Source organism: Trachurus trachurus (genome assembly GCF_905171665.1).
Source record: "Trachurus trachurus genome assembly, chromosome: 13".
Lineage (NCBI taxonomy): Eukaryota > Metazoa > Chordata > Actinopteri > Carangiformes > Carangidae > Trachurus > Trachurus trachurus.
In genome coordinates this window covers 6,377,366-6,497,598 of record NC_139892.1, presented here as the reverse complement: position 1 = coordinate 6,497,598, position 120,233 = coordinate 6,377,366, and the positions used below count along the sequence as shown (strand labels likewise).

Sequence of the window (120,233 nt, the reverse complement as noted above, 5' to 3'; positions counted from 1 at the left end):
CAAATATTCTTGGAAGGGTTTTGAGTTTTTGCAGTGTGGGAGCTGCTGCTGCTCCGGGAGGATTACTGCTTAGAGTTTAGCTGCAGGCATCATCATCATCATCATCATCATCATCATCATCATCATCATCTCTTTCTGATGATGTCTGAGAGGCAGCGAGCAGCCAACAGCACGACAACAGTGCCATCTAGTGCTGAGGAGGTGAACTGCCTCAACACGCACACAGAGGAGAGTGTTCATGTTTTATTATTAATGATGACAGTTTATTAATCAGTTTCAGCTCAACTAAGCTGCTCATTATAAATAGTTTTATGACCATGTCTATTCTCTTGCTGCCGCCACAACTGCTGAACTATAATTAAAGAGGAACTATGCAGGATTTTCATCTGAACTCTGCTACATTTTTACCTTAATGAAACAGCTTCAGACTTGTTACAGGGAGAATGGAGGCTCAAAAAGGGCACCATCCAGTTTCATTCCCATTTCAATCCAACTCCTCAACAGTTAAAGGGATAGTTCAACATTTTGGCAAACTGGCCCATTGCCATAATCCCTATAGTCATAGCAGTAGGTTCGTTACCTTTAATTGTCGGCTGTTTTTAAGCTATTTTTAGAACGGTGGAGCAGAACCGTGAGCTGCTCAGAGCTACACTACGGAGGCTCATGGGATTTCTTGGTTTCCCTCATCAAATTAATCAAATACGCAATCCAACAACTCCAAAACGCTCTGGTGGACAAGTTGTGACCTGCACATTCACCACGCTATGAGATAATAACACAACGTTACCAGACAGAGTTGTTTTAGTGGAAAATTCATGCAAAACCGCTGATGCGTGTTCCCGTCTGGGACAGTTTTTCATCAACTCTGTATTTCCCTCTAAAACACCTCTGTCTGGTAACGTTCTGTTATTATCTCATAGCGTGGTGAATGTGCAGGTCACAACTTGTCCACCAGAGCGTTTTGGAGTTGTTGGATTGTGTATTTGATGAGTTTGATGAGGGAAACCAAGAAATCCCATTAGCAAAATGCTAATTCTGACTTTGACTTTGACTTGACTCTGCCTCCCACCAAGCGTCTCTTTACTGAAAACTTGGCGGCATCGCGACACCAACGTAACGTGCCCCGTAACCCATAATCTCTTGTTTATGACAGATAAGACTACACAGATATATAGATGATAAATAACGTTATCCACCGCTCCATGGATTGATTTCTCACCGGCTTCGTTGAAAACAAATGCACATGGAGGAGAGGAGGGTTAGAGACACAGAGGAGAAGAGCTTTATCTTTAAAACACAAAACTATTAACCCAAACAGAGGCGGTGCTTCAGTGATGGACAGAATGTAGCAGAGCCGTGTGAGGAGCAGAGACCTGGACAAAGAGCTGACGGTCCGACACACAACATCACACACAGGAAATTCCACACACACACACAGAATTCATCCAATATCCTCCGAGTCTGAAGAACCTGAGCTGCTCTAAATACAAACAATGTTCTTAAGGAGAACAACAACAACAACAACAACAACAACAGGAGACACAGAAAACTACTACAACATGTACTTCAACTTACTACTCACAACTTCATCGGTAACTGTTCATGAGTTCACGTTATTCAGGATGTGGACACACATGGTTTCCTGTATTTTATTTTTGAAAAGCTGATTCATTATGAGAAATATTTGTGGTTTTATGTTACTTTTTTTTTCACAAAATTTACAAAATCAGTTATTATTATTAGTGACGATCTGTCTGCACGTCTGTCTGTCGGTTTATCCGTTACAAACGAACCAATCAGAAGAAAGACTATGCTCTGTTGTGACATCACAAAGTTACAAAAGTCCTCACGGTTCATTTTGATATTTTACATCAAGTATAAATATAGAATCAGGATTTAATTTGATTTATAATGAAAACTTCTGTGAACGTTTGATATTGAATCTGCCCCATATCAGTATTTTATCTATGTATTCAACAGTTCAGGTGCTGACCTCAGAACTAATACAGTCTTTCTTTCTTTCTTTCTTTCTTTCTTTCTTTGTGTTTGTTTACTTCTCTCACTTTCTCTCTCGGGGTCCTGCCCTCTGCCTCACACGCTCTTTGACACTCTGCCTGGGAAAAGTGTCACCTCTGAGTGGGGCAGTAACAACAGCTGGTGGCAACAACAGGTGAGAGTGAAGGACTCGTTTTCGGTTTTCAGTCAGTTGAGACGGCGATGAGCGTGATGACCGCGACATTAACAACAATAAATGACCTACATTAGCCCATACTCCCACACTTCCATCATGTGATACTCCTCCCAACCCCCACCCTCCTATAGGCTGTTTACCCCCCTATGGTGGCAATAACTAACTGCAAAAACTCAAAATCTTTCCAAGAATATTTGTCTCATTTCTTGTCAAAATGTCTCATTTCTAGTCAAAACTAATCTCTTTCCACTTAAAATGAGACTCATCACCTACAAATTTACTTGTTTTTATATCATTTTCACTCGTTTAAAACAAAATTTCACTTGAAATAAGTAGAAAAATCTGCCAGTGAAAGCATGTCATTTGTGCTTGTAATAAGAAAGAAAAACTTGCTCCACTGTCAAGATTTTTCTACTTATTTCAAGTGAAAATATGTTTGAAAGAAGTAAAAAGTGTCTAAAAACAAGCAGATTTTTATGCGATGAGTCTTATTTTGAGTATAATTTGATTTATTTTGACTACAAATGACATTTTGACTAGAAATAAGACGAATATTCTTGGTAAGATTTTAAGTTCAATGTATATGGCTCCTAAAAACCCAAGTTTGGGTGACAGCTTTGTTGTGACATCACAAAGTGACAGGAAGTCCTGACGGCTGGTTTTAAGGCTCAGTTTCTGAATACAGGCTGTGTGCATTTCTCTGTGGACTTTGATACTTTCACAGTATTAATATAGAACCTAGAGCTGCTTTATAATCACACTACACATGGACATCTACCTTTATACTGTATGGAGCTTTAATACAAACATCTACCTTTATACCGTATGGAGCTTTAACACAAACATCTACCTTTATACTGTATGGAGCTTTAATAGAAACCTCTTACACACGAATGTGTCATATTAGCAATAAAGAAATGATAACAATCTGATGCATTTCTTCAGGTGATAAGCCGACAGCAGCTGTCGTCTCTTCCCTTGTTTAAACCCCCACAGTGGTGACAGCAGTAAATCCTTTATAGTGGTATTTACAGTCGGTGAGAACCAGTAGCTGCAGCTCCTCTGGCTGCTGTAACAATAATTATCGCCTCAGTGTCGCGGCCACAGCCTGAGCAGCAGGCAGCAGCTTTTCCCTTTGAACTGCAGGCAGGGCCGTGGATGATGAAGATCCAGCAGAGGCCCAGAGCCGGAGCAGCTTTTTTAATTTGTTCAGTCACACACTGAAGGTTTTTGTACAAAAAAAAGGGGGATGAGACACAAAGCTTTTGGATTACAGGTGGATTAAGAGTTATTCAACATGGTTAAAGTGGATAGAGACGGATTGGATCAGTAGCCTAGTCTGCCTGTCACTTATGTGCCGTTATCATAGTTTTAACAGATCTCAGGTCAGTCGGAGAGACAGACTTTTTTTCCTTTCTATGTTCAGTTATGGTGTAATTTTCACATCACTTCCTGTGAGAAGGACGAGTTTCCTCAGGAAGGAGGCGTTTAAGTCAGAGATAACCACAGGAAAAGATGATACTGGTTGGATAAGTGTGTTATCTCAAGAGTGGCAGAAACAAGACAGATGAATGAAAAGAAAAACACAAACCCTACAGTTTATGGTAAAATAAGTGTAAAGTTAAAGAGGATTTCCATACTACAGACTACTTCTCCTTCATTTATCCGATCTTCCTACCTTGAATCTGACTTTCTTCAGCATCATCCTTGAGTCCGAGGCTGGAGAGGAGACGAGATGTTACCAAACTTGTCCAACTTTTCCTTGGCGCTCCATCCAGGAAAACACAAATAGCGTCCGACCTGGTCCGATGGCTTTTTTTGCTCCCTAACCCAGCCACAACATCCACACAGTGAGTCACGGTGAGTGTGTCTGCAGACTGAGCCTGTGTGTGTTCAACATGCCAAAGACAACACTGTCTGCCCCCCTCCCCTCTCCCCTCCCTCCTCTCAGACCCTTCACAAAGCTTATCAGCCTGCTCATTCATTCGGAAACAGACACACCCTCTTTTTATGACTGGAGGGCTGCTATTAACACCCCCCACCCCCCCATTCCTCCCTCTCCTCCAACAACACCCCACAGTCCAAATATGGGTGCTTCTAAGCTCTCTTGAACTCGCCCCCTCTGACCCTTTTAAAGCCCCCACCCCTCCCTCTCTCACCCGCCTAAACTCCCAGCGTTCACCCATCTGCTGGCCCACAGCGTCTCCACTCCACATCTGACTCACCTCCTCCTCTTCAGCTTCTCCTGCCACATGATGAGCCACCTGTGTGAACAGAGAACAAACACACCAAGTCAGAACCTCCTCTGGTATCTGTACATCTGGGGAGCATACATCAGTCCGACTGCCCAAAAGTCGGACGGCTCATTTCTCCGACTACCTATTCTACAGTGTTAAAAGAATAGTTCACTCAAAATTGAAATTTCACTCATTATCTACTCACCCTCGTGTCGACTAAGGGCTGGGAGAAGTTTCAGAGTCCTCCGTGGCTTCTCTGAGTTGCGGGGGGTCTCGGCGTAGCAGTGCATGTCCATATAACATTGCACATGCACTGCTACGCCGAGCCCCCCTGTAACTCAGAGAAGCCACGGAGGACTCTGAAACTTCTCCCAGCCCCTAGTCCACATGAGGGTGAGTAGATAATGAGTGAAATTTCAATTTTGAGTGAACTATTCCTTTAAGTTTAGGTTTAGGGTAAGGTTAGGGGTTAGGGCTACTTAAGTCGGAGAAATGGGAGGTCGGACTAATGGACGCAAAAATAAAGAAATGTATGGTCGGAGAAATGGGTAGTCGGACAGACGTCATGCGCCCTGTACATCTATACTCTATATCTGTACCCTAGACTGTAAAAAGCATGGACGTAGTACCTGTGACGTCACCCAATGGTTTGGGGGAGTCTGTTTTGTGATCCCACTACAGGCATTTGAACTGCGCCATCTTGGATTTTAGTGGAAGTGTACTTTCCATATTTGGACGAGAGGCGGTAATGGTGTGTTCCAGGTACGTCTAGCGATGTTGTTGTTGTTAGCAATACCAGTTAAAAACAACGCATAAAACGGCAAACCATACCGTACCATGTCCACAGATAGACGTTGGACAGTACTACATACCACTTATTTTAGCTATAGTGCGTAACTTCTACGCTTCTGTAAATATCCGTTTCACCCAAGCCACTACAGGAGGAGATGATACAACGCTGATTAAGCCGTTCAGCTCCTCTAACACCTCGCGGTATTTTTCAGTATTTGTTCTTTTTGTATTTGATGACGTTGGCAACATTCCCACGCTGGTGCACAAGAAATAATGATGCGTTCTAGGCAACCCATAACTCGTGTTTTTCCGACCTGCGAAGTCGTACCAGTTCGATCTGGTACAAGTTCATGGGTCTGAAGTAGAGGTCTTCACGGGTCCAATTTGACGGACCCGAACCCAAATGGACCCGAGGAAATTGGACCCGGAGCCGACTGGCCCCGAGCTATTATTGTAAATATGAGTTCCGAACCCGAACCGAACCCTTAAAAACCCGTGGACCCGAAATGCCTGAGTTGCTTTATGATTTAATACAAGTTGTCTAGCGTTAAATAAGACTTGTTTTTACTTTCTGTTTCTTATCTAAACGTAGTCTTCTTCTACCTGGTTCCGGCTGCGGCCGCTGCCAGCCCCCCCTGGCCATAACGTGATGTAAACAGAAATAAATCCATGTCGTCATTTTCTTGTTTAGATGGTCATGTACTGTAATCCTTCTTCTTAGCCGTTGCTAACGCCAATCCACCGGTCATTTCCTCTTGTTTAATTAACGTTATCATTTTGGAGTTTCCATTGTGCTTTGCGGAGCATAACGTTACCGCGGTAACACGCTACGGCAACTCGATTGTTTAACCATTTTGAACCATTAACCATAACGTTACGTTAATAAACAAACTTTTTAACTGCCCCGAGTCCTGACCTCGGCTCTAACTTTTGCTTGAACTGTCACCTTTGACGTCATCATAAGAGTCGTGTAGTTGTTTTGATCACGTGACATAAGTCACACAGGCAGCTCGCAGCCTCGCATTGGACGGAAGGGGGGGGGGGGCGGGGGTGATTGACAGCTGTGACAGCCAATCGCCGGGTCCTCTCGGGTACTGTAGGACCCGGCCTTTCACAATAAGAGCCCCGAGACCCGAGGCTAACTCCACCGGTTCCGACCCGGCCCCGGCGTCACTTCTTGTGAGTGGACCAAAACCCGAGCCGGGTCGGGTCGGAACCTCGGGTTTTCGTTTTTTGACCTCTAGTCTGAAGTTACGAGTGGCTGTTATAGTGACTTTCACGGGTAACAGGTTGGAAAAACACGAGTTATGGGTTGCCTGGAACGCTACAAAGTCATATGTCGTGACTTGAAGCCGTAACTTACGGATTCAAAAGCCTGCCTGAAACGCAACATCGGTTTTACCTGACTGGCGGAGAACTCAAAGAAGCGACCAAGAGGTTCAGAAGAAAAAGCCTTCCCGTTCGGCAGAAGGTCTGTTGGCAAAGAAAGAGAGAGACAAACGGTAGCGGTGGGGAGGGGAGGGGAGGTTACACCGAGCCATACGCCATATTGAGGTGCCGGCCGAATTGTTGTAATACCGCAGAAATCCTCTAGGTGGTGATAAAGGTTACGCACTATAGCTTTAATTTCACAAAAACAAAACAGATTGCTAATAAATAATACATCACGAGAGCTTTCGATACTGTTGATGTACGGCGCAGCCATTTTGGATGACGTTTTATGACGTTGTGGTTAAGTCGGGGTTGGTGAGGTTCGTCCCACTTTCCCAGTCGGATATCCAACTTCAGGTGGCATACCAGATTCCAGAACATGGGGGTCAATGGAGAATTGCTCACTTCTGGTCCCAGCCCCCAGCGGCAGCCGAGGAACCCACAATTCCCCCCTTGATCTGTAGCTACTGATGTTTAAATGAATTTCACATTGAAGGGATATTCCGGTGCAAGTTTAACCCATGATGATGAACGCACCGTGAGACCCAGTAGAATCAACTTTGCTGACCACAAACTTCTTTAATTGTAGCAACTTCAGCACAGACACTACTCGTTCTCATGGTGCGTTAGACCATGGGTTAAACTTAAGCTGGAATATCCCTTTAAACTGTTCCTCTGGTGTGTGGATGAAAAACTGTACAAGGTATAAATACACAACTACTGAAACAAAGATGAAACAGTGGAAAACGGAAAAACACCAGACCAGTTCTTAGTGGGACATTCATGTCATATAACTTTATTATTCATTGTGCATTAGTTTGGGACACATTTAGAGAAGTTACACAGTGAATGTGTTCAGCAAGTGTATGCTTTTGGTTTGTAACAGACATGGAGTTTCACAGGGTACACAAAATGTATCTTTATATGATATATATACAGATACAGATATATACAGGTGCATCTCAATACATTAGAATATCATGGAAAGGTTCATTTAGGTCAATTCAAAAAGTGAAACTAATACATTAAATAGATTCATTACACACAGAATGAAACATTTCAAGTCTTTATTTCCTTTCTTTTAACAGTAATGATTATCCATTACTGTTAAAAGAAAGGAATTTTAGGCCTACAGTAAATGTGAGCCATTCATTATCTCAAAAAATCAGAATATTACTTTTATTTTACCTTTATTTTACCAGGCAAATTGCTTAAGATAAAAAAAAATCTATTTTACAAGCATAGCCTGGCCAAGAAAGCAGCAACAAGATATACACACAAAGAAGTGGGGACAAATATGAGAGAGAGAAAAGAGAGAGAGAGAAAGAAAAGATGAATGACGTCCAGAGTTCTACAGTCCGGCGGGGATATGGGGGGAAGAGAAGGAGGAAGAGAGGGTGTGGTACAAGGGAAGGCTGTACCAGGGGATCCTGAGGGAAGAGAGATTATGTTAAATCAACCAAGATAGAACAGAACAATGCACAACAATACACACTAAAAGAACGCTAATCCAGTGATGCTAAAATACTAAACAGTAAAACATTTACACACTCCATGATTTGCCATTAAAAAGCAGTTAAGTCTGGTTTTAAAATCGGAAAGGGTGATGAATGCCTGTAGTTTTAGTGTTTTTTGGAGATTGTTCCAGCCAGAGGGAGCAGAGTACATGAATGCCCTCTTCCCAAACTCAGAACGAGTTCTGGGGACAGAGGCAGATAGAAAGTCCAGAGAGCGCAATCTGTATGATGAGTTTAATGTGAGAGTGAGGTAGGTGCAGAGGTATGAGGGAAGTAGTCCAATAATTGCTTTGTAGATGAAGATGTACCAGTGTAGAAGCCTACGTGCAGACAAAGACAGCCAGCCTACTTTAGCATACAGAGTACGATGATGAGTGAGTGACTTACAGCCGGTAATGTATCTTAAAGCACAATGATAAATGGCATCCAGCATATGCAAAGAGGTAGAGCAGGCATTCATGTACAGTACGTCACCATAATCCAACAAAGGAATAAAAGTAGCTGCAACAAGCCTTTTTTTAGAGACAAAAGAAAAACAAGATTTATTTCTGAAATAAAAGCCCAATCTCACTTTTAGCTTCTTTACCAGGTTTTCAATATGAGGTTTAAAAGACAGATTGTCATCAAGGATGATGCCTAGGTATTTAAAAGTAGAAACAGTCTCAATAAGAGTACCTTGAGATGTGTATAAAGTAGGACGATAATTAGTTTTGTCTCTAGATTTAGTAAAAATCATCATTTTAGTTTTATCTGCATTAAGCACCAATTTCAAGAACCGGAGTTGGGCTTCTATTTCCTTAAAAGCAGCTTGCAAGTGATCTACAGCCATCAACACAGTGCTTCCAAAACAATAAATCACAGTATCATCGGCATAAAAATGGAAATTTGCATCTTCAACATTTTTCCCCAAATCATTTATATAAATTGTAAACAGCAGGGGACCGAGCACAGAGCCTTGTGGCACCCCCTTATGGACAGCCAGGGTATCAGAGGAGTAACCATCATTGAGCCCTGTCTGATAGATAGTTAGAAAACCAACTAACAGCAGAATCAGAGAGTCCTATATTAGCCAATCTATGCAGCAAAACATTATTGTCCACAGTATCAAAGGCCTTAGAGAAATCAATAAAAAGGGAAGCACAATGTTGTTTGCTATCCAGGGCCATATCATTAACTACTTTCGTAGCAGCAGTGACTGTACTATGTGATTTACTAAAACCAGATTGATAGCATGATAAAATTTCATTACGACACAAAAAATCCTTCAACTGATCACTTACCAGGTTTTCTAAAATCTTGGCTAAGGGTGACAAATTTGAGATAGGCCTGTAATTATTAAGGCTCAAGGGTTCACCGCCTTTTAAGAGGGGGAGAACGTGAGCCATTTTCCAGGTGTTTTTTTATTTTTTATTACTAGTTAGAGTTAAGTTATAAATGTAGGTTAAAGGTTCAGCTATAAAATCCGCAGCAACTTTTAAAAAATAGACAGCTATGTTATCTGGCCCCGCTGGTTTTTTAAAATCTAATTTTGTAAGGGCTTTATGCACCTCGGCAACAGTGAAAGGCCTAAAGTTGGATTTAGTATCCAAGGGAGTCTCAGCATTACTAAGTGGAGCCTGGGCTGCAGTGGGGGACATAACTTCTTTGTCAAAAAGAAAACCAGATGACACAAAATGCTTATTAAAACAGTTGAGCATCTCAACTTTGTCATAGATAGTGGCCGACTCAGACACAATACAAGTTGGGAGACTAGAGGAGTTCTTTGGAGATAAAGATTTAATAGTCCGCCAGAATTTCTGAGGGTTATTTAAGTTTTTGGCTGTTAGAGCAAGATAATAGTTCGATTTGGCCTTCTTAACTAAGGCAGTACATTTATTCCTTAAGCATCTAAAAGTGGTCCAGTGAGCTTCCACATCTGATTTTCTTGCTTTTGCCCAATAATAATTTCTCGCACGAATTAAACTAGCCAACTCTTCAGAGAACCACGGATTTTCCCTGCCCTTTACCCTATACCTTTTGTAGGGGGCATGTATATCAATGATTGACATGAGTAAATCAACAAAATAAGACCAGGCTAATTCAACGTCAGGTATTAAGGAGACCCTGCTCCAATCAGCAACATTTAGATCATATCTGTAACCCTGTTCATTAAAGTGTTTGGTATCACGCTTCGTGATGTAACGAGGTTTAACCTTTGGTATTTTGGTATCCCTGATGGCTGCAATAACACAGTGGTCACTCACGTCATATGGAAATACACTTACAGAGGTATACTTATGAGGATTATTAGTAATGAATAAATCAATCAATGAAGATTTCTCAGGACACTTTGGGTTAGGACGAGTGGGGGAATCAATTAATTGTGTGAAATTCATTGCGTTACAGTAAGATTTAAATTCATCCGAGGCTGGTGATAGCCAGTCCCAGTTCAGATCGCCACAAAGGGCTAACTGATTGTCAGGTAGTTTAGAAAGAATATTAGACAAGGAGGACAAGGTTTCTTTGGCTGAAGAAGGAGGTCTGTAGCACCCAACAACAGTAATATAATAGCCCTTAGACAATTCAACCTGTAAACCGAGAATTTCCAACTGATTAGGAATTGACTTTTTTACCAGTACTTTAGTGTGGAATCTACATTTAGAATACACAATTATACCACCACCCCTTTTAATGCGGTCAGCACGACTTATATTGTAACCATTAATAGAAATGTCATTATCATTAATAGATTTGTTCAACCAACTCTCAGAAATTACAATGATATCGGCATTGGTTGTCTGCGCCCACACTCTAACAAAGTCTATTTTTGGTAGGAGACTTCGGACATTTAAGTGAATAATACCCAAACCTGATCTTGCATTAAAATCAGCAGCAGTTTGAATACAATCTGAATCAGGACCAGGGTTAGACTGAACATCACCTGATATCATTAACAGTAGCATAATCATGCAACGGATTTTAAACATTTTGATTGAATTGCACTTTAAATATGCATCTGAGCAATGAATAGAAAAGACAAGAGCATCCGTGGGAACAATGAAACATGATTTAAGCGCATAGCAACACATCAAACCAATAGACAGGTGAGCAGGCAACGAAGCAGCAGTTCGACTCGGCGCTTGTGTAAGAGAGTTGGTGCGTAAAGTACACGTTTGGGCGCAGGGTAGAACCGGAGAAACAGAGAGCAGTCTCCCCAGTTCGCTCCCCCGAGTGCGGCCAGCGTAGTCCCAGTATGCCGACGCAAGTAGTAAGGCAACGAGAAGCCGTGTCTGCCCCATAGTCCGCGAGACGTGCGAGCGTGGGTATCGGTGCGCTCAAAGTCACTGTGGTGTGTAAAGTGTGTGTGTGTGTGCGTGTGTGTGGTGGGGGAGGCAGGAGAGCAGAGTGGGGAGAGAGAATACCTGACCGGGGAGAGGAGCAGGTGAGCAGGACTGCAGGTGAGGACGCCAGCAGGAAGACAATCAAAGCAGTGGGGTATGATAATCCATGCAGATTTCCAAAGTTAGTCCATCAGTAAAGCAGGTTAGTCCATCAGAAAAGCAGTAAGAGCAATGTGGAAGAGGTTCAATAAGAAATAGCCACAAAACGACAATAAATTTCACAGAGACAGAGCATGCAGGACAGGGAGCTGCCATCTTGGTTACAGGATTACAAAAGACAAATAGAAAAAAAAATGTTAATATGAAAAAGTGTTGGCCTTCTGAAAGCTCTGTCCCTCTATATGCACTCAAATCATTTGGTTGGGGCTGTTTGACGTGAACTACTGGAAATTGACTTTTTATATTCTAATTTATTGAGATGCACCTGCATTACAGGTGATCTGAAATACTGGTAGCCATGACAACTCGAAGATTGATCACACTTCTGTCTTCAAGCTGCAAAAGAACAAAAACTTATCATCCAACATGAGGACTCAAGTCTACAGTTCATTGCATATGAACATGAGTGATTCATAATTGAAGACATTATTGTCTTTTGTTTTAGTAAATCAGTTTTGTAAGAAATATTGGTGAAATATTGCAGTGTTCTTGCATCAATAAGAATCATTACCTGCAGCACGAGGGTAGATGTACTCTGTCTCAGCCTGGTCACCTGAGAGACAAACGAAAACTTAAAACTTAAACTTGCAGTGCTTAGTATTACAAGGTGTTGAGTATGAGTTTTACTTGGCTGGTAGTAGTCGTAGATCTTGACCACAGCTGGCTTCAGGTTCTGCACTGGGAGCTCCTGTACGAGCTCTAAGCTGTGGTTGATGGCGATGTCCTTTGGTAACTGTTGGAGGAAAAACAGACCACAGGATCAGTAACACATCTGGAGAGCGTCCTCCATTGATCCTCACTGTGAATCCCTCTCACCTCCCGGAGGTAGACCATAACGTGGTCCTGCTTTTGTTCAACACGGTCCACCGGCAGGGCACCTCGGAGCTGTGAGGAGACGACACTCAGCTTCATCAACACATGAAAACTCATCAGTTCCTACTGAGCTTGAAGTTTTGTCTAATATCTCACCCGTTTCAGAGACTCTGGGTCTGGGGCAAAACCAGAAAGCATCTTGATGTCCAGGATCACCATGTTGGTGGTGGTCTCCTCTCCACTGTATCTGCAAGAGAACCATAAAAAGGTGATGTGATGACACCCCTTCACCCCGTTCTAAATAGGTCTAAAACATGCTCTATTTAATGCTTTGAGGCCTATGGTTGCAGTTTGGATGTTTGAGCTAGACAGTAACTTAAAACAAAAATGTCAAAAATATTCTGCTGTTGTTGTTTTAACTGAATCTGCCGGTCGATTACTTACAGTGACTTAAACTTCAAAGTGAGTTTGGGTCTTTGTGATCTGCTGGTGCACACGGCCTCAGGTTTGACCTCAACACTTAAGGTTGTGACGTCAGTTGGAGTTGGGATGTTGTAGTGAAGAGAAATCTGGAAAACAGACACAAAAGAATTCCCTTTAAACCTTGATCATTTGACTTTTCTGTATCAGTCCAGTGCTTCCAACCTTTGGACAGTGTCATATGGAGGACGTACATCAACGTATACATTGTGTTGACTGACCTGCATTGAAGCACATGCAGTGCCCTTCACCTCCAGGCTGTATTTTCCTGTCACGTCAGGCAGAGTCTTCTCCTGGTAGAGCAGCTTGTTGTTGTGGTTTACATCAAATGTCAGCTGACCACTGGGGGACTGGACCGTCACTGCGATCAAACCCTCTGGACTGAAGACCAGAGTGGAGTACAGAGCCAGAGCCTGAAGAGCCACCACTGTGTCCTACAACAAGGTGACAGGTAAGAAACGGTACCAGATGATGCAGCACAGACCATATTTTCATCAGTGTCAGGTGTTGATTTTCACACAGATGTGAGGTCAGGAAGCTGCTCCAGGGATGCGATTCATAGTTAATGGGCTGTAACACTGCTACAAACACAGACATCAAGTTGTGGAGGTACAGACTGATGTTGTTTCATCATACTTGCCCAGGAAGTATAGAACAGAAAAGTCCAGCTTAATGCTTTGGGCCATACCTGTGTGGAGGAGAAGCCTCCATAATGGTTCTGCTGGCCCGTCAACCATCTGACGATGCCAGAAGCGTAGACCAGGTCTTCAGTAGAGGGGGAGGCACTGAGTTTAGCCATCATAACGTAGGAGCTGATCTCCACAGACAGAGAGGCTGAAGTACCTGCTGCTGTCTGAGACCAGTGGAGGAGACCCCCTAAGAACAGTCGTCCACAAACAAACTGGTATGAGATGAGCTGCATTCACAGGGAGTGAGGCCAGAATGATCTCCTGTGGGAGGATGCTCACCCTGTTTGACTGCCACTGTGTCCAAGTGCTGCAGAAGCTGACCACGGGTCTCCATGTCTCCTGCCAGGGTGAAGACGTACGCCAGCAGAGCTGTAGTGTAGGTGTTGCTGAGGTCACCGATGGACTCTTTGAGGCAGGACAGGCTCTTCCTCATCACATCTTCCTAAAACAAATTAAAAAGAATAATTTGATTTGATTTGATTAGAACCGGAGGCAGAGTCTTAGGACTCAGGGGAAGTCTTATTATAACCCTGGCACAGGTTGGCAGTGGTCAAGAAGCTCCTTGCTAAGATTGTCACGGGTTTGAGTCTTAGTACCATGTACCATGTCTTGTCTTTGGTTCGGGAATCACTGGATTTCATCTCTGCTTTTTGCAGATGATGTTGTCCTGTTGGCTCCTTCGAGCCAGGACCTTCAGCATGTACTGGGACGGTCTGCAGCAGCTTGGATGAGAATCAGCACCTCCAAGTCAGATGCCATGGTTCTTGACTTGAAAAAGGTGGCTTGCCCCCTCTAAGTTGGAGGACAGCCACTGCCTCAAGTGAAAGAGATTAGTATCTTGGGGTCTTGTTCACAAGTGAGGGAAGGATGGACTGACAGGCGGATCAGTGCAGTAATGAGGTCCTTGTACCGGTCTGTCATGGTGAAGAAGATTTACCGCGTTCCTGCCCTCACCTGTGAACTTTGGGTCATGACCGAAGAACTAGATCTCGGATACAATTGGCCGAAATGGGTTTCCTCCACAGAGTGGCTGGGTGCTCCTTTAGAGATAGGGTGAGGAGTTCTGTCACCTGGGAGGAGCTCGGAGTAGAGCCACTACTCCTCCACATCAAAAGGAGCTAGCTGAGGTGGCTCGGGCATCTGTATCGGTTGCCTCCTGGACACCTCCCTGGGGAGGTGTTCCGGGCATGTCCCACCAGGAAGAGGCCCTGGACACCCAGGACACGCTGGAGTGATAATGTCACTTGGCTGGCCTGGGATCCTCCTGGAAGATCTGGAGGAAGTGTCCGGGGAGAGGGAAGTCTGGGCGTCCCTGCTCAGACTGCTGCCCCTGTGACCTGGCCCTGGATAAGCGGAAGAGGATGGATGGATGGATGTCTTGTGCTCTTCCTTCTGTGCTTACCTCATGTGTCTAACCTGTGTTCGAATGCCTCATCTGTCTCATTTCCTCCTAGTGTATTTGACTTTGGTGTTTTTCCATTGCCCTTTGTTGGTTTGTCTGCGTTGGTTCCTGCATTCATGCTCAGTGTTGCCTTTGTGTTCCTGCCCATGTGTAATTTTAAGTTCCCCTGTTCAAAACCTACATCCCGACTTTATTAACCAACCAGAAGATGGACCCAGCAGAAAGTCACCTCCCCGAATGATGAACCCTGGAATTTTTTTGCATATCAGGAGACCATAGATATACAAGAAGACTAGATCTCTCACCTGACGCTGCTGCCCAGTGATGCGGCATTGCTTACACGGCCGCCATCTTGGCTCAGGCAACTCGCTCCCTCAGAGCATTAAGCCTATGGTGCATGTTCCACTATTATAACCAGAACTTAATCAGTTTTTGACCGATTTTCAAACGGTTTGGGTTGTGCTGAACATCAGAAAAGTAGTTTTGATACTACATACCAGTTTAAGTATGTAGTATCAAAACTACTACTGGAAGTGATTCTTCTCACTACCCCTCATCCTTGGACTGGGTCCTTTCGCAGCCGATCTACCCCGCCAAGCCCCAGCCTCAATCTTCTCCTGCTGGACCACAGCCTTGATCCTCTTCAGCTGGGCTCCAGGCACATCCTGAGCTGAAACCTAAAGGTGATCAAGCCTTTCAAGCCATGGCCCCAAGGCTTTGGAACGCCACCCCCCAGACCACATTACCCATTTTCAAGGCAAAACTAAAAACCCACCTTTTCCGTCAAGCCTTTCAATAACCAATCTTCCCTCCAACCTTTTATTCTGACTGTCTCATGTTTTTGGTGTCTTCTGTTTCAGGTTCTGTTTTTATTGTTTCTGTGTTCTGTTTTATTGTTTTTTGTGAAACACCCCCAAAAAGTGCTACATATAAATAAAGAATTCTTGTAATTATTATTATTGTTAGTATTATTATTATTATACAGTACACAGGGGTGATTATATCAGGTACAACACTCCACATAAAATAGTCACCGGTAACTGGAAAGAGTACTCACATTAACTGACATGTTCATCTCCAAGAAGGAGGCAGTGATATAAGCACTGAGAGTGACTTCATCAGACACTCCTCCCTGTGGAGAGGAAGCATCATCATCATCATCATCATCATCATCATCATCATCATCATCATCATCATCATCATCATCATCATCATCATCATCATCATCATCATCATCACTCTGCCAGTTATGACTGAGTTGTGAAGGAATTATCATTTAATTGAACAAAATGTCACTCAGTGAAAGTTAATATTTTGAACCCCTCAGTATGACCCTGGCACAGGTGACATCAGCTCACCTTCATTCTGTTGTTAAAGAGTTTTCCTGACTTTTGGAAACAGCCATTTGTTTGTTGTTTACTCAGCAGCCAAGTCTTTGACTGTTGGATCTTTTCTGGGTCGATGTAGGTGAAAGACTGAGCTTTGGCAAAACATCTCATCACAAAAGCCGTCAGCCTTAAGAAATCACAACAAGGTTAGACGACAATGACACAGTGACTTTTTGATTATGTTGATGTTGAAATGTCACCAGATTAGTGGTTCAGTGGCATCACCATACGAGCCTTTGGTGTCAGAACTGTTTTAACATTGAACCTTGTGCTTCCCTAAAACATGTTTTCATTTTGTCATTATGGATTATTAAGTGTAGATTGAAGGGCATGAAAGCAGTTTAACTGGTTTTTCACATGAAATAGGACTGTCCTCACCAAGTGTTTCCTTCTCCTTTGCCAAATGCGCTGTAGGCACCATTACTGTGTTTGTAGTTCAGCTGTCTCTGGTAGCCTGTGGAACAGTCAACACGTTTATTCCAGCTGTGATCTTTGATTTTAAGGTAACAATTTGACTGATTTGACCACCATTCATTTCTATATTATATAGCGAACTGAGCTTTGTGAAAAAAGCACCAGGCTGCAGCAGAACCACCACACACTACAGCTCAAAGATCATCGAGGCTCATTGATCACAACCTGACCCGGGCAAGTTAAGTTCAAGTGGTTAATGTGATGGAAACTATAATTCAATGTAATGATAGAATAATGATCATGGCAGGTTTGAGTATCTCAGTTTGCATGAAGCTGACAGAGACACTCACCACTGCTCAGGAAGTTGGTGGCCTTCTCCAGGATGGCTGGGGTCAGCTGCTGTGTGTTTTTCAGGTACTGGAGGATGTAGATGTTGGGAGCCAGGAGCACCATGTTCTGCTCCCCACATCCATACGGCATCTGCAGCAGCCCATCCAGGTTCTGCAGGGCTCGGCCCAAGATGTCGCCTGCACAAAAACACTGACTCACTCAAGACTGAACATGAAAACAATCCTGATTTTAAAAAGACAATCAGTGACGGTCAGAGTGGTTTACCCAGGACTGATAGTGAAGCACGGGCAGATCCAACAATCACATTCTCAGGGAGCTCTAAGTCTATTTCCTCTGTCAAAGCCTCTCCTGTGTACAGACGGAGAAGAGGAGCTCAAACAGCACTCAAGACCAAAACAAACAAGTCAATTAGATTTAATGGATGGTTGATAATTTGTTAGAATATGCAAATATGATGGCATCAATCGAACCCACCTTTAGGACACAGCATCCAGTTGTGGGTCTTTATCATCTCAGTTCCTTCAGCCTGAAAGAGAAGGACGGAGGAAATGAAGAAAATGTTTTTGGTTAACTTTTGTCATTGTTTTTAAAAGGCACCAACCTTTACAATGAGGGATCGTGTGACCACATCGATACGACCTCTGTCCGGCACATTCACAATCTCATTGTTACATAAAGCTTGGGAAGCCACAGCCTCAGCAGACACAGTCACATTCACAGCCCCTAAAAAGATCAACAAACACTGTGAGAAGCAGTCTGTAAACTTTTCATCTGTCAACATCAGAGTGGAATAAAGTTTGACCCTCACCTAAGGACGAGGGGACCATCGTCCATCTGAGGGTCTTGCGCTCACTGCCACACAAACAGGATGTGTACTGGTCACTAGAGAGCGGGGTGAGGGTGTAATCTAAGGAGGGCGCTGGAGTCACAGTCACCTGTTCAACAGAGACAACATTACAGTTTAGAACTGAAGATACATCCCAGGTAACTCAAATGTTAACAAATGCTGTTCATTTCAATGTTATTTGTTTTCATCAACAGCTAAAGGTAAATATCTTCAAGAACAAAAATGTTTGTCTCTTTTGTGTTACCATGATGCACTTGGACAGGTAGTTGAAGACGGTGGCCTTCAGTTCAAAGTGCTCCCCCCTGATGATGGAGTAGGGCAGGGTGAGCTCCAGGAAGAAAGGCTGGAAGACGGTGATCTCTTTACGAGGAGCCAAGCCAAAACCCTGAGGGGACAAACAGAAAGCCTCCGTCTCCCAGGTGGTGATGGTGTCTGGGACGGTGAAGGACACGTCCTTTGTTCCAGATTCTCTGGATCAACAGATATACACACAGGTACATGACGTCAGAAACTCACTGTTTATCTTTAAGGGAAATCAGGCATTATTTATCATAAGCCACTTTCCCACTGAAATTAGCGGGTTGACGCAAGTTCTTTTAACGCGGGTCGACCCGGGCGCATGGTGTCTGTCCGACTTCCTATTTCTCCAACCATACATTTTTAAACAGTATTTTTGCACCCATTAGTCCGACTTCTTATTTCTCTGACTACCCAAAAGTTCGAGTTCCCATTTCTCCGACCATACCACTATATTTTTGCTATTTTTGGTCCCTAAACCTATAGGGAAAATTTTGGTCGGAACAATGGGCAGTCGGGCCAATGGGTCTAGAATAAGTCGGATTAATGGGTAGTCGGAGAAATGGGTGGTCAGACTTTTGGGCGGTAGGACTGACGTATTCTCCCCAGTCAACCCACTAACAATTAGCATATGGCTCCTTTCCCATGGCAACCCAACAGCACACATATCACTAAGCACATAAAACGATTACCTGTCATCACCTGTTCCCCATGGATCATGAGTTGCTCTCTTTTCTCACTGTCTTGCCAGTGTAGTTACATGTTGATTGAGTGCGAGCAAAGCCTCTTGTACGAGTCGCAACTGGTGCAACATCACGTACATTAATTAGCAGGTTGACCCAGGTCTGACGTTCCCACTGCAAGCCAATCGGAGCTGAGTCGATTAAAACCCACATTGATTTCAGAGCCATTTGGGTTGGTGAGCCTTTCCCACTGCCGTCAGATGCCGATTGTTAGCAGGTTTAAACAGGATTTTTGGCCAGTGGGAAAGGGTTAATGGAAACAACTTACACAATTCACACATTACAAAAATTTGACTGCACTTTAAAGGGACATTGTGTAACTTCTCCTGTTATCTATTCACGAAAATTGATTATTTCGTTCAAAAGTATGTTTTTCATTCATCAATAATTGCCCCCATCAACAAAGTGAAGTGTTCCTTTCAGCTCTGAATTAGCCGTTCATATCATTCACATCTACATGGGGCGGGTAAGCTCAGTGCTGGCTGCCATGTGGTGACGCCATGTTTTTACGTTCAGTGGCAGCGTGACGGTAGGAAACCACGGAAACTCAGCGGAGACACCGGAGCTGTCGGCTCAGGTGGAGGTGGCGTATATGAAAAGTCACCGCGGTAACGCAGTGAGGAGGAATGGAGCGTTACACTGATGCTGCATTCACCTGCAGTCGGGCAGACGGCCGTCGCTAACAAACCAGATGTCATTTTAGTCACAGAAGTCCAGAGAAAGCCGGTAAAACGGGGGTCAGGTAAACAATACGACATCGCCATGACAACATATTGTCACATGTATTGTTTTGCCTCGTGCTGGCGGACCACTTGTTTACATAGAGGCTTGTTTATGCCGTTACGTGCAGCGGCTGTCGTCCGTCTGCCCAATTTCACGTGAATGCAGCATGAAAAACACGATTGAGTTGCTTGAGATATACAACCGCAACGCTAGATGGGAGTAATTCCTAAACAATATACCTTTAATAATTATAAACAGATATTCTCTGTTTATGATCATTAAAGTGCAGTCAGTTTTTTTTATCATCTAATTTATAAGCATCAAAATATATAACTGTGGCAGGACGAAGGGAGGGCCCGGGCGGGGTTTGAACCCACGTCTCCCAGGTAATAGTCATGCGCGCTAGCCAGTCACCCAAAGGAATGTCCCTTTGGCCAAGTGGTTAGCGCGCATGATCAATTGGAGGCATAGTGACAGGACCACTACTGTCACATCTCTCCCCCTCTTTTCACAAGCACATCCTCGTGCTCCACGCAGGGCCCGGGCGGGGTTTGAACCCATGTCTCCCGGGTAATAGTCATGCGCGCTAAGCAGTCACCCGAAGGAATGTCCCTTTGGCCAAGTGGTTAGCGCGCATGACTGTTACCCGGGAGTCTGGGGTTTGAAGCCCGCCCGGGCCCTCTTCACCTTGCCACATAACCAACACATTTTATTTAAATTCATGAGCTTTTTGCTGGTTTGTGGCAAACACACACTGACCCACCTGTCACTTACAGCAGAACTTAACATCAAAATTCACCTATAAAGTCTTCAGTTTGTCAATTTGTCAATCTGTCAATTTGTTTCTGCTGTAAAGTTGGACATTTAAAGTACATCTTTCAGGCTTTTTTGCCTTTAATTGACAGACAGGAAATAGGGACAATGCCCCCCTGAAATCAAAAGTGACGAAAGCCGACTTCATCCACCTCTTTGATCTACTCAACAGAAGAGGAAGATCTGCTCTCATCTCAGGCCCAATCCACTCATTGGATCACAGAGTTGGACATTTCAGCAGGATCCTCAGTCTTCATGCCTGGCTCCAGAGTCCAGGTTGTCTCTCCCTCAAATATTTTTTTCATAATGTGTTTCAGGATTTTAGCTGAGCTGCAGGTTTTCTGCCATTTACCTGTTTAGTTTGTCTCTTTACCTACGACGCTGCCAGTGTTATTGTCATTCTAATATTTTGGGTTTATCCCATGTTTTATCACTCCTTCTCGGATTTTAATTTCTTGTTTTTAACCATTATCTTAATTTTCTCTGTTAAGCACTTTGTGTTTGTAACAGATGCTCACCCAACGTCCACCAGGTCCCATATCCAGGTCTCAGGGAAAAAATTGCGGACTGTTTTGAGAGGATTTTCTTCCTCACCACCACTGCCGAAATCTGCAGTGAAAACACCACAGGATATTTGATTAGGCAAAGGCCAAAATGTGAAAAATTAAATAATTATCATGAAAGAACAAAAAATCTTACCCCAATGCCAGGTTCGGCATTTAGGCAATTTGATCAACAAATCAGTTGCCATCTTCAGTCCTAGTCTCTAGATAATCCAACAACACAGACATCAGTGACAACTTGCTGAAATGGTCATCAAAAAACACTTTAACGGGTCTGAATTTTGTAGGTAATTGAAAATGTTGCGTATGAATTACCTTGAAAACCATATATGCGTCATCTTCGTCTCCCGTATAGTAGTAGCATTCTTCTTCAACATCCAGGAGCTCATCTGAAACAGTGGGTGCTGTTCTGAATGGCAACAGGTCAAATATCTGAAAAAGAAGAGTGCAGTTACTAAACTAGACTCATACACACATTTAAATGCCTGCCTAGATGTAACAGTGCCTGAGCATTGACCATGTGTGTTGTTTCTCTCTTGGGCTGCTAATGTGAGACGTAACAGTTTGTCTTTCCTGTTGTTCCCTGGTTGTTGACAACAAGTACAGGGCGGCTGGTTGACAGCAGCATTTACCCTCTCAGCATTCAGAGTCTTCCCCGGCTCCAGGATGAGGACGCTCTGGTCGACAGCACTCACTCCACAAAGAGAGTTTGGTTGGGTCGTCAGCTGCATGGTGGTCTCCTCTCCTGGGACGGCTGAGGACGGAGAAAACTCCAGAGACACCTGACGCAGACAAATCCATCTTGTTAACGTGGCAACAACAAGTATCATGTTTCAACTTGATTTTCTTTGAAGACTTCAGGAGTTAGTACCAGTGGAGAGAAAACCAGACCCTTTGATTGATTTCTGAGCGAATATGTACTTCTGAGAGAGTTTCAATAGTAGGCCTACTGTGTTCACATTAACACAACAATGCTTGTGCTCCTCTTATGATTATTCTTTTTTCATGTACTGATATAGGACGAATCGCCTTGTTGTTTACAACTACTTCCGGGTAGAAAACCAGCATTCGAATAATAGTGACGGACGAGAGTTTTGCTATCTAATTTTTCATGTCACTATATCGCCGTTTATACTAATCTGATGTTTGTAACTTAGTCTATAAAACCAATGATTGGACAAACATTACTATTTACGTGTGCACATTTTTGTAATTAGTCATGGTTATCATATCATATCCATCTGTCCGCGACTCACCCTCAATCCCCACATTCAAGTCCCGGTTAAAAACATACCTCTTCTCCCAAGCCTATGACCTCCCCTACCCATAGCCGGTCTCTCCATCACCTCGCTCATCAATATGTCACTGTGTACTGTCTCTCCCTCGTCTCCCCCTGTATGTCTCTACCCTGTTTCTTTTGTGTCTTTGTAAGCGTCTTTGGGTTATTGAAAAGCGCTATATAAATTAAATGAATTATTATTATTATTATTATTATCATAGATTAGCCGGGCTAACGGTTAGCTACCTGTTTAACTTTAATAACTCAGTGACTCAATAAACCGTCCATAAAAAAAGAAATCTCCAGCGGATATCTGAGTTACAACATGATTGAGCTAACTGGAGTAGTTTCATGTCGTGTCCGACAACGGGAGGGTTTTAACAGCTGACGTCCTGGTGTTAGCTTAGCTACCGCCGTTAGCTTAGCTACCACCGTTAGCTGTCCCCGTCAGCTGCAGCCACTGATGCTTTCTAGACACCGTGATTCCCCCAAACTGAATAAATACAACACATAGCAACACGAAACACACACACAGAAATAGTAATGTTTCTTCAACCATTTCAGATTTGTCTAAACGGTGATAGGGCGTGAAAAATATGATATATATAGCTAAACTCTTGTTCGTTACTATTGATCTCATTCAAATTACGTGCTGGTTTTCTACCCGGAAGTAGAATGTAAACAAGGCGATTCGGTCTATACATGGTACATCTTCTTAAGCCAGACCCAGATGACTTCATATCTGTTCATTAATTTGCTTCAGAAAACAAAACTGAGCTCTGACCACAGAGAGAGCTTAGTTTATACCATGAAGACAACAAATGCAGCATCTGGGTTGGGATGATTAATACACCCTGACAAAAATCCTGTCAAATCTATTTTACCTGTTGGTCTTCCTCTTATACTGACCTTGTTGCTGAAGCACTTCTCAGTATCGAAGTTGGCACTGGTGGCAATGACTTCTTCATTGGGAAAGACGGCATAAGTAATGACCTGGATGACTGGAGCCGTCTCTGGAGACACTTCCAGCTGAAAGGTCAATGTGCCCTGAGTCACTGCAATAACAAGCCAACTGTTATGAACACTGATCAACTACATGACTCCATATGTCAATCAATGTCAATTGAGTGTTGTCCATAGAGATTGACTTCATGCAGTGTCCTTCACACCGTCTGAGCCACTAAATCTCCAGTTTACAAAAGCAAGAATAGGCAAGGCCAGAGCGGCCTTCCTACAACTCAAAAACATCTGGCGCTCCAGAGAGATAAAGAAGTAACTAAAACTAGAAAATTTCCTCTCGGGAAATTTTGAAAGGCCCACGGGGCTACTGCCGGTTGTGCCATCTCTGTCAACATGGGAATCAGACCCACGATCTTAAGGTCAAGACAGAGCTGATCAGACAGACACATGATCATCTTTCTATAAGCACTGATATGGAGGAGCTGTAACCACATTAGGTTAACTGTGTGTGTGTGTGTGTGTGTGTGTGTGTGTGTGTGTGTGTGTGTGTGTGTGTGTGTGTGTGTGTGTGTGTGTGTGTGTGTGTGTGTGTGTGTGTGTGTGTATAATCACATGAAGTTACCTGTGTGTGTTAGAGTGTGGGAGAGGAGTGCTGTTACCTGTGTGTTTTGATGTGTGTGTGTGTGTGTGTGTGTGTGTGTGTGTGTGTGTGTGTGTGTGTGTGTGTGTGTGTGTGTGTGTGTGTGTGTGTGTGTGTGTGTGTGTGTGACTGACTTGACACATGTTATGAGCTGCATCCTGTGTCAGTCTGATTTAGCTGTGTCTGTGTTTATAAACATTTAAACGAGCGCCAGGTGGATTGTTTATGAAGTTAACGATCTCTGGCCTAAGAATCAAACGTTACCACGGCAACTCCAGGTGGTTACCACGGCAACTCCAGGTGGTTACCACAGCGATAGGGCCCCCCCAGGCTGAGGCAGACAGAAACGTGGAGAAAAAGAGTGATTTTATGCCTCTGCACCGGTCTCACATTTAGGCTTACTGTGACAAAACGGTAACTCCTATCAGAACAAAACACAGATCACATTGCTCTAAGGACTTACTGAAAATTTTGGTACGATTTGGTGTTTCTACAGTAAATATTTTGGAGAGGATGGCAGTTTTAAAACATCAGGCCGTTCTGCTTCTCTCAGAAAATATTTGTATTGGAGTCAATGAGGAGCAGAGACAGACGTGGCCGCACTAAGACGCTCCGAGTTTAAATTCTGTAAGTCTCTCTGATATTTTGAGCAGATGATGAGTGACAGAACAAGTTTGTCTACAAATTCTGAAAAAAATGATGTGTGTGGAGTGTAAATTGTGGCCATTTGGAGTTTGGAAAGAGAAAAAATCTGGCGTTTTTCTGGCATCTCTCCCACTCTAACCGATGATGTCACGCACTCTGACACGAACATTCCGTGCAATACACAACCATTATAATCTCAGAATTTCTCCAAAAATGATCATGGTCATTGAACAGGGATTGATCAAAAACTATATGACCTATCAAAACGTGGAGTAATACGACAATACACAAGACTTGTGTCTACTGTTTAAAGTTTAAATGGAGCCTCTAGGTGAAAGTATGCCTGAGCAGTAGACGTTTGTTAAACTCCAATGATTAGTCTTTTTCGCTCTTTTTTTTTCGCGCCGTCCCATTGACTTCAATGCAAAAATTCTGCGCAGTTTTTCGCGACTTACATCGCAAACAATTCGTAAACTGTTGAGAAAAGTAATAGCACACCGATCCCGATCAAACCGCACGTTTTGATATATAATTTGTCCAGTAGCGAACCGGAAGTTGGCCGGAAGTGGAAAAATAACTAGATAAAGTAGCATTTCCTGATGGAAATGCGTGTGAATGCTGAAAGCAGCTGAACACTGTTGCAGAATTAGCAAATAGTGCAAGCAGTGATCACCATACAAATGTTTGAGTGAGGTAGGAATCGAACCCACAACCTCATGGTCAGTAGACTTTGACTTTGCCTCTAGGCCACAGTGTACACACAGTTGCAAAGACTGTTGTCTGTTGATGAGCTGCACTCTGTCTCACACTGAAGACTGTTCCAATGCATTCTCTATGGGGGAAAAAAAAAATCAGAAAAAATTAAATATTTGAAAAAGTATAAAAAGTATGAAAAATTTGAATACTTCCGATAAAGTCTAGAAAAAGTTGCACGTTTTGATATATGAATTGTTGAAATAGCACAAAGTATGAAGGACTAGAAGAAGACCGTAAAAAGGCGGAAGAAAATGGCCGAACAGAAGAACAAGCATTCACACTAACTAGAAACAGCATTTCCTAACGGAACATGCGTGTGAATGCTGAAACCCAATGCTGAACCATGCTGAATTAGCAGAATAAATTGACAAAGACATGCGGAATGGCATACAAGAAACATGTCCATGGAAGGAATTGAACCCACAACTTCATGAGTGGTAACCTAACACACTAACCATATGGCCACAGAGAACCTGAGTTACAATGAGCTTTATACTATGAGGAATCAAAGACTGTCCAATGACAGCTGAATAATTGGAATCAAAAGTCAAGCAATGATGTGAAATGACTGAGGCAGGAATTGAACCCATGACCTTATGATCATTAAGCCTTTACTCTGCCACTCGGCTACAGAGAGCACACTGCTTTCAAGACTGTTGTCATTCATTGTAATGTGATAATGTGCTGCAAACTGGTATGAGTAATCAAGGAGATAACAAACACCTGTAACCAATTGAAGGCGGGGGAGGAGAGCAGAATTCAACATAACATAACAAGAGTTCTTCCCTTGGATCCGAACCAGTGACCTTAGGGTTGGCAAGCGGCCACCCTACCCCTTACACTACAGTGGAGTTGTGGGGAAGAGGTTGAGACTTTGATGAATGTGAGATTTTTCAATGATGCTTAAAAAAAAAAGTAAGGAAAGTGCAGAAATTAGCCACACCAAGCAAGAAGAGGACTTTTTTGTGACCTGTGACTATTTTTTGGTGAAATAAAATGAATTAAAAAGCACTTAACAGCAAGTTACAAAGTTGAGCTCCTTCTCCTGCTGCTGTGAAAAAAATGCATTGGGCTGAATGAGAGCAGAGAGCTCCCTGGCTGCATTTAAAAAATATTTTAAATTATTATCTAAGTCTCTTTGCATTTTTGACCAGAATTTTAGCCAGAAGACAAGTGTGGCTACAAAACGGGGGAAAATAATTTGTCTAGAGTTTAATTTGCAGAAAAAGTTAAATATTTTAAAAAGTATAAATAGTTAAAAAGAGAAAAGTAATGCCGATAAAGTTCAAAAAAAGCTGCACGTTTTGATATATGAATTGTTGAAATAGCACAAAGTATGAAGGACTAGAAGAAGACCGTAAAAAGGCGGAAGAAAATGGCCGAACAGAAGAACAATAGTGCGAATGATTCACACTAATAAGAAAAAATCCACACAATAACAGTAGTGCCCGGGCACTGGTCCCTGCAGCTATTTCATAGCTGTAGGGATCAGTGCCCGGTGCGATTGCCCGTGGCCCTAATAAGATTCTTCAACTCAATGGAATAGCTATGGAATAGCTTGGATGTAGAGATTAAACTCAGCAAAAGTGTTAATCAATTTAAAAGTAAGTTTAGAAAAGGAGTGTTTGAAATGTATAGCAGAGAGGAGGAGAGATAAATGATGTAAACTAATGTGATGAATGTGGGGGGGGGGGGGGGGACTTTGGAGAGTGACTCTGTGTTTTGGTTGTGTTGTATGTGTGTTGTCTGGGGTTGGAAACTGATAAGCTCTGCTTCTTCCATCCCCTTTTCAAACAGTGTTAGTTGTTGTTAGTGTCTGTTGTTGTTGTTTGTCCTGTAGGATATTTGGTTATATGGTGTCCCGTGGCCGTGGATGTTTTTGTGTTGTATGTGAGATATGATTTTTGTTTGGTTTGAAATAAATACAATCAATCAATCAATCAATCAATCAATCAATCAATCAATCAATCAATCAATCAATCAATCAATCAATCAATCAATCAAACGTAAAATCTGGCCTGTTCTATGGAGCCGAGACCTGGAGAATGCTGAAAACCACAATCAGTAAAGTGCAAACCTTCATAAACAGCTGCCGAAGAAGAATTCTGAAGATCTACTGGCCAGACAAGATTACAAACCAGGATATATACAAACACCAGCTATGGTAGGACGAAGAAGATGGAATTGGATAGGACACACACTTCGGAAACCAGCATCTAACACCACCAGACAGGCTCTAACTTGGAACCCACAAGGGAGAAAAAATAGAGGCAGGCCCAAAAATACCTGGCGGAGAGATCTCCAGGCAGAAACCAGGAAGATGGGATACAACTGGTCGCAGATTGAAAAGAAAGCCAGTGACCGAGTGCTCTGGAGGTCCCTTGTTGATGGCCTATACCCCAGTAAAAGGGGTGTCAGGCGTAACTAAGTAAAGTATGTGTTACTCACCAGAATTATCTTGAACTTCAACCTTTTTAAATCCTTGCATGATAATGGCTCCTCTGGATAAGACCTGCAGGATTTGAGAGAAAAGAACTTCATTGTTCCCTGCACACATTACAAACTGTGTGTGTGTTCATCATATTTGTCATGAAAACATTACAATGGTACACTGAGACAGTGTTCACCCATCACTCACCAGATAGATCACGTCCACAGAGCCCTGTTTCTCTCCCACTACCGTGTAGCTGATGGAGATCTCTTCTTCTCTGTCACAGCGAAGTGGTTTATCCTTTCTATTCACCGTCAAGGAACTGACTTCTGGGACATGTACATATTTACAGTCCGGACAGACCGAACGTTCTCCATACCAATAGTAGGGTTTTTTATAGTTAGGAGAATCTGTTTTCTGTATATTCTTTACCTAGCACATAAAAGAGAAACACTGTAAATGAGCTACAATAAAGATTTATATTAGTTTGTGTTCTAGGTTTTCTGAACTGAGCCGAGGCCAAACGTACCGTCATTCACACAAAATCATTATCCTCAATCCTTTACATCTATACTCTTTGATTTAGCTGGTCTAAAATTGTATTTTCTTTTGAGTCTGACACAGCTACAGATCAGAAACACTAAACAACAACTGTTTTCGGTTTGCATAATAATTCTCCTGGATTACAGGCTGTAGTTTCCGTACAACTTCTTACTTACCTCCAGAAAGATGTAGTCATCACGGTTGGCTGTGCTCAAGGAAAAAGCAGCGATACCATCATGATCAGTTGTGACGCTCTGCACTAGACGTGCTGAAGGTCGGTGTCTCCCCTCATATATGTAGAGCACCATGTCAGGAAGGGGTTCATCATTGTAGTTAACTGCTTTAACCTTTTGGAGGAGCAAAGTTGATGTTACTGCAAATGTGCAAGACTTGAGATTCACTGTTTATGACTCAACACTAAAAAAGAAAAGACAGTTTGAACTTACTTTTCCCTCAATATTTGATCTATTGTGATAACTCGAAGGTGTGTCAATGAAGGACAGGGTCCCAATTTGATAAGAAAGGCTTGTAGTCTTGAAATGTGAAAATGAAATACCTGCAATAAAGCCTCATTGTTACTGTACAATAATTTGTTTAAATATATACAATTTAAAAAGACAGCGTCCAAACACTTACCAGTCCCCTCTTCCTCTGCTGTGGCCATTACATCCCATTGGTACGACACCATCTCTGGTTGTAAGTTTGTGAACATGGACATCTTTAGGGTAAAAGTGGCACAGCCGGTCTGGTCAGTCTGTAAGATAATAAATATGTTCCATTACATGGAGTTAGACAATACCCAGGGGGCAAAGCAAAAAAACGGTCACGGAGTGTTGTAAAAGGTTTGACACCAGAAATTATATCTAGGAACTTCAAGGATTAAAACCTGGGTGGACAACCCGGTCAACTAGCTGCTGGAAAGCTACAGGGGCCAAAACCCCTATCTTGGGTCATTTTGCTGGCGAAATTGTGTAAATGCAAATATTTAGGTACTACAATGGCATAAATAGTCATACAACTATAAAATTTGGCAGAGAGTATCTTGACACATAGGGGAAGGCATGAAAAAAAGATTCTGGGGTTTGTTGCAACTCGCAACCCTCAACATCCCAAAAAGACTAAAAAAAAAAGTACTGTTCGCCTGACAAATTCTTATTAAAAAAAAAATTATGGAAAATATCTATGCCTAACGTGTATATAGAAAACTTCCTTAATTCATAATCTTCCATTTGAGTCCAAGATAGCCTTTCTACTAGCTACTGGAAAGCTACAGGCTGTCTCCAAACAAAGCAACACCCATTGTGAAAAACTACATTCTATTTCTGGTCTCCCCAAAGTGAACAGATAGATAGAGAAGACCGTTGGCCACAGCAAGTGGGGCTTTGGAGATAGAAAGGCTATCTTGGACTCAAAAGGAAGCTTATGAATTAAGGAAGTTTTCTATATACATGTTAGGCATAGATATTCTCCATAAAGTGCTGAAAAATAATAATTTTCATGAGAATTTGTCAGGCGAACAGTACTTTTTTGGGGTCTTTTTTGGGATGTTGAGGGTGATATCTTAAAATTGAGTTGCAACAAACCCCAGAATCTTTTTTTCCTGCCTTCCTCTATGTGTCAAGATACTCTCTGCCAAATTTGATAGTTGTATGACTATTTATGCCATTGTAGTACCTAAATATTTGCATTTACATAATTTCGCCAGCAAAATGACCCAAGAAAGGGGTTTTGGCCCCTGTAGCTTTCCAGCAGCTAGTTGACCGGGTTGTCCACCCAGGTTTTAATCCTTGAAGTTCCTAGATATCATTTCTGGTGTCAAACCTTTTACAACGCTCCGTGACCGTTTTCAAAAAAACTGTGATTTTGCCCCATGGGTACAATGCTCATTACTGATCAATGACCAGTGTGGTTTAGTGAAAACATAAGAGTGTGTGTGTTGGTGATTGATGATGATGGGGCGTGAGGGTTGGCCTGCTCTGTGTGTGTAGTTAAAGTTGGGTTTTACCTGGGGAACAAAAGCTGCGGAGACTTTCTCTGCCAGGTTTTGTCTGGTTAAGTCTGCAGTGCTTTCTTATCAATTATCATCACAGGCGTCATCATGTGTATATGCATATCCCACTTCAATACCGCCCCATTAATTCATGCCTTGGATAAATTAGCCACAAACACAACATCAATTTCCATTGTTGCGCAGATGACACACAGCGATATGTCCCGACTGTTAAGTCCCGGATCTTCCAATGTCCTGTCCATCCTGTCCTGAGATCAAATCCTGAATGTCCTGTAATTTTCTCAAACTAAATGACTCCTTTCCCCCTCAGACATAGAGAAAGTCATTCATGTAATCTCACTGGCTACCTGTGAGTTTTAGGATAGATTTTAAGATTTTATTGCTTGTTTTTAAAGCCCTACATGAATTTTTATCTCCCTATGAGCCTGATCGCTGCCTGAGATCCTCCAGCAAGGGCCTACTTGTTGTCCCAAAATCCCATGTTATCTCAAAGGGTGACCAGGCTTTTGCAGTCCGTGCTCCCCAACTTTGGAACTCTCTCCCCTTGGATCTCAGACAGGCAACCTTTGTATCTTCTTTTAAATCCCTTCTTAAAACTCACTTTTATCGATTGGCCTTTCCCTTTTCCTCCTGTAACCTGATTGTACTGTATTTGCTGCTGGTTTTATTGTACCCTTTTTAAATTTGTTATTTCTTTATTATTGTTTTAAATGTGAAGCACTTTGTAATTTTAGTTTCAATAAGTGCTATATAAATTAAGTTATTATTATATTGTAGAAAAAGAGAAATAAAGCTGCTGCTATAGTGACTGTACCTGCTGTGTCACAGGGGGGAAGCAGTGGGGCTCTCGCCCCCTGTTATGGTGCTGTGAAGGTCGGCAGACCTTAATTTCAACAGTGCCTGGCACAGGTTGTCCATATGTATACCTGGTTAGACACAAATAAACATTTTTATACTGAAAACAATTCATGCATTCACCAACCTAGGTGTAATCTGTCATCTGTTCAGACAGGTACTTACCTTAGACACACTTCAGCTTTGAATTCCTCCTGTCCAATGTTTATTTTTTCAGGTACTTTCATTTTCACATCAAATTTGGGCAAAACTGGGGGGAAAAAAGTTTTACTGTCAGCATCCTTGCTTAAATCCAAATCATGAGCAGTAAAAACTGAACAGTAACTAACTTACCATATTTCTCCACCTTGAAGCTGTGAGATGTTTTCTGTCCATCAACTGATGCCACAATGTGATAAGCTCCTTCACTGGCCTCAGAGTTTAAGGAGTAAGAAAGCTGCAATATTTTACCATTTGAGTTTTCATTGAGCCACTGTCCAATCCTGTTGCTGTTAGAGTCCTGTTAAAGAACAGAAATGCATCATAATCCTCTTTTAATTTACTACATATAATGATACTGATGATGATTTATTTCAGTTTGCTTTACTTTATTTCTTGACAAATTGTTTATTCTTCAAGTGTAAAATGTCCGGCCGTTGTCATTTTCACATAGTTTCAGTGGCCTCAGAGTTTTCAGGCCCTTTCACTGTTTTTTGTTTGCTTGTTTGTTTGTTTTGTGTAGATTTTATTGTTTTACATTGGTAAAATTATTACAGTTTTCTCCATCATCAATCTACACTAGATATTCCACAATGAATGAGTGAAGAAATATTTGTAGACTGAATTATTCTGGCCCAATGTTGTGTCAGGAAAATCCTGCTGACAGTTTTCCTGAGATGTGGCTAGAACTTGTTTGGAGTACACTTGTGGCAAATTGTATTGCATTATATGAAACATGTTGCATTTTTAATGCTAATCCATAACATGAAAGGTATACCTAAATGTAATCTCCATCAAGTGTTTTTTTTTTTTTAAGTCTTACCTTGAGTTCAATGACATTGTACTGTAAAAAGGGAGAGAAAAGTCATTAACATGCATTAGCCATCATCCAACTAATTAGTCTACTTGCCAACAATGAGTACCCGGAAATTTTGAGTACCCCAAAGTTTTATGTTAGAAATATATAGTATGGGTCCCCAGTATTCAGAAACTGCCGGATGCTAACTTATATATATTGGGCAATTAGCATAATTGACATAATTAGCATACATTAGCATAATTGTCTATATGGGCAATATTTCAACAAAATTGACTTGGCTGATCTGGGCAATATTGGAGTGGTTTTAGGGGTTATTGATGATGCTGAATCCATTTCAGACATTTTCAAAACTCAAAATGGCTGTCTAAACCGATGACCAGATTTTGAAATCCATCAAAATCGGCCCACTGGCGGTTAAAATCTGGTCACTTCCGGTTTAGACAGCCATTTTGAATTTTGAAAATGTCAGAAATGGATTCAGCATCATCAATAACCCCTAAAACCACTCTAATATTGCCCAGATCAGCCAAGTCAATTTTGTTGAAATATTGCCCATATAGGCAATTATGCTAATTTTTGCTAATTATGTCAATTATGCTAATTGCCCAATATATATATAAGTTAGCATCCGGCAGTTTCTGAATACTGGGGACCCATACTATATATTTCTAACATAAAACTTTGGGGTACTCAACATTTCCGGGTTCACAATGGGGCCCTATGGGCTGGCAAGTAGACTAAATGGTTTCCTTTCAGAGAATAAAAAGTGACTTTCAGACACTACTCAGGTTGTTGTCTCTACACATACACACCACCTTCCAAATACACTGTGGAATATGATGACACAGACTGAAGTTCATAATCCTTATTATATTTATACATATTCATCCTTCAAACATGTTAATATAGACCAGCTTAAAACCTTTTTCCCAGCGGTCAAGTCAAAGGTTCTCTTAAAGGGATAGTAGCATTTTTTTTTAAAAGTGGGGTTGTATGATCTACAAATAGCCCCTAAGTACTTTAATTGCAGTAGAAGACTCTCTGCACTCCTCCCATTAGCAACGCCAGCCCATAGCCCTGCCCAGAGATTTACAACATACATTGTTGTGAACAGACCCAAAGAAACGGCCTATTTTCACGGCCTAAAAGAGGTTTTACCTGAAAAAAAAACACAGTTCCATTGTTCGCTATAATATAATTTTTTCCAGCCCTTCAAAGTGCAGGAAAAACGCACTTTTTATTTGGACCTAACCAACTCACGTTGCGTTTTTCCTGCACTTTGAGGGGCTGGAAAAAATTATATTATAGCGAACAATGGAACTGTGTATTTTTTTTCAGGTAAAACCTCTTTTAGGCTGTGAAAATAGGCCATTTCTTTGGGTCTGTTCACAACAATGTATGTTGTAAATCTCTGGGCAGGGCTATGGGCTGCCGTTGCTAACGGGAGGAGTGCAGAGAGTCTTCTACTGCAATTAAAGTACTTAGGGGCTATTTGTAGATCATACAACCCCACTTTTAAAAAATGCTACTATCCCTTTAAGTTAAAATGATCGATTGTGGGGTTTTCCACTTGAATCTGTGCTACAGAATGAGTATGAATTCATCTCAGTGTCCTGGGTCCTGGTTGGCCTACTGAGCCAAAGACACATCAGCAGCTGATACTCTCGTTCAACGAGGCATGAATTAAAACCTGCACTGTTAGCATACTGCCTTACAGACACTGTGGTTTGTGAGTGAAGTATAGATAGATATCACGTGACGTCACACAGCGTTCGCAGCCGGTCACAGCGCCATCTTGGGTACCGACTTCCAAAGGCAGTCTATGGGCTGTGACATCAAATCTCACAAAAATAGTGGATAAAGCTTTTTTTATTACATGGCTCTATTGAATATCGTATTCCAATAATGTATTGATATTTCTGATATTTATTTACATCTTGATTTTGCATTTAACAGTCTGTTATTCCTGTTTAACAGATCGTTGCTAAGTAAAATACACCGTTGCTAGGGACGCCGCTCTGATCAGCGCAGCACAGAAAAGAGAAATCAGAGCGATAGATAAAACAGAGTGGCGACAGCTTTTGATTAGCGGCTAATTCAACAGCAGTGATGGATAACTGTACCGGAGAGGCTCAACACAAGCTTCATCTGAGGAATAAACGGCAGCTTTTACCTGACGGGAGACCAGAGAGAGAGAGAGAGAGAGAGAGAGAGAGAGAGGTCCACTGGGTGAGCTTTTAACGGGAGAGAGAGCGGCGCACCGGCTGTCAAAGCTCGTCTCAGCAGAAAGGTGCTGGAGGTGTGTGCTTTCAAGGCAAGGCCATCAAAATGAGAAATATCCATATCCAAACTACATCAGGCAGCAGTCATTTCTGGTCAGAGAGGATGTGGCTGCACTGAGCTGAATAGAGGTGAATCATGCTGTGTCTCAAATCGCACACTTCTCTTAGTGCACTGCTTTACAGTACACTGTAAAGCAGTGCACTGCACTCAAATTTCGACAGGTTAGTACCGTCTCAAATCAAACACTGCTGCTGCGCACTTACCGGAAATGACTCGACAGCTGCTTCTTCTATTTTTTAAATTCTGATTGCAACCATAGCAACCGGCCGTTGTAACCCTATCGCCGGCACTTGACAGCGCTTTTTGCCGATCAAAACGAGCTATTAAGTTGTGTTTTATTGTGTTAGTGTTGTTGTTGTGCTGTTATGAGTGTTTTTTAAAGACATTTACGCCGGTGTCAGCTCCGTCGCTGCTCAAAGCAACCGCTGCCTTTTGAAAAGTAGTGACGTGTTTCCGCTACGTCACCAAGATGGCGGCCGTTAAGTGTGGAAAGTATGCATCGATCCACACTCAATTTTCTGGCCGTTTGAGTGCGCCAATTGATAGCTTTCATGTGACGTCACGGCCCGTATGGAACGCCCCCCTGGCGGTCAAAACAATCCACTTCCCCGCTGTCCGCGGATTAGGACAAGGCAGAAAAACACACACTGCTCCCTGCTGCTTCAAAAATACCGGTGTTATGGCCCAACTGGTGTCTGATTTAACTGGTTACCGAACCGAACAACAGCTGTGCTGCACTTCCGTCCGCAGATTTGTCACAAATTCACAAATAAAGCCGCAGTTCACATGTTACTGCAGCCAATATGCGTCTGTGAGTGAACCTGTTCCGCCAATCTACAGACAGTCAGCGCCACACTTCTCTCACTCTGCACAACACTGCACACTATGACAAAGCCTGTCATGTTAAAGTTACGAACTAATGGAAAACACTCTGAACGTACGCACATACGCTAAACAACACCGGTCATCGTCCTCGCCGCGCCGCGGTCGGTCCCGACCCCCGTTACCGTGTCGCTGCCGCCGCGGGCGGTGCTGTTGCCGTGTCCGGTGGCGGCGGTCCCGCCGGGTTACCATCGCCGCCGCCGGTCCTGCTGCTATCGGACCGCCGTCATCGTTGCCGTCGGTAGCGGTGCGTAGCAAAGCTCCGGGGGGTAAAGGGGGGGCAGCTGGTCACCGTGCAGCCCAGCTAAGGGCTCTGGTTTGTGGGTGAGAGGAGCAGGGAGCCTGGGCTCAGTGGGCTGGAGCTCAGCTGTGGAGCTCAGCGGAGCTGCGGTACCAGGACGGTGTTCCCGTACAGGAAAGTTACAGGTACATTTCTACCACTTCAATGAGTTCAGAAACATTATTTTAAGATAAAAAAAAACTACAAAATGGGGCTTTTAATCAGAAACCAGTTGAACCATAACACCGGAGGTATTGGTTGCAAGCGGTGGAGGATGATGGATTCTCCACCAGGTAATAAACATCGCCCAACTGGAGCTTCGGCAGGGAACTGGTCATTTTAAACAGCTCTTATACAGCAGCTGGTGTTGAATATGGGTCACAAGTGCCCAAAACTTCAAAGTTGTTTTTATATCTTTCTTTCTCGGCCGCTGACAGATGATTTAAGTCATTACTCGGTTGTTTGTCCATAGAAAGTCCATTGCGGGGCCACTTTGGAATGTTGCTTTTTGACCGCCAGGGCCCTGGGACGTGACGTCAGTGAAAGCTATCAATTGAGTGCGCATAGCGCACTACATTTTCGCACACTGCTCAGTGTGAACGCACTTATGCACTCAAAATATTAAGTGTAAGTGCAGAAGTCACAGAGTTGGGTCCAGAGACGCACTGGGAGTTCTGCCAGGAACGGCAAAGGGACAGAAATGAAAGATATGAGAAACAACTGTTCCTGGATCACAGAGTTTCTCCGTTGTATCTAGGACAACCTGAGCCGTGTTTGGGATATCACGGCCCAATTACCGAATTGGGTGTTCGGTACCCAGCATGGCGGCGGCCAGGTGGAACGCACCGTGACGTCACCTACTGATATCTATCTATAAAAGAAAGGAGAGACTGTTCCAACACTCACCTGTTGACTCACAGCTCTAAACCTGCTGTCCAGTGCAATGACTCTGAAATGTACTGAGAAAAATCCAGGGAGATTAAATTGGGTTTTTACAACTTCTCCTCTATCTTTTTTACATTAGAAACACAGATCACATTACATTGAGGTTACCTGTTTGTCCAGGGAGGTAGATTGGCTTATCTGTTTGAACAAATATAATTGGTTTATTGACTTCGATCTGGACTTTCCTGACTTCTTTAGAGTAAAATGTGTCGCCTCGTACCTCCACCTCGAACTTCTGTATGTTGTGATTCTGCACTACAGGAGCCTGTGAGAGAAAGTTAAGCATTAAAGGGATAGTAGCATTTTTTTAAAGTGGGGTTGTATGATCTACAAATAGCCCCTAAGTACTTTAATTGCAGTAGAAGACTCTCTGCACTCCTCCCGTTAGCAACGCCAGCCCATAGCCCTGCCCAGAGATTTACAACATACAGTGTTGTGAATGGACCCAAAGAAACGGCCTATTTTCAGGGCCTAAAAGAGGTTTTACCTGAAAAAAAAAAATACACAGTTCCATGGTTCGCTATAATATAATTTTTTCCAGCCCCTCAAAGTGCAGGAAAAACACAATTTTTATTTGGACCTAACCAACTCACGTATCCCTCCGCCCAGGGTTAGCGCCCTATGATCAGCAGTTGGTTAGGTCCAAATAAAAACTGCATTTTCCCTGCACTTTGAGGAGCTGGAAAAAATTATATTATAGCGAACAATGGAACTGTGTATTTTTTTTTCCAGGTAAAACCTCTTTTAGGCCGTGAAAATAGGCCGTTTCTTTGGGTCCATTCACAACAATGTATGTGGTAAATCTCTGGGCAGGGCTATGGTCTGGCGTTGCTAACGGGAGGAGTGCAGAGAGTCTTCTACTGCAATTAAAGTACTTAGGGGCTATTTGTAGATCATACAACCCCACTTTAAAAAAAATGCTACTATCCCTTTAACTCCAGAAAAACCATTAAAGTGATAATCAAAGCCTTTGTCAAGAACGGACCGTAAACTGAGTGCAGGCATGAAACTCTTCACTGGATGTTTGTGAGAGAAGGGTTATGTTCTTGTCTTTGGAGAGGAGTGTGACGGTCATGACCACAGTCTCGTTGGGCTGCAGTAGACTCGCACAGAATTGAGTTTCAGCTCCAGCTTTAATAACTGCAGGAACAGCCACCATGTAGTGCCTGTAGACACAGAGACATTCAGCAAACAGGATGATCTTGTAGGCTACTTACTGAAATGTGGCATCTCTTCTGTGAGCAGCACAGGTAAACTTACAGCTTTGCCGTCGTCCAACCCACATACATCCAACTCAGGCAGACAAACAGTCTCCATGTCTTCATCTGTGTCCCAGAGAGATCCATGACTGACTGAGGTCTCTCTCCTGGTACGTAAGAGGTGTTTTTAGTAAGTCTTTTTTTGTCTTTTTACCCACTTTTAATTTCACACACAAAGGATATATACAGTTATGTTCATAATAATAGCAGTGTGTTTAAAAAGGTGAGTAAACCTCGAAATTCTTCAAATAAATTGCATTTTAATGAACACAAATGCATTGGGGACACTGCACATTCTATTTCAAAGCATGAAAATTGGAAAAAGTAATTGAATTTGATCATATTTTACAGAAAGTCAAGAAATATGATGTTCAAAAAAATAGCAGTGTTGACATCTGTCTTTACAAACTCAAAAATTTACTGTAAAAACTAAGAAATGCTTGAGAATCATAAACTAATATTTAGTTGCATAACCGCGGTTTTTGAGAACTGCTTCACATCTGTGGGGCATGGAGTCAACCAACTTCTGGCACCGGTCAACAGGTATTGCAGCCCAGAACAATTGTACTACGTTCCAAAATTCCTCTGCATTTCTTGGTTTTGCCCAAGGGGGCAGTTGTCGGTCTGAGAAGTGAAGCTCACTTCCACGTTCAAAAAGCTGCAATCCCCTCGGCTGTCGCTGGGGGCTGGCTCCAGAAGGGAACAACTCCAATCGAGCCCCATGTTAAAATAGCCGATTTTACAGCTTAAAAAAACATATTTACAGCCTGGTACATTTTATTTTTTTGGTCTCAACCGATAGTTTCTACCCCCGCACACACTCTGAGGGGGGTGAATTTTTTTTTAACTCTACCGTTTTACTGTTATTAGGTTTAAAGTTCTGGCCAATTAGGGCGCAGAACCGTTGAGTGACAGGTCCGGCGACTGCTGCTACGAGGCCAGTGGGCGGGCTCTCGGCCGGCCAACGGCCGCACCGCTCCAAATATGGCAAATAGAATCCAACATGGCGCGGCTCAAACCCCCGTAGTAGCGGCACAAAACAGACTCCTCCAAACCAATGGGTGACGTCACGGACGCTACGTCCATTCTTTTTACAGTCTATGGTTTTGCCTCATGAACAGCATTTTTTATGTCAGCCCACAAGTTTTCAATAGGATTAAGGTCCGGGGATTGTGCTGGCCACTCCATTACAGGAATTCTGTTGGTCTGGAACCATGATTTTGCTCGCTTGCTGGTGTGTTTGGGGTCACTGTCTTGTTGAAACACCCATTTCAAGGGCATTTCCTCTTCCAGTATTCTGATGTACTCAAACTGATCCATGATCCCTGGTATGCGATAAATAGGACCAACACCATAGTACGAGAAACATCCCCATATCATGATGCTTGCACCACCATGCTTGTGGGGGGGTGGGGGTCTTCACTGTGTACTGTGGCTTGAATTCAGTGTTTGCAGGACGTCTGACAAACTGTCTGAACAATCTTACTCTCATCAGTCCACAAAATATTACGCCATTTCTTTTTAGGCCAGTCAATGTGTTATTTGGCAAATTGTAACCGCTTCATTACATGTCTTTTTTTTAACAATGGGACTTTGCGGGGGCTTCTTGCTGGTAGCTTGGCTTCACATAGACGTTGTCTGATTGTTACAGTACTCACAGGCAATCTTAGATCTTCTTTGATCCTCCTGGAGCTGATCATTGGCTGAGCCTTTGCCATTTTGGTTATTCTCCGATCCATTCGAACAGTCGTTTTTCTTTTTCTTCCTCGCCTTTCTGGCTTTGGTTGCCATTTTAGAACGTTTGATATCATTTTAGCTGAACAGCCTATCATTTTCTGCACTTCTTTATAGGTTTTCCCCTCTTTTATTAATTTCTTAATCAAAGAATGCTCTTCTTCTTAACAGTGTCTTGAACAACCCATTGTACTCTGTTTTTCAAGGACAAATGCACAGCCAGCATATGCAGCATCAGTTGCCTTGATCCTTGAATAAGGGCCACCTGTTTAACACCTATTTTTTTTCACATAATCAATGACCTCAATAATTGAACCTGGCACTGCTATTTTTTTTAACACGCCCCTTTCAGTAAATGATTCAGTTTCACAGAATCAGCAGCATGCACGTCATGCCTGTTGGGTCTGTTGGTTTTCCATACCTTTACTAAACCTTCTAGAAAAAGTTGAAAAAAAAAAAGTTGAAATTCTAACAAAATCAGTGATTTATCTTGCAAGTGATGTCGGACTGCTATTATTTTGAACACAACTATAAATATATAAATGTATATAAATATATATCCCTAAACCCAGAAAAACCAGTAATAACCAAGCAATCACGCAACACAAAATGTAACCAAAACCTATTCACAACATAAGCAACAGTCCAACAGACATCAATAATCAAAAGTTCAGTTCAGTTCAGTTCATTTGCGCAGTTCAACTCTGCAGTTTATTTTTTAACTCTTCGTGAGAGAGAGAGAAAAAAAAAAACACCAGGCCGAGAAGGAACGAAAAAAAACCTGTTACGGAGGAGGGAGAAAAAAAAAACACAACTCGGTACCTGGGAGCGACAGACAGTCAGTCTGTCAGTCAGTCGTCTGTCTCCCCGAGGCACGGAATGGACACGGAAGGAGAGGAGAGGAGAGGAGAGGAGACGAGAGGAGAGGAGTGCGTCCAGGGTCCGGTTCACAGAGGAGCGAGAGGGTATGAGAGCTCCGACGCTGCTGCGACACACCGGGGGACCCGAATGCCAGGTCAATATATATCTATGATGCCAGGTGAAGCGGATACATTTGTATCGGGCGCCATGACACCGAGGCGCAGCGGCTAATCAACGCCGGACAGCGCGCAGCGAGGGGCGGCTACGAGGGCGTGGACAGGCTGGCTGTCACACTGTGGTTTACCCAAAATAACGCAAGGAGGAATGTTGCAATACACTTACAACATTGCAGAGCACGTTGCCAACATCTTCTCTCCATTGGTGGGAAAACCCCCCATCACACTCATAACCCCGCTCTTCTCTCTCTGCCTGGTCTCTCTAAGAAAACCATCGCTCCACTCCAGCTAGGACCAGACAGAGAGCACACATTACACCGATTTTAAGGTCTCTGCACTGGCTACCTGTCTGCTTCAGGATTGATTTTAAGATCCTTTTAATGGTTTTTAAAGCTCTTAATGGTCTCGGTCCCAGTTACCTATCTGATTTGCTTTTAACATATGAACCCTCTAGAACTCCCAGGTCTTCAGGCAGCGGCCTTTTAATTATTCCAAAAGTTGCGAACAAAACATATGGTGAGGCCTCATTTTATCATTACGGCCCACGCCTATGGAACCGACTGCCTGAGGACTTGAGGAGAGCAGAGAATCTGGACATTTTTAAAAGCAAACTGAAGACCTACCTTTTTAGCCTTGCTTTTAACTGATTCGTACTATTTCTATTATTCTGAAACATGCATTTAATTTAATTTATCTTATATTATATTTGTTTACTATTATTATCTTTTTTAATTCATCCATTCTTTTTTCTACTTTATCCCACTACACCTGTCTATTTTACTTCATTTTACCTAGTGTCCTTCTCGTCTTCTCTTTTTTTTATCTATTTTACCTCATTTTATCTAGTATCTCTCTTATCTTCTCATTCTATCTATTTTACTTCATTTTACCTAGTGTCTTTCTCGTCTTCTCTTTTTATCTATTTTACCTAATTTTATCTAGTATCTCTCTTATCTTCTCATTCTATCTATTTTACTTCATTTTACCTAGTGTCTTTCTCATCTTCTCTTTTTATCTATTTTACCTCATTTTATCTAGTATCTCTCTTATCTTCTCATTCTATCTATTTTACTTCATTTTATCTAGTGTCTTTCTCCTCTTCTCAATTTTATTTATTTTACTTCATTTTATCTAGTGTTTTCCCCACTGCAAATGAGTGAGTATTAGATAGCGTTTCCCCGATAAAATCCAATGTTCTAAAATTATTGTGTGAATGTGTATGTGTTTGCGAATGTATGTATGTCTCCCTAACATGTGTTCCCTATGTTCCTTGTTTTTAACATGTGAAGCACTTTGAGCTGCCATGGGCATGAAAAGTGCTATACAAATAAAGCCTGATTGATTGATTGATTCATAACTCTCTGGATTTTGTGAATAAGGTCAGAGGTTTAATGATGGAGACTGATGAGACCATGGCATCCTTCGATGTGACCTCCCTGTTCACTTGCATCACATTCACAACCAAGGCGGCAGTCGATGATGTAAGGCAACACTTGGGCAAAGACAACATCCTTTCCTCCAACCTGAACACATACAGTAACCCAGCCCTGGATAAGCGCAAGAAGATGGATGGATGTCTTGTCTTCCTGTGCTCATATGGACTCTTGTGCTTTGATTTTGTAGTTTTCACGGTGTCTAAAGATTTTATCGAATCGTCGGTGGAGAAGGAGAAGAAATAAAACATTAATCTTGACATCAGTTTGGATCGTGGCCTTTTTTTGTCGAACAAGTGTAGTTACAGAGATGTTCACATTCTGGACAGGGAAGATGGTTTGAGAGAGGGGGAAAGAAGCCATCTACAGTATGTGTAAGTGGAAAAATCTCTCCCTTATTAACAGAGGACGGGGTTTACGCCACAATCTCTCCCCTATCTACAACACTGTCCTTTCCTGTTTACCAAAAAAATCACTACACTTCAGTGTCAACATCAGACACAACCAACCCCATGTGACACAAGTCTCAATGACTTTTGTTGGTGAAACACAGCATGAGTCTCATGGGCTAATAACAACAAACCCCAGAGCTTAAATACCTGAGTCATCCACCATTTTTCAGACCAGCCAGTCTACACGAACTGATGAAATCCAGTTGACTTGACTCAATTGCCTAGAGATTACCTAAGTGGCATGATATAATAACTTCAACAGGAGTAGATCAACTACTTTCTAAAGATATAACACGTTGACCAACAACACATATCAAATACAGAGAATTAGAGATAAAGATTGTTACCCTCAGAAGTGGAGGTAAATAAGATGCTGCTCCACTGTTCGGCTCCAGACGACGGTCTTCAAAGTTACAAATATGCGGCAGCTGGTTTTGAAAGCGCAAACTCAAAGTCAGTTGCATGGTGTTTGGCTGACCAATGACAGAACTATAATCATCCACTCAGTCAGCCAATCATCTGTTAGCCAAAAGCTACAGGATTTTATTTTATGCTTTTCAGTGAATAACTCATCAGTAAAAGTCAATAGTTGCCAGACTGACAGTTAATACAGCTGCTTTGAAGATGTTCAACAGTAACTCCAGTTATGCAATAGTGGACTTTAAAGCACGTGGGCTGTTTGGAGATCACTTTATTATTCATTGTGCATTAGACGGAGGCGTATTTAGACACATACAGTAGTTAGACGGTGAATGTGTTGAGCAAGTGTTTGCTGTTGGCTTGTACACATTTGTCGACACAAGCACACATGGACTTTCACAGGGTACACAAAATGTCTCTCAAGTAAAATGGACTTGAAAATGTGGACTTTGTACTGTGTGTTATGTACATGAGTGGTGAATAATTCAAGACATTATTGTATTTTTTGTTTAATATTTCTATGGCTGAATTTTTTTTTTTTTTAAGTATATTTTGGGACATTTTTTGCCTTTATTTGATGAGAAAGACAGGAAATGGGGGGGTGGAGAGAGGGGGAATGACATGCAGCAAAGGGCCACTTGATGCAGGATTCAAACCGGGGCCAACTGCAGCGAGGACACTTCCCACTGCGCCACACAACGTCCCAGTAATCTTCCTTCAAAAAGAATCATTACCTGCAGCACAAGGGTAGATGTACTGTGTCTCAGCCTGGTCACCTGGGAGACAAAAGAAAATGAACAGACATGGAATACAAATATGAAATTTAAATACTTTCTTTATGTGTCCAACAGTTCAAAATGTAGTATTCAGCATTACAATTCAGACAACTGTTCTGTAACAGGGTTTATGGAGTGTGTAGGAGGTGTGAGTATGAGTTTTACTTGGCTGGTAGTAGTCATAGATCTTGACCACAGCTGGCTTCAGGTTCTGCACTGGGAGCTCCTGTACGAGCTGTAAGCTGTGGTTGATGGCTGTGTCCTTTGGTAACTGTTGGAGGAAAAACAGACAATAGGATCAGTAACACATCTGGAGAGCGTCCTCCATTGATCCCCACTGTGAATCCCTCTCACCTCCCGGAGGTAGACCATAACGTGGTCCTGCTTTTGTTCAACACGGTCCACCAGCTGGGCACCTTGGAGCTGTGAGGAGACGACACTCAGCTTCACCAACACATGAAAACTCATCAGTTTCTACTGAGCTTGAAGTTTTGTCTAATATCTCACCCGTTTCAGAGACTTTGGGTCTGGGGCAAAACCAGAAAGCATCTTGATGTCCAGGATCACCATGTTGGTGGTGGTCTCCTCTCCACTGTATCTGCAAGAGAACCATAAAAAGGTGATGTGATGACACCCCTTCACCCCGTTCTAAATAGGTCTAAAACATGCTCTATTTAACGCTTTGAGGCCTATGGTTGCAGTTTGGATGTTTGAGCTAGACAGTAACTTAAAACAAAAATGTCAAAAATATTCTTCTCTTGTTGTTTTAACTGAATCTGCCGGTCGATTACTTACAGTGACTTAAACTTCAAAGTGAGTTTGGGTCTTTGTGATCTGCTGGTGCACACGGCCTCAGGTTTGACCTCAACACTTAAGGTTGTGACGTCAGTTGGAGTTGGGATGTTGTAGTGAAGAGAAATCTGGAAAACAGACACAAAAGAATTCCCTTTAAACCTTGATCATTTGACTTTTCTGTATCAGTCCAGTGCTTCCAACCTTTGGACAGTGTCATATGGAGGACGTACATCAACGTATATACATTGTGTTGACTGACCTGCATTGAAGCACATGCAGTGCCCTTCACCTCCAGGCTGTACTTTCCTGTCACGTCAGGCAGAGTCTTCTCCTGGTAGAGCAGCTTGTTGTTGCGGTTTACATCAAATGTCAGCTGACCACTGGGGGACTGGACCGTCACTGCGATCGAACCCTCTGGACTGAAGACCAGAGTGGAGTACAGAGCCAGAGCCTGAAGAGCCACCACTGTGTCCTACAACAAGGTGACAGGTAAGAAACGGTACCAGATGATGCAGCACAGACCATATTTTCATCAGTGTCAGGTGTTGATTTTCACACAGATGTGAGGTCAGGAAGCTGCTCCATGGATGCGATTCATAGTTAATGGGCTGTAACACTGCTACAAACACTGACATCAAGTTGTGGAGGTACAGACTGATGTTGTTTCATCATACTTGCCCAGGAAGTATAGAACAGAAAAGTCCAGCTTAATGCTTTGGGCCATACCTGTGTGGAGGAGAAGCCTCCATAATGGTTCTGCTGGCCCGTCAACCATCTGACGATGCCAGAGGCGTAGACCAGGTCTTCAGTAGAGGGGGAGGCACTGAGTTTAGCCAGCATAACGTAGGAGCTGATCTCCACAGACAGAGAGGCTGATGTATCTGCTGCTGTCTGAGACCAGTGGAGGAGACCCCCTAAGAACAGTCGTCCACAAACAAACTGGTATGAGATGAGCTGCATTCACAGGGAGTGAGGCCAGAATGATCTCCTGTAGGAGGATGCTCACCCTGTTTGACTGCCACTGTGTCCAAGTGCTGCAGAAGCTGACCACGGGTCTCCATGTCTCCTGCCAGGGTGAAGACGTACGCCAGCAGAGCTGTAGTGTAGGTGTTGCTGAGGTCACCGATGGACTCTTTGAGGCAGGACAGGCTCTTCCTCATCACATCTTCCTAAAACAAATTAAAAAGAATAATTTGAAGAACCGGAGGCAGAGTTTTAGGACTCAGGGGAAGTCTTATTATAACCCTGGCACAGGTTGGCAGAGGTCAAGAAGCTCCTTGCTAAGATTGTCACGGTTTGAGTCTTAGTACCATGTACCATGTCTTGTCTTTGGTTCGGGAATCACTGGATTTCATCTCTGCTTTTTGCAGATGATGTTGTCCTGTTGGCTCCTTCGAGCCAGGACCTTCAGCATGTACTGGGACGGTCTGCAGCAGCTTGGATGAGAATCAGCACCTCCAAGTCAGATGCCATGGTTCTTGACTTGAAAAAGGTGGCTTGCCCCCTCTAAGTCGGAGGACAGCCACTGCCTCAAGTGAAAGAGATTACTATCTTGGGGTCTTGTTCACAAGTGAGGGAAGGATGGACTGACAGGCGGATCAGTGCAGTAATGAGGTCCTTGTACCGGTCTGTCATGGTGAAGAAGATTTACTGGTCAGTCTACGTTCCTGCCCTCACCTGTGAACTTTGGGTCATGACCGAAGAACTAGATCTCGGATACAAATGGCCGAAATGGGTTTCCTCCACAGAGTGGCTGGGTGCTCCTTTAGAGATAGGGTGAGGAGCTCTGTCACCTGGGAGGAGCTCGGAGTAGAGCCACTACTCCTCCACATCAAAAGGAGCTAGCTGAGGTGGCTCGGACATCTGTATCGGTTGCCTCCTGGACACCTCCCTGGGGAGGTGTTCCGGGCATGTCCCACCAGGAAGAGGCCCTGGACACCCAGGACACGCTGGAGTGTCAGGCCCAATTCCAATCCGACCCCTCACGGACTCACTGACTTAGAGGCGCGTTCACGGGAAGTCCGTGAGTGTGTGAGGGCTGTTCCATTGTCAGATCATCAAGTCAGTGAGTCAGTGAATGAGCCCTTACTGCCCCCTTACCGTAAGTCAGCACCGATGCTGACTTTGGGTAGGGGAATTACCCACAGTTCATAGCGTTGTGAAGTCAAACACATGAGATGCAGTCGGAACGCAAGTGTTAAAAAAAAAAAAAAGTAAATTAACACACGTAGTCAGAGAGAGCTCCGCCGCTCTCTTTATTGTTAATGGACAAGAGCAACAACCAAAAAAAAGAAAGAAAGAAAAAAAAAAAAAAAGAAGAAGTTTACTGTGATTATTGATGATGATTTGAGCAGATCTGATCCGGGAACATTTTGTTTTGAGTCCGTCCACCTCACACACCTTGTGCGTGTTGAAAGTACGGTAAATGATCGGCCCAAGACCGGAGTCAACAACATGTTGTTGTCAAGGTAACGTGTCGTGAGAAGTGCTGTTCCATTCATGTTTACAGCATCTGGACCCTCACAGACTCTCACACTCTGTCACTTAGAGCTGACGTCACTTTAGTCAGTGAGGGTTCAGGGCTTGAGTCTTTAGGGAACGGATTGGAATTGGGCCATAATGTCACTTGGCTGGCCTGGGATCCTCCTGGAAGATCTGGAGGAAGTGTCCGGGGAGAGGGAAGTCTGGGCGTCCCTGCTCAGACTGCTGCCCCCGTGACCTGGCCCTGGATAAGCGGAAGAGGATGGATGGATGGATGTCTTGTGCTCTTCCTTCTGTGCTTACCTCATGTGTCTAACCTGTGTTCGAATGCCTCATCTGTCTCATTTCCTCCTAGTGTATTTGACTTTGGTGTTTTTCCATTGCCCTTTGTTGGTTTGTCTGCGTTGGTTCCTGCATTAATGCTCAGTGTTGCCTTTGTGTTCCTGCCCATGTGTAATTTTAAGTTCCCCTGTTCAAAACCTACATCCCGACTTTATTAACCAACCAGAAGATGGACCCAGCAGAAAGTCACCTCCCCGAATGATGACCCCTTGAATTTTTTGCATATCAGGAGACCATACAAGAAGACTAGATCTCTCACCTGACGCTGCTGCCCAGTGACGCGGCGTTGCTTACACGGCCGCCATCTTGGCTCAGGCAACTCGCTCCCTCAGAGCATTAAGCCTATGGTGCATGTTCCACTATTATAACCAGAACTTAATCAGTTTTTGACCGATTTTCAAACGGTTTGGGTTGTGCTGAACATCAGGAAAGTAGTTTTGATACTACATACCAGTTTAAGTATGTAGTATTTAGTGATTCTTCTCACTACCCCTCATCCTTGGACTGGGTCCTTTCGCAGCCGATCTACCCCGCCAAGCCCCAGCCTCAATCTTCTCCTGCTGGACCACAGCCTTGATCCTCTTCAGCTGGGCTCCAGGCACATCCTGAGCTGAAAGCTAACGCCGGGTTCACACCGGACGCCGAAGCGCCGCGAATAGCCGCGGAGCGGAGTCCGCTTCCATTCGGCGCCCTCGTTAACTGGTGTTGTAGTTCAGACTAGACGCGGAGCGTCGCGGTCCTCTGCGGTCGGCTCGCGCCGTGGAGCGCCAGTTTCGGCGTCTGCTCTATTTTGTGCGCGAGCCGCGAGCAATCGCGTCAATCTTGGCAGGAAGTCACACATGAAACAACGAGAGAATCCGGTCAATTTTCAAAATAAAACACTTTTCAGAATAAAATACAGCGATTGACAAATGCGACCGTATTTATATTTGTCAGACTCTCAACAGAGAGCGAGAGAGATGAAAACACACACACACAGGATAGGGAGACACGGAGTGGGCAGGCTGCAGGGAGGAGGAGGGGGGGTCAAAACACACAAACAAACAGGGAAAGAGAGAGAGAGAGAGAGAGAGAGAGAGAGAGAGAGAGAGAGAGAGAGAGGCAGAGACGAGTTGTTGTAAAGTGAAGGAGGACGTGAAATTAATCTTGGAAGTGAAGTACAGGGAGTTGTGTGACCCACAGCACATGGTGTTATAATTATATGAGGTTATTTACTTATCCATGATGTAAAAAACACAGCTCTGAATGTGAGTGAACAACAGCTGAGGAGCAGAGGCGCTCGCGACCGCCGCGGAGAAATCAGCGTCTGGTGTGAACTGGAGGGACGCGGCTCGCGCGCGATTTCCGCGGCCGCTCCGCTTCGCGGCGCTTCGGCGTCCGGTGTGAACCCGGCGTAAAGGTGATCAAGCCTTTCAAGCCATGGCCCCAAGGCTTTGGAACGCCACCCCCCAGACCACATTACCCATTTTCAAGGCAAAACTAAAACCCACCTTTTCCGTCAAGCCTTTCAATAACCAATCTTCCCTCCAACCTTTTATTCTGACTGTCTCATGTTTTTGGTGTCTTCTGTTTCAGGTTCTGTTTTTATTGTTTCTGTGTTCTGTTTTATTGTTTTTTGTGAAACACCCCCAAAAAGTGCTACATATAAATAAAGAATTCTTGTAATTATTATTATTGTTAGTATTATTATTATTATACACAGGGGTGATTATATCAGGTACAACACTCCACATAAAATAGTCACCGGTAACTGGAAAGAGTACTCACATTAACTGACATGTTCATCTCCAAGAAGGAGGCAGTGATATAAGCACTGAGAGTGACTTCATCAGACACTCCTCCCTGTGGAGAGGAAGCATCATCATCATCATCATCATCATCATCATCATCATCATCATCATCATCATCATCATCATCATCATCATCATCATCATCATCATCACTCTGCCAGTTATGACTGAGTTGTGAAGGAATTATCATTTAATTGAACAAAATGTCACTCAGTGAAAGTTAATATTTTGAACCCCTCAGTATGACCCTGGCACAGGTGACATCAGCTCACCTTCATTCTGTTGTTAAAGAGTTTTCCTGACTTTTGGAAACAGCCATTTGTTTGTTGTTTACTCAGCAGCCAAGTCTTTGACTGTTGGATCTTTTCTGGGTCGATGTAGGTGAAAGACTGAGCTTTGGCAAAACATCTCATCACAAAAGCCGTCAGCCTTAAGAAATCACAACAAGGTTAGACGACAATGACACAGTGACTTTTTGATTATGTTGATGTTGAAATGTCACCAGATTAGTGGTTCAGTGGCATCACCATACGAGCCTTTGGTGTCAGAACTGTTTTAACATTGAACCTTGTGCTTCCCTAAAACATGTTTTCATTTTGTCATTATGGATTATTAAAGCAGATATCAGCTTCACGGCCGTTTCGGCTAATGCTGCGTTCAAGGCAGGCTTTTGAAACCGTAAGTTACAGCTTCAAGTCACAACTACGACTTGGTAGCGTTCCAGGTAACCCGTAGCTCGTGTTTTTACCATCCTGTTGTCTGTGAAAGTTCCCTATAACGGCCACTCGTAACTTCCGACCCGTGAACTCGTACCAGATCGAACTGGTATGACTTCACAGGAAGGAAAAACACAAAGTACGAGTTTCTTTGAACGCACCATGAGTTAGCAGCCCCCGCCCTTGTCAGGCATCAATTGGTCCTCGTGCTACGTCACCACATTCACGCGCATCCCTTGGCTGCACACACAGCCCTTCATGCCGTTCTCTCTCCTCATTGGATAACACTTGTATCCCACAAGGAAAATTTTCTCCTCGGGTTACAGCAGAGCAGAGTGACGGAGAGACTCGTGTTTAGGCTGAAATACTTCATGTAAGTGATTGCTGACGGAAAATAGGACTATTTAGGACTTATATTAACAAAAACATTCCACTGATATCTGCTTTAAGTGTAGATTGAAGGGCATGAAAGCAGTTTAACTGGTTTTTCACATGAAATAGGACTGTCCTCACCAAGTGTTTCCTTCTCCTTTGCCAAATGCGCTGTAGGCACCATTACTGTGTTTGTAGTTCAGCTGTCTCTGGTAGCCTGTGGAACAGTCAACACGTTTATTCCAGCTGTGATCTTTGATTTTAAGGTAACAATTCACCTGATTTGACTACCATTCCTTTTGTGGTAAGGTGAAGAGGGCCCGGGCAGGCTTCGAACTCCAGACTCCCAGGTAATAGTCATGCGCGCTAACCATTCGGCCAAAGGGACATCCCCTTGGCCAAGTAGCCAGGGCGCCTGATCAATTGGAGGCATAGTGACAGGACCCTCAAGTGTCACACTTTCTATATCATACAATGAACTGAGCTTTGTGAAAAAGCTCATACTGTGCCATGTTCAGGCAAAACTCTACAGCACCAGACAGCAGCAGAATCACCACACACTACAGCTCAAAGATCACCGAGGTTCATTGATCACGACCTGACCCAGACAAGTCAAGTTCAAGTGGTAAATGTGATGGAAAATATAATTCAATATAATTCGATATAAGAGGCAGAATAATGATCATGGCAGGTTTGAATTTCTGATTTTTCTGGTTTTCTTCAACATGAAGCTGACAGACGCTCACCGCTGCTCAGGAAGTTGGTGGCCTTCTCCAGGATGGCTGGGGTCAGCTGCTGTGTGTTTTTCAGGTACTGGAGGATGTAGATGTTGGGAGCCAGGAGCGCCATGTTCTGCTCCCCACATCCATACGGCATCTGCAGCAGCCCATCCAGGTTCTGCAGGGCTCGGCCCAAGATGTCGCCTGCACAAAAACACTGACTCACTCAAGACTGAACATGAAAACAAACCTGATTTTAAAAAGACAATCAGTGACGGTCAGAGTGGTTTACCCAGGACTGATAGTGAAGCACGGGCAGATCCAACAATCACATTCTCAGGGAGCTGTAAGTCTATTTCCTCTGTCAAAGCCTCTCCTGTGTACAGACGGAGAAGATTAACTCAAACAGCACTCAGGACCAAAACAAACAAGTCAATTAGATTTAATGGATGGTTGCTATTTTTTTTTAGAATATGCAAATATGATGGCATCAACTAAATCCACCTTTAGGACACAGCATCCAGTTGTGGGTCTTTATCATCTCAGTTCCTTCAGCCTGAAAGAGAAGGACGGAGGAAATGAAGAAAATGTTTTTGGTTAACTTTTGTCATTGTTTTAAAGGCACCAACCTTTACAATGAGGGATCGTGTGACCACATCGATACGACCTCTGTCCGGCACATTCACAATCTCATTGTTACATAAAGCTTGGGAAGCCACAGCCTCAGCAGACACAGTCACATTCACAGCCCCTAAAAAGATCAACAAACACTGTGAGAAGCAGTCTGTAAACTTTTCATCTGTCAACATCAGAGTGGAATAAAGTTTGACCCTCACCTAAGGACGAGGGGACCATCGTCCATCTGAGGGTCTTGCGCTCACTGCCACACAAACAGGATGTGTACTGGTCACTAGAGAGCGGGGTGAGGGTGTAATCTAAGGAGGGCGCTGGAGTCACAGTCACCTGTTCAACAGAGACAACATTACAGTTTAGAACTGAAGATACATCCCAGGTAACTCAAATGTTAACAAATGCTGTTCATTTCAATGTTATTTGTTTTCATCAACAGCTAAAGGTAAATATCTTCAAGAACAAAAATGTTTGTCTCTTTTGTGTTACCATGATGCACTTGGACAGGTAGTTGAAGACGGTGGCCTTCAGTTCAAAGTGCTCCCCCCTGATGATGGAGTAGGGCAGGGTGAGCTCCAGGAAGAAAGGCTGGAAGACGGTGATCTCTTTACGAGGAGCCAAGCCAAAACCCTGAGGGGACAAACAGAAAGCCTCCGTCTCCCAGGTGGTGATGGTGTCTGGGACGGTGAAGGACACGTCCTTTGTTCCAGATTCTCTGGATCAACAGATATACACACAGGTACATGACGTCAGAAACTCACTGTTTATCTTTAAGGGAAATCAGGCATTATTTATCATAAGCCACTTTCCCACTAGCGCAGGGGTCGGCAACAGGCGGCCTGCGGGCCGAATGTGGCCCGCTGAACCTTCCAATGTGGCCCGCGACTGAGTTCTAATAGTTTACGTACTGTATTTCTCGGTCTCTGTGCCTACAGACGCCTGTAAGTCAATGCGAAGGGACACAGAAACACGTGTCCCAGCGCATTGTTGTGTGTGCCTGTGAGACGCTGCACTGGGATAATGAAACGCCCAGGTAACATGCACAAATGTTTGGGGAGCCGGCTGGACTGCAGGGTTTTTCCTGTCTGTCTGTAAAGGCTATGGGTGATTTTGGCCTTGGTCCAACCGTGTGTACATCAGGGGGCCGTTCGTCTTTGGCGCGCGCTCAAACCCATTCAATGTAGACGTGTGTCATGTGTGCTCCCAACTCAAAAGCCGTAGCGGCGCATATTTGATGCAACGCATGTTTTTCCGTGCAAGTCCGCGGCGCACAGTTGCACGCGGTTGCATGGACCTGCTTCTCCCCCAGTGTTGTGTCCCGGTGCCTTCGGCCTGTGTCTCTCCTAAAGTTTCCCACTGAGCTCTGCCTCGTTTGAAAGGTGAATGAAGCCCGTGAAAGACGTCGCCTCTGAGATGTAGAATGTGTTATAGAAGAGAAACACACGTGTCAGCACCAATGACTTGAGAACGGACCTGCCCTGTAATGGTCAGCCTCCTTTCATATTTAGGCTGAAAATCACAGGGCATGTCTCAGGATACAAGCCAGCAGTGTAAAGCTCCAGCAGCATGATATGTAAATGATGATATGATGGGCTGTCAAGATTTTAAATTTTATATCATACAAAACACCAAAGATGTGTATAAATAAAAATTATGTGCACAAGAGAAATAAAAATATAAACAGCCAAATTATTAAGCAAAAAGGTGAATTTAATTTCAATCTAGGCCGTCCGGCCCTCGGGGTGTCTGTTGAGAAAAATTCTGGCCCTTCGACAAATATAGTTGCCTACCCCTGCACTAGCGGGTCGACGCGGGTTCTTTAAACGCGGGTCGACCCCGAAGAATCCCATTAGGGGAAAGTTTCGAAAAAGACCCAAATATATCCCATTTATACGCCTATTAATTTCATTTCATTTATTTAGATCTCCATTAGCTTTGGCAAAGGCCATCGCTATTCTTCCTGGAGTCTACTTTCACAGATGAACTGTCCATTGCAGTCGATAAATACAAAAACACATCACACCATAAACACAATAACAACATCCATAACCACTACAACTCACCACGATCTACAAGACAAAACAAGACAAAACAGCAAAACATAAACAATACAAACAATATATACATATTACTGGACCTTATTCATTTCCACAGTGTAGCTATTAACCATAGTTGTGAAATAATCAGATGTTTAAAGACATTCGTTCCTCATAATTACATTAACTTACAGACAGTACCCAATACACAAGCAGACTGAAGATATTTCAAGTAAATCAGACAAATACTAATTAATTGTGCCAAATAGCTTCAGCTAGATAGACAGTTGTTTAACTAATAAGTGTTCTTTCAGTAGCTCTTTAAATCTGTATTTGTTATGTTCTTGGATGATATGTCGTGGTAGAGCATTCCATATCACCATGGCCCTATACATTACCGTGCTTTTCATCTTGTTTGTTTTTACTTTGGGTAAGGTGAATTTACCCTCCGTAGCATGTCTTGTTTTATAACAATGCTCATCTGAACTGAAAGACAAACGTTTATATAGAACCCTTGGCAATTTGGTCACAGACAGTCTTCTAATAACAGCTGCTACTGAGGCAGTAAATCTGTTCTTAACATTCAACCAAGAAAGACAGTTATGCATTTTATCAACATTGGTTTTGTATGGACAGCGCAACAAATATCGTGCTGCCTTGTTTTGAGCAATTTGCAGTTTCTTTATAAGTGATGAAGCAGCACACGACCAAACCTCCGAACAATAATCGAGGTGTGATAACACAAGGCTCTTAATTACACTTCCCCTTACATTTACAGGTAACAAGTCACATCTTCTTATCGCCGACAGACTCCTGCCCATTTTATTTATTACTTTCTCAATATGTTTTGCCCATGTTAATTTACTATCGAATATTATTCCTAGAAGCTTGGTTTCGTGCACTTGTTCTACAATCACATCATTCACATATAGCTTCAGTTTTGGCTCATTTGTTAACATATTTTTTGTCCCAAACACAATGCTATTTGTTTTAGAGGTATTAAGAACTAATTTATTATCAACTATCCATTTCACCACTGCTTGAAGTTCCTGATTTAACACACTGCTAAGTTCCTCTATTGTGGTTTTAGCTATATATATTGTCGAGTCGTCTGCATACATTGAAATTTTTGCGTCTTTTAGGGCCAGTGGTAGGTCATTGGTAAATATTGAATATAGCAAAGGACCAAGACTACTACCCTGCGGGACGCCACAACCAATCACTTTTGTCTCAGACAAACTTCCGTTAAAACAGACTGTCTGTTTCCTGTTTTTCAAGTAGCTCTCTAGCCATCGAGTTGCATTCAAGCTGAAACCATAACATTCTAATTTCTGTAACAACAAATTATGATCAATAATATCAAAAGCTGCACTGAAATCTAACAGTACTGCTCCAACTAAATGTCTATTGTTAATTTCTTGAAGCCACTCATCAGCCATTTGTGTGAGTGCTGTGGCAGTGGAGTGTTCCTCCCTGTAAGCATGTTGATAGTCAGTATTCAAATCATTAGATGCAAAATAGTGCTTTATTTGATTAAAAGCAATTTTCTCCATTATTTTACTCAGAGCAGGCAGCAAACTTATTGGTCTGCTATTTGAGGTACAGAAAGATACAATAGGATTCTTAGGTAATGGAATGATTTTTGCAGTTTTCCATGCCTGAGGAAAAATACTTTTCTTGATGCTTAAATTAAACACATGACAAATTGGTACGGAAATTAGGTTAGCTACCAGTCTGAGCAATTTCATTCATTTCATTATTTTTCTCACATGAATAGGGTAATATTTTTAACCTTTAGATATCTCCAGTTGATCACTTACATTAAAGGGACAATGAGGAGTTTCTATTTGGTCATAAAAAAGTCTCACATTAATGTGGATGAATCTACGCTACCCACACTTGTTAATGGCTCCATTTTCGATAAATATATCGTTTTGTCTCTATCGTTATTTTGTTTTTTTAATTAATGGTGGAAATGCTGGGCGAGCTGACCAGCGTTTCCTTACTTTCGGTTTTGCGGACGCTGCCCGGCGGGTCATGGGAATAACGCCGCCGAATCGCTGTTTATGGTCGGAACTACGACGGTATGTGATCGTCCTCGAACCTCTGACTACAATTCTTGATGAATGAATGAAAACATGAGTCTGTCTTGCGCCGGTCCAAGAATTTCACCGCGCCTGCGGAGGCTCATGGTAAATGTAGTATGAAAACACTTCGCTTTCCAAAACTCCTCGTGGTTCCTTTAAGACAAACAAAAAATGTATTACAAGTTTTTTGAAATTCTTTGTTAACATGAGAAAAATTGCATCAATTTGCATAAATCCCACCATTTTGACGGCACGATATATAAAGTTGCTGTGGTGGTACCGGCATGAAAATTGGAATGAGTTGACTTCATCAGTCAATCGACAAGAAACCACTTTAAATTTCAAGATGTCTGCAATTTTCAAGATAGCCACATCCTTAGTAGAGCAGGTATGACATGAGCAAACAGTGCATAATCCAATTATGTATGGCTAATCTGTACAACACCTGATCTAAACATTGGGTATATACTGTACAGCATATGGCAGGTGAAAATGTCTTGTTCAATCTTGTTAACATATTACAGTTAAAAAACTTAATATTAAGGTCTGAATGGAACCCATGTAGGCTATCAGGTGTTGTATGTATGCAAATTAGGATTACGTAAATGGATTATGCACTGTTTGGTTATGTCATACCTGCTAAGGATGTGGCTATCTTGAAAAATTGCAGTCATCTTGAAATTTAAAGTGGTTTCTTGTCGAGTGACCGATGGAGTCAACTCATTCCAATTTTCATGCAAATTTTCTCATGTTAACAAAGAATTTCAAAAAAATTGTAATACATTTTTTATTTGTCTTAATGTAAGTAATCAACTCAGTAATTTTCATGGAGATATCTAAAGGTTAAAAATGTTACCCTATTCACGTGGGAAAAATAATTAATAGTCGTAAATGGGCTATATTTGGGTCTTTTTCTAAACTTTTCCCTAATGGGATTCTTCTGGGCTTTTTTTCCCTCATTCAGGACATGTTGAGGATACAAAATCAGTCGAGTTTGCTTCTGTTGCAATTTGTTCAACGTTGACCCCTTTTTGGCCTAAAATTACTGGACTTATAACCAACACATTTTATTTAAATTCATGAGCTTTTTGCTGGTTTGTTGCAAACACACACTGACCCACCTGTCACTTACGGCAGAACTTGTCATCAAAATTCACCTATACAGTCTTCAATTTGTTAATTGCTGCAAAAACTGCTGTTTTTTTTTTTTTTACCTTTAATTCACAGTACAGTTGAGAGAGACAGGAAATAGTGACACTGCCCCCCTGGAATCAAAAGTGATGAAAGGTGACTTCATCCACCTCTTTGAGCTACTCAACAGAAGAGGAAGATCTGCTCTCATCTCAGGCCCAATCCACTCATTGGATCACAGAGTTGGACATTTCTGCAGGATCCTCAGTCTTCATGCCTGGCTCCAGAGTCCAGGTTGTCTCTCCCTCAAACATTTTTTTCATAATGTGTTTCAGGATTTTAGCTGAGCTGCAGGTTTTCTGTCATTTACCTGTTTAGTTTGTCTCTTTATCTACAACTCTGCCAGTCTTATTGTCATTCTAATGTTTTGATTTTATCGCTCCTTATTGGATTTTACTTTCTTGTTTTTAACCATTATCTTAATTTTCTCTGTTAAGCACTTTATGTGCAGATTTACAAATAATTTAATGAGTGAATGTTTGTTTGAACAGATGCTCAGTGCTCACCCAACGTCCACCAGGTCCCATATCCAGGTCTCAGGGAAAAAACTGCGGATTGTTTTGAGAGGATTCTCTTCCTCACCACCCCTGCCGAAATCTGCAGTGAAAACACCACATGATATTTGACAAGAGGCAAAGGCCAAAATGTGAAAAATTAAATAATCATGACAGAACAAAAAATGTTACCCGAGTACGCTATCATGTGGCATTCAGGCAATTTAATCAGCAAATTAGCTGCCATCTTCAGTCCTAGTCTCTAGATAATCCAACAACACAGACCAGAGATCAGTGACAACTTGCTTAAATGGTCATCAAAAAACACTGTAACGGGTCTTAATTTTGTAGGTAATTGAAAATGTTGCGTATGAATTACCTTGAAAACCATATATGCGTCATCTTCGTGTCCCGTATAGTAGTAGCATTCTTCTTCAACATCCAGGAGCTCATCTGAAACAATGGGTGCTGTTCTGAATGGCAACAGGTCAAATATCTGAAAAAGAAGAGTGCAGTTACTAAACTAGACTCATACACACATTTAAATGCCTGCCTAGATGTAACAGTGCCTGAGCATTGACCATGTGTGTTGTTTCTCTCTTGGGCTGCTAATGTGAGACGTAACAGTTTGTCTTTCCTGTTGTTCCCTGGTTGTTGACAACAAGTACAGGGCGGCTGGTTGACAGCAGCATTTACCCTCTCAGCATTCAGAGTCTTCCCCGGCTCCAGGATGAGGACGCTCTGGTCGACAGCACTCACTCCACAAAGAGAGTTTGGTTGGGTCGTCAGCTGCATGGTGGTCTCCTCTCCTGGGACGGCTGAGGACGGAGAAAACTCCAGAGACACCTGACGGAGACAAATCCATCTTGTTAACGTGGCAACAACATGTATCATGTTTCAACTTGATTTTCTTTGAAGACTTCAGGAGTTAGTGCCAGTGGAGAGAAAACCAGACCCTTTGATTGATTTCTGAGCGAATATGTACTTCTGAGAGAGTTTCAATAGTACTGTGTTCACATTAACACAACAGTGCTTGTGCTCCTCTTATGATTATTCTTTAATCGTGTACTGATATACATGGTACATCTTCTTAAGCCAGACCCAAATGACTTCATATCTGTTCATTAATTTGCTTCAGAAAACAAAACTGAGCTCTGACCACAGAGAGAGCTTAGTTTATACCATGAAGACAACAAATGCAGCATCTGGGTTGGGATGATTAATACACCCTGACAAAAAGCTTGTCAAATCTATTTTACCTGTTGGTCTTCCTCCTATACTGACCTTGTTGCTGAAGCACTTCTCAGTATCGAAGTTGGCACTGGTGGCAATGACTTCTTCATTGGGAAAGACGGCATAAGTAATGACCTGGATGACTGGAGCCGTCTCTGGAGACACTTCCAGCTGAAAGGTCAATGTGCCCTGAGTCACTGCAATAACAAGCCAACTGTTATGAACACTGATCAACTACATGACTCCATATGTCAATCAATGTCAATTGAATGTTGTCCATAGAGATTGACTTCATGCAGTGTCCTTCACACCATCTGAGCCACTAAATCTCCAGTTTACAAAAGCAAGAATAGGCAAGGCCAGAGCGGCCTTCCTACAACTCAAAAACATCTGGCGCTCCAGAGAGATAAAGAAGTGACTAAAATAAGATTCTTCAACTCAAACGTAAAATCTGGCCTGTTCTATGGAGCCGAGACCTGGAGAATGCTGAAAACCACAATCAGCAAAGTGCAAACCTTCATAAACAGCTGCCGAAGAAGAATTCTGAAGATCTACTGGCCAGACAAGATTACAAACGAGGATACGTGGGCAAGGACGCACCAAACACCGAAGAAGATGGAATTGGATAGGACACACACCTCGGAAACCAGCATCTTACAGTATTTCATTTCATTTCATTTATTTGTTTATTTGTAACGGGACTCTGCGTATTCATGAACATCCAAGATGTAAATACACCAGATTTAGCTCTAGGATAATTTCCATCCGTAGTCCCGCGGTTCACACAACAACAATTGTACAGAGATGAAGATAAGAACAACGTACAGCATGGTACAAATACCATGTCACAAAACCACCAGACAGGCTCTAACTTGGAACCCACAAGGGAGAAGAAATAGAGGCAGGCCCAAAAAAACCTGGCGGAGAGATCTGCAGGCAGAAACCAAACAACTGGTCGCAGATTGAAAAGAAAGCCAGTGACCGAGTGCTCTGGAGGTCCCTTGTTGATGGCCTATACCCCAGTAAAAGGGGTGTCAGGCGTAACTAAGTAAAGTATGTGTTACTCACCAGAATTATCTTGAACTTCAACCTTTTTAAATCCTTGCATGATAATGGCTCCTCTGGATAAGACCTGCAGGATTTGAGAGAAAAGAACTTCATTGTTCCCTGCACACATTACAAACTGTGTGTATGTTCATCATATTTGTCATGAAAACATTACAATGGTACACTGAGACAGTGTTCACCCGTCACTCACCAGATAGATCACGTCCACAGAGCCCTGTTTCTCTCCCACTACTGTGTAGCTGATGGAGATCTCTTCTTCTCTGTCACAGCGAAGTGGTTTATCCTTTCTATTCACCGTCAAGGAACTGTCTTCTGGGACGTGTACATATTTACAGTCCGGACAGACCGAACCTTCTCCATACCAATAGTAGGGTTTTTTATAGTTAGGAGAATCTGTTTTCTGTATATTCTTTACCTAGCACATAAAAGAGAAACACTGTAAATGAGCTACAATAAAGATTTATATTAGTTTATGTTCTAGGTTTTCTGAACTGAGCCGAGGCCAAACGTGTACCGTAATTTACACAAAATCATTACTTTCAATCCTTTACATCTATACTCTTTGATTTAGCTGGTCTAAATTTGTATTTTCTTTTGAGTCTGACACAGCTACAGATCAGAAACACTAAACAACAACTGTTTTCGGTTTGCATAATAATTCTCCTGGATTACAGGCTGTAGTTTCCATACAACTTCTTACTTACCTCCAGAAAGATGTAGTCATCACGGTTGGCTGTGCTCAAGGAAAAAGCAGCGATACCATCATGATCAGTTGTGACGCTCTGCACTAGACGTGCTGAAGGTCGGTGTCTCCCCTCATATATGTAGAGCACCATGTCAGGAAGGGGTTCATCATTGTAGTTAACTGCTTTAACCTTTTGGAGGACCAAAGTTGATGTTACTGCAAATGTACAAGACTTGAGATTCACTGTTTATGACTCAACACTAAAAAAGAAAAGACAGTTTGAACTTACTTTTCCCTCAATATTTGATCTATTGTAATAACTCGAAGGTGTGTCAATGAAGGACAGGGTCCCAATTCGACAAGAAAGGCTTGTAGTCTTGAAATGCGAAAATGAAATACCTGCAATAAAGCCTCATTGTTACTGTACAATAATTTGTTTAAATATATACAATTTAAAAAGACAGCGTCCAAACACTTACCAGTCCCCTCTTCCTCTGCTGTGGCCATTACATCCCATTGGTACGACACCATCTCTGGTTGTAAGTTTGTGAACATGGACATCTTTAGGGTAAAAGTGGCACAGCCGGTCTGGTCAGTCTGTAAGATAATAAATATGTTCCATGACGTGGAGTTAGACAATGCTCATCACTGATCAATGACCAGTGTGGTTTAGTGAAAACACAAGAGTGTGTGTGTTGGTGATTGATGATGATGGGGCGTGAGGGTTGGCCTGCTCTGTGTGTGTAGTTAAAGTTGGGTTTTACCTGGGGAACAAAAGCTGCGGAGACTTTCTCTGCCAGGTTTTGTCTGGTTAAGTCTGCAGTGCTTTCTTATCAATTATCATCACAGGCGTCATCATGTGTATATGCATATCCCACTTCAATACCGCCCCATTAATTCATGCCTTGGATAAATTAGCCACAAACACAACATCAATTTCCATTGTTGCGCAGATGACACACAGCGATATGTCCCGACTGTTAAGTCCCGGATCTTCCAATGTCCTGTCCATCCTGTCCTGAAAACAAATCCTGAATGTCCTGTAATTTTCTCAAACTAAATGACTCCTTTCCCCCTCAGACATAGAGAAAGTCATTCATGTAATCTCACTGGCTACCTGTGAGTTTTAGGATAGATTTTAAGATTTTATTGCTTGTTTTTAAAGCCCTACATGAATTTGTATCTCCCTATGAGCCTGATCGCTGCCTGAGATCCTCCAGCAAGGGCCTACTTGTTGTCCCAAAATCCCATGTTATCTCAAAGGGTGACCAGGCTTTTGCAGTCCGTGCTCCCCAACTTTGGAACTCTCTCCCCTTGGATCTCAGACAGGCAACCTTTGTATCTTCTTTTAAATCCCTTCTTAAAACTCACTTTTATCGATTGGCCTTTCCCTTTTCCTCCTGTAACCTGATTGTACTGTATTTGCTGCTGGTTTTATTGTACCCTTTTATAATAAAAGAAATTAAGTTATTATTATATTGTAGAAAAAGAGAAATAAAGCTGCTGCTATAGTGACTGTACCTGCTGTGTCACAGGGGGGAAGCAGTGGGGCTTTCGCCTCCTGTTATGGTGCTTTAAATGTTGGCAGACCTTAATTTCAACAGTGCCTGGCACAGGTTGTCCATATGTATACCTGGTTAGACACAAATAAACATTTTTATACTGAAAACAATTCATGCATTCACCAACCTAGGTGTAATCTGCCATCTGTTCAGACAGGTACTTACCTTAGACACACTTCAGCTTTGAATTCCTCCTGTCCAATGTTTATTTTTTCAGGTACTTTCATTTTCACATCAAATTTGGGCAAAACTGGGAAAAAATAGTCTTGTTGTCAGCATCCTTGCTTAAATCCAAATCATGAGCAGTAAAAACTGAACAGTAACTAACTTACCATATTTCTCCACCTTGAAGCTGTGAGATGTTTTCTGTCCATCAACTGATGCCACAATGTGATAAGCTCCTTCACTGGCCTCAGAGTTTAAGGAGTAAGAAAGCTGCAATATTTTACCATTTGAGTTTTCATTGAGCCACTGTCCAATCCTGTTGCTGTTAGAGTCCTGTTAAAGAACAGAAATGCATCATAATCCTCTTTTAATTTACTACATATAATGATACTGGTGATGATTTATTTCAGTTTGCTTTACTTTATTTCTTGACAAATTGTTTATTCTTCAAGTGTAAAATGTCCGGCCGTTGTCATTTTCACATAGTTTCAGTGGCCTCAGAGTTTTCAGGCCCTTTCACTGTTTTTTGTTTGCTTGTTTGTTTGTTTTGTGTAGATTTTATTGTTTTACATTGGTAAAATTATTACAGTTTTCTCCATCATCAATCTACACTAGATATTCCACAATGAATGAGTGAAGAAATATTTGTAGACTGAATTATTCTGGCCCAATGTTGTGTCAGGAAAATCCTACTGAAAGTTTTCCTGAGATGTGGCTAGAACTTGTTTGGAGTACACTTGTGGCAAATTGTATTGCATTAAATGAAACATGTTACATTTTTAATGCTAAGTCTTACCTTAAGTTCAATGACATTGTACTGTAAAAAGGGAGAGAAAAGTCATTAACATGCATTAGCCATCATCCAACTAATGGTTTCCTTTCAGTGAATAAAAAGTGACTTTCAGACACTACTCAGGTTGTTGTCTCTACACATTGAGCACAATACACACCACCTTCCAAATACACTGTGGAATATGATGACACAGACTGAAGTTCATAATCCTTATTATATTTATACATATTCATCCTTCAAACATGTTAATATAGACCAGCTTAAAACATTTTTCCCAGCGGTCAAATCAAAGGTTCTCTTAAAATGATCGATTGTGGGGTTTTCCACTTGAATCTGTGCTACAGAATGAGTATGGATAGTGTGGTGTATTGCTTTACCACATATTCTATTTACCAGCTAGTGATTGTATGGTAACTATGTTCATGATCTATGTTGGCTAGATCTATGTGTAACCAGACCAGGTCAAGGTGCTGCGCGCATTGTTCAGTGAAGTAACATGGCTGAGTAAACAAGCAATGAACAGAATGTCGGCCTCCCTCTCGTTCATACACCACAGATAGGGATAAATTAATTCATCTCAGTGTCCTGGGTCCTGGTTGGCCTACTGAGCCAAAGACACATCAGCAGCTGATACTCTCGTTCAACGAGGCATGAATTAAAACCTGCACTGTTAGCATACTGCCTTACAGACACTGTGGTTTGTGAGTGAAGTATAAAAGAAAGGAGAGACTGTTCCAACACTCACCTGTTGACTCACAGCTCTAAACCTGCTGTCCAGTGCAATGACTCTGAAATGTACTGAGAAAAATCCAGGGAGATTAAATTGGGTTTTTACAACTTCTCCTCTATCTTTTTTACATTAGAAACACATATCACATTACATTGAGGTTACCTGTTTGTCCAGGGAGGTAGATTGGCTTATCTGTTTGAACAAATGTAATTGGTTTATTGACTTCGATCTGGACTTTCCTGACTTCTTTAGAGTAAAATGTGTCGCCTCGTACCTCCACCTCGAACTTCTGTATGTCGTGATTCTGCACTACAGGAGCCTGTGAGAGAAAGTTAAGCATTAACTCCAGAAAAACCATTAAACTGATAATCAAAGCCTTTGTCAAGAACGGACCGTAAACTGAGTGCAGGCATGAAACTCTTCACTGGATGTTTGTGAGAGAAGGGTTATGTTCTTGTCTTTGGAGAGGAGTGTGACGGTCATGACCACAGTCTCGTTGGGCTGCAGTAGACTCGCACAGAATTGAGTTTCAGCTCCAGCTTTAATAACTGCAGGAACAGCCACCATGTAGTGCCTGTAGACACAGAGACATTCAGCAAACAGGATGATCTTGTACTTACTGAAATGTGGCATCTCTTCAGTGAGCAGCGCAGCTCAACTACACACAAGCTGTTGAAAGGTTTTCTGATGGACCGGGTGAACTTACAGCTTTGCCATCGTCCAACCCACACACACAGAACTCAGGCAGACAAACAGTCTCCATGTCTTTATCTGTGTCCCAGAGAGATCCATGACTGACTGAGATGAGCTCAGAGCCTGTGTTAACCAGCAGAGCCATCCTCTTCGTATTTATGTATCTATCATGTTAATCATTCATTTACAAACAAAACCAAAATTTCAGAGGATGGGGCTGGGATTGGCAGCCCATCTATTTGTTCAGACATCACGTGTTTTGCTAGTTTCATATTAACTGTAGATTCCTGACAATAATTGTTTGTGTAAGTGTTTGAGATGTGATCAATGATGATTCCTTTGAGCCCCTATAATCAACCATTGATTATATACTGTAGTAATTATTCTTCTTTATCTACCACTTCCATGACCAAGTAGTTCCGACCAAGCAATTTTGTTGGATAAAACAGAAGATATTACCTCTATAGCTGCGTTTCCACTGCAGGAGTTCCTGGTAAAAGGATGGGGTAGGAACTTCTACAGGAACCATCCTCTCACTTGGCCCTCTAGGTGGCCGTGTCTCCACTGCAGACAGGAACCACCGGGGTCTTATGGCGACGTGCGGCAGTTTTAATTATCGCAAGCTAACCCTAACCGTTGGTCTTTTTGGCAACAAAATCCTCACCGGTCTTAGCAAAATGCCGTCATGCTTGTTCACAGTGTGTGGGGAGAGCAGTGGGAGAAAATTCAGCGAGTTATGGCGTCACCACATTCACGCGCATCCCTTGGCTGCACACACAGAGAGGACCGCCCCTTTATGCCGTTCTCTCTTCTCATTGGATAAAGGTTGTAGGATACAAGGAAAGTTTTACAGCAGAGCAGAGTGACTGACAGACCCGTGTTTCAGACCAAACACTCTATGTAAGTGATTGCTGTCTACAGGGCTCGACAGTGCGACTGTTTTGCTCACATTTGCGAGTTGATAATATCCCGTGCAAATAAAAAATTGCATTCAGTCGCATCAGTGCGACTCCGACAGAAACTGTAGTACATGCACCGCTTTGCATGCTGTTTAACGTGAGCAGTATTTTCCCCCCTGCCTGTTTGGTGATTTTGGCCGCCGCATTGATTAAAGCTTGTGTACATCGGGGCCGTTCAGATGTAACGTCTTTTCCGCACATTACTTTCAAGGTAGACGCGCGTCATGCACGCCAAGGCGACACCGTAGCAGCGCACATTCGGTGCGAAGCGCTTTTTTTGTCGTGCACGTTCGACCTGTGTCTCTCCTACTGTTTCACACGGAGCTCTGCCCCGTTTCTGCCCCCTTAGGTGGAAAGACGTGGCCTCCGAGGCTACCACGGAGCTATCAAAAAAATAAATAAAAAAACGCTTGTCGCAGTGAGAACAGCTGACATGTGGTCACAGTCTCACAGTGCAACATTCATATAAACTTCAACCTCAAAGCTCCCTGTCTGACCTGTCCCTGAACATCACACAGGGGCAACATGGAGCCGTTTGTGTGACAGGTTGTTGAGTTTTATTAATGTTAAAACATTATTAAAAGGAAAAATGTTTGGTGTTTTTATTGTTCTCAAATGTAAAAATGGGTCATGTTGGACCCTCAGCATTATTTAAGGCTTAAACAGCCTGCTACTTAAACATTTTTCATTGTGCTCCTATAAAATCTTAGTGTAGAGCCCTGTATGTAACAGGGTTTCCCCCAGTGTATTATAAGCCTGGTGGGCCGCCAGGCCTTACTTGCCCCCCCGCCAGGCTAAGCATCTTTTATTAATTTTTTTTAATCAGTTTTTATACTCCATAAACACGTGATCAGGTGTCTTTTTCATCACCTGACAACGTCACAACTTCGTCGCGCATAACGGGGCACGTCACGGACATCATGCTCCTCAGACCGCATCTATGATCAGCCCGCTGCTTCACCTTCTTTTTACAGTCTATGTGCTTCACCAGCTGACCGAGAGGAACGCACCGAGTCCACGTTAACGTGAGCCGAGCCGCGGCTCCAAGAGGCAGTCAGCTGCTGCAGCTGTTAGCTGGTAGCTGGTAGCTGTTAGCACATAGTCCCCTGCAGCGTCAGAGCTGCAGACTCCTGTGAGCCGCGGGGCTTTGACCTGATGTGAAAATGATCCATTGTTTCATTTGTTAGCTCGTAAAGTTCGCGATCACACACGTTTGTTTTCTCTGGTCCAAAGTAAATCCGCGAGTGTCACGTTTCCATGACGACTGACTGGAAAAAGAGCGTGGTACGTCATTACAGTGGGTACTAGTTTCATTTGGACGTTTCGCGTGATTCACGCGTTGCGTGAAATTGTAGGTCACACTGTAGCCACTAGGTGGAAGCATCGTACTGAGATGCAGCTCAAAAGATTTTGGGGTAATTCCACGTTTGACCACAACGTAGCTGCAATGGAGAGTGGCGCTGTTCATAGGCCATAGGTACTTCATTTGCAGCTGTGGTCGAGAGAGCTAGAGAGTGGATGGAGAGAGGGACCGCTACGCCGGTCAATCAGATCAATGTTGTTTTTTTATTGTTTCACAGTGGTTGCAGTAGCCTACGTTCAACAGGATCAGTGGTTCTCAGCCTTTTGGGGGTCCCCTGCATATTTTTGACCTCTCCTGTAGCCTGGCTGGGTGGCTCCAAGTTTGAGGAGCGCCGGGTCGATTGATACACTTTTCATTAAACGTCTTTTTCAAAGATGACGTTATGTACACAAACATTTGTATCATGTGATCAACAACTCACATGTGTATTCTCTTAGTTACAAGTGTAATTTAACACATTGGATGATCGCGCTGTTTTATAACTTTGAACGTAAGTTGACATTTGTCTCAAACGCCCCACCTATGCGGGTCGTTAGAGACACAGAGGAGGGACGGTTGAAACAGCATGTTTTAAACAGAAACTACTGTCATTACTCTCGTTTTTATGCAGCATATCAGACAACATACTAGTGTACTCGTCATTGCCAAAATGTCACATAATTTCTCACAATATAAATAGGTCAAATAAATATTTTTGTCCCGTGCGTAATTGTCAGGATCCGCATTTCGATTAAACTCGCCTTTCTTCTTTTGTACGAGTTGTTGGATGACTGCATTTTCATTTCATTTACTTATTTCCCTGTCCTAAGTCATGTTTATGGATACACAGTTGAACATATTGTCATTTTACCCTCGGCATTTTCCCCTCACTTTGCTGAATAGCCTATCTGTTGATTCATGCCATAAACACGTTTGGTTCATTAAAAATATCTGGTGTTTATTAAAAATATGTTGTTCATTCAAATCGGTTGTTGTTCATTGCAAAACAATAGGGTAGATATATATATAACAGATATTGATCGCGCAGTGTGACCACAGTCACTACGCACGGTGGCGTGAGGGACATTGTTGCATCCAAACAATTAGCATATCTGTCGGGTGCTGTCTCTTATCCGGTACAAAGTGGGAGATGACAGAACTACTTTAATCGAGGGAAAGCTACATTATTGCGAGTGACTCCGGCCGGCGTGTGCACATAAGCCTGTGAATATTCTCGTTTGTCCCGGACTCCCGGTCATAGTTATCTCAAGGAAATTTAAATCGAATGCAACTGGACTTGGTTATTCGTCTAGGAAGACGTTTCACCTCTTACAAGTTACAGTTGCATTCGATTTAAATTTCCTTGAGTGTGCACACTGTTTCTGCTGTCAATTCGGTCATAGTTCATTTGTAACGTGTTTTCTTCATTCTTCATGTTAACACTAGAACCACCCAGATGGTCTCACACAGACGTTTGTGTTTTTCTTACGTAAATGATTTTGTTTACATTAAAACTACAGGTCTCTCAGTCCGTGACTTTTCCATGTGTGATGGTTTCTGAAGCTTACAACTTACACAAATGAAACATTCGATTTCTGGGCATTTATACATCGGGCCGACAATAGCTTATTTTTTCTTCAATTATTGTTTTCATCTACAGTTATATTTATCATAATATGCCCAATTCGGGGGGGGGGGGGCGCGATCACGTTACATAATGTAGGCCTAACAGTTTCCAGAAAAATACAAAACAGGATATTTATTCATGTTACCCTCTGTTTAGGTAGATAAAGGTCTCAGTCACATTTGAATAAAAATAATGCAATTAGGCTAAATATCATAGGATCTTTTTTTTTAAAGATAGGCCTATTTTATTTTTAGTTCCATAATTCAGAGATGATTTTCACTTAACGAAATGAAACGAAACAATGAAGCCTATAGTTTTATGAAAAGTGTGAGGAGAGGTAGGCTACTGTAAGAACCGGTTTTTCTAAGCTGACTGAACAGCAGTGTGAAGTTCTGTGGGGGGCAGGGCTGTAGCCTACTTGAGTGAAGTATCCACAAGCACACCTATTGATCAGAGATAAATGAAGGTGCTAATGTGTCGCTGATGTGTCTATGGTCCTACAGACCGCTGCATATAAACCCCACTGTAGCGATTTTCACCCAGCCTCGCTTTCAATAAAACACACACTAGCATTCTATAGCCTAATTGCAATCAGTGAAATATATGAAATCAATATAAAACACAATTTAAATATGAGAGTTGCTGTTGCTCTAGTTTAATAGCGCTGCAGCTGCATTTGCCGTGCGCCCCTGTCTGTATGTGAACCTGTGTCTGTCTATGTGCAGGCAGAGATCAGAGATGTTTTTTTTTTTAATAACCATATATGGTCAGCACGTGCATAATTAAGTAGCCATGTGCTCTGTGGAGCGCCAACAAAGTAACAACAAAGACAACACCCGGAATGATGCTTCGGCGGACCTGCCCTCGCTTTTGAGGTCGGTTGTGAGAAAAATGCCTACTGTCCAGACAACTGTGTTTTTTTTAAAGCACCCCTGCATTACACAAACACACACATACGGTATATATAGCCGCACATATAGGCAATATCAGTGATTATAATAATGATGATAAGATAAAATGCATTGTTCACTAAAACTGCACGTTGGGATTCGATCCCAGACTGAAATAAAACCTTTGCTTACAGTGAGAGCTGCTCTACTAAGTGAGCTATACCTTTCTTGCGTTAATAACGTTATTGTGTCTCGAGTGTTTCAGAGTCGGCCGGCTGTAAACCAGCTGACCCCGACTGACTTTTTTTTTGCGGTCACATCAGCACGGCTGCATCTTCGGTCGCGGCTGCTGTGGCATTTGCCCATATTGCCCTATGGCCAGTCCGTCCCTGCCACTGGTCGTTTGTGTTGTCTGTCAAAACATGGATGAATGAAACCTATATCCACACATCTTGTAGCCTATTTCTATCGAGGGAAAGTTATTTCAGGATATCCTGTTTTATCGCCCAGCCCGAAAGTGACATAGGCTATTGCCCGTTCATTCATGAGAAATCATCCAGCTACACTCTCAGTCAAACAAGGTGGGGAATGAACACTACTGCACAGTAGTTGGCTCATTTTAAAAACACACCGGCAGCATCGCCCACTGAGTTAAAGCAGATATCAGCTTCACGGCCGTTTCGGCTAATGCTGCGTTCAAGGCAGGCTTTTGAAACCGTAAGTTACAGCTTCATGTCACAACTACGACTTGGTAGCGTTCCAGGTAACCCGTAGCTCGTGTTTTTACCATCCTGTTGTCTGTGAAAGTTCCCTATAACGGCCACTCGTAACTTCCGACCCGTGAACTCGTACCAGATCGAACTGGTATGACTTCACAGGAAGGAAAAACACAAAGTACGAGTTTCTTTGAACGCACCATGAGTTAGCAGCCCCCGCCCTTGTCAGGCATCAATTGGTCCTCGTGCTACGTCACCACATTCACGCGCATCCCTTGGCTGCACACACAGCCCTTCATGCCGTTCTCTCTCCTCATTGGATAACACTTGTATCCCACAAGGAAAATTTTCTCCTCGGGTTACAGCAGAGCAGAGTGACGGAGAGACTCGTGTTTAGGCTGAAATACTTCATGTAAGTGATTGCTGACGGAAAATAGGACTATTTAGGACTTATATTAACAAAAACATTCCACTGATATCTGCTTTAATTAACTGCTGTGTAGAAAACCACGCTGTGGTCCGTAATCGCGGTGCAGATGGGTGTGTTTGGAGCTGACAAGAGGATCGATAAAAGAGAGTGAGACGTATAGCTGCCGTCGTTACATTTTTCTCATTGAAAAACTATACTGTATTATTATTATTATATTGCATTCCCCATTCCTGTTCACTGCTCCGTGCTGCTCTCTTATGGAGGCGATATGCTGCTCACAGATGCCACCTGGCGGTTGTTTGGGCACATTGCAGCTTCTGGTGAAAACACAATTACTCCTCCACAAAAAATCCGCGTGAGCCTCCCGTGACTCACGCGTGTGAATTAGGGATGTGCACGGTTACCCGGGTACTCGAGTACTCGAGTAGCAGATCTGCTACTCGGTTATGAATTTATTACTCGGGTACCCGAGGATTAAAAAAAACGGCACGTCAGAGCGCAATCTAGTGTCGGATCAGACTACATTATCATGCCCTGGTTCGGCTTTTTGTAGTGTTAAACAGTTTCGGATCAAGCAACGTGATTTTCTGCTGTGTAAAAGCGTTTTTGGATCGAGCCTCGGACTTTCAAACCTTTTACAATAATTCTCCCTCCCTCCCTCGGCGACGTACGCCGTCGGGAGGGAGACGACAGGTCTCAAGTCTGGTAGAAAATATACTTTCACTTTACAAACACTCTGAAACCTTCCCTCCCTGTTATTTCCTGAAACGATGCGAGGCAGAGAGGACCGAAGGCACCAACATGTGTAGTGTGGACTAATAAATAAGCACCGCTAATGATTTAAAAAAGAAAAGAAAAAAAAAGTTTTCTCCTCCGTGGCAGCCGCGGCATAAATGCGCTGCACTCAGCGCTGCACTCAGCGCTCAGAGCGCATGCAGCGCATTTATTCCCCGGCATAAAGATGCACATCTGCCTATGTGCATCTTAAACTCCAGTCTCTACTCTTATTATCCACCTGACATTGTGTGTGACGACGCTGTGTGTCAGTAATGCGGACTGTCTGACGGACAGAGCGCATTTATGCACCGGCTGCGCTCTGTCCGTCAGACATGACGTCATTTTATTTTTTATTACAGTACTCGATTACCCGATTAGTACCAGCTTCGGTTACACGATTAGTAAATTAGTCGAAATGCCCATCCCTAGTGTGAATCTCGCGTGAAACCGTCCAAATGAAACTAGTACCCACTGTACGTGACTCCAAATCTTTTACAGTCTATGCTCCAGATGTAAAAAATCTCGGAGAATAAAAAAAATAAAATCTGAGAAATAAAGCTAAAGGAGACACCAGGCAGTTGTTCTTTTTAGTTTTTAATGCAAACAGTTGATGCTATTTATTTAAATATTATTTTATAATTATAATAATTATTTATTTATTTTTGTGGTTATTGAACAGCATTTCAAGAGTGCCTTTCTGTGAGACTCTGCTATAGCTGGTGTTTAAATATGTTACATAAATGTCTTATAATAACAGATGTTTATGATAATATTTTCAAATTTCTAGTCAACTTTTAACATTGATCATAAGGCCTTATGGAATCACACCTTATAAATGCTACTGCTCCATTAATGAATCTGTTCCCTACAGGGCCCTGCCATCAGTCAATGGTCAAGGTCAGGCCCCTGTCACAAAAAAACACGCTTGGGCACCGGTGGCCCGGCGATGGGCCGTGGACGGGCCGCCGGTGCCACCCTACCACCGGGCTTAACAAGTTTTCTGGGGGAAACCCTGTGTAATGTTCAACCTTTTTTACTGAGGGAAATATAGGTTCACTGCTCATCAATACCCCCACCCCTGGGCCACATGCACACACATACAGCGCAGAACTAGAAACTAATATTGGTTGTAAATATTATATTTTCTCACACATATTTGCTTTGTTTGTCTTTCCTGATTTTTGTTAAGGCAAAGAGCCAGTTATAACATTAAAAATTAGTCTACAGGGTTAGGATTATAGGCTAAATCTACTTTATTTGTTTGAAAATTATATTTTCACCAAAACTGCAAAATTTTTATTGTGCTACTAAAAAATGTTGTGTGCTACTAAATTTTTCAGCATGATAGCACAGTGCTACTTGGAAAAAAGCTTAGCGTCAAGCCCTGATTTAAGACATTAACACAAAAATTCCGCTTACTTCTGCTTTAATGTCACAACATGACCTTTAAACTGTGTGAGCTGTGCCAAAATAGGCTATTTGCCCGATAAATACCCTGACTGCTAAGCTAGAAAAGATTGTATTCCAGAGGAGCTTGTGTTGTCATCCTCAAACAAAGATGACACGTTACAAGAGACTTACTGTAAAGTCCAACCCCCAGGGCTGTCCAATGTTTGTATACTGCTGCCCCCGAGGACGGAGAAAAGAGACACAGATTGAACACAAGGACACCCCTGCCCATACACAAAATTGACAATGCAGCAGGCATCCTTGTTTTCAACAGGCAAGTGATCATCATTCAACAGAAAAGAAAAAATGATCTCCTGTTTTCATTATTCAGCACTCAAGATGTTACAAGATCGGGCGTGGGCCACCAATGTTTTTTGAAGGTGACCAGAGTTGAAAAAAGTTGGGAACCACTGATCTTAGGGAAGGGCTGGCCCTGAGTAAATGGCAGGAAATTAATAAGAGGCATTCTAGCCAACTATTGAGTCGAGGACTTAAGACAAGTTTAGTCATGTTCTATATGTGATTTTTGACTTTCTCTTGCTTTTTGGTGTTATGTTTCTACTATATGTTTGCTTGCTCTCTTTACTGCTGTGGCCTTTATTTTGTTTCTCATGCTAAATGAGGTGAAATTTCCTTTGTAAACCTCTCCACGTCTCTTAATCTCACCCGCACACCCTGTTAAAAGGAACCCCGGCTATGAAGACTTGTAGTTCTTAAAAGATAAATGTTAGTATCAGTTATAATAATGTGATATAAAAAAACCTCCTTGATGTTTTTGTTTTTATAAAATTTGAAAAAATAGTTTAACTCGTAGGTCGCCATTGTCGCAATGCACTCTGGGTAGTGACGTCATAAGGTTGCCCGGCCGGCTTCGGGACCCTGTTGCAAAGATATTCAATAAATGGAAAGATACTCCATGAGCGGCTGCTCCAATGATATGAAACGGTATACACTTCCTGTCTCTCTAAATGGGCGTGGCCAACCGTCACCCCACCTCGTCTGTGAACGTGTGTGTGGATTTATACAATTTTTAGGTAGATGAAAGTGAGATATATTTCTTATGATAACATTAAATATTTACACTACTAACAGTAATATTTAGCATGACAAAAATAATTTAAATCATTTTCACGGGAGTTTGCGGCCGTTTGTTTGACGTTGCCTAGGAGATCGGTGCCAAATCTCGCGAGAGTGTGTCGTAGAGACAGAGACAGGTCTGGAACAAAGTGGATTTTCTCCGGATCTCTCCGTCTGAAAATGACCATTTTGGTGTCAAACTGTTCAGAAGAGATGTGGCTTGTGAAAAATGAGTCCAAAATTTGCTTCAGTGACCGTGGGGAGAAAGACCCGACCATAATCGGTGTTCACATTAAATTGTCCCATAGGAATCAATACACTCCAAGCTGCCTCTGGTCTCTCTAAAGGGGCGTGGCCGTGCAGAAGCCCACGTGACATGCATACAGGAAGCTGACTCGTCATGAAAGGTCTTGGTTTATAAACCGTCTTTGCCTGTTGTGACTGTTGAGCGACATTTTGTCATCTCTTCAGCCTTTTCAATTTGAACCTGAACCCGTCATCGCCCCCCAGAGTGCATTGTGCGCGGAAAGCATGGCGTCCTACGTAGGTCAAAAAATGTACTAAATATTATAGATTTTTAAAGCAATGGCAATATTTTATTAGCCTCGTAAACCAGCCTCTCGCGGAAGTGCATTTCATTTCATTCCGAGGGAGAGTCTGGCCTCATCCCCATTCTAAGCGTTTGGACTGAAACCCTCAGAAGGCCGAGCCAATCAGCGTCGCCCGCTGTGATTGACACAGCACGTTGGCCAATCAGGGACCGACTGGTGCAACGCCCCGTCACTACACCAACTTGCTGATTGGCTGAATGGGGTTGTCTGTCAACGCTACTACCAAAGATATTAAACCGTCTTTGCTACTATACTCCCGCCCATAGACTGTAAAAAGAAGAGCCCAGCTCCCGCCCACCCCAAACGCTTAGAGGGGGGATGAGGCCAGACTCTCCCGAGAAATGAAATGAAATGCATTTCCGCGAGAGGCTGGTTTACGAGGCTAATATTTTATATGCTTCTAACAACATATTTTAGTACAAGAAAACAATTGTGGCTTATCAGGGCCTACAAGTCTTCATAGCCAGGGTTTCTTTTAACTTGTAGTTTACTCTGCACAATTACAACAATTTGTACAATAGCTTTTCTGTATCTTTATTGTATTCTATTGTAGCCTATATCCTAAATTGTATATAGTTTTACAATATTTTTTTAATTTATTCTGTTTTTATCTTACTTTATTTTTTAAAGGGACAATGAGGAGTTTTGGAAAAGCGAAGCGTTTTCACACTACATTTATGAGCCTCCGCGCGCACCGTAAAATTCTTTTGACCGGCGCAAGACGGACTCATGTTTTCATTCATCAAGAATTAAAGTCAGAGGTTCAAAGAGGTTCACATACCGTCGTAGTTCCGACCATAAACGGCGATTCAGCTGCTTTATTCTCACGATTCGTTGCGAAACCGAAAGTAAAAAACGCTGGTCGGCTCGACCAGCATCTCCACCACCACTAATAATAACAAAATAACGATAGAGACAGAACGATATATTTATCGAAAATGGGCCCATTAACAAGTGTGGGTAGCGGAGATTCATCCACATTAACGTGAGACTTTTTTATAACCGAATAGAAACTCCTCGTTGTCCCTTTAATTTTTATTTTATTGCTACTTTTTTTTCAGTGCACAATATTTTACACATAGCCTACACATACTTTTACAGCGCACAATTGTTAGAAGCTGCTGAAGAATACCTAGCCTAAAGTTTGCAGTAATGCTGCTCTTACCTGAGAGCCAACTGTTGTTAGACTCCTTTCAAGGATGTGGATAGAGCAGAGGGCTCCGCCTCTTCATCACACCGGTCTACAAACAGAAGTGGACCTTGACAGAGTGGGACAGGACACCTTACCCAGACTGTTATCAATCACTACCATAGACTGTAAAAAGAATCACTACACGGAGAAAAAAAACGGCGTCGTTACTTTCTGTTCTCAGCGCGACGTTGAAAAAAATAAACGGTAGATTCAAGTTTGAAATGTCAACGAGCCGCTGTTAACAGTGGGGCTGTTCACTGTATCACTCCGCTCAACAAAGGCCTACTTGACTGTTATGACCTTTAGATTGGTCTACAACGAATTAAGAACAAACAAACTTTGCACAGACGTAATTTGGGGGGAAAAAAAGAAGAAAAAAAAAGTACGACGCAGAAGAAAATATTCTCCGATACTAGAACCGGTCAGAAAAAACGTTTATTATTTGTTGCTTAGCAACAGTACAGCATGAACCGGCGGCATGGACAGAGTTGCGGAACTACTTGCCTAGCCAGAAAAAGAGCTAGTATATTTGACAATATGGCACCATTTGTGAATGGGTGATATCAAAGATAAACCGTCTTTGGTGATATTACTGCATATCAGCACCATGTTGGTGGTGGTCTCCATTATATCTACAACAGAAGTTGTTTAATCTGGGGACATTGTGCTGTAATATAAGCCTACATAATGTTGTAATCCGAGCAGATAGTACCTTTGAACAACTGGGCCCTGGTTTCACTTTGACACTGAGAGCAGTGAAAGATTTTTATGAATTTGTCATTTTCCCCCCAGAATTAATTGTAATAAAGTTAGTAAAGTGTAAAGTTTCCACGCAGCTCCAGCATGAGGTTAAAACTTCAATTTGGGTGAAATTAGGAGTGTTTTGCAAATAAAATATAAATTAAAAAATTAACATCAACACAATTAGCATTCTCTCATTAGCATTTGGCTTCAACTTGAAGCTCCACTGCGGCCCAGCTGTTTCTCCACTGCTCTGAAGATGTGATGATGAATCATCCAAAGAAAGAACGTAATGGTGACACAGTTTTAAGTCCTCACATCACACATTAATTACAGCTGTCTTGATTCAGAAAAAAAATACCTTAGTGGTGGTGATCCCATGTTCCCTGAACGCCTCACATGCAGGACATCAGGGGCCTCACTTAAACTTAAAGGGATAGTAGCACTTTTTTTAAAGTGGGGTTGTATGATCTACAAATAGCCCCTAAGTACTTTAATTGCAGTAGAAGACTCTCTGCACTCCTCTCTTTAGCAACGCCAGCCCATAGCCCTGCCCAGAGATTTACAACATACAGTGTTGTGAACAGACCCAAAGAAACGGCCTATTTTCACAGCCTAAAAGAGGTTTTACCTGAAAAAAAATACACATTTCCATTGTTTGCTATAATATAATTTTTTATTGCAGGAAAAATGCAGTTTTTATTTGGACCTAACCAACTGCTGATCGGCGGGTGCTAACCCTGGGCGGAGGGATACGTGAGTTGGTTAGGTCCAAATAAAAATTGTGTTTTTCCTGCACTTTGAGGGGCTGGAAAAAATTATATTATAGCAAACCATAAACTGTGTATTTTTTTCCCCCAGGTAAAACCTCTTTTAGGCCATGAAAATAGGCCGTTTCTTTGGGTCTGTTCACAAGAGATGTTGTAAATCTCTGGGCAGGGCTATTATGGGCTGGCGTTGCTAACGGGAGGAGTGCAGAGAGTCTTCTACTGCAATTAAAGTACTTAAGGGCTATTTGTAGATCATACAACCCCACTTAAAAAAAAATGCTACTATCCCTTTAACACGGCGGCAGCAGCGTGTAGTGTTTGTACAGGAGGTTTAAAGGGGGGGTTATAGCCATCACTGCACAATGCACCAATACAAGGGGCCATCAGGGGCCCCTTTTCCGCTTGGAGGGGCCCCAAACATTTGCACAATTTCCCTCTTCAGACATTGTTTTCCTTTGTCGTCAATCCAGAGCTAAATGCCGTCCCCCTACAATAAAACAATGTCTGATCAATGGTGTCCAGCTAAAAACAAAAGCAAAGTCAGGCTTACATTTTGAATAATACATTTTATTCCATTAAAGAGTCTTTTTTTTCTTCTAATTGTACACTGGAATGTTAAGATTCCCCTTCAGTAATTTGTAGTTAAAAATGGTCAAAAACACCCATTTTCAACCCCACATCCACACAGCGTTTGCTAAATTGAAATTCAGGGAGTACAAATGAAATAAGAAAAAAAGAGAAAAAAAAAAAAAAAAACAACAAGAACATGAAAGACAAACGTTATATTAAGAATAAAGAGGTGGATGTATTGTGAGAGTGTCAGTAAAGGATGACTGGGTGGATGAAGAGCTCGGCTTTGTGTGTGTGTGGATATGTACCATCACACACACCTCCCACCTCACATCTGAAATCTCCTTGTGGGACGTCACACACGACTTGTGTGTTATTGTTGGGTTTTTTTTTTTGGGGGGGGGGGGGGGGGGGGGGGGGGCTGCGTTCAAAGTACTTGCTTAACTTTCTGATCGTTGGACCTAAATGGACCAGGGTGAAACATGGCATTTCCTTCTATCAAAGTGGAGTGGTTGCAATCATGTAATCATGTTACAAAAACAAACACAAAAAAAAAGAAAAAAAAAAACTAAAAAGATGTAAGAAAATTCAACAGATGCAAAAAAAAAGTCAGATGTTATTTCCTGGTGGTTAACGTTGTTGCCCTGCAGCTGAGAAGCTCTTACAAAAAAAAGAAAAGAAAAGAAAAAGTCCTGTTCTTCACTGTCCTAAAATTTCAATATCCAGATTAGTGGTAAACAATGACAAATTATACAGCACAGAACAGTAAAAAATACCAAAGTTAAAAATGAAAACGACAATTTAGCTGATGATAACCGCAGACAGTACAGACGACATGTTTAGCACAGAGCCAGCGAAGAATAAGAAGAAGAACCAGAACCATCGTGTTACCTCTCTACAAAAAAAAAAAAAAAATCAAATCAAATCAGTGTTTTTCTCACAAGAAAGAAAGGAAAAAAAACAAAACAACCAATCATCTGAAGTGAGATATCAATAGATCAAAATTCACAACAGTTTTATTAACGATTAAAGAGCGACAGGCTTATTTATAATGATTGAGACAGCTACAATGCTGCAAAAGTTATTATTATTATGGATAAGAAAGAAAAGCGAAGAGAAGAGAAACCCCGTTCAAGAATCCATGAGAGTGAAGATGAGACGGTTTGTGGAGGAAGCTAATAAACTACCGGCGCTCGATCGATCTCCGTGGAAACGCCACACACAGCGGCCCCTTCAGGTTTCGTCCACCACCACCACCATCATCACCACCACCACAGTCATCCTCTACTGTGTCTTTATTTATTACAGCTCTGCTCGGCGAACACGACAGCATCAGCGAACGAAGATTTTTTTTTTTTTTTTTTTTTTTTGTTTGTGTGGGTTTGTTGCTGGATTTGTTTTGTTTTTTTGTTTAACCTGTTCAATTAACTCTATATATAGATGATCCTCTCTCATACAAACATATAAATACACCACCGCTGCTCTGCTCCACCACAGGGCAAGAGGCTTCCTTTGAGGCCTGACGCAGTCCTGTCGATGTAACACAGTCTCTGAAGTCGTTTTACAGGGTGGGCAGGCAAGAAATCTTCAACCTTTTTCTCTGTAGCATAGATTTGGACTTTTTCTTTTGTTGTGTTTTTTTCTCCTTGGTGATTTTTTTTTTTTTTTTTTTTTTTTAATTTTGTCGTTAACTCAGAGATTTTCTTTTTCTTTATCTTTTTTTACAGGATTTCGTATTTGTCGACGACGAAGGAGGTTTCTGAAGAGAATCTGACGGAGCTGTCGCCGTCTACGTGAGTCACTTTGGTAACCTAGGAAACAAGAAGAAGTCAATTACAAACATGTAAACGGGAAAAATATGTTCATGTTTACAACTACAGACAGAATCAACCTATAACATGAGAGAGGAAACGTCCATGCCGACCTTCCTACTGTGTGATAAACTGTGCAGCTCTAATCTGGAACAAGCGTCAATCACATCTCTTTGACGTCTAATTCTGATGTCGCTTAAAGGGATAGTTCAACATTTTGGCAAACTGGTCCATTGCCATAATCCCTATAGTGATAGCAGTAGGTTCGTTACCTTTAATTGTCGGTGCAAGCTATTTTTTAGAACGGCGGAGCAGAGCCGTGAGCTGCTCAGAGCTACGCTACGGAGGCTCATGGGATTTCTTGGTTTCCCTCATCAAACTCATCAAATACACAATCCAACAACTCCAAAACGCTCTGGTGGACAAGTTGTGACCTGCACATTCACCACGCTATGAGATAATAACACAACGTTACCAGACAGAGTTGTTTTAGAGGGAAATGCAGAGTCTGCTTGATGAAAAACTGTCCCTGAAGGAAACGCACATCAGCGGTTTTGCATGAATTTCCCTCTAAAACAACTCTGTCTGGTACCGTTGTGTTATTATCTCATAGCGTGGTGAATGTGCAGCTCACAACTTGTCCACCAGACAGTTGTGGAGTTGTTGGATTGTGTATTTGATGAGTTTGATGAGGGAAACCAAGAAATCCCATGAGCCTCCGTAGCGTAGCTCTGAGCAGCTCATGGCTCTGCTCCACCGTTCTAGAAATAGCTTGCACCGACAATTAAAGGTAACGAACCTACTGCTATGATGACTATAGGGATTATGGCAATGGGCCAATTTGCTAAAATGTTGAACTATCCCTTTAAGTGTCAAAGTTTTGTTTTGTTTTGTTAACATCCACAACTAAAGGGACTACAGATGCAAATTAGCTTAAAGCTACAATCTGGTATAGTGCATCAAATGGCAACATTTATGTTTTAGCTGTACATTGTCCCTTTTAAATAAATTAAAATTGAAATTGAAATTAAAGACAGCTTAGATGAGTGTGTTTCTCTTCTGTCAGTTCAAAGAGACAATAGATAGTGTGATCATTAAATTCTCTTTGTTTAGCTAATAGATGCAGATTGAACGACTTTCAGACTAAATCAAATTATTATTTTAGTCTAAGTAACTGTGGGAAAATCTGTGAAAAAGCCTGTAATACCAGCCAATACTCTGACTCTTTAAGAATAATAATGTAAAGGATGTGATGACTGATTTGTTCATGGATTGTTAAGCTTTAAGGTTTGTACTGATTCTGATGATCTACTCAGACTCTGATCTGTCTTCTTGTCCATTTTTTGGTTTGTTTGCTTATTTTCATACTTAAATATTTAGTCTGTACATGTTTTAAAAAAAGTGGATCAATAAAAACAGTAAACTAGTCGCTGCAGCTCTGACTGTTCACGTGGTGACTGGACTCGTCTCTCACCTGGATGTCGCAGTAGTTGCGCTTGGACACAAAGGACACGTTGATGGGGAAGAAGTCGTTGGGCTGTCCGGCGATGCTGAACTCCAGGCTGCCCGTCTTGTTGTTGGCATCGATGACGGGTAGGCACCACTCCAGGACGTTTCGCCGGCTGTCGTGTTTGTACTCTCCGTCCAGGTCGCCGATCACCGGAGCCCCCACCCCGGACCTGACACAACGAGACCGAGACGTCAGGACATAACATCCTTAAAAACACACTTTTGCTCCCTGGTTGACACATTTTTGTCTTTTACTTGTATTTTATTTGTTTATATCTCATTTGATCGTTTTTTTAAAGTATATTTTTTGGCTTTTTCGCCTTTTTATTTGATAGCACAATGAGATTGACAGGAAAGGGGGAGGCAGAGAGAGGGGGAATGACATGCAGGAAAGGTCTGCCCGACGCAGGATTCGAACCGGGGACGCCTGCGTTGAGGACTGTAGCCTCTACATGGGGCGGCCGCCTTAACCACTGCGCCACGCACCGCCCCTCTCATTTGAATTCTACTGCACTGAACTTATGTGTTTTATGCAGTGGTGGACGGTAACGGAGTAAATTTACTTGAGTACTGTACTTAAGTACATATCCAGAGGATTTGTACTTTACTTGAGTATTAGATTTCTTTGGTACTTATTACTCTTACTTGAATACATTTCCAAGACAAATATTTTTTACTTTTACTCGAGTTCATTTCTAGGAAGGCTGAAAAGTACTCTTCCAGACTCTTTCAGATCTGCTCTTTTTTTTTTCTAAAATCCTATTGGACACAAGCTGTGTTTGTCAAAGAAGGAAACCCTAACCCCTAAAAGCAGCACATCAGTGCAGCTGCTTTCAAAGAGTTCATTCTCAGAAACAAGAGTTAAAAGCTCCTTAAATTCATTTAGAAAAAATTATAGTAATTCATTGATGTGAAAAATAAGAAATGTACTCTTACTCTTACTTTTACTTCAAGTACATTTAAAAGCATGTACTTTTGGATACTTACGTACCTTTAAAAGCAAGTACTTTTTTACTCTTACTGGAGTAACATGTGGACTGAGCTACTTTTACTTGTAACGGAGTAAATTTTGACCAGTAGTATTTGTACTCTAACTTAAGTACTGGGGTCGAGTACTCCATGTGTCCATCTCTGGTTTTATGGTATTTTGATAATGGGATGTTTTTATTGTGCTCTGTAAATAAAGTTTAAGTCTGAGTTGACTGAGTTGAGGCTGCAGGAGCCTTCAAAATAAAAGTCAGCTCTAACCTCTGTGTGTTTCCTCCTCACATTCGTCCTCTTGAGTTTAGAAAACCTGTTTTATATGTAACAAGGTACAACTTTACTTTGTTTATTGTGTCTGTACTTTATGTTATTATTTATATTTCTGGCCACTTTCAAAATCAATAACCATTGAAACTGTTATTGCTGTTATTGTTACGACTGTGTTAAAAACAGACGACTCACTACAGAGGTGATGAAGGTAACGTCACACAACTGTTGGCTGGGTTTGCAAGAAATGTTTATATTTGTTCACTGGACTGAAAGATTTCTTTCTGCATGATGAAGTTTCTCTAATGACGTAAAATCTGTAAATGTAGTTCAGGATATTTTTATACTGGAGAAGCCAACATTCATTCTTAGGCTCGAACAAGATCAGTTTTAAGTTACTGGATAAACTATAGAGCAACTTAAAGGCAAGATACTGGCTAAAGTGATATAACCCCCTTGGTTTTTTAACTATTAAACTTATTATTCCAGTTGTTATTGTTTATTTTTCTACTATTATATACTGTATGTATCTATTTAATTTTTTACAATTTTTCTAGTTATTATTTCTCATTTTTTGAATCCTAAAAAGTTCACATGCAAGTTTACCTGTATAGGAGAACTGTAACAGAGGAGTGCTTTTGTAAAGATGTGAATTCTTCTTTCTTTCCTTTTTAATTTATTTATTTTTCTCTACTTATCTGGTTTGATGATGAGACTTGATGACATGTGTACAAAATGAAGAGCAACACGTAATAAATCTGTATGTGCTATGATTGGTCCTTGAATTTGAGAGAAATTGTGCCTGAAAAGTGCTGGAAAATCTTTGAATTTAATGTTTAAGATGATGTGGGAACTCTGAGTTTTCTGCTCGACTATAAGGAGCCACAATAAAGTTCACTTTCTGTTACTTTTACTTCAGATATTTAACTATCACATTCATTTTCTGATATTAAATCAACATAAGCACAGTAAATATCAGATACTTAACAAACTTTACTCAAGTAATAATATAAGAAAAGGCGACTTTAACTTCTCTCAGAGTCATTTTCTGGTTTAAAGACTGAAATAAACCCCCTACCAACTGACCCAGGGTCAGTCGGAGCGGCGGTGTACTCACGGGACGGGGATGCTGATGACCACGTCGTTGAGCTCCAGACTCTCCTCCTGCAGCTCGTACTCGATGTTGACGTCGCAGCCGGTGCCGCTCTCTGAAGGCCAGCAGTTAACTGAGGAGAGGGAGAGGAGGGGGAGGAGTCAGATCCACATTTTTCTTTCTTTTTATTCTCTCTTGTTCATTTTATGTATGAATGGTGCTATATTATGGAGGCGTATTGCATTCACTTGAATAATAATGAAAAAGAAATCCTGTTTTTCTGAATAATTTATTTTTTGGTTTGTTTTTTTGAAAAAAAAATTCTGTTTTTCTGACTAATTATTTTCTGTTTTTCGGGATAATTTTTTTTCTGACTTAGCTATTGAGATTTCAAGATCCCGCGAGAAGCTCCCACCTGCAAGTAACGTAAGGACTGATTTCAAAATAAAGGTGCTACATCAGACTTCTCTGATATTTTCTGAGTGGTGTTCTGTAATAACAGGTAGTTTCCTTTCAATATAAATCTGAATTTTCTTGGAACACAGTGAAAATACGACTGTATTTTTTGTGGAGCATATCCATGGATGTATGTTAAGCAATAAAATTAAGCGCCTTTACTCATTGTGTTACAGTATGAGTAGTACTTTTATTTTGAAGGATGTTTGTTATACACTCCCGGATGTGACGTGTGTAGCTTGCCCCGGGAAAAGTTTGTTGATGCTTCTATGTGTTTGAGCTGTCAGTCTGGAAAATAAAGCGATGGTGGAACCTGTACCAAAGTGGAGTTTGAATAAAAATCCTTAACAATGTATCTCATGGATCTAAGATGTAATAGATCCGTGATGAAGTGGAGGTTTGACTGCAGCGGTTAAATGATACTTGCAGGTGGGAGTTGAAATCTCATTAAGTCAGAAAAAAATTACAAAACAAAACGAAATAATAAATTATTCAAGTGAATGCAATACACTTCCGTACTATATATGAATAAAGATACAGCTCTGGAAAAAATTAAGAGACCACTTCAAAATGACAAGTTTCTCTGGTTTTACTATTTATATGTATGTGTCTGAGTAGAAAGAACAATTTTGTTTTATTCTATAAACTACCGACAACATTTCTCCCAAAATTGATATAAAAATATTGTCATTTAGAGCTTTTATTGGCAGAAAATGACTAAACTAGTCGAAATAACAAAAAATATGAAGTGTTCTCAGACCTTGAATATGAATATTGAAGGAAAAAATGTTAATATTCATTTCTAAGCAACACAATATGAATACTTTAACATAGGAAGAGTTTATAAATCAATTTTTGTGGGATAATGTCAATGTTTCCCAGCAGTGGTTTTTATAATCTTCCTATAAAATCAGATGTGGTTCAGGTAAAATGGGTTAAATGCGCTTCTACTCAAAAGAGAGGCTTGCTGGATCTACACTTTAGACACACTGTCCCCTAGTGGTTTAAACGAAGATTTTGATCCGAGGCCTTTTCTTTAATGTGCGCGATTGTTACATCTGTGATCTTCCAATTGTGACATGGTTGCCTAGATTTGACTTAGCATGAGTGTGTGTATATATACATATCAGTTACTGTTGATATCCTTAGGTATGTGTATGCGCAACCCTATATGTATTTGATTTTTATCGTGTATTGTTATACATGCATATGTGACTGTAATGAGATGTATTGGTGGTACATGGTAACATTTTTCTCCAAGTTTATGGTTTAATTACACCTGTACCATCGCTTCGAGATCTGTTTCCTGTTACTTCGGTGATATCGGATGGATTTTTGCTATTTTTCTTGTCTATCACCTGATATGAACGAATCAAGATGCCTCTGGTACTGATCACATGACTGTATGATGGTGTTTTGTATAGCATGCTTGTGCACACATTTTTCCCTTTTTCGTATTGAGTGTTTTATTATGTAATGTTTTTTGAATACTGTGCACTTAAGATGCGTCACCTGATTGATCATGTGACCCGTGAGTACATTAGAGGCTCGCTGCTTTCACCTGTGTTAGTCTGAAGAAGGGTCTCGAGCCCGAAACGTTACACTCCCCCTTTGGGTGATAATAAATTATTTCTCTGGAGTAGGGATGTCACGATAATAGATGTTCTTGGTGCGATTACTGTCAGAGAAATAATGACGGTATTACGATTATTATTCATTTATTAATTTCACAACACTACGAATGTACACAAAATATTTGAAGTACCTATTAATAAATGACCAATTATTAATCCCCCAGGGGAAATGTTTGAAATATTTAAGTCATGTTTAAGTTTAGGTGATGATGCATAACAGACTTATTTCCTCCTTTGCCTGCTACTTTTTCATGGCATGTTTTACAGGCTGGTGAGTCGTCGTCAACTTAATACGTTTGTTAGGAGGGAATAAGTCTTCCTCTGCCAAACTTTTCCACTGTATGTGCATGTCTGTGTTCTGCAACTCGCACAGAATGAAAACAAAGTTACACAAGTTCATTTTGTTTTCATTTCGTGCGTGTTGCACCGATCTGCCTCGATGGTTCCAACATAATCTATTTTGGAAAGTGACGGTATTTGGGAACCTTTACGATTAATTAACTGAATTCTGGCGTTTAATACCACGATTAATTGTGAAAACAAGTAATCGTGACATCCCTACTCTGGAGCTTTTGCTGGTGTACGGACTTTTCCTTTTTCATATCAGGTAAAATGGGCAGAATGAGTTGTGTTTGTGTTGGTATTTAAAAAAAAATAAACTGGAATGAAATGAGTGCTGTACATGCAGAGATGCTTTTAAAGAAACATTTGAGAAAAAGGTCTCTTAATTTTTTCCGTGGCTGTATATCATCATCATTCTCATGATTCTCTGTGTCAGAGTGTGTGCCGTACTGGTTAGAGGTATGAGCGACTCGTCTGTCGTCTGTAGTCTCCACTTCAGGACGCCCACGTCGTTGTTGAGAGGAAACGACTTCTCTGGGTTCTTCAGGCCGATCACCGACTCCGCTGTGAACAACTTCTTGTCCACGTTGGGATGCGTCTGCGGGGAGAGACGACACCGAGACATCGTGAGAAACCGGGGCGAAGACGGCGGCTTCATAACACACTGAGATCTGAAGCGTGTGTGTGTGTGTGTGTGTGTGTGTGTGTGTGTGTGTGTGTGTGTGTGTGTGTGTGTGTGTGTGTGTGTGTGTGTGTGTGTGTGTGTGTGTGTGTGTGTGTGTGTGTGTGTGTGTGTGTGTGTGTGTGTGTGTGTGTGTGAAACGCACCTGCAGCTGAAGTCCTTTGTTGTCGTTGTTGTTGATGATGAGGCGGATGCGTCCGCTCTTGTCTTCCGTGACTCGCAGCGTCACCATGCCCAGCACCTCCATGTTCTGCAGGCCGCCGTCACGGCCGCAGGTCAGCGAGATCTTCTCCTCCACGCGCAGATGGACGCTGGGAAACACAACCAGACAGGACGAGGATGAAGACGACACGTGTGTGTTAAATGTTGGTCGGTGAAGCAGCGTTGCAACTATTAAAAGGTTTTTATTTTACTTCATTTTGTCTCTTTCATCAGTAGATTTCTCCTAAATTCACCAGAAGTTAGTCTGACCCATGTCATGTCAGGTATCATTGTAAAGCTCTCTCTAACCTGAACAATGATCTGGGCTCCTAAAATTGTAATCTCCTCCGTATCCGCAACCAATCGTAAAAGTACGGTTTACATTAACAATCTATGGAATTTTACAGTACGAGTCTTTAAAGGCCGTTTTCTCAAAATGAGTTTTTCCTCAGACTCTGAGCTTCAGCAGCACTTACAGACACCAAACCTTCCAGTTGTATTCCTGTCTATATCCTGAAGGTTTTTACAGAGGGGATTGTTGATATATCATTCACAGCCTCATTTATACAACATTTTGTTCCTAAAAACATGGGAGACATTTGATTTTTTAGGGCTGGTGACAGTATTTTCTCATTTACAGAGTGATACAAAGAGATATCCAAAATCCTCCTCTGTAGAAACTTCTGATTCTAATATGTCAACAAAATAAAACAAGAATTTTGACAGTGGCTTTATCCATTGTTCAGATTTCTGTTCTTGAAATATATGCAAATTACTGCATATTTCATCAGATATTGCCTCATTTACATATTTAAACATAATATTTGACAAAACTGGAAACACAAAAAATAATTGTCTTAATGTGAGTGATAAACTTGGGAAGTTTCATGGTGATATCTGTTAGTTAAAATCTTTACCCCATTCACCTGTACTGTCTCACCCGTAAGGTGAATAACAATTATGGGACAATATCCGTTTTCAATAACCAGCTAAGTATCTTCACATCCTGTCAAATCAACAGGTTATTGTCACTTGATTGGACGGTATCGAATCGATCTCTAACAACAACAGAAGACGATATATAAAGTGCGTACCCCTCGACGTTGACCGGCGGAGGCAGAGCCTTGGAGACGTCGGAGCCTCTCTTCCCTGTGGACGGCATGATGGTTTCACCCTCCGACTTGAGCTTGTCCACAAAGTTGTCCACCTCCTTCCCTTTGGCGCCAAGTTTCAGAGCCTTGCTGGGTCCACTGGGTCTGAGGAGGAAGGAGGAAGAAGAAGAAGAAAGGACAAGATGAGACTCCAACAGGAGGCTGGTGTTTGTATTCAGGGGGTATACAGGAAGCTTGAAGTTAATTTTAATACCTTTTTAAGACTTTTTCCGAGACCTTATCAATATTTTTTTAATACCTCACCGTCACTTCAAGCTGTAAACATTTAGGCTACTTAACAGTTTTAGTTTGTGATAAAGACTATTATATAGACCACTATGATAACGCAGAATTCAAAATAGGCTGGGAAAATAAGTCAAAGTTTATCCAAAAAAAAGAAAACATTGCTCCACTTTCAAAAAACAAAAACAGTACTCGCTGAGTACCATTTCACTACTCGGAAACTCGCCCATCCTAGTTTCTCATGCACATGCACATGTTTTAATAAAACGAATAAATTCACACACTCTCACAATTTTTTTTAGGACTCAAAGTCTTGGACAGCTAATTCAGAAAAAATACCTTCAAAATTTAAAGGGATAGTTCAACATTTTGGCAAATTAATCCCTATAGTCATAGCAGTAGGTTCGTTACCTTTAATTGTCGGTGCAAGCTGTTTTTAGAACGGCGGAGCAGAACTGTGAGCTGCTCAGAGCTACGCTACGGAGGCTCATGGGATTTCTTGGTTTCCCTCATCAAACTCATCAAATACACAATCCAACAACTCCACAACGCTCTGGTGGACAAGTTGTGACCTGCACATTCACCACGCTATGAGATAATAACACAACGTTAAGTTTGAAAAACTGTCCCTGAAGGCAACGCACATCAGCAGTTTTGCATGAATTTACCTCTAAAACAACTCTGTCTGGTAACGGTCTGTTATTATCTCATAGCGAAGAACTATCCCTTTAATACTTTTGAAGACCCGGCGGATTCCCTGGTGTTTGAGTGTTTGTGCTACCTGACGGCGGTCGGTGTGATCTTGGGCTTCTCCGGCTCGACGATGGTGTCTGTGATGATGGAGCCCGAGGAGACGCTGGTCATCCCCGCGCTGCCGAAGCCGCCGAACGCCGGCACCTTCTTCCCGGAGCGCTCGGCGTCCCTCCGGGCCTGCTGCAGCTCCTTGGCTTTCCTCCTCATCTCAGCCTTGGCCTCTCTCTCCTGAGTCTGTGTCACAGAAGAAAATAAAAGATAAAATAGCAGATTGAGGTAGAGACGCGACAATTAATCGATTATTAAGTTAATCGTCAACTATTTTGAGTAGTTTAAGAAAAAAAGTCAAAATTCTCTGTGAATATTTCTGGTTTCTTTGCTCCTTTATGACAATAAACTGAGTCTCTCTTTGGTTTGTGGACAAAACAAGACATTTGAGGACGTCATCTGGTGGTTTGGGAAACACTGATTGATATTTTTCAACATTTTGTAACATTTTATTGACCAAACAACTAATCGATAAATCGTTGAAATAATCAACAGATTAATCGATAATGAAAATAACCGTTAATTGCAGCTCTAGACTGAGGATATCTGGCACAACTTTACCAACGTACAAGGTGTCTGTACACATTTTAATGGCATTTCACTGTGTATTTAATTTCGTATATATATATTTTTTTCACTTTCATTCACTTATTTTTCCCTCTCTGTAAACCTGAGTAGATGAGATGCCTGGTGGTTATAGTTCATATTGTAAGTTTATGTACACGAGTTTGTACTTACACTCTGAATCAAAATGTCAATAAATACATGTTAAAAAAAAAACATTGCCTCCTTTCTGATGTGGTATGATGGCGTCCAGGTTTTTAAGTCGTGGCATTCCACCACTTCCTCATTATTTCCGCCGCCACTGCTTCAGAATCAGGTCGGAGCAGACGCACAATAATAATCTACCAGTTACCGTTACTGTGCACTTAAATAATAACCCTCCTAAAGTGTGTCAACCCGCCCGGTTTATCAATAAACAACGTTGACGAGGTTATTTTAGCTCATAAGTTGAACTTTTTTCCAGTTTTGTTTATAATCTCCTTCAGCGCTCACGTTCTCACTACACGCTGTTATGTCGTCGTAAACACACACGATGCTTTCCGGCATTTTATCGAGCCGTTTTCTTTCATGTGTGTGTGTGGAGGAAACACTGGCGTTTGCACCTTTCTTGATTTTTCCTGGGTATAGAAACACAATCAAACCAAATCGAAGACGAAGAGGTGGCAATGTGAATTTTTTTTTTAATTAAATGACCTTTTATAATGTTTTTTATTTATTAAAGAGTGTCTTTCTGTTTTGCTTTTGTTCCTTATTATCTTTGCAAACTGTGGTTTCAGTGCAGTTCTTAATGTATTCCTTGCTATTCTATGTTTGTGACATCTTCTATGTTTGTGACATCTTCAATAGTTTCTTCAGTTTTTTCTTAGCGACAAGTTCTTTTTCATTTAAAAAAATTAACATTTCATTTACATAATAATAATAATAATGAGTCACTGTAGATAGACCGTCGTACGGCGCTGCGATCTCACCTCTCTGACGGCACGGAAAACCTTCTCCTCATGGGAGTCCATCTCTGTGAAGGTGCGGATCTGAGCCAGGTTGACGTTCTCCCTGTAGCCCAACGCCACGATCTCGTCGAAGGCGAAGATCAGGTCGAAGCAGTGCTCCGAGATCTCGCTCTCCTCCAGCACACGACAGTACTCAGGGATCTGACACAGAGAGAGAGAGGAGAGAGATGAACATCAACCAACTGAACCAGAGAAAACACACTGCAACATCTGGAACAGCAGCTTCACCACATGATGCACCTGAAACAGAATTAAACACCGTTTTTTTTTATTCTGGATCGGGAAGAAAACTGTTAAAGACTCTTCAGGGAAAGCTCCTTTTTGCTGAACTTTATGGACATTATTATGTGATTATTTTGGGGCCTGAATTAGTGCTGCACGATTAATCGAATCGCAAGGCAACGCGCATCAGCGGTTTTGCATGAATTTTCCTCTAAAACAACTCTGTCTGGTAACGTTGTGTTATTATCTCATAGCGTGGTGAATGTGCAGGTCACAACTTGTCCACCAGAGCGTTGGAGGTAACAAACCTATACTGCTATGACTATAGGGATTATGGCAATGGGCCAATTTGCCAAAATGTTGAACTATGCCTTTAAAACCTTTTAATTACAAAGAAAATGCGAGAAGAAACACTGAAATTAACATCGACCCTGAATCCGTTTCACTCTTATTTCCCCAGAGTGTGAGTTAATTAAAGTTGTGTAAATGGTTTAGAAATCAACATACGTCCTACACACAACCTGCTTTTCTTTTTTATTCTTTTCTACCAAGACAGGACAACCCCCGTCTGATGGTTAAAGTCAACAAGGTGTCATGTGTGTAGTCAGTATTGATGTTTATCAGCTGGTGAAGGAGGAAGGAAATCGTTTTTTGTCACATGGAAAAACTGGTCATCAGCGGATTCATTCACCTGACGGACTGAGCCGCTTTGTAACTGAGCTAATTAATGATGGAGTGTGTGTGTGGTTGGCTCCCACATAGTTTGTTTTACTTTTTTTTCAAAATCTCATTTGAGCAGACCTCAGTGTGTGTGCAGCACAGAACGAGTGTCATGTTGAAAATCACAAAAAAGATGCGTCTATGCACTTCTACTGTCGTCTATTGGAGGTTTAGGTTCTCAAAATGAAACAAATCTGCTGGGTGTCGGCCTCCATTTCCTTAGAATTTAAAAAGGCAGCATGTTTAACTGCACTGTTTTTTTTTAAATAAAGAGGCACTTTTAATTATGTTACTTAAGCAATATGTGACATTGCTTTTATGCAACAGTTTCAACAATTCCATCTAAACATGGATAAATGTTTAAAACTCAATAAATGTGAAAAAGACACTTTAGTCATTCTGTCTTGCAAAGCAGACTGGATCCTTTGCACACAGACAGACTGAAGCAGAAATCATTATGAATCAAATCGTTTAGAATCGAAAATCAATTTTGAATCGAATCGTAGCCCCAAAAATCAGAATCTAATCTAAATCGAATCGAATCGTGAGATAGTAAAAGATTCCCACCCCTAGTTTGTTTACTATTTTCACGCCTTTAAAATCCACAACACCTGGACTAATATTTATCAAGCTGCCTCCAAATAGTCGACCAAGAAGTCATTAGTCCACCTGAATTTCATTGGTTGATTTGTCGCAGATAAAAATACAAAATAAAAACAAAAACATTTGGAGCTGTGTCTTGTCAAAATGAAGTCAAAATCTATATGACTCAACTGTGTATGGAGGCTAGAGCGCTTTTAATTTGAAAGGCCAGATACAGGAAGTTGTGACACTCACTGTTTGTTCTTTCTTTTCTTTTTTTTTTACATGGCAGGACAGTTAACTATTAATATCATGTCTGGCAAGAAATCTAAAATCTGGGATCGTTTTGAGAAGAAAAAAGGACGACGTGAGGAAGGTGACGTGAAAACTCTGCAAACTATTCGCCTATCAAGATGTATCATCTGAAATAGAGTATCTGTTAGCAGCCAGAGAAGCGGCTTCATTAAAACAAAAACAGATTGCGCATTGGATCAATAAAAAAAAGTAGCGAGTATGTGAGTGTGTAAAATCGTCAAGAAAACAAAACATCGCCGATCGTCCTTCCAATCGCCGATAGACGATTGGATCGCCAATCGGCACAACCCTAATCTGAAACATGTAGTTTTAAAGGCTGTAGTTTTGTTTTGTTACCAAGTTATTGTGTTACATGAAGTTCATAAGCTGTGTGATGTGTAGAAATAAAAGAATCTGAGTTAGAATCTGAAATAAATGGCCACCGGTGTCATTAACAGGCAGCTAACTTGTAAAATTGATGGTTTTAAGTCTCATTATTAGTTATTTGTTATTCAGTCTCTGAGGCTGTTACAGGTTCATAAGATGTTACAGTTATAAGCTGCTTGAAAATCTGTTTAATGTTCAGTCTCCTCTCCTCGCTGGTTGTTCTGACACACCACGATCATTAACGCTTTGCTACAGGTGTCATTAACAGCAACAGGCGGCTGGCTTTGTGCATGAGCTTGTAAAAATAATAATATTCTATTTTAAAGGTTCATTATTACTGCTTTGTATTTCTCTGTAATGTAGCAAACTGTTATTATCATTATCTGCGACGATTAGTCATTTATCAAGTCTGTCTTTTCACATCTAAAGACAAAATACCTGCAGACTTTAAGGATTATTTTAAACCAAACTCAGAGGTTCACTCTCATTTAACTCAACAAGCTTCACATCTTCATCCTCCACATTGTTTTACATGCAGAGGGACATTTTCAATACGTTAAAAAGGTGTAATATTATGGAATAGATAATCCTATCTGTTTATTCCATGAAATGTTTTAAAAGGTGTTTGTAATATTGGTATCCAGCTATCCTTCTTTAACTGTACATATGGTATGAATATCATTTTCTTTAATTTTGTGATATTCTAATATTTTGCTGTGGGTAGAGGCTTTACATGAGCTCTTCCTGCACTCTATGTTGTCTCTGTGATTTGTTCATACCTTAATTTATTCTTGTGTAAAAAATAAACCATTTTGCAAAAGAAAACTATGACAGGACGACTGCTGCTGTTCTCCAATGCCACGGACGCTATACAACACACAAACACACACCTGCCTGTACATCCAGCTCATCAACGTCTACAGTCAATATTTAATCATATATAGTCAATGCCAACAGAATGCTTTCCATCTTTTATCTGACTGAGACGCTGAACGACCGTCGTCTTGTTTTAAAATCATTTCATGTGTCTCATTGATCTGTTCTGAGCTGCAGTTTTATTAACATTGTGGCTCATTTGTTATGTGCAGGATAGATAAATGTTAGTTTTTCTATGTGTATGTAAGGGTAGGACTAAATAAAAGGTAGGACTAAATAAGTGTTACATTTCCTCCAACTCCTTTTCAGGCTTTTTTGTCATCAACTACCGACAACATGTCTCCCAAAATTGAAATAAAAATATTGTCATTTAGAGCTTTTATTGGCTGAAAATGACTAAACTCGTCTAAATAACAAAAAATATCAAGTCTTTTCAGACCTTGAATAATAATAATGCAAAGAAAACATGTTCATATTTAATCCTAAACAACACAGCAGGAATATTTTAACTCGGGAAGAGTTTATCAATCAGTTTTTGTGGGATAATGTCGATGTTTAACCCAGCAGTGGTTTTTATTTATAATCTTCCTATAAAACCAGATGTGGTTCAGGTGATGACCTCATCAGTGTCTCATTAAGGAGAATAAGTTGTGTTTAAAAAAGAAAAGAAAAGAATGACTGTCATACATGCAGAGATGCTTTTAAGAAACATTTGTGAAAGTGGTCTCTTAATTTTTTTTCCAGAGCTGTAAATACATTATATAAGCTTGAAATAAATTGTGAAATGTGTTAAAAAAAAAAAAAAGTAATAAATAGCTCCACTATGGTTTAATTTCACTGCCACTGAGCCCTGGAGGGTTAGTGAGACACCAGACAAACATTATTTTACTCTTATTCGCTGACATCAAACTTATAATAAAGGAGAGAACCCGTTCTCCTCATTCTTGTTCCCACAGTTCACTCTCATTGTGTTTTTTTCTTCTTCTTTCATGATCAGGAGGATCGTTCTGCTTTAATGAAAGTCTAAACAAACACCGACTCTGTCTTGAGGGTTTCGTTTAATTTGCAAGGCCTTATTACTATACCAGAGGTGTCAAACTCGTTTTAGTTCAGGGGCCACAAACAGCGCAATCTGACCAGACCAGTAAAATAATGAACATTGTACATTAAATTAAATTGCACAAATTGTAAATATGTTTTAAGTCTCCTTATAATTTCACACAGATTTTGTTACTGTATCCTTAAAGGGATAGTTCAACATTTTGGCAAATTGGCCCATTGCCATAATCGCTATAGTCATAGCAGTAGGTTCGTTACCTTTATTTGTCGGTGTAAGCTATTTTTAGAACGGAGGAGCGCAGCAGCTGGCTGTTCAGAGCTACACTATGGAGGCTAATGGAATTTCTTGGTTTCCCTCATCAAACTCATCAAATACAAAATCCCAAAACTCCAAAACGCTTTCGTGGACAAGTTGTGGCCTGCACAATCACCACGCTATGAGATAATAATGGAACGTTACGAAACGGAGCCGTTTGAGGTAAATACAGAGTCTGCTTGCTGAAAAACTGTCCCTGAACGCAACGCGCATCAGCGGTTTTGCATGAATTTACCTCTAAAACGGCTCCGTTTCGTAACGTTCCATTATTATCTCATAGCGTGGTGATTGTGCAGGTCACAACTTGTCCACGAAAGCGTTTTGGAGTTTTGGGATTTTGTATTTGATGAGTTTGATGAGGGAAACCAAGAAATTCCATTAGCCTCCATAGTGTAGCTCTGAACAGCCTGCCGCTCCGCTCCTCCGTTCTAAAAATAGCTTACACCGACAAATAAAGGTAACGAACCTACTGCTATGACTATAGCGATTATGCCAATGGGCCAATTTGCCAAAATGTTGAACTATCCCTTTAATATTATTGCTCACGTAAGTCATTTTATATCAAATTATCCTATCTGTATTTTTTATTCTATTCTATTCTATTGTAGCTGCTGTGACACAATAATTTCCTGCAAAAGGCCTAATAAAGAACTATTCTGTTCTATTCTAGTAGCATTATAACCTATAAATAACGAGAACTCTACATTTTCCCTGTGTTTTAGTGCAAAGAAGTACAAGTACATTATTAAGATGTTTACAGTATCCTTTCACAAAACATTCCTTTTAAACAACAACCAGAAATTTCTTGAGAAAAATGTGTGCAGCTTCAACATTATTATGTCTCTACTGCGTCTGACACCTCTGGTCTACACTGTGCCTACGTCATCTATCTACATCTTCTTTTACGTTTATTTACTTAAAGGGATAGTTCAACATTTTGGCAAATTGGCCCATTGTCATAGCAGTAGGTTCGTTACCTTTAATTGTCGGTGCAAGCTATTTTTAAAACGGCGGAGCAGAGCCGCAAGCTGCTCAGAGCTACGCTACGGAGGCTCACAGGATTTCTTGGTTTCCCTCATCAAACTCATCAAATACACAATCCAACAACTCCACAACGCTCTGGTGGACAAGTTGTGACCTGCACATTCACCACGCTATGAGATAATAACAGAACGTTACCAGACAGAGTTGTTTTAGAGGGAAATTCAGAGACTGCTTGATGAAAAAATGCCCCCGGCGGTAACGTGCATCAGCGGTTTTGCATGAATTTACCTCTAAAACAACTCTGTCTGGTAACGTTCTGTTATTATCTCATAGCGTGGTGAATGTGCAGGTCACAACTTGTCCACCAGAGCGTTGTGGAGTTGTTGGATTGTGTATTTGATGAGTTTGATGAGGGAAACCAAGAAATCCCATGAGCCTCCGTAGCGTAGCTCTGAGCAGCTTGCAACTCTGCTCCACCGTTCTAAAAATAGCTTGCACCGACAATTAAAGGTAACGAACCTACTGCTATGACTATAGAGATTATGGCAATGGGCCCATTTGCCAAAATGTTGAACTATCCCTTTAATAAAAATCAGTAACACGCCCCCTGTGTGATGTGTGTGTCAGCTCCGTTGTTTCTCACCACGCGGGAGAAGAGTCTGAGCGTCTCCAGATCCTCCAGGATGTTGCTGTTCTTGGTGGTGATGAGGACCATGTAGAGCTTCTCCAGCGGCTGGTACACGTAGCGGACGCTGTCGGTCTCCACGAAGGTGTGCTGCTTCCCCGTGTTCATCAGCTTGGGGAAGGCGGCCAGGAGACCCTCGATACGCGTCCGGGTCATCTCCACAAACTGCCGCGATACGATGGCCTTGCCGGCCTTGGTGCACACCGCCGCTGCCAACAGCACCTGCGGGTCGTGACGAGTCGGTTAGTTACAACATCACATCTCCAAGGTCTCGGTCTCAGTCGAGCTCGACGCTGGATGTTTAAAGGGATAGTTCACCCAAAATTGAAATTTCACTCATTATCTACTCACCCTCATGTGGACTAAGGGCTGGGAGAAGTTTCAGAGTCCTCCGTGGCTTCTCTGAGTTACAGGGGGTCTCGGCGTAGCAGTGCATGGCTTATTTAATTTTTTTCGGGACAATTTCTCATGTTGGGGCTTCAATACAAGACGGACATTATTTATATATTATTATATATTACATACGAGCAGCATGGAGGTATTTGTCTGTTTTTTGGTGTGTCTTTTTGTTACGAAGACAGTTGGTATCCATTTGCAACCGTTATATGGACATGCACTGCTACGCCGAGACCCCCTGTAACTCAGAGAAGGAACGGAGGACTCTGAAACTTCTCCCAGCCCTTAGTCCACATGAGGGTGAGTAGATAATGAGTGCAATTTCAATTTTGGGTGAACTATCCCTTTAAGACCACAGCTGCAGTGAGAACAATTAGTTATTCACTGAAATATATAACCTACATTTATTAATTGTGGTTCTTACAAAAATTATATCTTGTAAAATATAAAAGCAAAAATGTCTCTTATGCTCTGCCCCTTGAATTAGTGCATACAAAATAATTTAAAGCAGAAGTAAGCGGAATGTTTGTGTTAATATAAGTCTTAAATAGTTATATCTTCCGACAGCAATCACTTATATAGAGTGTTTGGTCTGAAACACGGGTCTGTCAGTCACTCTGCTCTGCTGTAAGCCCAGGAGAAAACTTTCCTTGTATCCTACAACCTTTATCCAATGAGGAGAGAGAACGGCATAAAGGGGCGGTCCTCTCTGTGTGTGTAGCCAAGGGATGCGCGTGAATGTGGTGACGTAGGGACGAGGGCGGGGACTGCTAACTCCATCGGCTGACAAGAAGTTAGCCAAAACCACCGGATCGCTTACTTCTGCTTTAATACGCCCCCGTCCTGTTGACTTTTCTGTCAGCTCATAAAAAACTGAATATAAACAACTTAGTAAGCTTAATAATAAATTCTCAACTGCAGTTCCCGACCAGACGCGCCAGTCTGGGCCGGATTCGCACTGAGAGAAGAGGGTACGGGCTTCCTTTTTTCATCTCTCTCTTTCTCTCTTTTTAAAAATAAAACACTCTTGCTGGTCGCGGTATGTGAAATGCATTGAATCTGCGCTGATGTTGGGTTTTTTTCTTTACTTTGCCGGGTTCAGGCGGCTTCTCTGCTCCACTTTGTGCCGTCTCTACGTAAAATCAAATTCCAATCTCTTTATCTGTGTGTCTTAATCATAGTTCTCCAACTCCGATTTCAGTCGGACTAAGGTGTTTACATGCACTTCAGTTGTCCAGTTATAGTCGGATTAAGGCAATAATTTGGTTCTTTCAAGTGTCATGTAAACGTACTGAGCGTCAACAGTGGGAGGAGACTTCAGCAGGTTCTGTGCTGTGTTCTTCTGTTCAATACAAACTTTGTTTACATTAAATATGGTTTAGATTTTAGACAAAATCATCTTTTCTTTTTTTTAGCTGAGGAGGAATAATGTAAATATCAAGACCCATGATTATTATGAGGACTGCTACTGATGAATACAGTGATGGTCTTGGTCTCAGGTTAGGTGGTCTTGATTACAACACCCTCTACAAGAACTTAATGTACAAAAAAAAAAAAGGTTGATATTTCCTCTTAAACCTCAGATCATGGTTCATCCACAGCACATACACTCGTAGGTGTGTGTGTGTGTGTAAATCTGTCTCACACACACACACACACACACACACACACACACACACACACACACACAATCACTCAGCTCCCATGATTAGTTTTAGTGTAATGAAGCCCTTTCTGTGATAATGACTGACATCCCCCTTACACACTTCCTGCAGCAGCAGAGTCCTCAACATAATGTGCCGCATTAAACAACAGATAATAATGGATCTATATGATATATCTATCTATACGATGTCCTATAGCTGTGATGTTGTGTCAACTTTGAATCAAATAAAACTGTGTTGAACGCTGTTTGCTGAATCGATCTCAATACGGCAGAGAGGAACAATACGCTTCACACATCAGTAACATTAACTTTAACACTTTAACGTTGTTTTTTTATGTCTTAAATTAAAGCAAGCCCACTGTTAATTAAATGACACTTGATGTGCGGCTGGTAAATGAATGACGGACGGAACTGCACTGCTCTGGTTCCACGTTGACAATGGCTGAAGCTGGAAAAAAGGGAAAGACTCAGCTCAACTGGACATGGACGAGCAACAACTAAACGACTGTTTTATTATATTATCCACATTTTAAATAAAGAACAGTCGCAGTGCTTTGTGAATTATGACGATAATACACCTGTATAAATGGTTGTGGTTAGTTTAAACACGGTTTTTTACCCGGTGTCGTCTGTCTGGGGTCGAGCTGACAGCAGGTAACGTCAGCTAGTTGACAGGAGCTAGTTAGCTGCTAGTTAACGTCAGCGATATCTTCTACAAACAAACACACCGAGTGCCGCTTATTTAACATGATATCTATCATCTATACTCTGTGTAATGAAACCACGGTTCGTTTATTACACTTTAACATGTAAATGAACCGTTGACGCTGGAGAGAAACGTCCGTTATTTGCTCTTCGAGAAACTAGCATAGCATAGCATAGCTTAGCCTAGCCTAGCTTAGCCCAGATTAGCCAATGTTATGATTAAAAAAAAGCAAGGAAATACGGCGGTTTTCTCCGACTGTCACTCACCATTTTGGTCTCTTTCTTTATGTTCCGATGATCTTCTGTGTGTCTTTTTGCTCGCTTGTTTCCCGGTGTGGAGTAACAACAGGGTGCGGAGCAGCAACAGCAGCAGCAGCGGCAGCAGCAGCGGCTGACTTCAGGTTGTCTGGTTGTTTTAGCCCGTTAGCGTCAATATGGCAGCAGCGGCAGCAGCAGCAGCAGCTCAGAGCCACGTCTCCACCGGAAGTAGAGCACAGCTTTTTTTTTTTTTTTTTTTTTTTTTTTCAATAATTCTTTATTGACAGAAATATAATCAATACAAAGGCAGTTATTATTAATGTATCTTCAAACAAACAAATGAACAGCAGCCAGGGGGTAGGCTATTACATAAATACAGAGAATAAAGAGCACAAATCATAGGTTTTCATAGCTTTCTTATTATTCGAGTCACAGATACTTTGCATGTACTGTTCCGTTTCCCTTTGGAATGCCACAAAACAGGGTTTAGAGTGACTAAATTTAGCTTTGTGTATGTGATATTTTCCTAATATTATTATCAAGTTTATGACATACAGTTCTTTCTGTTTCTTACTTTTGACATCGTGGACACCAAAAAGTACCTTGTTGCAATCTAACGAAAAATCTGAGTCAATCTTCAATGTGATGTAACGCATTACTTCTTTCCAGTAGGTGGCAGTATAGTTACAGTTCCAAAACAGGTGCATCACAGTTTCAGGCTCAGACTCACACAGAGAACAATTCACACATAAATCTTTCTTAAATTTTAACAAATAATGTTTGGCAGGGTAATATCTATGAATTAGTTTGTAAGACACTTCTCTCACTTTATTTGTAATTAGGTATTTGTATGGAAGGTTCCATATTTGGATCCAGTTCAGTCCATGAACAATATTAGACCAGTACTGAACAACAGATGGAGTCATGGTAATATCAGTTTGAAACAGTGATCTTATTATATAATTCCTTTTTTTAGTATTAACAGAAAAACACATATGCCCCACCGTTGTTAGTATGGGATCTAAAGGAGGACAAACTGGTTTACCAGCACCTCTTAATAGAGTTAGGATACCAGAAGGAACAGCATCCATTACAATTGCAAAGTCCCTTGGGGTCACAGGAATACCATATGTTGAAAGGAATTCAGTGTAATTTAGTAAATTTCCATTATCATTGAGTAGTTGGGTAACTAAAATAATGTTATTATCAAACCATGAATTAAGAAATAGAGATTTATTTTTATATTTGATGTGTTGATTGTTCCAAATAAAGCATCTATGTGGAGAGAAGTTGTGCTTATAGATTAAAGACCATGCCAACAGCATTTGTTTATGAAAGTTGGATAGAATTTGGGGAAGTTTTTCTATTTTATAATCACATAATAACACATATTCAAGGCCTCCAATGGTAGAAAATATAAATTTGGGTATAAAATTCCAGATAGAGGTAGGATTATGTAAGAACTGCTTTATCCAGTTAATTTTAAAGGTATTGTTGAGGGTAGTAAAGTCAAGAAAATTTAGACCACCAGACTCATAAGTGTTCATAATAACAGATTTTTTCACATAATGCGTCTTGTTTTTCCAAGTAAAATTAAATAATAACTTATCAATGGCACTACATATTTGCTTTTCGACAGACAAGGGAATAGCTGCATAAGTAAGACGAGACAATCCTTCTGCCTTTGTTAGCAGTATTCGACCTTTTAGGGATAAATCCCTTTGAAGCCATTGGTTTAGCTTTTTCCTTGTCTTATCAATAATCATATTAAAATTTTCAGAGCACCTATCTGTCTGATTTTTTACAATGGTTATCCCAAGGTAGGTGATTTTGTTTTTAACAGGTATATTGTAAATCATTGAATCATCGCAGTTTTTAAGAGGAAAAAGCTCACATTTCTTCAGATTTAAGGCAAGTCCAGAAGCTGCAGAGAAAACATCTATTGTATGGATAGCAATGGGAACTTGTGAAGCATTTTTCAAGAATAATGTGGTATCGTCTGCCAGTTGACTGATTATAATTTCTCTATCTGCAATAAAGATACCTTTTAAAAGTAGAGCACAGCGATCAGCCCACTGTGGAGGCCAGTGACGTCACGTGGGCCTCAAAATGTGTCCGTGTGTTGCATAAATAAGTCACTACAGCTGCTCCCTCCCACGCTGCCCAGGTGTAGGTACAGGAGGAGCTCCGTTTACCTGTCGTATGTTATAAGGGTCAATGACAAATAAGGGGCTGGCTAGTTTAGTTTTGGTTTAGTTTTTCCAGTTTTTTATATTTATTTAATTATTTTTGGTATTTACTTACTTATTCATTTGTTGCTCTGTTGGTGTTACCTTCAGTTTGTCTTTGTATATGTGGTTGTATATGTCTTTATATTCAATTCAATTCAATTCAATTCATTTATTAAGGACTGCACAACAAGTCGGCAGAATTTGCTTTCGGCACAGCATAGTAGCAGCACATAGTACTGTGTGGCAACAGACATCAGTTATACATTTAACATAGGCTACATGAACATACATTAGAAAAATAGGAAAACATGGTATATTTATATGTATAATATGTTGTATATTTTTTTATAGATATATAGATGTATTGGCTTATTATAATGTGTAAACTGCAGAATGAATCTATATGCTGTAGAATGAATGTATATGCAATATGATATGAAGAGTTGATTGTGAAATAATGTATACATATATAATATGTAGATATTATGTGTGAGATAACCCGTTTAGTATGTGATGACTTACTAACAAAAAAATGGATAAAGCACAGTAACAAAGTGGAAACGCTCACTCTGATTTTGTTTTGTTAGGTGAGGCATATTGCTCACTTGTTTTTTGTATTTTCTTTGTTTTAAATTTTTGTCTCTTTTTATATAATGTCTCTATTTTTGTATTATTAAATGTATATTTGATACTGTTGGACCCCAGGAAGAATAGCTGTGGCTTTGTCGCAGCTAATGGGGATCCGTATAATAAACAAACAAACATCAACATCAGACCAGACATTTACATACAGAGTAGACTATACATTTAACACAGATGGAGTTTGGAGATGAGTGGAGTTCAGTAGCCTGATGGCAGTGGGAAAAAAGCTGTTTTTGAACCGGGTTGTTTTTGTTGAAATGGACCTAAAGCATCTGCCAGAGGGCAACAGTTGAGACAGGTGATTGGCTGGATGTGTTGAATCAGAGATTATTTTATGTGCTCTTGTTATTGTGCGTTTATGTATGTGTATATGTCAATATATTAGAGGTAAGAGAGATAAATTTGATAATAAATCCAGCTAAATTGACTTATACATTAAAGCAGAAGTGAGTGATATATTTGTGTTAATATAAGTCTTAAATAGTTATATCTTCCGACAGCAATCACTTACATAGAGTGTTTGGACTGAAACACGGGTCTCTCAGTCCCTCTGCTCTGCTCTGAGCCGAAGAGAAAACATTTATCGTATCCTACAGTTTTTATCCAATGAGGAGAGAGAACGGCATGCAGGGCTGTGTGTGCAGCCAAGGAACGCCGTGAATGTGGTGACGTAGCGACGAGGACTGTTATGGTGCGTTCAAGGAAACTCGTATTTTTCCGACCGTGAAGTGGTACCAGTTCGATCTGGTACGAGTTCACCGGTCGGAAGTTACGAGTGGCCGTTATAGTGACTTTCACCGGTAAAACAGGTCGGAAAAACACGAGTGGGTTGCCTGGAACGCTACAAAGTCGTAAGTTGTGACTTGAAGCTGTAATTTACGATTTCAAAAGCCTGCCTGGAACGCAGCATTAGCGAAAACGACCGGATCACTCACTTCTGCTTTAACTTATTGTATAGATTATAATGACAAGGAAGCTTGACAGTTAATTTATAAATAGGGGGTGGGAGTATAGTTTCACTTCTTCCCACTCCTTTTGGATTATGAAAAATCCACTTATTTTCATTTTCAATTATTTTCATTTTTCATGTGTTGTCTTTGTAAAGTATTTATTTGTTATGTCTGTCCATTACTGTATTATTTTCTTATTTTCTTTTTACACGTAAGAAATAAACTGAAACTAACTAACTAACTTACTAAAGTGTCATACACCAAAGGTGGCCATCTTACAAGACACTTAGGACATGAATATACAAAAACAATAAAAAACAAACAAACAAACAAAAGGAAAGTACAGGGAATGATGCTTCTAAATATGCCTCTATATAGTGTGACCATAAAAGAAAAAAAAATTCAATATTTTATCCAACTAAGGGTAGAAAATATAAAACATTAAATTGAAATATATTTTATTTAGTTGTATTAGGTTTAATGCATTTTGGCTATGCTGAGAAGGATATGTCCTAAAACCGCCACTTTTCTTCTTAATAATGTGACAAATTATGTAAAATTTATCAAGAAACATTATGTTGCATCAAAAGTGAATTACATTTGTTTCACATTTGGGTCCTGATTTATTTTCCTGTTAAATTTTTATGAAAAAATACCGGTTTACACCACTCAACATTGGGTTGAATGTATTTATTTATTAGTTTTAAAACTATAAAGCTATCTGCAACAAATTCTGACTCATGTGCGCCACATGATGAGACTGAACTACACCATTATAAAAACTTTAGTGTTTATGACGCTGCAGTACCTGATTGTGATCAGCAGGTGTCATCATTTAACCTGTGTGTGGAGAATATAGAGCCACCTCTGTTTATTCACTAATATAAGAGGTGGAGGTGTTCACACAGTTCACTGGTCTTTTCCCTCATGTATTTAAAAAAAAAAAAAAAAAAAAAGCCATAAGTATATGGGTCACCTGTATTCACAGCTTCTCCTGCTCACAGTTTGTACTAACTCTGCCTTATGGCACTGTGCACTGCTGCTCATAATCATCCAGTGAGGTGTGGCACTGGATATACAAGTTCAGAGTTGAAATACCAGTAGTAGGCTGTTTTACATGGCCACATCATCAGCTCACATTAATGACGCTTTAAAGGGGTTAAAAATGAAAACAAACATTGCTAATCTGCAGTCAGTCTGTTAGAGCCTAGATTATATTAACTTTTTGGGAAATTGTACATCAAAACAATGCAAGTTATTATGATCATTATTTTTTTTAAGTTCTAGATCATATATTGTACATAAACTATTATTTATTGTGATTGTTCTGTGTTGCTCAGGGCCATCCTTCTGGTCAGGCCATGTGATTAGAGAGAGAGAACACCTTTGGCCTGTCTTTAGTGAGTAGTGAAACAGTTAATCAACCACTAAATTAAGTTTTTTATTTGCTCATTGTTTGAAGTCAACAACGGAGAATATTTCTATTTATTTAAATAAATTCTGCATTTTTTATACCGTTTTTGAACCTGGAAAGATCTCCGCGAGTGCTTATTATAGACCTCCTACTTTTTTTGAATGAAAGAGTAGAATAGAATAGAATAGAATAACTTTATTAATACTTTGCAGGAAACTATTGTGTCACAGGCAAGGCAAGGCCAGGCAAGGCAATTTTATTTGTATAGCCCGTTTTTACAAACAGTTTGTCTCAAAGGGCTTTACATGGCATCGTAACAACATCCTCTGTCCTTAGACCCTCACATCGACTGAGGAAAAACTCCATGGAAAACCCTTTTAACATGGAAAAATCGGAGAAACCTCAGGGTGAGAAACAGAGGAGGGATCCCTCACCCAGGACGGACAGACGTGCAATAGATGTTGTTACATCCAATAGAACAGAATAAAAGATAGGCTACATACAGTATATATGATAATTAGGACAATAAAATAATTAAGTTGTTAAGTTAAATAAGGAGACATAAAACATATTTACAATAACTCAGTTAGCAATAACATTAAGGATACAGTAACAAAATCTGTATAAAAGTATAAGGAGACATACAAATAGGCTATTTACAGTAATTCAGTTTTAGTGAACAATGTTAGTGAGACTAGCCATAACACAGTCAATTGCTGCACTCTCGTTGTCTCTTATATTTATGGATTCATAGAGAAAAACACACATTAAACCAGTATTTTTTTTTAATTTTATTTGTCCATTACTTCGTCATACATGCACCAGGAGGAAACTGGGAGACGGAACAAGGAAATGACCTCTAACCAGCCCAATGACATCACAAGGTTCCGCATTCATTCATAATATGGGTGAACTCTGAATGAGTGGAGAGCGCTGACTGACTGATCCACCTGGAGTTCGTGGGATTAATGGGTTCAGTTTCCAGGGAAACGCGCTGCTAACATCGACAACATCAACGGACCAGAAGCGGAGCACCGACATGTCGGAGGAACAGACATCTCCGGTAGGTTTCCCTCACTTTGACCCGGCTGGTTTCTTCACACCATGCAATGAAGGCAGCACTAGTCTCCGCTCACTCTGCTGCTGCTCTCATGGCCGGCGCCATTTCCGTATGCGCCGGCATTTGGAGCGCGGTGATTGGCCGAGCCGTACGTCTGTCTCAGTACGCCGCTTCTCATTGGACGCCGGTGGGGGAAATGGGCGGGGCTCCGACTGGAAACGGTTGACAGATAACAGTTAGTAGCTACAGCGTTAGCTTTGATTTTGTGCTGTTTAATTCACGTTTCTTGATGATTTATGACATTTTAAACCAATAAAACTTTAAAAATCAACATCTGACTCTTAAAAAGGAAAAGTTACATTAACATCCGGCTGAGAAACCGACCAGAAACACTCGGTATTTCAGTTTCTTTTACACACTTTAACTCGAGATGATCATCATTTTTATAATCCCATCAGTATTGGAGGAGGTTCATGTAGCAAACAGACTCATATTTACTTTATTCCACTGATGCCGAGTGGAAGTTTGCTCTATACTAGCCTCTGAAAAAAACATAGTGATTCATATTCAAGATTTAATAAACCGATGCTGAACGAACAAATGTTGAAAAAGTCGATTTATGAGTGAAGTTTCTGGACAAGCAGAAGAAAACTGTTAAAATCCTCTCTTTTTTTTAACGAATGACTGTGGAAACACATGATAATATATTAGATTAGATAAAATACCAGAAATACAGAGAAGTATTTCTTTTAACTATTAAAATAAAACTTGTACTTTTGAAATGTTATAAGATCCTACGGCAAAAGAGCTTGTATTTCACATTCACCAGTGACACGTTTTTACCATAGACTGTATATAAAAAACGTTTTTACACGTTTATTTAGGATACAAACACTGGCATAGATAGATAGATAGATAGATAGATAGATAGATAGAGGCTGGAAGTAAATTGAAATGTCATAGCAGCCACAGAAACATCTATAAAAACTGGTTAAGAAAAGTGGTGTAAAAGAAAAAGAATATAGATAGGCTATATAAAATATAAGTAGCCTATAAAAAGGACACCACAACTATAAACATTAACACAAGTTTGATAATAACTAATTGTCATTTACAGAAATGCACACCCTCCCATCCAGGTTTTTATCTTTTATATTAATTTTATAATCTTGTTATCATCCTTCATCCCAGGCCTGTTCAACCAATCACATGCCTCCGTCCTCTCCTACCAGGCCTAATGAATAAAATGACTTTTCTGTTAAAACATTATACATTTTTAATATGGGAATAATAATATCGTTTTTTTTCTAAGATAACGCTAAAGATGTTCTACCTCATTTCATGCCCATAGCAATATTTTAAAGGAACAACAGTGAAATTTGTGATTTAAATTGTCATTATTTGAGAATATAGCTCCGTCCGTGGTCATTATGCTGCTGACCATTCAGAAAATAAAAGTGTGTCAGATGAGGAAAGTTTCCACACGCACACTATTGTATGTATGGCCACACCCAGAACCCCTCCCTGTCCTTTATAACGGACTCAATGAATTGGCACACTTATCTTTTGGAACCAGAGATATCTTGGGGTGGAGGTCCTGAAGGAGTGGGGGGTGGTGTCCGGTAAAAAAAAAAACAGACCACTGTTCAGTATCTGGATCAGTATATGACCTCAGCTCCGCTCCTCAGCTCACCACACACACCACAGGCAGCCGCAGCCACACACACATACAGACGACACAATAGCCTCCACAGTGCAGACGCTCAGAGCAGAACCATGGAGGATGGACCTTACAAGTACATCAGGGTGAGACGGAGAGAGCTGTGGTTGTAAAAAAAAAAAAAAAAGAAAGAAAGAAAAGAAAACGTGCAGAGGAAGAAGCTCTTATAAGAAGTGAGTTTAATATTCTTCTCTTTTTGCTTCTACAGGAAGGGAATGGAAAGGTCAGCAGGGTCATCCGCATCGGGACCCGCAAAAGCCAGGTAAAGTACATTTATTCTCTTTTTTTTCCTTTTTTTTTTTGCTCACTAACTTTATTGGCAGAGTGGATGATGGTTTCAGCATCAGTTATATTCAGTCATTGCTTTGATTACAATTCATAAAGTGTGGAGACAACTTAGTGTGTCAGTTAAACACCGTTCCTCCTTGGAAGCCGTCTGCACAGATAAGATAACGCTGATCCTCCTCCGCTCTGTCACACTTTTCATTCATTCTGTGGATCAGTGTGTCTTTATTTTTTATTTTTTTTACATTTTATTGTGAATAATGAGAATAAAACCCGGTTAAAGTCAGTTGTTTCTGTTGCAGTTGGCCTGTATCCAGACGGACAGTGTGGCAGAGAAGCTGAAACAACTGTATCCTGAACTCCACCTGGAAATAAGTGAGAATCGTCCGCAAATGTTCATTATTTTGATCCTTTGGATTATTATTTAAAGGGATACGCCAACATTATTTTTTTCGTGTCTTGCCTCACTCCCGAGTCCATGACCAGCAGATAGACACCATCCTTTCGACTGTGCGTGCAGTAACAAGGGAGATAGAGCCGTATCGCCCGTAATTAGCTTAGCTCAAACGCTGGAAGTGTATAGGTAGTGTTAGCCTGCCTCCACCTAAAGTCATCAGAGAAACTCTTCAGCAACTCTAAACGGAAACCGGCGGGCCGATCTTCGTCTCAGAGCTGACAAAACTCTCCGGTAAGGCATCTTGAGCGGTCAAATGCCGGTAACGGGACGAGATCGGTCAAAACGGAGGGTTCAAGCAAAGACGGTTTATTTTGGTTCAAGCTAGCTACATCGAGGGTAGGTTAGCTTCCTATTTCAAAGTAAAAGCACTAATTCTATCGTCATGGTTTTCTGTATGTAAAGGGCAACGGGTGTTTTATTTTGTGAAAGTAACCGGAAGTGCGTTGGTCACAACGGCTAGCTTGAGTAGCGCCAAATTCGTCTGAACAATATTGTAAACAGCTGGTATTTAGACAAATTAACAACACACTGCTGATCTAAACGGCTACTTTCTCACCTAAACATGTTTGAAATGTTGATAAAGTGATATATTTACAGAGTTTAGAGCTAAAATGAAGGCAGGCTAACACTACACACTTCCAGCGTTTGAACTAAACTAGGCCTAATTACTGGCGATACGGCTCTATCTCCCTTGTTACTACACGCACAGTCGAAAGGATGGTGTCTATCTGCTGGTCATGGACTCTGGAGTGAGGCAAGACACGAAAAAAAATGTTGACGTATCCCTTTAATATCTGTACTGAAACTGCTCCAGAGCTTATTTTTATGACATTTAAACTCACATTCAGGTTGTTGTATTGCATCTTTATCTCAGATTAAACTCAGACCTGCAGATGTTTGACTCCATCTCTGACTGGTGTTTGTGCCAAAATCATGTTATTGAATCCGTCATATTATTTTTCTGTCTTTCAGTCGGCATGACAACAACAGGAGACAAAATCCTGGACACAGCGTTATCAAAGGTAAAGTTTTGTTTAAATGAGTTTTCACACATCACTGATACAGATTCTTGATTATAATTGTCTTTTTTATTAAATCCATTTATTTAAAAAGATAATTGCAAAGCACACTAGAGCACATTAAAAAAAATATTTTAAATAAACTCGAGCTCGATCCCAGAATGCTGCGTGCTGATTGGTTCACTGACGCTGATGAGATTTACTTATTTGGGGTCGACATTTGAAAACCCAAACCAGTTCAGTTGGCTCTTAAAAGTATTAAAGTTTGATCAACTTGTTTTGCCAATTATATAATTGATTGTCTCTATGCAATTTTGAAGAATTTTAAAAACAATATATCAGAGAAAGCACACTGACACTAACCCGAATCAGCAGGTGTTTGGCTTTTATCAGCAATAATCCAATTACAATTCAGTCTGTAGATGGTTCATTCATAAATATTAACTATGTATCATATTATTTATCATTATTGATGGAGTATATACATTACCATTTAATGCATTGTACCAGAGTTGCAACCTAAAACTCAAATAACATGAAAAAGACAGAAATGCAACATGCAGATGAAGAGCAATACTGAGTAATAGTTTCAGCTGGACACACTCCACTGTGAGAAGTTGTGTTAGATGTTTTACAGTTTTTACACTTGGTGCATTCATCCTGCTGAAACTGACAGTGACTGTTTGTTTTGCTGCAGATCGGGGAGAAGAGCTTGTTCACCAAAGAGCTGGAGAACGCTCTGGAGAAGAACGAGTGAGTGTGACGGTGTCGTCTGTGTCTGACACCAAAGTGTCATCAGCAGGCGCTAACTGTTAGCATTTACTGATAACTCTCTGTGTGCAGCTGCTAATTACAGTTAATTAGTGGTTTTATTCTGCAGCTAAAATGACGGAACACCATTGACTCTAATACACTGACAACAGACCGTTCATGTGTATATGGAAAAAATGAAGAGACCACTTCAAAATGATCAGTTCCTCTGGTTTTACTATTCATAGCTATGTGTAAAATGAACACTTTTGTTTCATTCTATAACCTACTGACAAAATTTCTCCCAAATTGGAAATAAAAATAATGTCATTTAGAGCATTTATTTGCAGAAAATGGCAACTGGTCATAATAATAATAAAAAAATCCTGTGTTTTCAGACCCTGTATAATGCAAAGAAAACAAGTTCATATTCATTTTTAAAACAACACAACACTACTTTTTAAATTTAGGAAGAGTTTCGAAATCAAAATTGGTGGAATAATCGCAGCAGTGTTTTTATTTATTTATTTATAATCTTTCTTCCTCATTAAATATGATTTGGTTCAGGTGATCAGCTAAGTAGAGTTTTTGAAGTGGTCTCTTTATTTTTTCCAGAGCTGTACTGTATATATATATATATATATATATATATATATATATATATATATATATATATATATATATATATATATATATGAAATGGCAAGAAAAAGTATGTGAACCCTTTGGATTTACCGGTACCTAGTTTTTTCTGCATTTAATGATCATAAAATGTAATCTGATTTACATCCAGGACAGCTCACAAGTAAAGACAAACACAATGTGCTTAACCTACTGTAATACTACCAACAACAAAAGTATATAGTGAAACTTTGGGCTAATGACTCCAAAATGAAAAGTTACGTTAAAATTTTCGACTTCTGACATCACAGCGTTAACTCAGCAATGCAATTGATGCTTATTTTGGAAGCAGATGGAGATGTGTGAAAACATCGACAAATAACTTTTGTTCCAGTTCCAGTTTTGTTGCTGTCGGAAGTCGGGAAACCAGAGATGACACCTGAATTTGTGACCTGTAATTTCTAGTTTGGCGTCGTTCAATTAATTTTTCAAAACTCAGAGCTCATTTTTTTGAGTTGCAAGTTGTCTAGATTGGGGGCCAAGGCCACTTTGACCTACATGTATAAAACACACTGAAACTTTTTGAGTTTGCTTTCTGCTGATGTGAATGAACCATGAGCTCTCTGAAGACCTGCAGACAATAATTGTTGAGCTGCACGAAGCTGGAACAGGCTACAGAGACATCTCAAAGACTTTAGGATATCCACCAGTCCACTGTTTGACAAGTTGAATACAAATACAGAACATTTAGTCCCGTGGCGCCCAGTCAAGGTGACATCAAAGGCACAACACAGGACGCTTCGTTAGGTAAAAAAAAAAAAAAGAACCACAGAGTAACGGCTAAAGACTTAAAGACGTCACTGGAACATTTGTTGAGCACTTTTAATACAGGAAGCAGCTCAAAGTGCTATACATAATAAAATAATAATAATTAACAGAGAGGACATTTACACACATAGACAAACACACACGCATCCACACACCCAAAAATTAAAAACATTGAGGAAACACACTATCTTACACTCAACAATTTACAGTTTGCAGTGGGGAAAGCACTAGAGAGTGGATAAAAAAGAACATAAGATGGAATAGAATAAAATGAAATGAAAAGAAATAAAATAGAATAAAATTAAATAGATAAATATATGTATAACGCATAAATAATTCACAGGGATAGAGATAGAGATACTTCCACGCTGCTTTCCCCGAATAAAATATCACTTATCATCCCTGAAATGTTTCAAAGAGAACAGCTTGATACTCAACTCAACTGGGAAAATGTTTTGTGAACTGATGAAACTAAGATGGAATAGTTTGGGGAGGAGAACGAGGTCAATCCAAAGGGTTCACATTTTCTTTGAGTCTTTTGAGTTTCCTGCTGCAGCCTCTGATGTCTCAGCAGCGTCTCTGATGTGCTCGATGCCTTGATGATGACGCTATTACATGAAACGCAGCTCTGAATGGCTGCTCTGTACCACGGCACTTGAAAGCATCATGTAAACACTGTGACCCCGTCTCTCCCCGTGTGCCCTTCAGGGTCGACCTGGTCGTCCACTCCCTCAAAGACCTTCCCACCACTCTGCCTCCGGGATTCACCATCGGTGCCGTGCTCAAGTAAGTGACGGTCACAACGTACACTGGCGTTGTTGTTCACAGGGTTTATGGATGGATGGATGGATGGATGGATGGATGGATGGATGGATGGATGGATGGATGGATGGATGGATGGATGGATGGATGGATGGATGGATGGACGGACGGATGAATATGGATAGATAGATAGATGGATGGATATGGATAGACAGATGGATGGATGGATGAATGGATGGATGGATAGATAGATGGATGGATGGATGGATGGATGGATAGAGAGATGGATGGATGGACGGATAGATGGTTGGATGGATGGAAGGATAGATGGATGGATGGATGGACGGATGGTTGGATGGACGGATAGATGGATGGACAGATAGATAGATAGATAGATAGATAGATAGATAGATATTTTTTCTGTTTCTACAGAACAAAGATGGAGGCCGTTGCCATGACAGCTTCATTTGATACGAAGCTTTAACTGACGTCGCTACAGAATTTAAACTCCAACAGATTGAAACAGAAAAAAAAACCCTCATGTCAGTAAAGTTACTGAGCTACGTCCCGTCTTCAAAACCAATATTTGTGGTTAAAGTGTCTCGTCTTGCTGTGCGTTTCCATGGCAGCAGGACTGACATGTGATGTGAGAGTTGCTAGGAGCGACCTGAGGGGCCACAGACAGGAGGAGACCACCGTCCTGTTCAGGCTGTTAAACTCTGATACAAGATGATTTATATCCTGTTTAAACACAAACACAACAAACGGACAGAGCTGCAGCTTTAAACCACATCATGATGTCAGATAAAAACCTTTCTCTAAACTTTTACTTAGATTTTTTCAGTCGACAGACAAATGTAATTAATTCTTTATTTATATAGCACTTTTCACAGCACAAAGTCGCAAAGTGCTTTATAAAAACAATTAAACAGAAACAGAAGACACCAAAAACAAGAAACAATCACACAACAATACACATCTAGGATTATACGCCAGTGTTTGCCCATAAAGTTGGAATTTTTTTTTTTCACCTCTTCTAATGAAATAATTGTGACAATGTGATTTACTCTTAAATAAATAAAGTGTATATCGTCTCAAAACTGTATTGATTAATCTCTTCCAAACACATCACTGTGAAAATTAAACCACAGAAATAAAAAGAGGAATGTGTCTAAAAACTAAATTATTCTAACTTTATGGGCAGCCATGTACATAAAGTAACAAAAAAAAGAAAAATACTAAATAAATATATATAAATACAGTATATATTTGGAGTTTGGAGTGTGTACTGTACAGATTAAACCTGATTTAAAGTCTATAAATCTGTTCATCATGTAACTGGATATTTATGATAAACTAAACATCAGTGGGACAGACGAGGCGTTCAGGGACAGGAAAGAAGCTGAGGACGTCTTATGACAGAGTCCACATGGTGTGAAACCATATCATGAGGCCTTTTATTGTTGCTCAGCAGCCGGCGCTGCAGCAGATAGTGAGGCTGTGTTCAGGACATAAGCTCTTCCTTTGTGGGACAGTTCCCATTGGTCCATATTGGCGCTGGTTGTGCAGATCACTGTGTGAGTTTGTTGTGTCACTAACATCACTGTAACTGTGTTTGTGTGTGGTTGTGTGTTTCCCTGTAGGAGAGAGAGTCCCTACGACGCCGTGGTGCTGCATCCGAAACATGCCGGGAAAACTCTGGACACTCTGCCGCAGAACAGGTACGGAGCAGAGCGTCGTCTCGCTGCTCCTGTTTAGAGAACAGCGTTTGTTTGATCGAAACATTTATTATGACATCAAAACGTTAAGTTTGTTATGAAGACGACAGAAAATAACATCTTCACTCGTCAATTTTCTCAAAAGGTGACAAAAATTGCAGACAGGTTTAGTTTTAGGTGTGTTGTTCCAAAGACGGTTTAGAAACCAAGACGCCCCACTATGAGTCGGCTTCCTGTAGATAGATCGACTCTTTATTGTCATTGTGTAAAAACAACGTCTCCAACCGGTGCCTCAAACATAGAAAGAACCCACCCATGCATGCAAATGCAAACAAAGTCTATAAATAATAAATTACGCAGGGTTAAGAATACAAATTATTTGAGTCCGTATTTCGTAAAAAAGAAAGACAAAATGACAGTTTACAGTTAAAGAAGCTGTTTCTGGGTCAGTTTCCCTTTCCTGTGTCCCGTGGGTTTCATCATGACTCCGCCCCCTTTAGGAGACCTACAGACCATGACTCCACCCCCTTTAGGAGACCTACAGACCATGACTCCGCCCCCTTTAGGAGAGCAGCAGCAGGTCTTGAGTCTATTGACTCCAATGGGAGAAGTGAACGTGTTTGTGTTAACACAGATTATGGTCGATTCTTTCGCTCCATAGTCACTGAAGTAAATATTGGACTCATTTTTCACAAGACACATCTCTTCTGAACATTTTGACACGAAAATTGACAAATTTCAGACAAATCAGGCGAAAATGAACACACTCCTGTGTAAACATCAACTAACGTTTGCTAATTCCCATTCTAACTAATCATTGTAATGCTTTCAGCATTCACCCGTATTTCCTTCAGGAAATGCATTCTCTAGTGCTAAATATGACTGTTAGCTGTGTAAATATGTAATGTTATCCTCAGAAAATATAAATATCTCACTTTCCTCCACTGACAACTTTTATAAATCCACACACACATTCACTTAGGAGACAGGAAGTGTAGCTAGCTGTACCATTTCATGTCATTGGTGCAGATTGTAGTGAGGCACTTGTCATAGTGAAGGATCTTTGGTTATACACAACTGGTGTATCTGTAGTATCAGTTTCATTGGTATCATCCACATTTAAACTCGTTATTTTCCGTCGTCTAAAACAAACACAGATTTGACGTCTTCTTGACTTTTTGGACCAATCGTCAGTCACATGATCAAACTCACGTCTCTCTCTCTCTGTGTTTGTGCAGCATCATCGGTACCAGTTCTCTACGTCGGGCCGCTCAGCTGAAGAAGAGGTTTCCACACCTGGAGTTCAAAGATATCGTATCCTCCAGTCAGCAGAGACTCTGACTGAGATCGTTGTTGTTGTTGTTGTTTGTTTGTTTGTTTGTTTGTTTGTGTCCTTAACCGCCGTCTCCAGCGCGGGAACCTGAACACGCGTCTGAAGAAGCTGGATGAGAAGTCGGACTACGCCGCCATCATCCTGGCTGCAGCCGGACTCAGGAGGATGGGCTGGGAGAACCGGATCAGCCAGGTACAGTTCTGATCAGTAACATCGATCAGTGATATTGATTACCTGTGTGAGAGAGAGACAAGAGACAGAGAGGGATGATAGATAGATAGAAAGAGGTAGATAGATAGAGATAGAGAGGGGTAGAAAGAAAGAAGTAACAATACAGATAAAGAAAGAAAGAAAGAGACAGAGAGTGAGGGGTAGAAAGAAAGAAAGAAGTAAAAAGACAGAGAAAGGGGAAAGAAAGAAAGAAAGAAACAAACAAACAAACAAAGAAGTAAAAAGACAGAGGAAGGGGAAAGAAAGAAAGAAAGAAAGAAGTAAAAAGACAGAGAAAGGGGAAAGAAATAGAGAAAAAAAGAGACAGAGAGGGGGATGACAGATAGAAAGAGGTAGATAGAGATAGAGAGGGGTAGAAAGAAAGAAACAAACAAACAAACAAAGAAACAAACAAACAAAGAAGAAAAAAGACAGAGGAAGGGGAAAGAAAGAAAGAAAGAAAGAAAGAAAGAAAGAAAGAAAGAAAGAAAGAAAGAAAGAAAGAAAGAAAGAAAGAAAGAAAGAAAGAAAGAAAGAAAGAGAAAGGAGGTAGAAAGAAAGAAGGAATGTCTGGTGAGTGAGGTCAAAGTGACTCTGAGGGACGTCGCTCATCTCCAAATGTCCAAATGTCTGTTCACCTGTAGATCCTGGAGCCAGAGGACTGCATGTACGCTGTGGGACAGGTGAGAGCAGCCGGAGGAGGAGCATTGATCATTGATTATTGATTACGGTGATGATTGATAACACACTTCATTCATAATGTATGTGTGTCTGTGTCTGTGTGTGTGTTTCAGGGAGCTCTGGCTGTGGAGGTTCGGGCCAGAGACGCAGACATCCTGGAGATGGTGTCGGTCCTCCACGACCCCGACACCGTGCTGCGCTGCATCGCTGAGAGAGCCTTCCTCAGGCAACTGGTACGACACACACACACACACACACACACACACACACACACACACACACACACACACACACACACACACACACACACACACACACACACACTCTCTCCTGTGTACATTAAACTATATTAAATGCTTGGTGTGTTTGCAGGAGGGCGGCTGCAGCGTCCCTGTGGCCGTTAACACCGAAATCAAAGACTCACAGGTGAGAGTGAAGCTGTTTTACCTGAACCAATCAACAGAGAGCAAGAGACATAATGGACCAATGACATCACGGGACGGTCAAACAGTTGTCAGAGTGACTGGAGGATCATTTGTTTTTTGGTTTTTTTTTAGTGATTGTATGATTTATTTATTTTTATTTAGTTTTTATTGTGCAATATAAGTGACAAACATAAAGACGTGACACAGCACAAGACAGGAAGGACCTAAAAAGTCCAAAAAAGTAGATGAATTGAGATCAATTGAGATAAGAGAGAATAAAACAAGAGAACAAGAAAACAAAAAAGAAAAATAAACATCAGCAGCCAATCAAAGAGACAAAACTTTCTCTTTTTTTTACAGACTGGAGAATGTTTGAGTCTGTTGCTAGGGTTTTTTATTCTTGTTGCTAAGTAACTTGTTAGCTACACAGGACGTGATGTTGATCTGAGGAAGTTTGAGTTGTTTGGACGTTAGACAGAGACGAGTTCACTAGATCTCTAACGTGCGTCAGGCTACGTTGGCTTCTACCAGCGCTAGGGCTCATGCTGCGTTCAAGACGACTCAGAAATCTGATTCTCCCAACTGAAAACTCTGATTTCCCACTTCAAAGCGTTCGAGACAAAATAACCAAAAACATGTTGGAGCAGGACAAACTTTGCATTCAAAGTGCTTCATGTACTGTAACTAAGGCATTAAAACATTACAAAGGACACAAAAAAAATTTTTTTTAAAAAGAAAGAAGCATTTTAAAATAATGAAACAGATCATTTAAAATTATAACAACAAAAAGAGAAATAACAACATGAATTTACTGTGTCCCACAACATCAGTAGGTTAATCTGTAACCTTAAGTAAATATTGTATGTAATGTATTTTGGCTTTAAAATTGCATTTTTTTTTATTTATTTTTTTTTGCAATAGTAGACAGTACAGTGTTACGGACAAAACAATACAGTGATACAGACAAAAACAAATTGTGAAAAACAAACAACAACATTTGTGGGTTTATGTGTGTGTGTGTGTCGCTTGAGAGTAGTGGTAGTAGTTGTAGTGTTACAAAGATCATTCTGATAATAGTGATATTTATGAAGATAGTGATATTTATAAAGTTTGATAATAATTAGTACTACATTTAGGCAAAAAGGAAGAAAGTAAATAAATAAAACATTTTTTAAAAAAAATTGACATGAGAGGGGAAAAAAATAAAAAATAAAACAAGACAAGGGGGGGGATAAGGGGAGAGGTCACGCTGTTCTTGTTGTGTGACATTGATTGCACTTTTTCAAGTAGGAGGTTGGAAAAATCCCGAGTTCCGAGTTGCCTCGAACGCAGCTTAAATATGATAGGAGCTGAACAGTTATGTTGCCATCCTCTCTCTCTGTCCACAAACTTCCTGTCTCTCTCTCTGTAGAGTTGATGATGATGTGTGTTGTTGTGTTTCCTCAGCTCTACCTGACGGGGGCGGTGTACAGTCTGGACGGGTCCGACAGCCTGAAGGACACGATGCAGACGAGCGTCGCCGCCGGAGAAGAGGTACAAACACACCTGGACCAGTTCCAGGTCGTCTTGTGTGATGATGATTACTATTATTATTATTATTATAATAACGATGTGTTTCCATGTGACAGAAAGAAAGAAAAAGACAGAGAGAGAGGGGTAGAAAGAAAGAAAGAAGTAAAAAGACAGAGAAAGGGGAAAGAAAGAAAGAAAGAAAGAAAGAAAGAAAGAAAGAAAGAAAGAAAGAAAGAAAGAAAGAAAGAAAGAAAAGTACAGAGAAAGGGGGTAGAAAGAAAGAAGGAAGGTCTGGTGAGTGAGGTCAAAGTGTCTCTGAGGGAAGTCGCTCATCTCCAAACGTCCAGGTCTTCAGGTCTGTTATTATCATAACAACGTGTTGTTTCCATGTGACAGAGCTCAGAGGGCGTGGACGAGAAGGTCCAGAGAGTCGGGGTGACGGCCGCTAAGATCTCCGGCGCCGCCCAGGACCGAGCCGAGCGGCTGGGGCTCGACCTGGCCAACCTGCTGCTCAGCAAAGGAGCCAAGGAGATCCTGACGGTGGCCCGGCAGCTCAACGACGCCAGATAATCCCACAGCGCCGAGGCAGGGAGGGAGGAGGGGAGGAGGGGTCCAGTAGAAACAGTAGAAATCCTGTTTTTGGGGGTTTTTATGTTACTCATCTGGTGCAGGTTTGTTTCATCTACACCAGTCGAGTTCAGTCAACAGCAGAGAGATCAATGCACAGCAAAAACTCAAAATCTTACCAAGAATATTTGTCTTATTTCTAGTCAAAATGTCATTTCTAGTCAAAACAAATCTCATTATATCTAAAATAAGTGTATTTATGCATATACATACATAGTTATGTATGTTTTTAGACACTTATTTCAAGCCTATTTTCACTTGAAATAAGTAGAAAAATCTGACAGTGGAGAAAGTTTTTCTTTTTTATTATAAGCACAAAAAACTTCCTTTCACTGGCAGATTTTTCTACTTATTTCAAGTGAAAATTTGTTTGAAACAAGTGAAAATGATCTAAAAACAAGTTCATTTTTAGGTGACGAGTCTTATTTAAAGTGGAAAGAGATTAGTTTTGACTAGAAATGAGGCATTTTGACAAGAAATAAGACAAATATTCTTGGAAAGATTTTTGAGTTTTTGCAGTGTGAGGATTTCTTGCACCAGTGTTCAGCTTCTGGTCCTGGATCTGGATCTGGTTCCCATGGATCCACTCTCCTGAGCCTCCTGGAGAAAACCCTCCTCTCTGGGATTATCAGCAGGAAGAAATAAAACACAAAATGGCCTTTAACACAGTCGTCTGCTGCTGATAACAACAACAACATCAACGGTGAAACCCCTGCTCTGTTTTTTGAAAGCGAATCAGTGCCAGTGAAATTCAGCCTTCTCAAATATTCCTCCTCAAGGACGTTTCATCAGCGTCCGACGTTGTTTCTGCACGTTGAGATAAAACAGAGACGATACTGCAGAGCTGCTCCTTTAGCTTTGAGCTGCTGTCTCCTTTAAAACATAAAAAGCTGAGTTTTCTAGGTACCAAAGTTTCAGTGCAGCGACCTGAGGCTCATTCAGATGTGAAAGCTAACACATGTAAATATATAAATGTAAATTCATCCATAAGTTCTAAAAACTCATGTTAATTCGTCTCTAATGAGACTTTATCTACTGGAGTCACTGTGTTTTATTACGTTGTCGTTTTCTCCTGCAGAATCTTTACTGAGCTCATGTTGAATGTAACTGTGTTTGTATGTAAATGTCTCCACAGCTACCTCTTCCACTTTATTTAATGAGCGAACGATCGTGAGCTGATGGGAGCGTTTGTTTTATTACTCTGAGGCACAGCTTTGGTCTTTTTGAGAGCAGATGATTCACTAAAACAACCGGAGAGAAAAAACGTTGTTGAACACTGACGGCATGAGTTTTAAATGAGGTGTAAAAGCTGCAGTCTTGTTTTGTTTTGTTGTTTTTATAAGAAAAAAGAAAAAAAAGAAGAAGCTGCTTCAGAGACAAAATCACTGCAGGAAGCAACAGAGCAGACAAACTCATTTAATTCAAACTAAC

At 41.2% G+C, this 120,233-nt stretch overlaps 4 protein-coding genes across 8 annotated transcripts; 1 reads left to right on the top strand and 3 right to left on the bottom strand.

The window, feature by feature from the left end:
* Positions 1–7,423: 7,423 nt before the first annotated feature.
* Positions 7,424–43,215, bottom strand: LOC310995821 (alpha-2-macroglobulin-like). Of its 5 annotated transcripts, XR_014595852.1 has the most exons (38): positions 42,881–42,924; positions 38,079–38,184; positions 37,804–37,984; positions 36,927–37,083; positions 36,780–36,832; positions 32,372–32,392; positions 31,684–31,849; positions 31,516–31,600; positions 31,310–31,421; positions 29,121–29,238; positions 28,931–29,040; positions 28,661–28,831; positions 28,149–28,373; positions 27,959–28,022; positions 23,419–23,564; positions 21,863–22,012; positions 21,546–21,662; positions 21,367–21,433; positions 21,186–21,276; positions 18,336–18,561; positions 18,053–18,179; positions 17,846–17,967; positions 17,719–17,770; positions 17,509–17,592; positions 17,244–17,420; positions 16,858–16,933; positions 16,450–16,606; positions 16,149–16,223; positions 13,969–14,131; positions 13,689–13,876; positions 13,222–13,434; positions 12,965–13,089; positions 12,677–12,767; positions 12,524–12,592; positions 12,335–12,440; positions 12,219–12,260; positions 11,973–12,043; positions 7,988–8,081 (listed from the first exon to the last, which is right to left on the bottom strand). XR_014595852.1 is itself a non-coding variant. In XM_083984968.1 (37 exons), the coding sequence occupies exons 2-37, from the start codon at positions 38,162–38,164 to the stop codon at positions 7,885–7,887; spliced, it is 4,410 nt and encodes a 1,469-aa protein (XP_083841094.1). In that variant the 5' UTR covers positions 38,165–38,184; positions 43,081–43,215; the 3' UTR covers positions 7,424–7,884. The 5 variants fall into 5 exon arrangements, 4 of the variants coding, with proteins under 4 accessions (XP_083841094.1, XP_083841093.1, XP_083841096.1 ...); XM_083984968.1 differs by lacking the exons at positions 11,973–12,043; positions 42,881–42,924 and adding an exon at positions 43,081–43,215 and having other exon boundaries at positions 7,424–8,081; XM_083984967.1 differs by lacking the exon at positions 11,973–12,043 and having other exon boundaries at positions 7,424–8,081; positions 42,881–42,929.
* A 194-nt stretch (positions 43,216–43,409) lies between these two features.
* Positions 43,410–64,638, bottom strand: LOC310995824 (alpha-2-macroglobulin-like). The gene is made up of 35 exons (XM_083984975.1): positions 64,525–64,638; positions 64,212–64,392; positions 63,981–64,137; positions 63,834–63,886; positions 63,092–63,112; positions 62,463–62,628; positions 62,296–62,380; positions 62,090–62,201; positions 61,048–61,165; positions 60,858–60,967; positions 60,588–60,758; positions 60,074–60,298; positions 59,884–59,947; positions 58,867–59,012; positions 58,279–58,428; positions 57,962–58,078; positions 57,775–57,844; positions 57,595–57,685; positions 52,264–52,489; positions 51,981–52,107; positions 51,774–51,895; positions 51,649–51,700; positions 51,437–51,520; positions 51,172–51,348; positions 50,567–50,642; positions 49,610–49,766; positions 49,315–49,389; positions 45,731–45,893; positions 45,451–45,638; positions 44,984–45,196; positions 44,725–44,849; positions 44,437–44,527; positions 44,284–44,352; positions 44,095–44,200; positions 43,410–43,929 (listed from the first exon to the last, which is right to left on the bottom strand). Exons 1-35 carry the CDS (start codon positions 64,608–64,610, stop codon positions 43,871–43,873), a joined length of 4,233 nt encoding a protein of 1,410 aa, XP_083841101.1. The 5' UTR covers positions 64,611–64,638; the 3' UTR covers positions 43,410–43,870.
* Positions 64,639–78,070: 13,432 nt separating this feature from the next.
* Positions 78,071–99,769, bottom strand: LOC310995308 (coatomer subunit delta). Its single transcript, XM_083984320.1, has 10 exons — positions 99,567–99,769; positions 96,491–96,754; positions 90,369–90,548; positions 88,817–89,022; positions 87,736–87,897; positions 86,586–86,751; positions 86,209–86,356; positions 83,351–83,459; positions 80,948–81,152; positions 78,071–79,473 (listed from the first exon to the last, which is right to left on the bottom strand). The coding sequence occupies exons 1-10, from the start codon at positions 99,567–99,569 to the stop codon at positions 79,384–79,386; spliced, it is 1,533 nt and encodes a 510-aa protein (XP_083840446.1). The 5' UTR covers positions 99,570–99,769; the 3' UTR covers positions 78,071–79,383.
* Positions 99,770–105,707: 5,938 nt separating this feature from the next.
* On the top strand, positions 105,708–118,745 carry LOC310995314 (porphobilinogen deaminase-like; the record flags this gene model as incomplete). Its single annotated transcript, XM_083984328.1, has 14 exons — positions 105,708–105,857; positions 107,783–107,836; positions 108,162–108,234; positions 109,289–109,338; positions 110,033–110,088; positions 112,243–112,320; positions 113,940–114,017; positions 115,253–115,328; positions 115,426–115,539; positions 116,202–116,240; positions 116,352–116,471; positions 116,611–116,664; positions 118,110–118,196; positions 118,572–118,745. Exons 1-14 carry the CDS (start codon positions 105,834–105,836, stop codon positions 118,743–118,745), a joined length of 1,077 nt encoding a protein of 358 aa, XP_083840454.1. The 5' UTR covers positions 105,708–105,833.
* Positions 118,746–120,233: the final 1,488 nt, after the last annotated feature.

What these genes read in the sequence shown, in the direction of transcription:
- LOC310995308 (XM_083984320.1), bottom strand. An exon ending in CCGCCGGTCAACGTCGAGGG is followed by an intron (nt 86,752 to 87,735) that starts GTACGCACTTTA and finishes TGTGTTTCCCAG; the next exon opens with CGTCCATCTGCGCGTGGAGG. An exon ending in GTCATCAGCATCCCCGTCCC is followed by an intron (nt 81,153 to 83,350) that starts GTGAGTACACCG and finishes TCGTTGTGTCAG; the next exon opens with GTCCGGGGTGGGGGCTCCGG.
- LOC310995821 (XM_083984967.1), bottom strand. An exon ending in CTGGATGCTGTGTCCTAAAG is followed by an intron (nt 17,593 to 17,718) that starts GTGGGTTCGATT and finishes GTCTGTACACAG; the next exon opens with GAGAGGCTTTGACAGAGGAA. An exon ending in TCTTTAACAACAGAATGAAG is followed by an intron (nt 16,224 to 16,449) that starts GTGAGCTGATGT and finishes TCCTCTCCACAG; the next exon opens with GGAGGAGTGTCTGATGAAGT.
- LOC310995824 (XM_083984975.1), bottom strand. Translation starts at nt 64,610, where the DNA reads ATGGATCTCTCTGGGACACAGATAAAGACATGGAGACTGTTTGTCTGC. An exon ending in GGTTGGACGATGGCAAAGCT is followed by an intron (nt 64,393 to 64,524) that starts GTAAGTTCACCC and finishes CTGTGTCTACAG; the next exon opens with GCACTACATGGTGGCTGTTC. An exon ending in CTGCATGTGCTTCAATGCAG is followed by an intron (nt 44,850 to 44,983) that starts GTCAGTCAACAC and finishes TCTGTTTTCCAG; the next exon opens with ATTTCTCTTCACTACAACAT.